The 121466-nt window shown below is 36.6% G+C and overlaps 3 protein-coding genes across 6 annotated transcripts in view; 1 reads left to right on the top strand and 2 right to left on the bottom strand.

Moving 5' to 3' along the window:
- Positions 1-11723: 11723 nt before the first annotated feature.
- Positions 11724-14998, bottom strand: LOC121423920 (dynein light chain Tctex-type 5-like). The gene has a single exon (XM_041619468.1). The coding sequence runs from the start codon at positions 14299-14301 to the stop codon at positions 13849-13851; it is 453 nt and encodes a 150-aa protein (XP_041475402.1). The 5' UTR covers positions 14302-14998; the 3' UTR covers positions 11724-13848.
- An 8693-nt stretch (positions 14999-23691) lies between these two features.
- On the bottom strand, positions 23692-110280 carry LOC121423432 (protein sidekick-2-like). 2 transcript variants are annotated; one of them, XM_041618767.1, is made up of 20 exons: positions 110187-110280; positions 90488-90550; positions 66624-66688; positions 46527-46812; positions 41987-42268; positions 41528-41648; positions 40697-40866; positions 39569-39726; positions 38061-38232; positions 37217-37305; positions 36469-36586; positions 32982-33083; positions 31677-31818; positions 31023-31168; positions 29082-29285; positions 28513-28677; positions 27908-28177; positions 27153-27470; positions 26547-26692; positions 23692-26010 (listed from the first exon to the last, which is right to left on the bottom strand). In XM_041618767.1, exons 4-20 carry the CDS (start codon positions 46594-46596, stop codon positions 24328-24330), a joined length of 4356 nt encoding a protein of 1451 aa, XP_041474701.1. In that variant the 5' UTR covers positions 46597-46812; positions 66624-66688; positions 90488-90550; positions 110187-110280; the 3' UTR covers positions 23692-24327. The 2 variants fall into 2 exon arrangements, with proteins under 2 accessions (XP_041474701.1, XP_041474702.1); XM_041618768.1 differs by lacking the exon at positions 110187-110280 and adding an exon at positions 97176-97701.
- Positions 110281-118309: 8029 nt separating this feature from the next.
- The window catches only part of LOC121424034, a 12278-nt gene continuing 9121 nt past the window's right edge, over positions 118310-121466 (top strand). For 2 of the 3 annotated variants that reach the window (XM_041619609.1, XM_041619607.1), the window contains exons 1-2: positions 118310-118472; positions 121050-121184. In XM_041619609.1, coding sequence (XP_041475543.1) covers positions 121062-121184 — 123 coding nt within the window. In that variant the 5' untranslated portion in view covers positions 118310-118472; positions 121050-121061. Of the gene's footprint in view, positions 118473-118727; positions 118747-121049; positions 121185-121466 lie in introns of those variants that run through there. The other variant, XM_041619608.1, reaches the window with a different exon arrangement.

Genomic DNA, 121466 nt, shown 5'->3' with positions numbered 1-121466 from the left:
TGTTTACCGCGTCATGGATTTAGATCTGCCTCATGAGTTTACAGCAACAAAATCGCGATCTTTTTCCACTCAGGAGCTCCACAGTTGCATATGGGGAGCTAAGTATAAAATGTCATTGACCTTCACATCTATACAACACCCGATTTTTAAACAGCTAAGTTTCTTATACCTGAGAAATGCATTTTTTCGGTTGCTAAACTCTCTCGAAGATTAAGTATCTGAAAGTTATATTGGGGGGGGGTTAATGTGAGTAATCAAATTTTACGGCAAAACTAGATTACTCAGTCTTACACCGTGTTATGTTTTTTGAAGGATACTTATTTTGTCTCTAGAAAATAACAAATTTTCTCATTTGGTCCCGAAGCTCCCTCACAAACCAAAGAATGATACTTATTTTCAGGAGTAATTTCATAGACCCCCGTCCAGGTCGTGTCAAGATATCGGCTTTCCCTGGACGAGGCCACTGAGGACACCAGCGTGCAGATAGGGGAGGGGCCTTGGGGCTATTTCCCGACCAAGAAAACAAAGATAGAAAAGAAAATAGGTGAAATGTGACTTTATTCTTAGTATAGAAAGTCAATTTTTTGTCACAAAATTAGATTGTTCCCTATAAAAAGGTTAACAAAAACATTCGCTTGCTTCGCTCCCTCACAGTCTTTTTAAGACTAATAATGGCCACATACGCCATGCCTTGCCCCCTCAAAGTTTTGGATCACTACTGAATGTGGGTCATAGGACAATTCCCCCTTTCCAATCGTTAAATCTACTGCCCTCCATTTGCCCCCCCCCCTGCCTAAGAAATCATGATGTTGAAACTGCTCGTCCCTGTCTTTGTCATGTCAACATGCTATGGCCGCATGTAATCTCGAAATTTTTCAGTTAATCCTAAAAACAACATGAATTGAACATGATAGTTCACTTGACATAAAATTTGCATGCACTTATTTATCATTAATATATGCCTATAATTTGTCTTGATAATCATATTTGCTTAGATAGCGCTTATCACTAAATTTATTAAAAAAATCTCGAAGCGCTCTAACGCATTGGTATTATAGCAGAGCAGCTGAAACGCGCTCAAGCGTTTGAAGGAATAGATTCCTGCCAAGTACTAGTTTACCTCACCTGGGTAGAGTGCAGCACATTGAAACATTTTTTTGGGGGGGTTACTTATTGAAGGAAATATCGCCATGGCTGAGATTCAATTCCATGACTTTCTCATTGAAAGGCGAGTGTCAGAACCACACGTAGTGCAGTATTTTTATATATTGTGTTATTGACATAGACTTACATCGCAACAGCCAAACAATTTCTCTTATAGTGGGAGAGCCGCTAATGCTGAATAACGCTAATGTACGTCTAATTATGCGATTTATCATAATTGGTTGTTCTCTGTTCATGCGTAATTGGCATTGCATTGTCGTCGACTAATACTATTTCATTAGAATCTAAATTATCTAATCATCTTATTAATTAAGGGTAATTATAAATATATATATATAAATTATATACCAGTGACAGTGATGAGTCACCCATTCCTAATACCTGATGTGCCTCATCAGGTATTCCATGTATCACCATAGCAACCGCATGGCTCTGTCCAATTTCATTTACAATTTTCATTCGGATGTGTGTCGATAAACGAATTGTTTACTTGTATTTCTGTGGTGTCGATTGATTTCCGATTATTTTTTTTATCCAACCATAGAGGACCAGAGAAACGAAATGAAAACTGAATCATGAAGTCTGTTTCTTGCAAATTTGATAGATATATATACGAGTAAATGACTGATGATTATTATCTATTGAGTTTAGTACGGAGTTAACCATTCGCCCCATTCGGACCTACGCTGTAAACTATTTTGGTACAGTCCGGACAGACAATTTTTAGTCACTGATCTCATTTTGTCTACCGAAAAATAATGTCTTTAATCGTAGATGGCGCTATCACGAAGTAGCAACCAACCCCATCAACAACGATTCTTGTATTGGCTGAACCGAGTCTGACGCAAAACATCATATTTATTCAAGGGCAGATTTAGAGGGGACAAAGTCAGAGGCATATTACATTGAAGCAAATTGAGTATTGTATCTCCTTTATTTTGAGGGACCCTTTGAATTTAAATAGTGAAAACCCTTTTAACCTTCAAATCATGCCCTTTGCATTTTAATGGAGACGAATTGTTGAACCCTATTTGCAAGTGATAACAGACGTATAGACCCTAACAGGGGGCAAAGAATTATAACAAGAAAGAATTAAGGACAATACAAAGGGTCACATATTTTAATGATTTAAGAATCGTTTTTCGCAAACTTATGTCAAGAAATTAATATATCACAAAAATAGCTTTTCGTTTTCAAAAGGTCAAAATGGATTTTAACTTGGCTACATTGTATTGAGTATGATGATCTCTTTTATCTGATGAAGCAATAAGCAGTTATGTAAACTTTATAACTAAAAAAATCCATCCATTCATTCTTATAAAAATTGCAATTTGAAGCTAAAAGTAAGACTAATGATTGTCTGTGGGACATACCTTTGACTTGCAATCTACAAAAACTTTCGTGGAACAGAGTTTACATTTCAAATATAGTTTATATTCTCCCATATAAGTACAATGAAAATGAACAAATTTAAAAATAGTATCATAGGTCAATTCGATTGTCGTGATGTAATTTTACTGTCGGTACATTTCAATTCAATAGATACTTTAGTACTGAATACATTGCATTGTCTAACCTCTAACCTTTTAAATTTCCTTTTTTTTGGGGGGGGCACTTTTCACAATCCAAAACGGAACATCCCCTTCATCCCACCCCCTCGTCACTACCCCCCCCCCCGTGTGTGCATGTAGCCTATTTTCTCTCCTTTAATTTCGCCTTCCTTTCACAACCTCCTCCACCCCTACCCCCCCCCCCATCGACCCGAGAAGGGTAAAAAGAAATCAATATCTTGTTTGACAGGATTAAAGGGATTTCACCCAATAACAGAAGTCCATTGTAATTCGAACAACCTTAGTATCGATTAAACCAAGGGAGGTATATCATTCTGCAGGATGCAGTTAAAAATAGTTTGTAGTTCATTTCAGTCTCTTTCTAAATAATTTACTATACCTTCTTTTTTACATTCATCTAGGTGGGTGTTGCATAAAGCCGGGTGCCGTTTCATGAAAGTTGTCAAACTGACAAGGTGTCTCTCTCCGACAGTTACCATAGTTACAGTCAGAGACCAGTGTCTCTCAGCCAATCAAAACGTAGGATTTCACTAAAATAGTCAGCACTGACAATTTAGTCAGTGCTAACAACTTTCATGAAGCACCCCCCTGTTCGTGGAATTACACGTGACCTCACGCATGTTTTGAACTTGTTCTTTGTTAGAAAGTCAGATACAGAGGGATGTATCATTTAGCATAAAAGGATCATCACTCGAACTGATGGGATAGCGCCATCATCATTAAACCCAACCCCAAAATCAAGCATAAAATTATTTGCATCTAAAGGCCTGGTCACACCGCCCGAGCGTTGTTGGAGCGGTAGGGAGAGAGGGTCGAATTTCGTTCACAAAATTGGGGGGAAAAAAGTCGATAACAAAAATCGATAACAAAAAAATAACAATCGAAAATGGTGAACGGTAGCGAGTGGTGATGATTTTTTTCTCTCCGCTCCACGACCGCTCCAACAACGCTCGGGCGGTGTGACCAGGCCTTTACGAACATGGAGCTGTTAACACATATAGCTCCATAATACGAACGACTTTATGAAACACATATCAGGGATGGGAACACAGGGGGCAAAAGTTACCGCCCCTTTTGTTTTGAAACTGAGAAAAAAAATGAGGGGAAAGGGAGGCAAACAAAGATTAGGATACCACCAGAATGACGAACAGTTATTTTCTGCTACTCATATACAACATTCATTCCACAATATTTTACCAAGAGTCATAGGCGGCGGAAGCGGGGGGGGGGGGGACAGATCTCCAAAAAAATGAGGTGGAGGGATGGTCCCCTCCCCCTAAATTTTTAGTTGATAACCTTTTTTTTTGCTTGGCAATTTTGTTTCCTGCGCTCCCCCTAAATTCTGGTGGACCCCCCTTAAAATGTCTCTTGTCCCCCCCTAAAATTTAGGTTGAGGACCTTTTTTCAGGTAGACCCCCCCCTAATTTTTGTGGCTTCCGCCGCCAATGCCAAGAGTGAAAACTACTATTCTCGCAACAGGGGCGTGCGGTGTCAGAGTATTTTGATGGGGGCAAGATGATCTGAGGCTGACGGGTGACGTCATCAGTAAAGAGTTACAGCGACCCATATCTCAATTTCATACTTTCCTTGTACATGAGATTTCTTCATTTTCTCCCCAATTCAGCCCACCAGCACACCTTCGGGGGCTTTGCAGGACCTCTTACATACGTTCATGCCCATGCCCATGGTATTGTTTTCGTACCAAACTTGCCCTCCAGTCGACCGTCGTTAAACTTTTGCCCCAAGATAAAACAACATTGTTTAAAATAGATTTCTTGTTTGTAGAGGTACGACATGATTTACTATGTTGTTATTAAATAAAAGATCAGAAATTACAACTTGATACTTTAATTCGCAGATTTTCAACGTTTTTATGAATGATTCATGTGAGAAAAGAAAATAATTGACATATAATATCATCTATGTCTGTATTACATAGAATATTCCCCAGAATATGATTAATGATCGCGTGTAGAGTGATGGGTTAGAAAATTGAATTCGTGTTAGAATGATATCGTAACCTTACACGTATTTATTCCACAATCATGAAACTGAAATTAAAGCCAATCTAAATATGATATTACATTTGGAAAAGATTTGATAATGTAAATGATATTGAAGTATCATGATCATGCAAAATTAAAGCTATTATTATTCTTATTTTTAATTCACCAGGAGGCGCGATAGGTCAGTCGGTAGAGCGGGGGTTTCGTATTTTGGTGCCCCGGGTTCAATTCACAATAATTGGTACGCTAGAGCCCTTTGGTAAACCATCTTAACCAGATCATTCGGAGAGGATCGATCGACCTTCAGCCATTGGTCCTCTGGTTGTTTTACTTACAAGTATTCATGCTTTCTTAGCAATCAGGTAAAAATCACTATCATTTACAAAATTTACCAAATTCATTCTTAATTCTCTGTGAAAATATGAATTCAGATTTTAGGAGATCTAGCTCCCTCCACTGGTAATGTTTTACTTGTAAAAATATTTAATCACTCGACTTACAATAAAGATACTACAAATTATTATCACGTTTCCATGCATGATGAATAATTCTATACCAATAATTGGAAAAAAAGGCAAGTTGCTTTCATTGTTTAGCATTTTCCTATAAATTCGAAGAAAACTCACAGTTTGCTCATTTTAATTCATATCCTAAAAATGTTTACAACCCACCCACTAATATTAAGATGTATTTATGATGTATGGAAAAGTGACAAGAATTCTGAAAGGGTATCTATTCATCAAAACTCAAATATATTTGTTTATGGATATTATAAATGAGAATCAGATGACTGAAACGGCGATCTTGAAATATCGGGCTCATATATTCACGGCTTGGGTGGCTCTCTATTTTTGTGAGTTAGCGTCCCGTTGCTAAGGTAATTCGGTCAAAGGCTGATTGCGTCTGGTCGCTTGACCCATAATGCCATGAACTCATGAATTATCGAGGGAGATAGCGAGAAAATAAGATAAAGAGAGAGAGAGAGATGGAGGGAGGGAGGGGAGAGAGAGAGGGGAGAGAGAAAGTCGGAATGAAAGAAAGAGAGAGAGGGAGGGAGAGAAAGAAAGAAAGAAAGAGAAAGGAAGGCAGGAAGAAAGGGAGGAAGAAAGAAAGACGAAAGTGAAGAAATAGATAAATAAAGAAGGAGATAGAAGATACGGAAATTTCATTCAGCTGTATGATCCGTATCTTGCCTGTATGTGCTAAATTGTACTGATGTAAGGTTTACACAATGAAGTGAATGCTGTAGTATGAACGTTTCCTTCTGTGGATTAGAGATTATAGGGTTTGTTAGTCCACTGTAGCTAATTTTGTGCTTGTGAAAATACATTTTCCGGTGACCAGGGTTCGATTACCAATATTGGCATGATTGGTGCGGTAATGCCCTTTGGTAGGGCATTAATTCTCATTACTAGGTCTGGTTGCTTGCTTGCAAGCATTCATGCTTCTTAGCGATCAGGTAAAACAAAAATCATCACCAACTGCCATAGTGTACTGTATGTATAGCTCTTGTACCGATGTGAAACGTACTCCCATTTTTGTTTTTATATAGCAATTGTTAATCCTCCATACATAGTTGATTTTCGAAAATAATGGGAAGTCTACCTTAGGCTTTTATATGAGGTTTACCACAGTCTAGACTTATGCTGTAATAAGAGCTTTAAGAATGAACTAAGACGTACCCCTTTGAGGGATTATAGGATTTGTTAATCCTCGATTGTATATTTTAAAAAGATTATTGTAAAGGGGGTGTCGTAATAGCTTGTACCTCAGCAAGCTGGTGAAATAACGCAGCGGTTTAATTTTTGCGCGATATTTATTCCCCCCAAAATAAACAGATAAGTTCTCTTGTTCTTTTGTTTTAATCGCATCATACTCCAGTACTAATAAAGTCTTGCTGAATTATTGTTTTACGTACGATAGTCCAGTCAACCTGTGAAACAATAAATAAATAAATAAGTAAATAAATAAATAAATTGATAAATAAATAAATAAATTAATTAATTGATTAATGAAATAAATAAATAAATAAAAAATAAATAAAAATCGCTGTGATATAAAGGGAAGAAAAGAAAAAGGAGGTGATAATGAGTCTTGTAGCTCTCTATATATACCTGTTATTTAATAGAAAAGAAGAAAAAAAAAGCCTTCTTGTTTAGGCTGTCTGTCCCTGGTACAACCCGTGCCTAAAATAGAGAAAAAAAAGATGAAAGGGACATAAAAGAAGGTATAGAATAATGAAAGAAGAAAGAAGCTAACAACTGCGAATGGATGAGAAAACAGAAAGGCTAATGTTTCTCAAAATGCTATATTTGTGGGCGTAATAAGTTCGAAAATTGTGGAAAATAGCATCATACTACAGACACTTGAATATTATCGTAACAGGTATGTCTCTGACCTAGCTTGTTATCATGTCAAGGTCATATTGTCTTCTGTCATTGATGACCGACTGGAGTTCACAATGCGACTGGAATTTTTTTTTATCGAATCGAAAAAAAATTATATGCATTATGTGTCAGTCTTTTATATTGACTTTGCCAACACGAAGGTCTGCCCCCACTGGCCTTTATTGTCAGCTACGGCTGAACCATTTTATTAACAAAAAAAAAAAGATTTGTGTAATCCGTGAGATGAACTTTATTGTTTGCATTGTTTGTGAATTTTGTTTGCAGATAATTCTCATTTGTGGTGTCTGTCACATCGCAGCTGTTTGCGCTATTAATGTTCGTTAGTTTTTTTTTTTATCTCGTTTCATGAAATAAAATTATTGTATTTTCTAATGTAAATTAATGGTCTACAACAAATCAGATTCAATGTTCCCAAGGTAGTAGTAACCATAACGACAAAGAGCCTACAATGTATAAGGAAATAATGTATTCATGTTTTTAATTCCTTTTTATTTCTGTAATTAAAGTACTGGTATTTTTCGGTTGTGGTTGTCTAAAAACAAACCTCGGACTTCACTGAAGACCAATAGAGAGAGGGGAGAAGGGACCTGCATAAATCCAGTTTGGCAAACATTACAGTCTTTACTCAAATTATTACCAATCAAGTGAACATAGCTCTGACACCAGTCATGCATCCCTTTCCCGTTAAATCGTATGCAGCAGTTTCCAATAGCATTTTCTTTTTCCTTTGTTTCTTGAAATTCAATGTTGATCTTTTAATAGATACATATTGATTTTTAGCTCAGGGCCCTCAAGGACAGCAGTTTGATAACCGATGAGGCCACCCTGATTAAATAAAACTGAATAAATAAAAAATAAATAAAGAAATAATTGACAAACAAACAAAAATAAAATTACTGGGAGAAGGGGCACCATACAAAATTGCACATCCTGGTGTCAAGAACTGTTCCTGAACATTTTTCGACATATTAAAAAAAAAATAGTTTTGATGTTAATGTCGACCCCACCAACGAAAAAAAATGATTGGGGTACTTATTAGGCATAGAAAGATTGAGATGGTATCTATTCTATTTTTACTAGACAAGGCTGGGTTCAGGCTCTAATTCACATAGAATACATGTCACGTTAATCATGTTAATAAAGCTATTTTATTGTTGACATGCATGGCTTCGCTTATACATGCATGCTTCCATCAATGGCCATCATGTGCAGCATGTTATCACGTCTAGACTATATAACTATAAAAATAATGAATAATTGAATGGATAACGACATACGGTCACGATATCAGCGCATGTGGCATTCATCACCGGTCATGACATATGCCCTCTGATTTTCGTTGTGCAATATTTTTTTTATTATCCTGTCCTTATTTTCTTATGAGACGGAAATTTTGAAGGAAATAAGCACTCGTCATTCGTCTGCAATTAAGTTTGCACCCTAAAGAAATATAATACTGAAAATGCCTTCTTAATTGGATGAGTGCAAGATTTTCTTTTCCAAAAATATACATTTTGGTTGTTATTTGTACGCTAATTCATTTAGCATCAATCGAAAGACCTTCCCAACTTGTATAATTATAGCCAACTCTTAAAGATGAACAAAAGGAACTCACAGTGAAGGGTGCAGAAACGGAATTTTTCCTACGGGGTGAACAGAAATGTTACCCACCCAAGATCTGCACACGAATGCAATTTGAGATGGAAAGCACGGTTATGTCATTACTTACAAGGTCATACGCAGTAGGGCACGGGGGAGGGGCAGTTGCCCCCCCCCCCCCCGAAATTTTGAAAACTTACATTTTTTAATTAAAAAATTTCACAAAAATCACCAACAGTCAAAGTGTACACCCAATCATTCACTTTAGAATATACAAATACAAAAGCAAAATTGCGTTTCTGCACCCTTCACTGTGAGTTCCTTTTGTTCAACTTTAAGAGTTGGCTATAATTATACAAGTTGGGAAGGTCTTTCGATTGATGCTAAATGAATTAGCGTACAAATAACAACCAAAATGTATATTTTTGGAAAAGAAAATCTTGCACTCATCCAATTAAGAAGGCATTTTCAGTATTACATTTCTTTAGGGTGCAAACTTAATCAGATCAGAAAGCTTTGTTCGCCATCATCGATGACCTACTCCAGAAGAAAGGCGATCCTGTGTTACCACAGCTACCACCTGATGGGTCACTAGCAAACAGATTCTCGGAGCATTTCTTGAACAAGATCAACACAATTCGTGATTCTTTTGTGCAGCTTCACGATAACAATGAAGTACCGTCACGTCGAGATCCGTTTATGTGTAGTTTAGATTTGGTATCGGAGGCTGAAATTGAGAGAATCATCAAACAATCACCCTCGAGCTCTTGTCACCAAGACCCCATTCCAACATGGCTAATCAAGGATCATCTCTCTGCATTTGTGCCATTTATTACAAAGTTGGTTAATGGGTCTTTTACCAAAGCAGTCTTTCCAGAGAACTTGAAACATGCTACCATTAGACCTCTACTTAAGAAGTCAAACTTGGATAAGGAGAGACTGGAAAACTACAGGCCAGTAGCTAACTTGAAATTCCTTGGAAAAGTAATTGAAAGAGCGGCTGCTGCTCGTATCATCAGATGTGTAGCTGACCAGTCTCTGCAGGATCCTTTCCAGTCGGCCTACAGGAAACACCATTCAGTAGAGACGGCTGTCTTGAGAGTGACTAATGACATCCTCCGAGCCATGGATAGAGGCATGTTGACTGGCCTCGTTCAACTGGATTTGAGTTCAGCGTTTGATACGGTCGATCATTGTATTCTACGTCACAGACTACAGGAAATTGGTATCAGTGGGGCAGCTCTGAGCTGGTGTCAGTCATACCTTGATGGTCGTACTCAATCAGTTCGCATTGGTGAGGATGACATCTCTGACCCAGTTTCTCTTGATTGCTCCGTACCTCAGGGCTCAGTTCTCGGACCACAAATGTTTTCCATGTACATTCTACCAATCTATGACATTATCAACCGGCATGATTTGATGTATCACATATACGCTGATGACATTCAGCTGTATTTACCATGCTTACCTAATCAAACTGATGTGGACAATGTACTTGCTAGATTTGAGACATGTGTAGCAGAGATCTCCAAATGGATGGGACAGAATTACTTGAAAATCAACCAGGCGAAGTCTGAATTCATTTTCTTTGGCTCTTCCCAACAGATCAAAAAGGTCATCATTCCTAACCTAAAAATTGGTGATGTACATGTTGAGCCGGTTTCTAAAGTTCGCTCGCTAGGCTTGACACTTGATAGTACTATGTCTATGGAACCACAAATCTCTAGCTGCATCAGATCATCATTTTATCACATTAGGCAGATTCGTCGGATCCGGGATTACCTGAATCCCCATGCAACGAAGCAGGCAGTTCATGCTCTTGTCACATCACGTTTGGATATGTACAACAGTACTTTGGTTGGACTGCCTGATACTCACATAAAACGACTACAGAAGGTCCAGAATTCTGCTGCACGACTTGTAAAGCGTTCAAAGTTGTCGGATCATATCACCCCAGTCCTCAAGGAATTACACTGGCTGCCTGTTAGGCAAAGACTTTCATATAAAGTTCTTTCCTTGGTCTTTAAACTTAAAACCAACCATTCACCAGTGTACCTATCAAATCTTCTGGAGGTAAAGAGATCATGTAGACCCGGTCTCCGTTCAGGGAATGTTCACCAGCTCCAACAAGTTAGAGTGAAAAGGTCTTGGGGTGACAGATCTTTTTCCGTTGCTGGTCCCCGTTTGTGGAATTCAATCCCATCGGACATTAAGTTGTGCCAGTCAAGAGAGCTATTCCACAAAAAATTAAAGACTTTCCTCATGAGGGAAGCATTTCCTTAACTGTTGTGAGATAAGCCCGAATTGTTATTTTGACTACCAACTTTAACTGATTTTGTATTTTTCTTGTCAGTTTGTTCATTTTTTTTTGTATTTATTTATTTCATTTCTGTTTTATATAAGTTAATTGTGCGCCTTGAGTGTCATCGACAGATATGTGCGCTATACAAATCTTTAATTATTTATTTTATTTATTATATCCCCATGACAAGCTAGATCGCTTCACTCCGTCGCTTTTATTTTTACGCGACTTGCCCCCCCCCTCCCCCGCCGGAAAAAATATGTGTACGACCATAATTCATTATGCAAAAATAAAACATGTGCATTGCAATTTGATGATAAGTTATGATCATAATAACGTTTAGTCAATGTAAGGTTATGACCCAAATAATGATGTTAGTTAAACAAAATAACGCAAATTGTAAATAAGTAACACTAATTACACTTGAATATGACTGTCTTTAAACAAAATCTCACCAAACACACATGCATGCTGACCTATCGTTTCATTTCTTTCAACATTCTTATAAAGTTCATCATAAAAGCATGACAGATAATCATTCTACATATTAACCTGTTGGTGTTATACACGTCTCAGTTCTCAATATTTGTCCAAAATACTCTCATGAGAAAGATAAGAAGATGAATACACAGCCCGCTGTGATCACACACAAATATGCAACTTTATCACATAATTATGTTTGCAAATATATGTTTTATTGCAGAAAATAAATTTACACTTTTCAGCTAGGGCCTCAGAGGGCAACGCAGAATAATAAGGAATCGTATTACGCTAAACACGTGATTTTATAACTTTAAAACCGTTTTCTATAGATTAACATACACCATCTCCCCATTTACTTTAAGTCTACCGCACACCTTATTTGTTCGCGATTCGATTTTGGAACAAATCGCACTTTGCTAGTTTTCTGAAAATGTGAATGGAACATATCATTTTATTTGAGGTTAAAATTGATGGAAAGAATGCTAATGTAACCATTTTGAAAGATTGCAAACCTTTATTTTGGAGTAAAGGCCAAATTAGTTTCAAATCGTAGCCAATCGTACAACTACTATGACGTCATTACGACTAGATATTAAATGCGATTTAAATTTCTTTGATTAAGATAAATCCAGATCAGCTGTGAATGGTGACCAGCCGGACAATAGATTTAAATTTGTAAAGGATTTAAATATAAAGCGTAAGATTTCAATCTTAAATCTTTGATATTTAAAATATAAATCTTTAGGATCCACAATCCTGTGTAGCTATAGCACCTAGAAAATGTTCTAGTCGTGTGTAAAATCATTCGTAACTAACAGTTTTATGAAAACAACATGCAATGTTCCTGAAATGAGGTACGCTCTCCTTAAGCTGACGTCTACAGAACGAAGCGAAAAAGAAAACAAATGTGTTCAACCCCCCCCCCCCCCCGACCAAGTAGTCCCCCAAATAATTCTGACAACGAAAGTAAAATGTAAAATTAAATAAGCCTTAAAGAAGAAGATTAAATTTGCTGAAACATCAAACAATGATTGATAAATGATTCCAAACGAATAAATATTGGAGGTATATTTTCAAAGACTCGTATGGCTATATAAGCAATGTATTAGAACATTCTTATTTACAAATGACAGCGCGAGTATTGCATATCCAAATCATAAAATAATTTGTGCGCTTCAATTATCGATGCAATTACACTGGCTGAAACTTTGGCGGTCGATGAGAACACTTTGCACTTGAGTTCAAGGTATAAAGATACAGCTGACAGAGCTCTGTCGAGCTACACTCATACATGTATGATAATGAAACGATTAAAACATATTTTCGGATCCAATAACAACTAGTACAAGTAGTAAACGACACTAGAGCTCTTATGTACGCCAAATGTCCACCTAGTACTGTGACAAAAATGGTTGTTAAAATGCTAAACGAGATTGTATAAATATGGTTCCATGTCGTTGTACACTGTAAAAACTGTGGTGTTAAAACTGACACCAATTGGTGTTAATAGAGGACCACACCCTGAGGTGTTAAAATAACACCCTAGAGATTGAACATAACACCAAAGAGTGTAAATGTAACAACCATAGGTGTTGTAATAACACCTATAGGTGTAAAACTAACACCACCAATTTAACACCGATGTAAAATAACTGGTGTGGTCCTCTATGTACACCGGTTAACACCACAGTTTTTGCTGTGTATACATGTATTTCACCTTTTGAAGAGTGTCACTGCAGCATAAAACCTATAGCATTTCTAAGGTCTTATACTTTACCGACTTTTCTTGTAAACACCAATCATGGCAAATAATTTTACATTAACACAATTCTTGATTGAAAATCAGACTACTTAATAGTGACAGGCCGGCCGACCGGTATCAACCTGAATATTCTTTTACACAGTACCTTGAGGAAAAGATCCCCACAAGTTAGGCCTTTATGCGAAATTCTTTTTGAAAGTGTAAAGAGTGTATAATGTCACTATCGTCAAGCTAATCGACTTCTTAAGCTGGGTTTAGCAAACTTATCTCACGTCTATATCAATTTTCAGCTTAGACAAGGAGGAATTTTTCAAAAATAAAATCAAATGAAATTTCAGGATACAATCGATGCCCTGATAGCAGTGGTGAACGTCTGACAAGCTTCTAAACAAAATGTTCTTCTTATGTAGGTAATTGGCCTACTAGGAGTGAAGATTACTCACACAAATCCAATATCTTTAAATAAAAATCATATTCACACACTATATTGACTATATGGCACACATCAAGTTCTTTTCTAGATATAAAAAAGTCACTTTCATTTGTTTCCCATTCATTCTTGATATATACCATAAACAATGCCAGTGGCGTACAGGGAGCCGTTTTTGTAGGTATATTGGGCGTAGGAGTCAAATTTATCATTCCAAACACATTGACTTGCGGAGCAGACATCTGCATGCTCTGTGGATCCAATAGTAACCATGGCGACGATTTTATAACGTGGGATCAGCAATTCCTTGACGCGATGCTTGATGACATCGGCAAGCTCACGGCAGAGGACTGGACACTTCTGTGGGTCATAGGACTGTGACTCCAGCTGAGCGGTCAAGATATCCTCGACGATCTGTTTGGCGGCACCGACCATGAACTTCTTGTCTGGTTCCATCTTGTAGGTGCATTCGAAGCGGACGGCTGGTCGGCCTGGCGCAGTGCTTGCGCCGCCTCGGGCGTCCATGGCGCTTCGTTGCGTCGACGCCGAATATTTGCTTCCTGCTGTTTGAGCCATGTCTGCAAAACGATTTTCTTTTTATTCCAAAGAAATATAAATCGGCTCTGGATAAAAAAGAAAGTTTGATGAAGTAAAGTCTGTGTTCAGTTCAAGCACAAATCCTACATTCAAACTTGTTTCGTTATAACTCAAGAAATCGAATGCAATTATGATTTGGGCGGTAGCGACAAGTCCTAAAAAGGCGAGTATTCAACGAATGCAGATAGCTTGTTATGTTCGAGCCATATCCTTTCAAAAGGTGCAAAATAGTGTTTTGTCGGCTGCAACAAGTACAAGTAAGATTGATATTCCAGTCAAATGACTATGACATTGAGATTTAATCGGCATTAATTGACAAAACACGATGTACCGGTGAGATACCGCAAGTTGACCTTATAAACTTGTAGGTTACACCGCAACAAGTCTGGAGTAAAAAGGCGATTCCAACTTTTGAAGTAACCACAGCTGCAGACAGTCAAACATTCCTTTCCAGTCAGGTTCAATGTCTCCCGAAAATTCCCTGAATTGGAATGAGTTCTGGGGGAAAAAAGAAAGATTTTCTAACCCTCCGTGAACGGAAAGCGTCGCTGGCCGTGTGTTAGATCTTTTCCGTTCGAACGCTCATCTGGTTTCCAAGCACATTTATCGATCGCTGATATCTTGTTCAGATGCCTTGATAGAAGAATAAGCGCTTAATCGCTTTCGCCGTCCTTTGTCAGCGTTGGACTAAGCTCTGAAAGAAAATGCGATAGACTATAGAACAAATGAATAGGCTAGGCACGGTGGGGGCGAGGGGTTGCAATAGGGCACGACCCTAATGGCTCGGCAACTGCCAATTTGACTCCAACTTGCTCCAACTATACTTTTCAATCTTCAGTGAAGCAGCAGGTCTCGCCAGTAAATAAATGGCATAAGTTGAAATATGTGCACTATTTCTGAGAATTCCCGAGCGAGTACAAGAAAAGAAGCGAAACTTTACAATAGATACTTAATTTTGTAAAAGAGAAGGAAGATAATCTAAGTTTTAATATGTGCCCCGTTTTAAAGAAAAAGGGGGCAAAGCAAAACAGAATGAATAAGAGGAAATAATATCGGCAAAATATTAAGAAAACTTGAAAACTAAGAGGTTGAATTAAAAACAAAGAGGAAGACACTCTTCGTTTTCTATTTTTGTCCGGGGGGGGGGGGGTCGAAAGGAGGTTCTCTGTAAACCAGTTATTTTTTTTTACTTCCCTTTCTCCTCTTTTTAAAATTCTTTTATGATCACTCTAGATCATTTCCCTTTTCCTTTCTCCATATTTGATAATCCTTAATTCTCGCGCCTTTTCTCCTACCATTTCTCATTTATCTCTACACCCATTCCATTCATTCTCTCTCCTACGCTCCCTCTCTTTATCATTTTCTTGTCCTTTCCTGAATTTGGCTCTGATAGTCCCCCCCTTCGCCTCCTGGATTAAATAAAATCTAATCCATCTCTCCCTCTCTCTCGCTGCCCGCGCCCCGCCCTCTCATACTCTCCTACTCCCTTGCTCCTTCCCGAACTGTATGTAGTCTGATAGTGCCCCCGTTTCTCTTTTATAGTTTTATAAAAAAAAATATATTCTCCTTTTCTCACCATCTCTGCCACATTTTCTCTTTCATTCTACCTTTCCTGATCTCTGGTCCAATGGTTCCCTCGCCATTTATCCCATCCGTTTTGATATAAAAAATGTGTTCCCCTTCCTCAATCTCTGGACATTGTCCATCTTCCGGGCCATCTTCCTCCACCCCCTCTTTCTCTCCCTGACACACACACACACACATACACTCTAATTTGTTTACTCTCTGTTTCTGAAACATACCTCAAATCATCCTCAAATACACACAAACAAAAACATAATTATGAAATTAAACTCCAACACCAAGCATTTTCATATCTGACGAGACAGAAATATATATAATTGGTTACACGTTGCCAAATTCCATCACATAATACAGACAAAAATACAGAGATAGAAATTGACAATACTCCTTTAAAAAATATAAATGATTTTGTCTCTATAGCCTGAATCACATAGTAGAAGTCCTATATTATCTCATCTTTTAAAAAATATTCAGTGATTAAGATTCCAAAATTTAGCATGACTTGCCTTTTTATCTAAAATCACAAAATTCAGATTAAAATTATCAAAACATACACTTGTTTAATCATTCTCCATTGAAGTATATTCTTAATATTGATTTCCAAACATTGTAGGGGAGATTTTGACGATTTTTCATTAAATATTCATGATCCAACATATGAACCGACATAGCCTACATTTTAGATTGTACTAGAGTAATATCAAAACCACAAAATACTGTCAAGTGAAAAAAACATGTCGATTCATTTTCTTTTATATTATCATACTGAAAAAAAATCAAAGAATTTTTGTGATAAAAATCAAACTGTCCTGACCAAGAATTGGAGACTTGTCTAGTGGTAGGCATTTGGTATAGATATACATTGACATGGAAGAACCCCACTGTGCGGCTAAAGCCAAGGTAAAGAGATGGGCAATGTGTGATAGCTCAGTTGGTATAACGCTGGTCCCCATCTTACAAAGTGCTGTGATTGATCCAATCAACTATAACTATGGAGAGCCAGTAACGCCAACATCTACACTGCATGTTTGTTCAAAATATTATCTAGATTTGATGATGTTCATACATTCATCATTTTCTTGAAAATTCAGAGTGCTCCACTTTGCTTACAAAAGACATTGTGCAAATTTCCTTAAGAAAACATGACATTGATTTCCACATAGTTGAGGTTGATTGGAGCAATCTTAACTCTTTTGTAAGATGGGGTCCTTGTCATGCAAGCCAGGGCCCCGGGTTCAACTACTGGGGAGCGTTTCATAAAGCTGTTCGTAAGATAAGAACGACTGGTGATCATTTCTTTGGGTAAATGGTATATACCATAGGCGATGGTTTAGCGCGTAAGAAAGGATCACCAGTCATTCTTAAAGTCGCTCTTAACTTACGAACAGCTTTGTGAAATGGCCCCCGTCTTACAAAGAGTTTTTTACGTTTGATCCAATCAATCGTAACTCAATGGAAATCCACCAGGGTCATAATTTTTACTACAGGAAATTCGCACAATGTCCTTTTGTAACCAGAGAAACACAGTGAATTTTCAAGAAAACAATGAATGCATGAATATACATCATAGCTAGAAAATATTTTGAACAAACATGCATAATAGATGTTGACGTTGCTGGCCGTCCATAGTTGCGATTAATCGGATCAATCGCAATTCTTTGTAAGACAGGGCCCTGGTCAGGGCAGTCTGATTTTTATCATTCCTTTTCTTTGATTTTTTTGTTTGTTGGTTTAAATCATTGAAAATACAAATTGACATGAAGGAGTTAATTCTACTACATTGCTACATGTATAAAATCACAACACACCTTAAAGGATTTGTATCTTGTGATGAAAAAAAAATTGTGCTACCTTAAATGTAAATTGTGAAAATGTGATCTTAAACCAACCATAATCATGCAAGTATCAATATTTTAACAAAGAAAAAACTGTTACCATTGGTGTGAACTGAAATACTGCTAGCTGTTTGTATTCATCATAAGTTTCACGTAAGAAACAAAGATCAAGAAAAAAAGTATCAATTTTCACCAATTTACAATTCTAAAAATATTCAATTTGCTTATACATAATGTATAGTTGTTTTTTGTGAACTACAGTTAAGAAGAAACTATGATATCAAATATATATTTTGAGCAAAGTCAGGTTTCGACAAAAAATGAATATCAACATCAAAAGATGATTCGAAATATAAGGTTTCAATAATTGAATGATTAGTTCATAAATGAGACAGAGTTTGACAAAAGATTTTCACTGTGAGCTAAATCTAAAATTGCAAAATGCAGAAGGGAGATAACAAAATGAGTAAGAGAGAGAACACATTATCTTGTGAACCAGATTGCCAATTACCTTCTGTTAAATTAAAACTTAATTATCAAGTTTCTTAGATTAATCTTAAATATTGTTCTATATTACTATGAGGAACAAAACGAAATACAAAATGAAAGTCATCTGTCACAAATGAAGCATAAGTCACATGACATTGAAATTGCAGAGACAAAAACAGTAAAAATTACTGTTAACTATTATCCATCTTGTGTCTAGTTAAACTGAAAAATAATATCAATTTCTTTTCACAAATACATAATTACTGCCATGTATGATTCTGTGCTATTCAAACTGTTGTGTGTGTACATGTACTATATAAACGAGTCTCAGAGAAAAGAGAAATGCTTATTTTCTCACCTTTCGGTATGTGATGACATTTGCTTACACAGTATGTGACATGTGATACATTCATACATACATATATATAAATTTCATAACTCACATTGATATGAAAAAAAGTATGCATACATATTAAAACACTAAAACATACACTATCCTTTGTACACGATGGCATGAAACATTTTCATATATTTTTTTTCTTAAAAAACAAAGCAGTATCATCATAAATGATTTATGCCATATGACTTCATATACATATATATAGATATAGATATACTATCTGGAGAGTGAATACCATGAAAATAATGTCTCTTTTTCTTTTCAATAACTCGCAAAATATTTCTATCGCATCTGAGAGTGTTTCGCATGAAAATACGCCTTCCATCTGACAGTGAATTTAGTTTTAAAAATATAACCTATTTTGATTTCCTTGCATTCCTGTCATCCAACTGACGATATAATTCTCTGAACCTCTATCATTTTTATACATAGCATGACCAGGGCCTTGTGACATAACGATTTGCAATCAATCGCTTAATGACAGTAACCAATCAAGATCATCGTTGCATGCACACTTTGTTCAAAACACTGACCGGGAACCAATCAGATTGGTTTTTGCAATTAATCACAAACCTTTATGTAACATGGCCTAGTTCTAGCATGATACAGATCATGTGAAAAAAAACTTCCAACAAGACCAGTCATCACAAATCTGTGATTAATATAATCATTTGACAACTGGCTTAAGCAAGTTTTATGAAAATGGAACCTTGTTGGATACATTTGCATGAATTTGAAAAAAAAAATCTTCATATAAGATCCAGATGTTGTAATTTTCTCTTAAAATGGTAAGAAATACAGAACACAGTACAAAACACAATGCTAACTTTATACATGCAGGCAAGCATTTCCCAATAGCTTAGAAATCAATTGAGGTATCCAACTAACCAATATGAAAGGTAATTTCTTTTTCCTTTTTAGATAACATCATTAGAACTTTAAAAAGGGGAAGAATGGTCTCCAATTGTACTTATTCTTTTCCTTAAAGAGATAATAAATTTTCTATTTGAATTAATCCAGGCAGATTTTATTAATTACACACCAGCCAAATGAGGTATTCAACTTGTGAATCAGGTAGAATTAAATTGCATTTTTCTCTTTGTAAAATCATTTAAAAATTCAAATGATTCACCCCATAACATGGGAGACTTGGCAGCTCTTCAGTGTTATATATATATATATATATATATATATTTAAATATTGGTGAGGGATAAAGTTATAAAAACGGCAGAATGATTTCAAATTCAAATTCTAAGCGTGATATCTTGGAAAAATATTTGTGCAACCAAATTTGGCAGTAAATGTTGACCTTTGAGAAAAGTATTTGTGTAACCAAATTTGGCAGTAACTGTTGAGCTTCGAGTAAACCCCAATAACTGTCTGACTTAATAAAGCTTAGTGTTTAAATTCCACATGACACACGGGTACATTAACTGGGATAAATTTTAAGTACAATTGCCCTTACGAAAATGCTACATAATAGATCCAAGAATTTCTCAAACACCTTACCGCATTATTTCAAACAAGCATTATACATTGCCATTGTTTTGGTCAAAATCGTTTGCTCCAATGATATCCAGGTGAAAAAGATGTATAAATATTTCATTTTTGAGATTACTAGATTGTGAATCAGACATTGCTGACATGAAAAAGTGTACAAACTATAAACAACAAAAAAACATGAGAAAGCAACTCTTAATGTGAAAACAGTCAGCAAGTGGGGATTCAAGTAGAAAAAAACAGAAAAGCAAGTGAAGGCAATATTACAGGATGAGGTCTAATCAATTGTAAAGTCTTAAAGAAACATAAATACAACATCTATCTGAATCGGTGCTACGCCATTTTACAAAGAACAAGGTTCAAGGAAAAAATGGTGAAATGTTGGAAGAAAAGAATGCGTGATTTAAGTACAAGTTTAGTGAGAGGTATTGTGTAGATTTAAGTACAAAATTTGGTGAAAGAAAATTCAATTTGCTTCTCCAAATATGACTTCAATACTGCATCATTAACAAACAGCCAAATTTTCATCTAAATGGAGGCTGTGTGCATGTATGGTATTGAAGTGGAGAAAAAAATGCAACTTTAACTTTGAGGTTTAACAATCCTTCATATTCACAAACAATAATGCTTTTTTTACACCAATTTAAATCAAGTTACAACTCATTAGATTGACAACTAAAATTTGGTTCTCAAGCCTCCCCTTATTAGAGCACACATAGCACAGTCAACACCTATTGCAAGGAATGCTTATAAAAAAAATTTAAAAAAATACGGGTGGAAGATATAAGAAAACACACAAAAGCTAACTAAAAATGGTAGTCGTACAATTTTTTATCATTTACGGAGTGATAAATTCAGTTCAAAACAATAGTAGGACTTCATACAAATACATATTTATATTGACAGCCACTGTAGTAGGATTCCTAAACTCGAGAATTACATCCACTTCATTCCTCATGAAAAGTTGACACAATAAAAATAACAAAATCATCATCCAACCAATAATACTGTTAATGGTTTTTCAAGACTTCACAGAGAATAAACATTTTTTTTTTCATAACAGCTCCTCAAAGATTTTCATAAAAGATCTCAACAAAATCCTGATTAAGACTAATCAGAATCATCAAATGATAAAAATATGATCATCATATTACAACATGTGTGATGGTGACAATATACAAAGCAATGATGTGCAACATAAATAATCAGAAGACAAATAAAATAAGGACATAAAGGAACTACTGTTTGCACTGTTTCTAAGATAGAGTTCATGGCATACATACAATCTTGAAAAAATGACCATAAAACTAGTCACTGTACATATATTTACATAATAAAGAAGTAGATATAGATACATGCATTACATTTGATTTTGATCCTATCTTACACAAAACAATATCAGGTAGCTATGATGGTCTTTGTTGGCCTTAGAGGGGTAGCTCCCCTCCTGAACAAGCATATTTTTACTTGAATAAATTCAAGAGAAAAGAGAAAGAGAATGACATAGTCAGAAAACATTTGGGCCGGATATCAAGAAAAATTGACATGACAACATGGAGTCATAGTCGGTATATTCAGCGTTATATAGCTTGAACATGATTTTATTACCCCCTAAGTAGAAGAGGCACTACTAAAAGAAGTTCATACTGATAGACTTGGATTTCCCTTTGATATATGCACTTTGTCATCATTAATCAATCATGAGATTCACTTGAGTTCATTGAAGTTCTGAAGAAGTAAAGTATTTCATATTGTCTGTATGCCTATAAAGCCATTACCACTTAGAGAGAATAACAATGCCTTAAACCCCAACTGCACTGGGTCTGTGACATAAATACATCTCACATCAACGTTTGATGACTTTTTGCCTTCGAGTTTCGCACATCTTTCAAGCCAAATTTCGTGACATTTTGGAAAATAGTTACAAGGTTACACATAATTTTGCACATGCATGTGACCATTAACGGCTCAAAAATGTAATTTTGTGTACAGATCAAATCATATCATTGATGTCTTAAAACTAAGCGACGCCGATCCCAGCATCAGCCTCATTTTAAGTTCAGTGCTATGGCTGATGGAAAAATCAGTAACACCAGTTATCAACATTGAACTTGGCATCACCATATGTGCTACTTTGATTAGTCATGATCACATAGTGAGACACTTATCAAGGGCCCGGTATCACAAAGCTTCGTGATTGATAATACATTAGATTATATCATGTGCAATGAGGCCTACTAGTAAACATTACAATCAATTGCTAAGTTTTGTGCTACTGGCTCAACATAGTGTTTCTATTATATTTCATGAGAAGACAAGTATAAGAAATAAATGTAATACTGACACATGTGAACGGTGAATAGGAGGTAAATATACATCTAGTTTGCATGTGGAAGAAATCAAGCATTATAAAGTGGTATCAACTAAAAGCTGTCATTCTTTGCTGTATTTTAACACTCTTATCACTCAGAATAAGAGAGTGCTTTCACAAAACCTTTTGTTCAGTCTCTCGTCCTGGACAAGTGCTAGAGTGAGTCACAGATTGCTGGTGAATTGTGTATAGTTATGTGAGCACCATATACAACAGCATCTTTTAATGTTAAACCTTTTTTGAAATTATATCAAGAAGAGTATGTCATGAAGCATCTTGTCAGTGAATTTGATTTGAACCAATCAGATGCAAGGATTTTGGTAGCTTATAACAATAATCAGTGAAAATCACTAATCATTTATTTTGTGAAATTCTCCCTAAAAAACATTACTTTAAATAGCATCAGTTTTGTTGTAAGGAAAGCAAAATTTTGACCAATATAACACAATTTCCTCTTGATTTGCAATTGATTTCAGATAAAACATCAAGTGAAGGAAAAGGATGAATGTGCCTGTGTTGTTTGATGCAATTTAATAGTCCCACCCATAAATCCTTGTGATATAAATGCACGTTTAAACGCCACATTTCTACTCCAAGCCGAAGCAAAGATCATCATAACAAAAATACTGAATGAAGCATGTTATATAATAGATAAGACACACACACACATCAAACGTGATCCATTTTCTTTTTGCCGTATAAGATCTAGAGAAAACAGATCATAAAAATAGCGCCCATTACATGAGCTGGAAAGTGAAAACATCTCTGTTTTTACTACAAATATTTACACACAAAATAATAATAATGATAACAGAGGAGTGATGGCCCTTGATGTATTCCACTCTCCGTAAACTCCCATTCACATTTGGCAACAGATATAAGTATATGAGCTGTAAGGGTTTTCAAGACATGTCTTGTTCATTTGGCCCTTGAATGGTGGCAACGTGATAATAGACCCACAAGAATCAAGTTACGGGAGGGAACAATGCTCTGCAAGATAGATCATTGGAACGATATAAGGATGACTTGACTGAAATCTTACTGTCTTCCAATTTACAAAGTTGACTACGTCTGGCTCAATCTTGGATTGAATCCACATGCTCTTCGTCTCTGGACATGGACAGCACAAGCTAGCATTATTTCATTCACTGTAACACAAACAGGCTCAGCAAAGTAAATCAATTGCTCCAAGTTATTAGTGTTAAAGTGAGTGAAGCAATGTGAGCTTGTACGGTCACTCTGAACTAGAGCATCATGAGAATTATGACTATAGAATTATCACAGTACAGACAAACACCTACATGTGTAATTACCTTCTTGAGGTTTAAAAAATGCTCATAAAAAATGTGATCATGAACTTCTTGAATTGCTTGCTCATACCCACAATCCCATGCACGGCACCTTCAACTATTCTCTTTTAAAATCTCTTTACTTTAATGCTGATAATTGCTGTCCTTTACCTGGCAGTCGTATATGCTTCCTAAGACATCGCCGATGTCATCTAGCAATTGCAGATCATAACCATTCTGCTGTCTTGAATCACACCATAATGACTCAACAGCAAACTGTCCCATCTTCCAAAACTAAAATATCACATCAAAAATAAAAATATCAAGAAAAGATTTTTTTTTTGAAGAGAGGTAGATAACACCAAACCAACAGCAATTAATTCTTCTTTCATTCCCTGACCATCGTGATGAGCATCCAGAGATATTGAATCCTTGTCATGGTATCGATCCCAGTTATACACAGAGGTGAACACAGTCAAAATTGAATATCATCACTAATTCATGATCATACTATACACAGTCAAACATGCAGTCAACTAACATACAGCAAAATTACTTGAATGGTTAGCAGGCAATGCAGCTATATTTCGGTCTACCCCAATTCCTATGCAGGGGTCGTCCGGCCGAAATTCCTTGCCGGGCGGCAGCGGATGATTGTTGTTTAGCGGCGGTGAAGGTGGCGGCGACGGCGTGCTGGGCGGATGTTGGGACCCTTGTGGCATTTGCGCCATTTGTTCAGGCGTGATGTACGGATCGGCTGCATTGTGGTTGGTGGTCTTTGGACCATCAGTCTTTTGTAGAGGCAGCACGTCTTGATGAGCAATATACCCGTTTGCTCTGACTTTTGGGAGTCCACTGGGTATGTGCTTGTTAGGGCTCGAAATGCTCTCAGGCAAATCATTCTTATGATCACTTTTTGGATCTGCTAAACTTGGTTGCTTTTGAGGGAGAGATTGTAACTCTGCTTCTGTGATGTAGCCTGAGGGGTTCTTCACGGGGGTGCTCTGTAAATCTGCAGGAGTAACTGCTTCCTTTGATACATACCCAGAATCTACTGGTACATGAGGGTCTGGCTTTGTGAAAGACGGATCCACTTTCTGAGGCCGATGATGTGGGACAGAGCTAGAAGGCGATTCTGCTAATCCAAGTGTGCTATAAGCTTCTCCATCTGTCAACGAGGAGTCACTCCCGCTCTGAGATTTGGAGTCTGCAAGGTTCTTGTGATCGCATTTCAGGTCTTTCTTGGGCATATCTGGGCTCACATGCTTGACAGGCGGGGGTGGTTTTGTGACTGGAGGGGAAGTGACATATCCTGATAGATCTGTCTTGGAGACCGGGTTAGGGTGGTTTCCAGGAGAGAGAGCAGTGGCGACAATGAACTCTTGTGGAGGTTGGATGCGACCGCCCATGGAAACACTTGGCAAACTCATAGCCAATCCTTTGCTCTCTTGGTTGTTGGTTTCATCCCTCGGTTCAGTCTGCCTGGGTGTCCTCCCTCCTCTTGATTCTGTTGGTGATTGATTGGAGGAATCAGCCAACTGGGAGTAGTCGTTGTCTGTCTCGGAGCCTTGGGACAGACGTGCATATGCCAAGGGATCTTCAGATGGCAACGTTTCTACGCTAGTGATTGGAGTCAGGCCACTCATACCCAGTCGGTGGTAGCTAACCGTTGATTGGCTTCCAAAGGAAGCCTCACTCCTCTGGTCAGAGAGACCTCGGATTGGAGCTGGTGGTGTTGCACTGGCCTGTAGAGGGACCTGAGACAGCTGGGAATATCCCTCACTGCCATCGCTCATATACTGAGCCGCTGCTTCCTTGGATAACATCGGGGTTGAGCAATCTGCACCGTCAACCTCAGCGATGCGGGAGTAGGTCACTGAACCATCGCAGTCAGCTCCAAACACGGTGTCTTCCTCCTCGTAGTCATCGCTCATGATGCGCATCATGTGCTTTGCAGGTGCTGAGGCCTTATCCTCGTCACTCTCGCTGTTACTACGGCTTCCGGTATTCTCTTGGACATATCGCAATTCATCATTGAATCCGTCCATATCATGGATACCCTGGTCTGTGCTGCTATTTGTACTAGTACTCTCCTTAGAAGATAATCTGTCATACGGCAGTAGGAGATTGGTAGAGGAACTGGCCGGACGAAGAGTGTCAAACTTCTCCCCCTCGGTACGCACGCTTAGAAGACGGCCCTGCATCTGGAACTTTTCATCCTGCAAAAGCACAAATAGATTACAAAGTGGGATTACAAAGTGCTGATTTCTTTTATCATCTAACAGTTATTCATATTGTTTCTGCAATCCTATACCCTACAATGCATGTGTCACATTTAAACTATATAGGGCAGAATTCCTTTAATCTAATGAAATATAATTCAAAAGTCAAATAACTCGCATTTGGATAATAGATGAACTCATTTTTAAGAGGCTCTTCTGGACAAAAATCAATTGAGGCATAGAGGAACTGGTTTAGATTTTAGCAGCAGAGCTACTGGTTGGGATATGGGGATAATCTATAGTGTAATCCCCTCCCACTTGCATAGCACAACATCATGTTGCTATGTCCATGCATACAAGTCACTAGAAAGATGGAAAAACTTGAAATATTGTTGATAGACTTGAAATGTTCCTGATATTCTTGAAATGTTACTGACCTTCCAATGTCTTTATTTCACCCCCCTAAATTAACATGAATAGCATATAATCATAGCAAGGTTTATCATCAATTCATCCAGGATGATTTGACTTACATTGTGATTAAGAACAGCTTCAATGAAGTATGGATCCGGTGCTGGCTTGAAGAGATCTGACTGCTTCACCCAAATCAAGAAACAGAAGGCGATGATGACAACGAAACTTGGAAGGAGGATGGCAAGCACAATGGTGACCACAGGCACTGTTGTGAAAGGGACAAAACAAACACAAAATTTGGCAAATGATGTAGCAGAAATTTGTACGCAATGTAATTGGAACTGGCACCTGATGCAACTGAAGTTTGCAACATATTTGACTAGAATTTGTATTTGATACAACTAAAATTGGCAATTAATTGCATCTGAAATTTGCAAGCGATGCGGCTGAAATTTGCAACCAATTCAAATGATTTGCCATCAGTGCAACTAAAATTGGCAATTAATTGCAATTAAAATTTGCAACCGATGCAACTGATATTTTCAATGGATTCGCTAATTTTTTTTATCGATGCAATTAAAATCAGCAAACGATTGCAAATAAGTTTCACGCAACACCCATATAGATAGCAGAAGAACAATAATACAAACACAGAACAGACTCCAATCAAAACCATGCACGGAAAATGGGACAATCTTTTCAAGGTACTAAGAGAAAATCCTCACCTTTATGTAAATTGCAGACTTCGAAAAGATGAGCGAGGGACATGGTTCCAGCCAGGGGGATGCTATCGACCTCGTTCACCGCAAAGACCTCAAAGTTGAAGAAGGTGGCCCCATCCACCAGATCACAGTCTATCTGAATGGTGGCAGAGGGTATCAGGAGTGGTTCTGTTTCCATCCATTCAACATCACTGTCTGCGGGTCGGTAGCGCACCATGTAATAGTCTATAGGTCCGTTAGGTACCTCTGGTCTATCCCAAGTAACTATCACAGTGTCTTGCGTCTCAAGGTGAACATCAACATTAGTAACCATTAACGGAGCTGTGGAATATAAAAAAAAATGCTTTGAAGATCAGAATTCAGTTCTATAAAAACATGACATTTAGGTCGTGTGTTTTTTCGTAATACATGCATTAGATAGCACAGCAATTTTGAATACTTTTGTTTCGTAATTTTGTCATTACTTTAGAAAATTTATGAAATACTTCTAGCAAATTTCTTGAAATTGCTGTTCTGTCCGGACAAGCCATTGATCCGGACTGTATATCAGATACCCTGAGCAAATGAAATTGTGATGTATACCTGTAATCCAAGCTACAAAGGGGAAGTTACGAACTGATGCACAGGTTAAAGATTTGATCCCCGGTCTTTCCCATGGTGATGCTAAAAGTTCGGCCACAGATGTAAATAATCCTATCCGAATGGTACAAGTCTGTGCTATCTAAATTTCACACGCAAAACTTCAAATTCTTACTTACCACCGATATCTGTCGTGACGCGTGTAGTAGCAGGCAGACTGCAGGCTAGGGATGGATCAGCATTGCTGCAAGCTTGAACGTCAATGGTGTAATTCACATATCCATTCACTACCAAGGTTGCTGAATTGACATCCACAGACTGTACCTCATCATTGTACTTGATGATGTAGTTCTTGAAGTCTCCATTCATCTGCTCTGGTGCTTCCCAAACCAGTTGGATCACACTGTCATTGGAGAAGGTCAGGAGAAGGTCGCGAGGAGGACTGGGCACTGCAGGTAAAGAGAGATCGGTGGAGATATTAGCTAGTATTATAAAATATCAACAAAAAAATGATGCTATTACAAATTAGAATAGGTCTTCATCTTCAAAGTGAAAGAAACAATAAATAGACATACTTATTATGTGTATATATATACAATAACAATGGGTAAACAAAATGCAGAACATTAACAAAATATAAAAAAAGTGAAGGGACAAAAAAAGGCTCAAAGTTGTACCTAAGTTAAGAACCCCGTTACAAAACATCCCCAAGAGACCCAAAATTTATCAAATCTGATACTGATTATTTTTTTCAAGTGAAGTGAAGAATACAGAGGAAACCTACTTCCTTGGCTGGTCTTGGCTTTCTTTAGACTTGAAGGAGGCCCTCTGGCGGCAGACGTAGAGGCAGCGATCCTTACCACATACTCCGTGAACGGCTTCAATCCCGATATAGTTTCTGACAAGGGAAGAGGGCTACCAGTCACATTGAGTTCCTGCTGCGTTCCATCTGAAAGAGGAATAGGTAAAGGATGCAAATACTTTATAATACGACCATGTTTAGAAAGTACTGCATATGATTATCATTTTACAGTAAAAGTATGCAATATACAGTAACGGTGTATAGAATAATGGATAGCTCCTCTTTAATGCTTAATTACTTCAATCAGAACTTTCATGATGAAACCCTGCCTTTGTCTTACACACAGTAATTAAAAGTCAACACTAATAAAATGCTGGAGAAAAATATCAAAAGGACATTGGGATGAGCAACATTCCAATCATAAAGAAATAAGCAAACAACCTTATGGCTTTTGATTTTGTTACCACCCACTAGTTAAGACAAAAACACACACATCATGAATATGTCAAAAGTGTTTCAAATATACACAGTACAACACAACCATGACTTACCAGCGCAATGGGAGCCTGTTGCCAAGGAAACGGTAATGGGGGAATCCTGTTCTTGTGCTGGATCTAGAGGGCAGTAGATAATGGTGTAGAATTGAATCTCTCCATTCCGTTGGTTGACTGGTACCTCCTCCCAGCTCACAAGAAGTTGATCAGGGTTGGTTGGTACTGGGCTCACTCGCAAGGCCAGAGGTGACCCTGATGGACCTGGGGAAAAAAAAACAGAATCATATAATCCATAACTACAACAGCAACTGCGGCTACAACTCCAACTGCAACTACAAATTTACAACTACAGCTACAACTGCAGGTACAATTACAACTATACGTACAGCTACAACAGCAACTGCGGCTACAACTCCGACTGCAACTACAGCTAACATTACAACTACAACTACAATTGCAACTGCGGCTACAACTGCAACTGCAGGTACAATTACAACTAAACATACAGCTACAACTGCAACTGTCGCTACATATCCAACTGCAACTACAGCTACAATTACAACTACAGCTGCAACTGTCACTGCGGCTACAACTGCAACTGCAGGTACAATTACAACTAAACATACAGCTACAACTGCAACTGTCGCTACATATCCAACTGCAACTACAGCTACAATTACAACTATAGCTGCAACTGTCACTACAACTCCAACTGCAACTAAAGCTACAATTACAACTACAGCTACAACTGCAACTGCAGATACAATTACAACTATACGTACAGCTACAACAGCAACTGCGGCTACAACTCCAACTGCAACTACAGCTAACATTACAACTACAACTACAATTGCAACTGCGGCTACAACTGCAACTGCAAGTACAATTACAACTAAACATACAGCTACAACTGCAACTGTCGCTACATACCCAACTGCAACTACAATTACAACTACAGCTGCAACTGTCACTGCGGCTACAACTGCAACTGCAGGTACAATTACAACTAAACATACAGCTACAACTGCAACTGTCGCTACATATCCAACTGCAACTACAGCTACAATTACAACTACAGCTGCAACTGTCACTACAACTCCAACTGCAACTAAAGCTACAATTACAACTACAGCTACAACTGCAACTGCAGATACAATTACAACTATACGTACAGCTACAACAGCAACTGCGGCTACAACTCCAACTGCAACTACAGCTAACATTACAACTACAATTGCAACTGCGGCTACAACTACAACTGCAGGTACAATTACAACTAAACATACAGCTACAACTGCAACTGTCGCTACATATCCAACTGCAACTACAGCTACAATTACAACTACAGCTGCAACTGTCACTACAACTCCAACTGCAACTAAAGCTACAATTACAACTACAGCTATAGCTACAACTGCAGCTACAATTACAACTACAATTGTCACTACAAATCCAACTGCAACTACAGCTACAATTACAACTACAGCTACAACTGCAACTACAGCTACAATTACAATTACAACTACAGCTACAACTGCAATTGTCCCTACAACTCCAACTGCAACTACAGCTACAATTACAACTACAGCTACAACTGCAGCTAAAATTACAAATTATAACTACAACTACAACAATAATAATAATATAATGTGTTTCATATTCACATTTCTAAGTACTGGCGTTAATATAATCCCACCTTTAGTATGGCAGTAATGATAAAGAGCTCATGCATTCAAAGAAATTACTTTCTCACAAACACCAATTTTTATTCACCTGTGTGAGGTGCTACAAAATCAGACATGAAAGCATGGATGTCTGAGATAGTAAGGTTAGTGAGGAAAAGAAAATATAAAGGGAGAAAGATAAAATAACAGAGGGAGAGAGATATTGCGAGAGGGAGAAACACATCCAGAATAAGACGATGGCAAGAGAAAGGATAGAGAAAGGATAGAGAAAGAGAGAAGTCGAGAGAGGAATAGACTAACATTGTAAACTTACCAGACTGTGATGTCGTGACAAAGACAGCAGCTCCTGAACTAGGACCTCGTTTGTTGACAGTCTTCACCGATACCCGATATGACGTATATGCCTCTAGATTGGTGATCTCATGACTGGATTCTGTTGGCGGAACCTCCGCACTCATCCTGAAAAGAGTAACGAGGCGTCTTGAGTCGAAATTATGATCTATCCCAAACACTTGGGAAGCTTTACAGTTAAGGTGATTCACACTTAAAGCTTTATCTTTATAAATTATGATGACATGGAGCAATATGAGTATGAACATGAATAGTTCCTTAATTGAACATATCCATTTATATTGTGTATAGGGCACTGTATACCGAAATAAGGCCGTTCTGAGGCCCGGACCATGTTTGGAGTTAAAGGATCTATACCAGAGCTGCCAACCTGAACAAGAACATTTCAGTATTTTCAAGGCTGAAAATCAGTATTTTGGTGAGGAAATTAGGATTTTCACAGGAATACCATAGGACAACACATAAACTGAAACTTAAGAAATCAGTATTTTGCATGAAACCATCAGTATTCTTCACTATTTTCAGTACTAAATACGGAAAATCAGTACTAGTTGGCAGCTATACCCAACAAGAATCCATTAGGATGGTGTTATTAGAAAAAAACCAAGTTGCTTACATTCCACTGTGATCACTGGTTTTAAACCACTCCAGTTCGTATCGAAGAACATGTCCTGTGATCCTGCTTGGTGGTACCCATGAAACTTGGAGCGAACTGGCCGTCTTCGTCACCACCCTCAGATCTTCTGGTTTGTCAGGAACTGTATTGATATAAAAGAAAGAAGCGAATGTTGGATAAACACTGCCTCTGCTTGTTTCCTTTCATATTTGCATGTGTAGGAAGGTTGTAGAACAGTCTTACAACAATCATTTGCTCTTGTGACCAGCTTTAGAACTCAGCTGAAAAAATCTTCAAGATTGCTTGTAACTAGAAATTATATTCATCTTTCTCAGTTGGGACCATAAACAGCATTTATGGTGGGTTTTATTATTCAGTTTCATGCCTTTCATTAGGCAAATACACACTGGTGCAATACAATATCCATGATTTCATTTGTTTGGATTAATCAATTAGACTGAAAGCCATACTCAATCCTGCTTTGGATTGGATTCATTTATACTTAAAGATAAATTCCAGTTCTGGTAACAATCTCAAAATGACTTTTGACAGAATCTAATATAATGACCACCCAAGCCTCTGTTTGTATGAATAAAAATATGTGCCAAAGGATTCTGGAAGAAATTGTGTAATTGCTGAGCAATAAGCAAAATAAGCGCGGATTCAGTCACTTCCGTCGCGTCTTTATTCCAGCAATGATAATACACTGTGTTGGCGATCTTCAGTGTGATCATATTTCAGCTTAGATTTTACGATTTCACAAAGTTCAGTTTATGTAACTGTACCAGATGTAGATCCATGATGATATAGTCATACTTAACCTTGGTTTTACAGACTTTCTCACGAAATTAGTGTTTTACTACAACTACTATCAATTAGCTTTAAAGCCATACCTCATCTATGGCCCATTAGAACATAACTGGCCTTTTATAAAGTATCTAAGAATAACAGAATTCACTATGCAAAGGAGTAATACTATACACATGGTACAGATCATGCACCAAAAAATGACGTATCTCATAATTTATGTTAAATTATACTAAGAACCGGGTGAATGCTTTTCTACCGTTATGCTCAGTATTCTATCCAAATTAAGAAAAAAAATCCCAGTATATTATTCACTTCATGTTGAATAAAGTCCGTTTCACAAAGCATGTTTTCAATTACTATTTCGGAAAATCTTGAACAAATATGGGATTGGCCAATCAAAAAGCATAATTTCAGTAGCTTATCACAGTTGTTTGCACTTTGCCATTAATGATTATCTTTGTGAAACAGGTTCCATAGTGGGAGTGAATGACTCACCTGTGGTTTCATCTTGAAGGGTTGTCTGACCTCTGTTGACCCCGGGGCCGACATCGTTGTAAGGCGTCACATACACAGTTAACCTCTTAAATCTATCAAGATCTGTTGAAAGACAACAAATTAATGATAAGGAAATTAATACACTGATGAGGCTAAAGATGTACTAAATAAAGAGACTGGCAGAGTATGTATCATTGAATTGCACAACTCAATATGAATGATATTCTTCTTGTGGAAGTTGTGGGAGAGATGAAGAAAAAATATGAGTTATGAAATTCTTCTTGTATTAAGTTGGAATGTACAGAAAATGATCTGTAACGATGTATTGTACTTAAAAACATCTTCATATTCATATTACAACTTATAAACGGCTGAAAATTTTGTGTGTGGTCCCATACATTTATTTCTGTGTATAGTGTTGGTAACTCTTGGCAGAAATGCATCAAGTTATGGTCATTCTGTTGAGTTCAAGAAGAGAAGCATATGTCTAGCAGGGTCCAACTTTTAGAAGCAATATAAACAACTTTCCCAGTGAATTCTAAATTCAAACTTAATTTAAACTCACAACCAGAAGCAAACATAAATCTTTGTGAACCATTGATTTTTCAGGTGGTTGGTTACACAAAGCTGCAATAGGCTCTTTTTACCAGAGCATTGGTCTTATATTGTCCATAAAATGCTACTACTGCTGCCAGTAATGTTTAAAATGAAAATGATGGTGGTGATGGTGACAAGATGATTTTGACAGTGATTATCTAAGGAGAATAATCATGAACAAATAAAAGGTTTTCTAAAAAATAGATGTTTAGTATGTGACCTTCTCAACCTTGAGATTAATCTTTACTTTAATAGCCTGCTTGAATGATTTTCTGCTGTCTTAACAATGAACAAACTTTCCTTATCTCAAATTAATAAAATAATGAAGTCTTTATTTCACCAAGCAGAAAAATTGATTCATCTAAAAAGGAATCCTTAGAACCATGAAAGTAACTGAGAATCAAACAAAATCTTGAAGAAACAAAAAAAATTGCATCAAACTTCAAGTATAAAACCATGCATCAATAAACATATGTATATAAAAATAAAAAAAATCAATTAAAAAAAAAGATATTCTAGAAAATATGGTGAAAAATACCATCAAAATATTGACATATATAGAAGGGAGACAGAGAACTTAAATAATATAATACAATATTTTTTTCTATCATGTACATGGAAGGAAACTCCGCTTCCTTTGAAGAAAAATTATTAGCTACAGGTCTAGGTTAAAATTTACCATGACAATCAATAGTCTTCCAAAAATCTATACTCAAAGTGAAAGCATGTGCAAAATATTAACATAGTGGGCTGGTGCTTGAAAGATAATAATTAGAAAAATACAGAGAATTGCAGATCTAATAGTTTAAAAAAGATAAATTGTGCTTGATAACATGATAAGTCTGATAAAATAATAAAATCAACACTGCTTGCACAAACATTTGATTGTATATAGTTCATTCACATGTTGGTTATCATAAACAACCTTGAATTTTAAATAGTAAATTTCCACTATAAATTGAACTTGGAATTCTGCCCATATTATTATAATTTTATATCACTTTATATTGAGCAGGGCATCAATATTCAGCAGGGCATCAATGCTATAAAATCACGAATATTATCACTTTAACCCACCATCAATACTTTCATATAATCATATTCTTTGCAGATGATACAAAATTATTAAAAAAAAAAGCTAAATTCCATGCTGTAAAATCCAACTATAAGAGGAGAATAGAAGGAAAACATAAAATTACTTTTTATTTGGCAAATTCCAAATAAAGCATGAATTCATGTAAAATGTTTTTCTGTAATAAAATAAATAATTAATATCCTAGAAGGTAAACAAAATATAAGGGTGTCAAGATAATAACATGAAAGTGAAGTCTAAAGTGTGCCAGAAGTAATGGAATCATTATCGCTGAAACGATAAAGGGTGATTGAATTCATAAGGAAAGAAGAAATCTCAAACAAGTTAAATAATATGCGCTTGGGGGAAACTGTCCCGAAAGCTTTACTTACTGGTCAGGTTTGCACGTACATCGTGTGCACTGGAGGGTTGACTTATTTCTAAACATTGTAGAATATATTAAAGTGTTTTAACATGTAAGCTACATGGTGTAAGTTAGATCAGAGTATGAAACTATTTGGCCCTACCATACAATCACTTGAATTGTAAATGAAAACAAGTCAACTGGATTGGACACACATACACATGTGATGCCAATCCTGGGGTGATGTTTTTTTTCCTTTCAAAGGTTGGGTGGCATTCTATCAGAGCTTTTCCGATTCACAGAGGATCCAGGAAAAGATAGCATCTCCATGCTACTTTTAGGAGACTGCTCCCCTAGTTTCTTGAGAAGTTCATGGTTTGAAAGTTAAACCTCCTCAAAAAGAGATCTATAAACCCATTAACTAAAGTATCCCATAAATGTTAAAGGTCAAGTCCATCCAAGAAAAATGTTGATTTCAATCTATAGAGAAAATCAAGCTCGCATAATACTGAAAATTTTAATCAAAATCAGATGTAAAATGAGAAAGTCAAGAATTATTATTATACAATATTTGATTTTTAACAGATTTGACAATAAGCATCCTCATGCTACTTTGAGACTGCTCCCCTAGTTTATTGAGAAGTTCATGGTTTGAAAGTTAACTGTATGGAAGTGCTCCAGGGTCAAGAAACAAACGGGACAGAGATATGAGAAAGGAAACTAATGACAAAGGGGAAAGGGTAGAACAACGGGATTGGGAGGATAGACAATAATTGCTCACAGTAAGCGCCCATAACACAAAGTTTAGCGATCATCATGGAGCATTTTTTTATGATTGATTGCATTGACTACAATGTACAATCAATCGTGAAAATCAAGCGTACGATCAATCGCTAACCTTTGTGTTACGGGATCCGCAATCAAAATAAACACAACCAAATATAACAGTATAATTCATTTCTTTTTAAAGCACAGAGGGATGTTTCACTGGGGTTCCAGAGTGACTGAAATTGCTCTTAAATTCCCAGGTGCATGTGGTTTGTAATGCATCGTCACAATGGTCAGGGGGGCCGCTCTGCCGCGCGTTAAGCGATGAGAGATTACATTTACAGATTGTGTGCATGTTGAAACTTGGGCATGTCTTAAAGTCAGACCTGACTATTTGTGAAACACCCCTGCCTTAATTAAAATTCATTCCAGATATTTTTATTCTTGGGGGAGGGGGGGGGTGTGAATGCATTACTTGAATATCAACTTAATAAAATCATCATTTCTAGACCTAACTTCCTTGTTGCTTTGTGAAAATTTACACAAATATCTCAATTTCAGTTTATCTTGACAGCTGAAAAGTATACAACCTATTAAACTGCAATGTAAATTAATCATATTTCTCTAATAATATCCACTAATGATACCCAATGTGGATACACATGCGTCTTTTTGTCTTCACATACCTTTCAAATGAAACAAGTCGTTGGTAGTAAGTTTGTACTGCACAACTCCACCAGTCTCGTTGTGCACTGATACATTGTACCCAAAGTTTGGACCTCGGTATTCAATCACTGGTATCGCCTAGAAATTCAGAAAAAAAGATATAAATAAAAATTGAAAACAGTAACAACAAAAATTTACAGATAATTTTCATATAGCAAACATTAACATAATTCAAACCTGCAAAGTTTGTATGTTACGACATGGGAATGCACTTCACAGAATTGCACACAAAAATTAAACCTCATATTCAGTGAGAATAAAGACAAATGCCAGTTGTGGTAACAATATAAAATGATTTCATACAAAATGCAATAAAATAAACACCAAAGTGTCTGTGTGAATGAATGAAAAATATATGCCATATGATTCTGGAAGAAATTGCATAATGGCTGAGAAATATGTAAAATAAGCACATCATTTCACCAAAATGTTGGGTATTTTTTCCATGCAATAATAATACACCGTCCCACATGTGCTCATCTGTGTCGGTGATCTTCAGTGCGACAGTTTTTCAGCTTAGATTTCATGATTTTACAAAATTTGGTTTATGTAACTGTACTAGATCTAGATCCACGATGACATAAAGACAGTTAACCTTGGTTCTACAGTCTTTATCATGTAATCAGTGTTTTTTCACATGAAATCCGTGTTTACAGTAACTACTTTCATTAATCTTTTAATTCATCCCGAAAAGAAGCTATTTTTTACCTGCCATCCTACAACGACATCTCGAGTGTATGAGTTGGCATCCCCGTTCACACTAACGACAGTGAGTGAACTCATGGTAGCACCAGGCTCTGTGGATGCAGGGAAAAAAAAACATAAAAAGAATCGTGGATTATTTCACACATTACGATTAGAAATCGAAGAAACTACATGTGAGTATGAGTGTGACCAACAGCTGGAACCAACACACAACTGGATTACAAGAGCACATAGCAACATCAAAATGAAATTGAGATGAATATTCTTACAGGAATTATGTTTATACAGCTTCAAAAATGTGGTAGATTGGGGGATGTTTCACAAAGAGGGGAGGCAAACTAAAATCATGCCTAAATTAAAAACCTATCTGTTCAAATAATTCCCATACATTTCTTTACCCCTTTTCTAATTTTGTTCTCAAGCATTTCACCAGCTCTTAATTGCAGCGCACTAGAATATATGCACATAGTTTCTGCGCTATATAAATCAGTATATATTATTATCATTATATTATTTTTAAGGGCCAAAGGGCACGTGATATTTAATGCGTAACCTTGTGTGGACAATAAGCAACATCTGACCAGTGTGGTGATGTTATATACACCACATGCCAATGGGAATCAAAGAATGATTTCTAGTCAGGCTCAAATCTTTGTGAAACACCCCCCAGGGGCCTGTTTCATAAAGAGTTTATGGTAACATTATGGAAACTACCATGGTAACAGGGCTCAGCAGCCAATCAGAATCAAGGTTTCCATGGCAGTTGCCATAATGACATGGTTGTAGTTGTGGGTCTTTAGGACCCCAGACATGTATTTCAAGTCGATGGGCTATTACTTCATCATACCTTCGGCCATGGTTACTACTTCGATGGGCTCAGACCAGGTACCAAATGGGTTTCCATCATAATGGTCAACCAGGACATCGTAGGCACAACTGACCCGGACAAAGTAAGTCGTATAAGGGTCAAGGGCTGAGATGATGTATTCCGTGTCGGTTCTGATACTATCCAAAGACACCTAAAATGAATGAATAAAACAGATATTATTAACAATCAAAGGGAAGGATAGCTCCACTGCTATAGCAGGGCTTTTGTGTCCATGTAACTGGGATTTGATAACAAGTTCTAGTGCCTTTGATAAGATATATGTACTTATACTTACAACCAGGGTCCCTTCTTACAAAGAAATGCAACTGATCCGATCACCCACAACTAAGGAAAGCCAGCCACGCTAACATCTGAAATGCATGTTTGTTCCAAAGAATTTCTAGATATGATGACTCATACCTTTATCATTGTATTGACAATTCAATGTGCTTGCTCTTTGTTTACAAAGGACATTGTGCAAATTTCCGGTAGGAAAAATTATGTCAGTAATGGATATCCATATAATTGAGGTTGATTGGATCAATCACAACTTTTTGAAAGATGGGACCAAAGTCTCTCAAAGAAACTTCGGCTGCCAGTTCTCTGATTACTTACTTTAAAATTTTGTCATGTTTTCTTAGCAGTCAACACCAAAATTTCTCACCTGAAGTTGAGACAATGGACTAGAGGCGTAATAATCGATGGCTTAAACGGTATCATCTTTTAACCTAGCTCTGTCAACAGCCTTTTTCACAATTTCAAAACAAACAACTCACGTATGATCATCGAATGTATCCCGTTTCTCATTTTCTCAATTTTCTGTGTCTTCATTCTGTACGAACACCTATCATAATCACTCTATCACCTATCACTCTTTTAAATTGTCTCTAATTCCAAATTGCTATTTTCTTTTAATTTGAATTAATTGTTATGCCTTGTCTGATTTGTATTCTCATGAATTTTCTGATATTGTTTTCATATTGTTGTTTGTACTTGTGAAATATGTAAAATAATAATCCGCTTTTATATAGCGCTTAATCCATCGGAACGACGTGTCTAAGCGCTTTACAGATATATTATTACCCTGGTCATCGGATTCAATCAGTCATTCCCGCACACAATGTGTGCACATCCTCCACTCCCCGGGGAGTATTCCAGTCAGTCACCTGTGAGGCGCACACAGTACTGGACAAGCTACAATGACTTTCACATCCTACCGGGTACCCATTTAGCACCTGGGTCGAGAGTGGCAAAGTGTGGATTAACGCCTTGCCAAAGGACGCCAGACCGCGGTGGGATTCGAACACACGACCCTCTGTTTACAAGGCGAGAGTCAGAACCACTACACCACGGCTCCTCCTCCTGTACTTGTGAAATATGTAAAATAAAGTCAAATCAAATTTGTGAAAATATGTAAAATAAAGTCAAATCAAATCATGTGATTTTAAAAAATCAGAATAATCGTCATCCATAACTCATCTACTTACATTTAGCCATCCTTCCCCTTCTTTTCGGTACTGCAACCAGTAGTGCAACCCATAGGCAAGGCCGGTTCTGTGCCAATCAGAAGGTTGCTCCCAAGACATGGCAATCTTGCGTCGCTCGTTGATCTCTGCTCTTACATTCCCTGGAGGGTTTGGCCGAACTACAAGTGAAAGATCAAGATACGATTGAGTGATTAGTAAATGTATCAGGTTAATGAGACAGGATAACAGTTATTTAAATTTTCAAGTGAATTTAAGGGATGCGGTTCAAAAAAATTTCACTCCAAATCCATCATTTTCTTTAAATGATAAAATTATCTTGAACTACTGTGTCATCTTTTTGCAACTGCTGAAATAGTAAAAGCTCTAAAAAGCAACTCTTTTCAATATTAACAGGATTTTTTTTGGGGGGGATAAGTATAGACTATGGCATTGCAGAAATGATACTTTCAAGTCTAGAAGAAAACATTGTGGATTGGGGAGGGAAGAATGAACAGAAATGAAATGGACGCCATCCATCCATTCACAGTCAAGGAAAGATAATATTATCAGCTGATGAGAGGATATCAAAACAAAATAAAAGAATGTTTAAAAAGTGCAAGAGCAGTGAAGCATGTCATGAAACTAAGAGTCAGTGACTTTCACTGACTATTGTTATAAGCCACTGAAATCCTTGCATCTGATTGGCTAAGAGTAAATAAGTTATTTAAAATCATTGACAAAACTTTTCATGAATGCTCCTAAAGTTATGCAGATGAAGTTGTGGAGAAACGCTATCCTCAGCTCCGAATGAAATAGAGGTATGCAGACATTAGGGTTCACAGAGCTTGGCCATTGATCATAGGGCTGTGTATTATTGCATACTACATAATGATGCAATCAATCATGCAAATCAGCTGCTCGATCAATAGTTTTGCTCGGAAACGACTCACAACTCTCTCACTAAAATATTTGGAATGCACCATGCAGGATAAAAACAGCCATAGGACCCTGCAACATAAAGGTTTGCAGTGAATTGAAAGAACCATTTTGATTGGTTAATGGTCAGAGTTTTGAAAAGAGTGCACATTGAACAAAGATCGTGATTGGTTATTTAGGGATTGATTGTAAACCTTTGTGTTATGGTCTTACCTTCTGAGTGTGGATCAAATAGTCTATTCAAATGTGAGGTACTATTGCCAAGGGGATTTTCGCTCACGACAAATATTTCTGTTTGGAAGGGATCGTCGGTAACTCGGCAAAAGTTGTTCTCTCGTTCAGGATTGCAGGGCAGAATTTCTCTGTTTCCATTGACATAGGGTCTGTAACATGACAACAAAGAAAACATGCATGTTGTTTCGTTTGTTTGCAACTTTTAGTTACTCCACTGCAGTATTGCCATGGAGTACAAAAAAGTCTCAAACAGAACATTGCTGCACCACACACAGAGATAAAAACATTTGAATGCGAATAAATTCATGCCGTACTGTAGCTCGTACTTGCTTAATTAACCCTAATTTAAATGAGCTATTTCAGACCAGGATAGAGGGGGGGGTCAATTCGACCACCTTTCAGATCTTGGCTGCTGATTGCACAATCACCACGAAAATTTACACGCGCATACATCCGGATGTATACTAAAATACTGTATAGTAAAATTTTCAAAAAATTAATTTCATATATTTTTCAATTAATTAATTATACTAACAAGCATATGAAATGTGGTTTTTGTGCATGATTCTGCCTTTAACTCACTTATATAGGTAACAGAAAGCTCATGTTTTGGGGTGAAAAGTGGGAATCGCTTCAAATCAGCACCACTTGTAATGTGATTAGATTATCTGGATCATCAGTAGTATGCATGTATATCGAAAATTAAAAGGGAAAAATGACTGAATTTAAATGAAATGAGTTGATTTATTGACTGAGTTGAATATAAATAAAATCCAATGAATTGAAATGAATTATAATATTTCTCCTTACCCTTGATAGTACAAGGTATCTACAGTCTTAAGATTGGTCGGGCGGCCATCCTCCCACTCACACCAGTATTCATTGATGTTGGTAGTGTAACAGTTTAAATTCTCCACTGGCTCCGGTGGTACTACATAAAAAAAAAAACATGTAAAGTTACATTCTTTCAATGTATTATTTCCAACCCCCCCCCCTTTCTCAACAATAAAAATAAAGGAATCATGTATCACTGAATTTGTGAAATTATTAAATCCCTTGAGACAGTTAAATCTCTGTCTTATCCATTTATAAACAAAAAAGAAAAACAGTTCTTGGCACTACGATTCTCTTTCAAACTCTTGTGTTTTTTAAATTCCACAGTGCCCTGAAATACATATATTCATTGCTCAAATGAGGGCGCTATATCAATGCACCACATCTGAACTATCTTACATTACATAAAGAACATAATCATCAACGCATACTCACATCCCACGTGCACTGTGGCTGATGCCTCTAAAAAATCGAAAAAGCTATCGCCGGGGAAGGAACAGTAGTATGTGCCTTTGTCCTCGAAGACAGCTTCTTGGATGTGAAGACGGGCGACCGTGTCGTTAAGCACAGAGTGGGGATGGTGGTCTATGGCTTTGTCATAGTCTTTGATCCAGACGACGTCAGCTGCTGTTCGGTTGGTGCTGTCAATGTCAATGACACAGTGGATAGTGTGGTTGTCACCCCTATGCAGAATCGCAAAGTCTTCTAAGACAGTAGCTGCAACAAAAGAAATACATTCATTACCTGAAGGCCTGACTCGTAACAAACGTTTTTTTAAAGGTAAATGCTAGTTTTGGTAACAATATCAAAATGAGTTCGTACAGGATCCAATGAAATGACCACCAAAGTGTCTGTTTGTATAAATAAAGAATATGTACCAAGGATTCTGGAAGAAATTGTGTAATTGCTGAGAAATCAGCAAATAAGCAGAGGATTCGGGTAGAGCGTCGGGCCCGAAATTCGAAGCAATAATTATACACTGTCCCACGTGCGCTTATCTGCGTTGGGGATCTTCAATCTGAACATTTTTCAGCGTAGATTTCAAAATTTCACAAAGTTAAGTTTATGTAACTGTACCAGATCTAGATCCTCGATGATATACTGACAATTAGCCTTGTTTTACAGACTTTCTCATGAAATCAATGTTTACTGCAACTACTGGAATTTCTCTTTAAACAGAATTATGATAGCAAAGTTACCATAGTGGTAACTCTTCATGACACTGGATAAAACCTAATCGAAAGACATACATGTAAACTCACAAGGAAATTATATTTACCTGTAACCCTGACATTAAACGAAAATACATACACAAACCTTAAACAAGACCTAACCTTACCCACAAAAACCTCCCCAAAAATGATCTATAAACCAATTCTTAACCAAAGTATTCCATGAACATTAAAGGTCAAGTCCACCCAAGAAAAATGTTGATTTCAATCAATAGAGAAAATCAAACTAATATAATGCTGAAAGTTTCATCAAAATCGGATGTAAAATAAGAAAGTTTAGACGTTTGAAAGTTTCACTTATTTTTCACTTAACAGTGATATGCACAACTCAGTGACATGCAAATTAGACAGTCGATGTCCTTTACTCACTATTTCTTTTGTTTTTTATTGCTTGAATCAAACAATCTTTGATTTTTAACAGATTTGACAATAAGGACCAACTTGACTGAACCATAATATTATTACACAATGCTAATTCCACATGTTCAGGGAGGAATAAATCATTGTTTCACTTGACAATGAGGGGAAAATTAGAATATTTCCTATTTCACATAATAAAATACAAAAGAAACAGTGAGTGGATGATTTTATCAGTCTCCTCATTTGCAAACTGACCAGAATGTGCACATAAATGTTTTTTTTTAAATTACCGTAAGTAATGGTGTATTAACCGCACCTTTTTCTCGGCGGGATAGAAGCAAAAGTCGGGGGTGCGGTTTATACACGGTGACGGGTCTGAGCCAGCCCGCCGTAACCCCTCCCGTACATGTACGATGTCTGCCAGTTCACAACACATCGAGTGGCCGAGCGTAGCCGCCCAGGCAATGTTGTTTAGAGGGGTATGAGCCGCGGGTAATGGGAAGCGATTATTACGATCTTAATTAAATATTGTCCATAACAAACGCACCCACCTTCATGACACTAATTTTGACTTTATTCTCGATTCAAAGTAGTGAAGTTCCCTGGCTAATTTAAAAGAGTAAAAGAGACGCCAAGGCTCGGTAATATTGTACCGCTGAGCGAGAGATGAGTGAGCTTAGAGATTGCGTTGTAATGTGGTTATAGTGCGACGTAGCTGGCGCTATTCAAAGTCCCGTTTCACGCCAGCTTTTTTTTCTCCTTCCTGTTTGCTTTTCATAAGATACCATGTAAACCACGCACGAGAGAGACGGCACGAAGCCGTAAAAAACAACTGGAAAAAATGTCAATTTCTTTGTTTCTTGAACCTTCCTGTAATCCCGTATCCAAAATTCATGCTAAGACATCAAATTTCTGAAAGTGATAGTGAGGTTGTGATGCAAGAAATGTGAATGTTTCTTCCTCCTAAGCTGGGAAAGATAAGATGTACTGGCATGACTAGTACTGTATCGTAGTTTGCAGTGTAATGGCAGTGCTGTGTGTGTGTGTACACTGTGACTGTGAGGTGAGTGTGTAAGTTGCCAATATTGTCGGGACCGTTCTTTCTTTCTAACATTTGTAGATGAATTGATCAAGAACAGCAGATTTCCGCATACCGGTAATCTCTTTGGATACTTTGAAATCTTAAAAACATAGATTTTGTTTCTTTGTACCTCAAATATGCATGCAAATGTGAGAAGATTTTTTTTTTTTTTTGTCCAAAGTTGGGGGTGCGGTTAATACAAGGGTGCGGTTAATACACCGTTACTTACGGTAAGCGAAACTTTAAAATGTCATAACTTTGTCATTTTTTATCGGATTTTGATGAAATTTTCAGTGTTATGCATGTTGGATTTATCTCTTTTTCTTCAAATAAACTTGTCTTGGGGGTGGACTTGTCCTTTGAATACAAACCAAGTGCATGTCTAAAGGAATGTGTAATAATTCCTGCTTTCTTGACTCTGAACGATAGATGTCTGCAAATTTCAGAGTCGAGAAAGAAGGGAATATTCCTTGTTTTCCTGGCATGTTCCAACTTGATCATAATCTTGTCAAGGAAATATAAATGGACAATTATATTCGGACATCTCATGGATGTTAAGATGTGAAATGTACCTCTACAGGTCTAACAATCATGATTTCAGCAGTCATTAGAACAGTGCTCAGTCAAATGTTATGACTCTGATATAACATAAACCTAACATGCAGCTTACAGAGATGCTAACTGATAGCTCAAAAAAATCCTGAAAACCCAGGCCGGGGGTCCAGGGGCCCGCCCAGGGCCCCTGGCGGGGCCGGGGTCAAGGGCGCGCGGGCAAAGCCCCCTGAAGCCGGAACGTTTTCTTATTCTATAGAGGGCTGAAATCATTAATCTACAGTAGTACATAACAAATAATTAATGACATAATAAACTTCATATCATAGGCAAGAAAGGTGCTCAAAAAAAAAAAATCATGTAACCCGTACTCATTACGGTACGGGTTAACCTGATGCTGGTTAATATGCTGCGGCCAATGGGTGCGACTCGGGACGGGTGTATGTAGCAGCTGGGGTGCCCTTTTTCACTCACTGTACCGTAAGGGCACTAGTATTCAACCCGTTTGGAGATTTTCCTCAAATATATAGAAACATAGAATTTACCTGAATTTCAGACCCGTCTTATTTCTAAGAGCAAATGCTGGTTATTCTTTTTCCGTTATTTTTTTCTTCAACCAGTCGACTGTGTGCGCGGGCGATCGAATTATACGGCGACGGTTTTTTGCACTAGTATTCAACCCGTCTGCACTAGTATTCAACCTAGCGATGAAAGATGGTCCTGTCTCTCAATCTGCCCTTGTCCCATCCGACTATGGACTAGACCATTTGAGATGAGACCAAACAGGGAATTAATCAAAGCCAGAGACTTACATAGATCTAGATCTAATTTACCAATATAAACCCTTCTGAGATTTGCTATCTATCCTCACTAGGTTGAATACTAGTGCAATTCAGTGCAAAAGGCCATCGGCACATAATTCGATCCTACGCGCATACAGTCGACAGATTGATAAAGAAAATACCGACAACAGATTACCCAGGAAATAACAAAGGTATGAAATTAAGATAGTTTCCATATTTCTAAATATTTTTGGAAATATGTCAAAATCTTTGAATTATGCCGGGTTGAATACTAGTGCCCTTACGGTACTCATCAACAAGACAATCCTATACTATTGAAAATCCATAAATCACAATTTCTATCAAAATGATGGATAGTTCACACATATGAATTGATGAATACGCACCAGAGAACACATATTTCATGGTAGCAAATAAGTTTTCAGCTGAAATCCCGCGGCAGACAACCAATCACTCACGCAGCAGCAGGCAATTGCAGCCACACCGGGCCGTGCTTCGAGCGGTTCTACCGGCCGATCGCCCGACTGGGATAGCGCTGACACCCGTATCCCTGCAGGGTATAGGGCGGCGTTTGCAACTGCTACAATGTATTGCTCGCGCGTACCGTGCAAGTACAGTGCAGCTAAACTTCATGCTGCGCACAACGCTAATAATTTTCCGTCTGCGCAAATTGGCCATCCAAAATTGAAATTGCGCTCTCCGTAGCGAACTCCGTGACAAGATTTGGAGGGGAAATTTTTACGGATTTCACTTTGACAATCGATTTTTTTTTCCGGAATATTTTTCAGCAAAGGAAAAAATCCGGAATTCCGGAAAAATCCGGAAAATTAGCAACTCTGAGCTTAAAGTCACAACTTAATACAATGTGAAATTCTACAGAGTAAGCCCAACCATGAGCAAGCCCGACCATCAACAAAGCCAGGTCCTAACATTATGATGTAACCTACCTGTTATTGCACCAGAGACTGAGATGAGGGCACACAAGCAGATACAGGTTATCCAGTCAGAATGCGCCATCTTGCTTTAGCCTTCCCTACATCGGTCACAGAAGGGCTGCAACCAGTCCCCCTCCTCCGGTTCCTCCTTCTTCCCCCTCTTTGATCTGGGATCACTAGATCTCGACTTCGAACTGTCTCCCTCTCTCAATGACCTTTGACCTCGGCCCTAAAAGGTCGGGGTGAGACCTTCAGATTGCACGCTGACTGTGTCACACCTTCAGAAATGAGTAGCAACCTGGATAATGACACAGAATAAATATACATATAACACCGGGCGGAATACAAGAGACAGCAATCATAGAATGGTACTAATAACAGTCAAAGTTCTAGAATACAAGTATAATCATAATAGTAGATGTACAGTACATGTTCATGTACATGTAGTAGTGGTGGGGGCTGTGGGGACACAGTAGTAGTGGATGTATTGTGTTACATTAAGGCATGGTCACACCACCCGAGCGTTGTTGGAGCGGTCGTGGAGCGGAGAGAAAAAAATCATCACCGCTCGCTACCCTTCACCATTTTCGATTTCGATTGTTTTTTTTATGTTTTCGATTTTTGTTTTCGATTTTTTCCCCCAATTTTGTGAGCGAAATTCGACTCTCTTTCCCTTCCGCTCCACGACCGCTCCAACAACGCTCAGGCGGTGTGACCAGGCCTTTAAACACATGTTCACAAGCTTTATGAAGTAGAACACTAGAAGCAGCAGCAATAACAAACTGAAATACTTACCATGATAATTCATTTAATAGCCCAATCTACTTCCAATCAAGTCAAAAAAAAGTTTATAACCCAAGAAAATCAATATATCATCTCCCTATTAGAAGACTCAAACAAGTCAACCAGGACATACACTAGGCAGGCTTAGAAATCAATCATCAAGCTCATGCTAAATTTCATTAAAGAGGTTCTGGCAAAGATGCTCATACTTGATTTTGTTGCAATATGTAGTCTAGGAAATACAATTATTTTCGGATAGACCAATAAAGAACCAGGATGACGGTTTCTGAAAGTAAGAAAATTTTATATATAAATATATATATATTTATATATATAAATATATAGGCCTACATTTATATATATTATATATATAGAAAGCTGGAATTCATAAAACTGAATATGGTGTATGCTTTATAAATCTGAATTCTCTGAAAGATAAAAAATCTTCCAGCATTTCCTGATACTTAATAAAGAAAATACCGATAGTTGTACTGAAGTGGATTTCCAAGTATTTTCTTTTACACTACAACTACAAGTACTCCTGTACACATACTGATGCGTTCTAGGGCTGTGGCAGCCCAGATTTTGCGAGGTTACCAATTCCCTTCAATGATTTACAAGATGAGCCCTGAATACTCTACCTCATTCATCAAGTGTCGCCATGTGAGAAGACATGGGGACAACACATTTGATATTGCCAAGGTTCAAGCCATGATCGAGTTCAATAACTCCCAACATACTTTTTACAGACCCATTCAAACAATTTCCTTCATGCCACAGTACAGTTACTGTTACACCAGTGAAACCGACCCCCGACCGACTATTAAAGGCTATCATAAAGACATGGCTCGGTTTGGAGTTGGTTTCATTGGAACCACTGTGGCACAGGCTAGAATAAATATGAGAAACAAATCAAAAGGGAAACAAAGCCATTGCAGGGTTAGCATTCAAGTGCTTTCTACCTTGCAATGATTCCCCCACAATTCAAGCCCACCCAAAACAGTTAAGTAAACTCGGAGTGCATGTACTAGCTCATATAATAATCAAAAAAAGAATCGCAAATCAAAACACACATGTGCACATAATAACAAGGTCACTGCAGTGTGATAGCAATGATTCTCCCTCGATTCAAGCCAACCCACTTGACCCAGGAAGTACTATGTGTTTTAAATGTAGGTCAAACTGGTGTATGAATGTGTTTTAACTGGAAGAAAATTTGTTGTAAAACCATGATCAGAATCTCTGCCGCAGGCCTATATTCAAGATATTGATAACAATTGCCGACATGGGTCTTTAGAATCATCTTTCAAAAAAGGCATCTTTTAGCATTCCATGCCCACATATAAAAGACAATTATTAAAAAAAAAAAATAATAAAATCCGGGGGGGGGGGCAACTTACATTGACGAGTGGATACCATGCGCGACCAAAAAAAACACTCAAAAAGGATGTCTTTTTCAAGATAGGGCATGTTACTACGTAACGTAATAAGGGGGTCAAAAACACTAAAATAATGAAAAAAGGGTATCTATTTCGTAGGAAAGAGAAATGTTTAGGATCGAATTTGCGAGGGTACAAAAAAATCAAAAATAAAAATGGATGTACTTTTTGCCCCAGGAGTCAACACTACGTATTTAGAGTACGATTTGCATTGAGTTGGGCTGTACTAAACCCAATGATGTAAAAGGTAAAACCGACGACCGATGTCCGTGTTTATCTCTGTACTTGTTTAGGGGCTCAATTCAGGGAATACTTGCCAATAGTATCGTTTTGTTTCCAATACTTGTTAAGGGTAGGGGTTCACACGCCAATAATTGTGAAGGGGTGCATTTTCAGAATATGGAAAATACGTGTTTAGGGTGTTTTTTGAGACCTCATGGTCGCACATGGTATCCACTCGTGAATGGGAGTGTGCCCCCCCCCCCCCCGGATAAAATCACTAAAACATTACTATGGTTTTGAAACCATATTGCTGGGACACAAGTGTTCACTAAATGCAGTCCACAAGTTGTATGTAGGTTAACTGCAGGAAGTACTCTCAACATCAAGTACGATGAGAATAGCACTTGCGATTTCATTCAGATACATACATGTGTTTACATGTGTACAGTTGAAAACATATGCTCTCCTTCATATTGCAAATTAAAACAATTATTTCGAATTACATCAATTTTGTGTAGACTGATTTAAATCAATTTACAATAAAAAATGAATAATTTCTTTTTAAAATCATGAAGGCCCTAGATATACTTTTTAGAATATCAATTATCAGTTTTTAAATTGAGTAGATTATTCTTTATCATTTCCGCCTCTTTTTTACATGATAAAAACAGACTTGATATTCACAAATTCAAACAGACTATGTAAATAAATTCATGATTGTATTAATCAACACAGGAGACTGATGATCTGTGACTATCTATATACATCAACTAAACTTGTGGCCTGTGACTCAGAAAGGTAATATGCTATGGGTATGAGAGAATATGAGCCTGTTCATAATTGGCTTGTTGGTCGCAACCAAAGTTCAATGTTAACAAACTGAAATAAAATTTTGAGGCCACTTTTGACCAGTTTCGGGTAAATAAATGTAATATAGTGCAAGGCCAGAATGACATTATTGCTGCTCTATCATTTTTGTTTTGAAGAAGATTACAGACCTCATCAGAAGTAAAATTGTGATTTGACAAATAATAACTGTATTTTCCATGCATTTTCACAGCTTACCAGGTGAATTTCTGCTTGGTTTTAATGCTCAATGAGCCTCAGGAACGGGCATTATTGTGCAACTCTACTTTCCCTACATAATCATTCATGAAATTATAGTCAATATTAAAGCAATTGCAGTCCCATGTGCATGCTTCGAGAATACAATCAGCTATCTCAAACTTCACTTATATCAGAAAAATCATTGCTAATATATATTGTTCTCTTCATCCATTTCTTTCACAAAATATTAAAATAAAAAGAGTTGCCAAAGCTGTTGTACATGTATAATTTCACACACACACACACACAAAACATATATATATTTGAGAAGATGCTATATGTAGATACAGCAAATAAAGCAAACGATGTAGCAAACTAAACCCCGGCTATGTCGTTTGCTTTATTCGCTGTATCTACATATAGCATCTTCTCAAATTTATAATAGAAAGCACCTTGCAATGTATAGGTCCTTGCTCTTCACAATTATATATATATATATATATATATATATATAATATATATATATCTATATGTATTTGATACATTGAAATGAGAAATCTTAGACACGAAAAAATTATTTTTCTATCAGGATATCAATTTTTCTCTCCCTCCCAGAAATCATAAGAACATCTATTGGGGTTGAATCCACTTTCTGACGAAATCTAAATAAATAATGGATAGTATCTACCAGCTTAAACAATATTTCAGAGGAAAACTCTATTGGCAATTTGATTGGCAATCATAAGAGGGTGGATTTCATTACTGCCAGTATTACAACTAAAATGACATCTTAGAAACAAGGGTTTGGTCTTTGATGAATTCTATAGTAAATCAGTAATTTGTAAGCACTCAAAATTTTCACCCACAATGAGCACTCTGTATAGGGTCATAGAAAGGTTAATGCGGGGAATAATGGCTGAGGAACCCAGAGAAGAAAAAATGACAAGATCTTCCTTGCCTATCGTGTTGACAGATTGACATATGAAACATGAAAGCTAAGAAATTAATAAAACATTCGTTTTATTCAAATGGACTTCTTATTGCCGTTATACAGAATGTTTTTTGTCAAATTTTACATTCTGGAATAGCAACAAATTGCATAAACCTATTTTATTTTAACGACAGTCCCATATGTTAATATTGATGCCTAATTCCGAGTGTTTATTTTTCTCAAAGACAATATAATTATCATTATTCTACATGTATTTTAAGGAGAAGAGCTCTTTCCTAAGTGTTTTCCCAGAAAACAAATATTAGGCCATTGGATCGTGTAATGAAAAGTGCATTACTTCGCTAAATACGATTCTGCGCCCATGATTGCCAAAATTTGACATCACTTTAGCTTTGTTGCATTGTTACTAAATTTAGAATCAGATGACCGTTCACCGTAAATACCACAAGTTGTCTTGGTTATTCCTGAAATTCGTTCCATTTAATAAGTTCAAACATTTTTCATGACAGTATACAAGAAACTTTACAAGAAACTTATTTGCAATTAATCACATTCACTGATTAATTTGAACAATGGCAAATCAATTTATTATAATATGCTGAAACAAGCAGACTCGCAATCAATTGCAAAATTTTCTATTAATTTTATAACCTCTGATTGATTCGGGAGAAGCAATTGTTCAGAAATCTTTTTACAACATGCATATTTTGGCGACACCCCACATTCACAAATATTGTTATATTTTTCAGTCAAATATTGGTAATTGAAGTCACTGATCAACAGATTTAAACCTGAAAGGATCAGTTCAAATCAAATTCCGTATTTGTAACATGGAAGGTAGATGTCGTTCACATTTGGGTTGGTCTTAAAAACACAAAACATGCCTCAAAAATATAGTGTGGGCTTTCAATGAGTACTAATCATTGCAGCTTATCCTTCTATAACAATAATAAGAACACCTCACTTTTATTGAAGCGGGAATAAAAACAGATTTAAAACCCAACAAATATCTATGAGAAGACAGGGTCTATTGTAGACTGAGCATTGGTGTGGGCGGATTAGATACTCAAGATTACTCAAGAGTTCAGTAACCCTGTTCACTTTTTTTCTGTTGATAACAGTACAAAATTTGTATTACCTAACCAAAACATTGTTGTTTTCACCACTTTTATATTTTTAGTATAGGGATATATGTTAGAGTTTTACATTCTTGAAGAGTTCATGTTTAAAAACAAGACTTTTCCCTTGTTTTTCGTTTAAATGATTCCTTTAAGTTTTACTATAAAAATAAAACTGATTGTTCTCTTTTTCATTTTGGTACTCTTTTTAATTCAGTGAAAGTTCAATGGCATTGAGTGTATGGCTATCAATGTGCAGGCAAAAATATATTACATTTCGTATCAAATTTAAAAACAAATGTCAACTGAATTGATAACACAAGATTTTCACTTCTTTTAAAAACTAATTACAGTAAGTTTACCTTTAAATGTCACAATTCCTTGACAGATTTTAACAGTTTTTTTTGTCTCATTTGTTGTATTTGATAAATATGGTAATATGTTTACAATTCTTGCTTTTAAAATATTCTTTTCAATGTACAAAAACCTGTTTACATTAACTCAAAAGAACATAATTCAAAACTTTGATGTTTTTTTAAAGGACATATTTCCTTTACCACCTTCAAATGGGGAGAGAGACAAATTATGTCTACCTGAGTTGACTTCAATGAGGGATAGAGGATGCAGAAGATCATGAATGGAAAAGTAACCATTCATGGCACTCTGCTGACTATTTCACAATACAGAATGATTCACAAGATGACTCATTTAAAATTCTTATATTGGTTGGTTGTATCGAACTTCCCAATATGTAGCCATAATATTGTTCCATATCACTTTTTTTACTATACATCTTTATATGTCTTATGAATCAAAGTCAAATTCAATTCAAAGGATGGAAGGAAGGGGATTAGTGGAGGGAGAGAGTGAGTGAGGGGGGGGGGGAGATGGGGAGAGGGGGCAATAAAGCCAGTGGGTACTGTATCAGCAAAAGAAGCCCCCTTTTCACATTCTCTGAGCCAGACAAAAGCCTGGCGACTTAGAGCAGATTGACAAACCACATAATGCCTGGCAAGAGAGTGGATTTCCTGGAAACCCAATTCTACTTCAGGGCATCTAGTTCTTAACGAAAAGAAATAAACGGTAACTCTTGGCTGATTTTTAACGCATTCAGGACAATGACTTTCTTCCCTGTTTTACAGCTGCCGATAGTTTGCCTTTCGGTATTTCCGATGGAGAAAATGTGCGAGGCTGAATAAAGCCTTTTTGGACTTATGCCCTACTTTTCCTATTAGACACTACACATATTTTACTGTGCAGGATCAGTGAAGCTTGGTTAGTCTAAATAAACCAATTTTTTTTTCAATTCATAAATACATAATGTTGCAATAAACACACACACATCCTGGATAAAAGACTAAGGTTGCTATATTGCATCAATTCGAAACAGATTATCCGTTTTCCAAACCTATGTCTATAATTAAAAAGGAACTATTAGGAACATACAGTAAGACACCATTGCAAAAAAATGAAAAGTACAAAATTTCAAGGTGTACCCAAGTAGCTACTGCCTGTTTGTAGCAATTTGGATTACCCATCATGCAAGGGTGTGTTTAATGTCTGTTTCCAAATTTAAATGGCAACATGAATCACGATTAAAAACGTTATTGCAAATCGCAAATTGTGTGTTCAATGTCCTCTATTCCTGGTCATAAAAGTAAACATCTTTCAAATCATGATTCGGAGGAAAATTCAAACGTCTAAAAAGATGCATTCGTAAAAGCGATCATCTAAAATTATATGACCTGCTGCATCGCGAGCGTGACACTGAACATGATTGAGATTTGAAACGTCTTTAAATGTGCTATCGCACTGGAAGCCTCCACAAGCAGGTACCAGAATTGACCCGTATCCCGTGTAATGGAGCAAACTGCACACTAAAGCTGCGGTAATGAAATTCAAAGATGATCAACAAATATTCAGCTTTATATTTTCGACACTGAACAGTGCACCGCTGTTCATATCTGTGTTTTGTAGTTTTCTATCATGATTCATATTGCTGTTTAAATTTGAAAATTGACACTGAACACACCCCAAGAATCACACATTCTGACTACTGCTAGGACTTAATAAAGCTCCTTCCAATAAAGAAGATGGAATCCTTTATTGCAAATGAAAATTCCTCTTATTTTCATGCCCAAAGATGCTTTCAAATTCTACTCTTGGGGCAAGGAATGTCACACTCCCACGCAATCACAATAAAACAAGCAGCGTATAGGCCTGTGGGTATATGCAGACCAAATGAAATGGTGCTGGAAAATAGTGTGTTAGAAAGAACAGCTGTTGGAGCAATGCATGCTGGGATAAGGTGGAGATGGTTCTGCCGGATCTCAAAGGGGTCGTCATCTTCGAGACATTCTGCTTGCTGAGATTCTCTATGCCCCTCCAATGACGACACCCACGCATCCACTACACGCACATTCAAATAGAGTAGACTCATTGCGCAGACCTTGTCATCGTGAAGCTTTCATGTGGTACAGGAAAAGAACAAAATTGTGCATCACCTCTAACACTTTTGGGAGAAAGGACGGGAAAAGCATTTGATTCAGTTTAATACCAAAAGAAAATGAATATCAATTGATTTTTCCCTTCATGCAATACTAAAGATGAACAACAAATTTGTACGAAAAACAAATTTTGAAATAAACTTTATATGATCATAATGATCTCTATACATCTCTGTAGGAAACAATTTCTCCACTTTCATACTGTTCTTTTAATATGACATCACAGTAGGGATGCTGTCAAAGCTGGCATGAAGGCCGCATTTTGCAGCCCTTGGCCCCGGCCAGAGTCAAATACATTTATAAAGAAGGTTTTCTCCAGCGGCCTCATGATTCGGATGAACCAGCATCATCTACAACTCTGCCTCACAGGTTTAAGTGTATTAGGGCTGTCTGTACCAGCCAGAGTTTTCAAATAATCACGCTTTTTCTGATCCTGCAAATTAGAATGTTTGTAATGGAGGCACGATCATCGTAATAGTTCACAGGATTAATCTCGAGATTACAATACTATGTCAACTTAAGATAATTTGCAAAATAGCGCGCTATTTTCCAATGATCCGACTAAATTCACAGGCGTGGACGGACTAGAGTTTCAACTTGGGATTATTTATTCACGACGTAAGACGACAATGCATCGCTGGCTTGCTTAAGCATGAATTCCTCTTCTTGCGCCGGTGGAGATTGGGTTTCTTGAATCTCGAGATTAATTGTGAAGAGGGCTGATCAGACTAAAATCTCGAGATTGAACAAACTCGGGCCGGTGCGGCACCGCCTCATTTGTACATGTGGAGATGTTTACTGTGGGTTGTACAGTCAGTGCCAAAAAACAAGTTGCCTTTGAATAGCTAACACTTGCAAACCCTTTAAATATGTAGCATACTATAGGGGTTTTGATATATGATGGCCCGTCACACATTGCTATCTACATGTATTGTTGCTGATTTTATAATCCGTCTCAAACAAATTTCTGTCCAATTTTCGAAATCGATATTTTTTTCTCATTCTGAAAGCCCATTATCAGTTCTGTTCAAAACAAAAATTTCAGATAAAAATTCTTATCATTTGAGGAATAAGAGTAGATCGAAATTTTGTTTGCATCGTCATATGTGACTGGGGCTTGAACCTCAAACCTTGTGCATCAATTTGTAACTGCCCCCATAAAGCTTTGATTAAGAGGAGCATGCGACAACACCGAGTTGTACGAGACCAGTTGAGTTAGGCTACACTCCGGACTTTAATCAATTAGAGTCTGTATCTTGAGACTATCTCCTTATAGCATTATGCGCCGACATTTATATCACGACCCTCTCCCTCATACTGCCATCATGCATCGAACGTAACGATTATCAAGATGTCCCTTGTAACCTCACAGATGGAGACTTGACTTGTGTGGTTAATAAGAAATATTTCCATCAGAAAAAGACAACCATTTTCATGTTTCTATTCTCTTTAGCACATCAAGGAGCTACGTATGTACTGTAGTCACTAAATGCAAGCACATACATTGTCAAATAAAAGACAAGCTCAACAGTCAATCATAAAATGAAAATGAATAAATGAAAATCAAATCTTGAGCGAAAAATGCAGGCAATGACATTCTGAAAAAAAAAGAATCATGTGAAAAAGCTCACATAATTTTTTTTTTAATATGACGTCATGAGGAATATTGTATCATAAATATTATTTCACAATTACAATATTCAAAGAAAAAAAATGGTTATGAATTAACAATATTAGCAAAAGTATACTAAAATTTACATATTTCACACCTAATATACTGATACTTGTTAAAATTGTGAATATATGTTGTTAGACTTGACCTGCAAAAACAAAGCAAATCAAATTCCCCAGAGCAGATTTGGAGGAAAGCGTCAGGATCATCCACCATAATCTCTATTTCACATCCTCTTTACTCTCTCAGTATACCATTTCACTTGTAGGCTACACTGTCCAAACATCATGGCATATCATTGCGAAGACCTCGTACCTCCAATTTTGGGGAATACCATCTTTTTAGTTCTAATGACAAGATCATCAATCAAATGAAGTCAAATCCAAATCCCAGCTCTGGCTCGAATCAAAATGAACTCACTACGTCAAGCCAAAGTGATGACTATTCCATATTGGAAACAGTGTTATTTATTGCAGACATGCTTTTCGCTGGTTTCTTGAAAATTGAGATACGAGGTTTTGCCGCAAATGCAGCAATATGTGTTAACGCCTGAAGTATATAGTGAAGGAAATATCAATCTAATACACTTGTGTGTGTAGTGTGTCTCTCTATTTCTCTCGCATTTCCTCGCTTGGCAACAGCAAACAAGAAGGATAGCTACATAACCCGTCACTTCCTCTATTTCCCTTGTACATCGCCTTCTCTTTCTGTAGTTCACCATGTCATCAGGCCTGAATGTCATTTCTTTCTCTTCACTCTCCCCCCATCTCCCACCTCTTCCTCCCTTTAAAGAAACCCTCTTCTACTGCCAATTTTTACCAGCATTGCACCCTGCATCCTTTTCATACCAAACAGGAACAGGTTCACTGACATACAGCAACCGCTCCAAGGGCCTCTTGGGGAATCCTGGAAAGCATTCTTCTCAACATCACTCCTCTTTGTATACCTTCCTTCAAATTTGGAACTTGAATTTCACCCGCAATTTATATGCTCCTGCAACTATGCATGATTCAACAACATGAAATATCTATGAAAACCCAAGGTTCCCTACAAAATTACTATTTGTAGTCAATTCATCATCCCTTGACTTATCCCCAGGCTCTTTTCCCATCCTGTCAAACATAAAGACATGCTTCCCAAGCCATTCTGAGCATGGTTCAATGGCATACAGTAATCGCTCAAAGTACCTGTGGAGGAATCCTTAATCTAAAATATTCCTCTGGCCAAAAATTATATGTGGATATCCTTGAATAATGCAATAAACTTACAGTGGAGTCTGGAAGGATCAAGAGTTCTGCCTGAAGTGAAGGAAGCCTTTTCACTGAAGCTTGAGAACTTGTCTTTTTTCAGGTATATACAGGATACAAAATCTTCCACTTGAAGTTTGAGATGTATTGCTTGAAGATAACAGTTCTTGCTGAAGTTAGGTAACAAGCTTTAATCAGAGATGCTCTCAAATGGCACTTGTTCTCTGATGAAAGCCATGAAAAATAGACGTTTATGATGAAGGAGCAGCTTTATAAGAACCCAAACTTTGCTAGTAAATTAGCCTGAAGATGTCAAGATATCAAAGCGATTAACCAGACATTAAAAATCATATTGAACAAATACCAATTTCTTACAGACGTTTGCTCTGGAGAATTGATTATTGAATACCAGTGACCTTCGGGACTGCAACATCCTGAGAAATTCTACAGAAACAACCGCTGTAAATAAAGGCCATGGGCCAGTGACTAAGCTACTGAATTGGGTATGTCTGGATACAAAAAAAATCAATGTAAACGTGTTCCTGTGAACTTTTCTACCTATCAATAAAAAAGTTGATGGCTCAAAAATAGAAAGGATAGATGACCAAAAAATAGATATAAGAAAAGAAGTAGGCTTGTTCTAGGATGTGAATCATTGGTCATTGTTGATTTGCTTGAGTACAGGAGGACATTACAATCTTCCTTTCGAGAATCATGGTAGCTTGAAACAGAGATAAACTTGCAGTATGAATACAATTATCGACTTCTACAGAAAATAAAAACATCTGATTTACATTATTATTCAAACCCGAAGGCCTTCAAGTTCAGAAATGCTGCCCTGACTTAACAGTTTATCACAAACTATACCAGCAATAAATTCTGCCGTAAACTCTGAGTGAATTATCACCAGGATAAGCTTTCCAGATGATACAGAATGAATGGATGAGTATTAACTCCCTCAAGACATTTGATTCTTGATTGCTCTCCCCCTTCCAGTTATTCTGGAAGAGCAAGAGGTCACGGATGTCTCACATCTGCCCCCTTTCTGAAGTCCAAGCAGTGACCTTACCATGAGGACAATGTACTTCCACAGGTGGTGATCTGTCTTACTCTCTGCACATGCATCCAGTGGCATTTAGCTCTAACTTAATTCCTTCAAAGTTCATCCAGATAGGGTTGCAACTTGCAGATGTTATTTGGTAAGGTAGATACAAAGTTTCAAAAAAAAATCAGCAAGGAACTTTTTAACCCTTGAACCTTGCTAAGGTTACTCTCGGTACTTTCAATATGGGGAAACTACAATCAAGATTTATCGAAGAAATATACAGGGGTACAATTCTGGACAGCCTTGTTGCTATGCCTTCCAATCTTGAGATAAGAAATTAAAGTTCTGATTCATGATGGATAAATCCTCATAATTCCAGTAGTGCTGTTATTGTTTAAAAAATTCTCTGTCTATATATCGGTGAAAATATCTTACCGATATTGATAACTATCGACAAAAGAACATAATACACATTTTTTATGCATTATAGCGAACATTCGAACATAGAGGATAGCAACACATGGTCGTGTGCTGCCTTCTACGTTAAGTTTGGTACTTCACTAAAATTGAGCTTGCACTTGTGAATGTTTTTAATATGATCGAGTGCAGAAACGGTCGTGTTTATAGCGAAGTGGGGTTGAGATCATGTTTTGTGGGTAGTGAATATTTATATTATGTTGAGATTTTGGAGTAATTTCTGATGTCGTTCTGTGCATTTTGAGGAAAAATATGTTGTCTAGGATTTTCTGTTTGAAAAGCCACTTTCAAAAGGCCGTTTCCATGAATTCTGGGAATCACAGAAAATCACTGTCATGTCCCTTCATAATAGCGGGTATTATCGACAACAAGAAAAAAGGTTATCAATAATGCTTAGAGAAAAAAAACAAGCAATTATCAACAAGACTAGAGATAAAGAGGTTATCGATAAAAATTCCAGACATCAAGTCCTTACAGCAAGGAAAGAAATCTTCTGACAAAAGTTGAGGCATGCAACAGGGTAACATATTGATACTCTGGAAACTTTCAAAGGTTCTAGGAGTTATATGAACTCAATCAAATCATATGGTAAGGTGGTCCGACTATTCCGGACTTCCCCTCTTCCAGAGAGCTGAACAACCCTCTCTTCTATAGAAAGCTACAAATAGCTAGGCTCTACAATCAAGGGGAAGAACAGGAAAGATTAAAAGAACAGAAAAAAGAAACAAAACTTTGCCAGAATGCCAAGCTCGTTTCGAACCTAACACACTATGCAGAAATGTATTGAGCAACTGACCTGTACACTGAAATAAAATAACAACGTTGTCCAGTGGAATTGTCGCAAAATATTGCCCAGATGCTCTCCCAAGGGAAAATATACAAATGCTTTGTAAATATTGCAACTGTAATTCAACATACCTGATGCCAAAAATTTTTCAAATTGATCCAATGACTTGTTTCTTGGTAATATTCCTCAAGTATTTAGCTGAATACATGCAGTTTCTAAATCCATATTTATTCCGATAGCTATTTAAAGGATACATGTAGGTCTATTATTGACATGAAAGTAAAACAAGGTTCCACATCACTGTGGTTTCCACATGTATCCCTGTGAGAGAGATCATCTCATACTCCACTTTGTCTTTCTGCTGATTTCTCTATAAATTAATTCTTCTGTATGGAGTCAAATTCATTTCAGATGAAAATAGGATTCCTTCTGCTTAAACTTCTCTTTGGCAAAGCAACACAAACATTCAATGTTAACAACAAATGGACAAGGATGATTCTGGAGATGCAGGTAACGAACTAATATAAAGGCCTACCTGTGTGCAACATTCCCTTTTCATAAGGTACCAGAATAAAGCAGACTGTACAACAACTTCAAAGTCAACTAAACTACATTTACCTTCATACGAGTGAAGTAGGCATATGTATTCTTTTACTCTGTATATTTACTTTAATTTTTCAAGATCGTGTTTTATTGTCTTATTTTCATGAAATGCACTTGGACTTTGTAATACATGTACCTGTGTCAGATAAGACAAAATCCCCCGGCAAAACTGATTATATTTCTTTTTCGTAGAATCTTTTATTTTTGTGACTATAGTTAGAAGTCTTCAAAAAAGGGAAAGGTCTATTCAAAACCAAAGTATCAATTCATATAGCATTATTAATGACCTACTTCTGAAAACAGTGTAACGTAACTTGTCTCATATAGCTTTTTAGATTGAAAAAAAAAACTATTCAGGAAATTTCAGCAATTACCTATATGAAACCCTTTATAATGAAATAAAGAACAAAGGAGATAAAAAAAACTTAGTTTCAGAATCTTGAGTTCCCAGCAAAAAATAATGAATATTATACAGACTTAAAGTGTGGAGTGTTGCGGCCCAGTGGATTAGTCTTCGGACTTTGAAACAGGGTCGTGGGCTTGAATCCCAGCCATGGCGTAATTTCCTTCAGCAAGAAACTGATCCACAATGTGCTGCACTCAACCCAGGTGAGGTAAATGGGTACCGGTAGGAAGTAATTCCTTAAAAAGCTGTGTGCGCTATGAACGCCTAGCTTAGCCTGGTAATATAGGAGCGCCTTGAGCACCTTAAACAAGGTAGATATGTGCGCAATATACATGTAAATACCCTATATTATTATTAAGTTAAAATCTGCTTAAAATTCATATATGAATTCATATTGAATTTGGAATATTCAAAAAGAAAGTGGTAATATGAATTCATACTGATATTTGGAATATTAAAAAAGAAGGGAGTTTGCAAAGGAAGACTATCGATCACAAGCCCATGAGGCATCACAGTACACCGGTCAATCGCTATTTGATTTATGTTGGAATTGACGTAAACTTTGGTTTCCAAGAAAGCAAGAAGAGAATGAATACTTACAGATCTCTTCCTCTTCTCTCAAGCTTATAGAAGAACAGCAAGGGGTAGTTTTGGTCTGCTAGTCACAGAGGGTACAAGTCTTATGAAAGTGTATAGGCTACTTATGAATGATCAGTTCATTTCAAATTGGTCCAATGCCAATTCGTCCAATTACCAACTTGTCTATTATCATTTGGTCTGTCATCAATTCTTCCACTACCCACACGGTCTAATTGCCATTTCCTCCACTCACCATTTCTTCTAATAACCAGTTGATCCAATGGCCATAGTCCATATACCATTTGGTCTAATTGGACTATTAAGTGTTAACTGGGCAAAATGAATAAAAAGAAAATAGGAATTAGACCAACTGGTCATAGACTAACCGGTGATCAGATGAAGTGATAATTGGACCAAATGGTAGTTAGACGAAATGTTGATTGGTGGAATGGCTTTAGCCTAAATGAAGGTAAACCATGTGGTGAGTGGACGACTTGGCAGTAGACGAATTGGCAATTTACCAAATGATCTGGTGCGGAGTTGGGAATATTCCTAAGGGGCTGTTTTTCACATTAGGGTATTTACTGAATTTAGGAGGCTGTTTCTTTCATTTGAAGGGCTACCTTTTTTGCACCAGGTATATGTGTTAAAAATGCAGACATCATTCTGTCAAATGTATAATGTCAAAGCTCTCACTTCGATCACAGGGCCATTGATAAGGGCAATGACAAGGACAATGATCACTACACATGCTCAAACTAAAGTGGAAGGGGAAGAAAGACAGAATAGGCGGAAGGAGAAGAGTCCATGGATGGCCACCAAAGCTCTCATTTTGACCATGGGGTCGATGACAAGACAATCATCACCATCTCCACAATGGCCCATTAATGCTCAAACTGAGCGAGGAGAAACTGTTCAAGAGACTAATACCGATGATAAACTGGCAGAGGAACCAATCATAATTAATCTAATTTTCCTAAAATTTATAATACAATGAACCTAGCCTCAACCTAGGCTTTATACAGGACCCATGCAGGAAGACGGAACAGAATAAATTAAAAAAAAATTACCACTTAGTCTTCGTAGTCAACATTTGCAGACACATGCTGATTACAAATACTTGATGTGACGAACCAGTGTGTTTGCTATTATATAGACTACATCAGTATGAACAGGAGATATATTGTATGTAGAAAAGTCAACCTATAGCGTAGCCTCACAAAATGCCAGCTATCCACTATGACTAATAGTCAACAACATACAGCCTAAATTAATATCACAGAGATTCAGAGCTGCGGTCTGTGAACTTTGAGCAACATGTAGTCTCATAATTCAGACTCCTATGTATGCATCACACAAAATATACAATTCCTTGATTCAAATCTAACATACGTTCAAAATAACACACGCAAATGAGAATATCTGAGGTAAATGCATCACTTGGTCTTATCCAACACTGCCAAGGCCCTACATTGTGCATTAAGACTGATAAAGTCAAGATATTTCAACAGAAACCAAGGTTTAGTATTATTGTTCTGGGCAGACTAAGCACATTCAACGTCAATGCAAGAACTATGCTACTGGGAAACGGATGTATGTTGATTTCTTCATGCCCATTTATAAACGCTCATCTTGTTGCGATATACTACTTTGTGAGATGGCATAATCATTAAAATCAATTTCTTAAGATAATAGAGAGATATTTGGAACATGTTTGGATAATTTGGCAGAATGTATCATGTTCTTGATAAAAATGCTTGAAAAGGTCTTCTGGTTAAATACTAATCTCTATCAAATGTTTTCATTTGTTTGCAGAGAAATCGTAATCAAATTATGTTGAGTCTTCAATTCCAACTAATCGCATTCTTACATGCACTTTACATTGTACATATTTAAAAGAAAGGAACCAATTTCAAAGCACATCAAAACATAAGTTGGCTTTGCACTTTGTTGTTTAAACAATATTTACTGGAAATAAATCATGTAATGTACTAAAATGAGAAAGAAAGTTATTCTCATGTCTAATAACATTAGATCTCAAAATCTAATTCATTATGTAAATATTATTAGATTACCTAGAAAATAAATGAAGATTAAGTTTGAAAGCTATTTCATTTCTACCCAATATATCCCTGTACATGAATGTATGTGTGGTTGTTTCTTAATGCGTTGTTTTATTATTTGTAACTAATGTTTTATTTTCATTATTTTATTGATTATTTTGTTATCTTATGTAAAGGGCAGATCTTTACAAGCTTCAGGTTCAATTGGTTGTAACCATAATATGTATGTTTTGTGATTGATTTTATATTGGTTGTAATTACTGAACTGAATTACATAAAAGTACATGAACATAATCACAACTCGCGCCTTTGTCAAACTACTGAACAAAACATCATAAGTCCTGATTATACTATAAACATGAATATGAGTGATATATTTGCTCTATGACACATGCATGTTTTCCCAACAATAAGCTCATTGAATCACTCCCAGCATAATTAATGCTGCCGATACACAACATGATTATGTTTTGTGATTGATTTTATATTGGTTGTAATTACTGAACTGAATTACATAAAAGTACATGAACATAATCACAACTCGCGCCTTTGTCAAACTACTGAACAAAACATAAGTCCTGATTATACTATAAACATGAATATGAGTGATATATATTTGCTCTATGACACATGCATGTTTTCCCAACAATAAGCTCATTGAATCACTCCGAGCATAATTAATGCTGCCGATATGATATTCCCTGGCTAATTTTAGTCACAGTCTCGGAGCATGAAGCATACACTGAACAGGGGCAGACTAGCAATTAACACATGGCTGGTAGGATGGAGAGGAAATCCGCAATAAGAACCGTCGCCTTACTCACGACCTGATCCCATCGTATATATTGCCATTATCCATAAAGGTATTATTATTCATGAACTTCTACTTCTTTACACAGGGATTTCCTTTTTAACAACCAATATTTGGCATAACTTGAAAATGAGAGAATTCGGTTTTTTTTGGAGGGGGGGGGGGTGTGATGTTTATTATGTATCTTTGAATTGGGAGTCCAAATTAGCCATTGTTTGTAATGAAGGATAATATTGTTGTCTCTTGGAGTTTCCACAAGAAAAAAAAAGATGTTTTACAAAAAAGTGGAAAAAGATGTCAACAATTAGGCCGACTTGCAAACTGCAACATTGTATCTTTTTATCATTAAATTTCCAATCCAGTGTCAGAGAAAAATGCTTGAATTTCAAATTCTGGATGTAGCTTATGTGCTTCAAAAATAAATCATATTCAAAATATTTCAACCTATGTGTTTCTGGTTCACATAATTGATTTACATGTATGGAGAGGTTCAATCTGGTTCAATATGGACCATTTGTTTTATGGTGATATTTTTCCCTAGATTGAAGTTGTCATTTAAAATAAAACACTGTTTTCTTTTTTCCTACTGAAAACAGTGAGCTCATTACTTCATCACCTGACACAACATGCGACATTGCCTTAGAAAAGTACAACCATGGACATCATTGAAGAATACTGTCCTCAGAGAAAGGTCAACGAACTTTGGCCCATTCTCAATGGAGGGGGGGGGGACAACCATTTAAGTAACCAATAAGCGGTTAATTTCAATCTGAGAATGCTCCATATTGAGAATCCAGCTTATGATTAGCCCACTTTGGGATAATCTCCAGATCCAAGAAGCCCGTCCATATCCCCCACCCCCCTCCCTTCCAAGGAGAGGGGAATGGTACCTTGCCCATCAGAAAACAGTACTTTGGAAGTTTGGATCTAAGTTATCTAAATGACATGTAGTGAATTTATCATCCTACATGTAACTACAAAACCATGCTTTTTGGGGATGAAATTCATAAAATAACTCAATTATTGTGTTTTCCTTTCAAATGATCGTGAGATTTTTATGAGATAAGGATAAACTTCTGGACCAAAAAGAGCAGAATAATTTGAATATTTTGAAAAATCTTGAGCTAATGGAGAAGGGCCTAATGCAAAGTGCTTATGTAGAATCAATAGAAAAAGGGGGCGGGGCAGTAGTAATGTGTTCAGAGGATAGTAGACTCACTATCACAGTCTCTGGAGTACAATTTGTCTCAAGGTAATTCCCCCCTGACTGTGAAAACCGAAAGTGCATCTCCACAGTAGGAAAGGTCACTTCAACAAAATAGTAGTCTTCATGAAATAAACCTTTAAATGCCATATTATAGTTGTTTCATGAATCTTCATGAATACTGCCCCATGCCCCACTCTGTACTTCCCATTCCCCTCTCTGTCAGGCTAAGATATAATGGAGCCATTAAATTAATGCATAATGATTTCCAATAAACAATTGGACTGTAACCTTTAATAATCTAGTTTTTATGTTGTCCTGAAGGACATGCTATTGCTATCATTACAATGGAATTTATCTTATGTCAGAACTAATTGTCAGTCCTAATTTTTATTTTTCAGTTACTACTGTTTGTATTGCTAGTATTCTGTTGATATAGGCCTATATATATATTTATATTTTTTGAGGGATGTATATTTGCTTTGCTGCATACAATTTTGCTATCACTATGTGTACTTTTGGAAATAAATGCTTGAATTTAATTGAATGTGTATAGACCTGCATATGCATGCAAGTCTTCATCATTAAGGGCCTACATGTACATACATGTAGCTACATTACAGTAATTTATACTATACCAGGCATTACCAGCCAGGAATTTTAATGTGATAAAAATTGTTTTCAAACCATGCAATGGAAAAGTGCAATTATATGCATGCAGGTTTAGGAGGCATGGCGAAGTCAGGGGTCTGCAGATGAAGCCTAATCACATCCTGGCCTTGTGGTTTGCTAATGAACTGTGTATGGATTGGAAGGCCAAGGTATCCTGAACTTGAATGTAGGCTACACTATTAAAATGAGTCCTTCTTCCCTCATCAATTACTAGATGTATATCATTTAACCAACTGCACAGGAAAAAATCAAACAATTAACCACAAAAGACCTGGCCTAGTGTCAAAATGTTACCATGAATAAGCTTCATTCCACCCATTTCAATTCAGAAGAACAGCAACCCCATATGGTACATTCGAGCCGACACGCTTGCTGATGTTTCGTGATGTAAAAATGAAAGCTAATATCCATGAAAAATTAATAGCATAATATTAAGATATACAGTAGGGTCTACTTAACATGAATAGAGGCTTACCTGTGTTGATGACAAACGGTCAGTCAAAACGATCGCACAGGATGCGAACATAAAATCCCGGAGATCTGAAAATAACAAAATTAATTCCATGATCAGAAAACAGTAAGCCCGATGATAGATTCTTTCCCTGGCAAATGATCACGCCACTATCATTTCATTACAAACTAAAGCTCCTTCCCAGGGCAGAAGCATAAAAAAAATCAATACATTCCTATAAAAACAGGTGGTGGGGACAGACAGGAAAGAAAGCATGAAAAAAGGTCATGGACAAAGCAATGTCGGAGGCTTGATCGAGACTAAATCTGGAAAATTAAATTTGCCATTTTTCTGTTTGTAAGGCAGGGAACAAAGCAGGAAGGTTTTCTGTCGTACGGGTAGACACAGTGGGTGTCTTTCTGATCTGATCACTGGATAGATGGTGCGCCCAAGATCTTCAGCAAGTCTATCTGGGCAAAGACCAGCAGTTCAGCTCACACTCTGATGGCTCTCCAGAATCACTTGTATAAACTCAAGGACTCGGTCTTTCTACTTGACTTCGTTCTCCGATTTCTGGACGGATGGTGCACCTAAGATCTTCAGATACACCAGACTTTCTGGATTTTGTCCTTTGCGAGAAGGCCAGCAGTTCAGCTCATGCTATAGTGGCTCTCCAGAGTCGGCTATCTCAAGACATCATCAGTTATTCTCCTGGCAACTCCATCAAGCGTAAACCAAGGAGAGGCAGGCCTCCATGTATACAGAAGATGACCCGGCTTCAAAAGGCGGTGCTGCACCAGCCTAGTTTGCTCAATCTCGAGATTTTAGCCCGATCAGCCCTCTTTGCAAGTGATCTCGAGATTCAAGAAACTACATCTCCACCGGCACAAGGAGAGCAATTCATGCTCGAGCGAGGCATCAATGCATTATGGTCTGATTAGGGACAGTGATTTTCCGTGATCGCGGAAAACGGACGGAATTCACGGAAAGGGCCTTTTGAAACAGAAAGTGGCATTTCAAACGGAAAACGTATTTTCCCTCAAAATACACAGAATAGCAACACAAATTACTCCAAAATCACAACAAAATGAGAATATTAAATGGCCACAAAACCCCAGAAAACACGATCTCACTTCGCTACAATCATGACAATTCACACATCGTGACTGCACTCGACATCAGCACACTCGATTGTACCCCGCGCCCGTACCCGGCCGACCGGGTTGGGGTTTAACACTGCACTGTACACATATCATATGGTTCAACTACACGTCGTGTGTTGCTGTCCTCTACGTTTGAAGATGTAACAGTACGATATCGTGGTCTTAAAATCCAAGATGGCGGATTGGCAAACGCCGTTGACTGATGATAACGTTGTCAAAAATCCCCCAAAATTATCAATGAAATATCATTTAACTGTGAAATAATTCTAATAATGTGAAAGATGAGGATGTATGCATGCTAAATTTCTTTGTAAAAATATCATATATACCCGCATAGATCCGATTAGAACGGATTCTATTGTGTTGTTGGTACAGTAGCAGATACAATTTTGACCAGTGCGAGTGTACGGTACGTGTAATTTTGCTATTCAATGTGGAATTGTCACTTTTCCGTGTGTACAAAGTCTATGGGGAAACGGAATTTCCGTTTTCTGACATGCTGAAACGGAATTTGAGATTTTCTGAAACGGAAAAGGCAATTTTTTGAAACGGAAAATCACTGTCCCTATCTGATGCGGTGAATAGATAATTTGTAAATAGCACGCTATTTTGCAAAATAATCCTAGTTGACTTAGGATTGCAATCTCAAGATTAATCCAGTGAACTATCGCAATGATTGTGTTTCCATTGCAAATATTCTCAAGATAGTTCAGATCGGGATAGTTTGCTGGATCAGAAATAGCATGATTATTTGAAAACTTGGGCTGGTGCACACTTCAAGCCCACCAGCGAAAATCTACCATACAGGCCGAAAGCCAACACCCAAAGCTCGGAGTTGTTGAGTTGACAACTTCTCCTTTTCAAATTACTGGCCAAAAGGGTCGATTGGTACATGTAAACATATGTACCTCCATGAACCTCAGCATAGTTGATTCCAGAATTCAAACTTCATGAGCCGTAACACTCCAAGAAAAAAAAATCCTCCACTGTATTTTACATGTCAAAGACCTATATGTACAGTAAGTAAATCACAAGTCTGTTATAGACAAGAAGTCCCTTTTACAAGCCCATCTCCATATACATGTAAATATGACAATCGCTTTTAAAAACGCATTACATACAATTCCAAATTCAAGGGCATTACTTCCATATGTTGATGCCTTGGCAAATCAGAGGGGAAGAAACAAACAGGTGGTTATTTATAGCAGAGTCTGGTTTTGAACAGGTAAAAGAGAAACCTGGAGCGAATCTCCATCAGCCCAACAGGCAGTGCTGCACCAGCCCGAGTTTGCTCGAGATTTTAGCCCGATCGGCTGATTTTTAAGTTTGATCATGTAACAATCAATCGTAAAAATCTGTCCCATGATCAGTCACTAAGCTTTATACTACAGGACCCTGGTCTACAGAATATGCTGAAGTAGACTGAGATGGTATGGATCATGAATAAAAAGTTATTCCTAGCCAAAATCTGAGTGTCCCCTAAACTCGTGAATTTATAGCAGTCCAATGGTAGTCTGCAAACACAGACTTTCATTTGACACTTTTAAACCAATTACACTATGTCTAAAGTGAAGACTACATGCCAAACTCTATAGCCCATATTCTGAAGTCAGGTTTAACTTAAACTCAAGTTTAAAATTGTAGTTTAAGTATGGGAGGCCAAAAGTATCAAATTTGTTTATTGAGTTGTCTTATGTTTACTCTGCTCTTTCCTGATTCGTCGATGAAGAGGACAATAATCTTTTTTATACTTCCTAGACAATTATGAATGATTTGAGAGCCAAATGAGCTGAAACATGATATCTCTGCTGTTTGTGATTTATGTAACAATTGGCCATCCATACTTACACAACTTTAAACCTAAGTTTAAGTTAAACCCGTATTCAGAATACGGGCCTATGTCTAGGTCAAAGAGACAGCCGTAATACATAGTGAATCTAGTCTCACTACTTCAGACTCTGCATTAATGCAATATAATGCAAATTGCGAAAACCGAGGGTCTGTGCCTGCAGACTAGTTCAAGGGCCTGTTGCAGAAGAGTTGGGAACAAACGCAACTCAAAAAATCAAACCCGACTTGACTTTCAACCAATGAAACAAAGGGACTTGAGCTTGATCTCTGGAGACCCTTTCTGCAATGATTATAATAGAAAATTGTATCTATCACACACTCATTCACTCTAATCACACACTCAATTGTCTTGGGTTGAAACTAATAAATAGCATGCTAATTGCATTTTAATACTAATATGCTTCTGTATTTTGTATGTACGGACATGTTGACCTATATTTTGTGTGCTGGCAATTTGGATCCGATGACCGTGGTAATATAAGCGCTTGTAGATGCTTCTTATGTATGAGAGCTTGGCTTAATACACGAATCAGAATATCAATAATATCCTAGTCGTTATCATCTTCACTTGAGATAATCTCATCGTGTAATGATTTGAATTTAGGGCCGATGAAGATGTTCCATCTGAGGCTTGAAACATCCCAGGGAGTACATTGACAGACAATAATCATAAAGGAAAGATTTTGATGTGCCTCATGAGATGATATTGCTTAAAGATGTCACTGGAAAAGATGGGAGGTCAGAGGTCACGGGGTCGGGTCACCTCCACAGGTGAGAAGAATGCCTGTTGACCCCTAAGAGCTCCTTTTCAACTAGACTGTGGGAATCTTCGGATGAAAGCTATCCAGGACTCCCGAAACATAATGCTTAGCGATTGATTGTGGGACTGATTTTACGACTGATCATACACAATAATTCAATGAAATCAATTGTAGAATTCGCCACATAATCAATCACTGAGATTTATGTTAATACAAGGCCCATAAAGATTCATTTCATCTTCACTTGCATAAATGCCATTTAATTTAAAGAGAATAATCACTTTACCTTTTTACTCCTGACAGAAACCAAAAAAATCTATTTTTATCATGGAGAAATGCAATGTGATATTAAGCAAATGAAGATACACAAGCAACATAAGGTTTACTTTTTCTACTTTTATTTTTGTTGATATTTTATACCGGTACTTCCTTATTTATCATCAATATATTATCATTGGTTTATTTCTATTCATTGTTTTGATGGAGTAATTTTAGTACACTATCATACTGCCCTAAATAGAAAAAAAAATTGTCTCAAATATATAGCCTATCCGTTTCATTAAAAGATACAAAATTTCTTTTTTTTTGTTCTGTAATAAATTTCAATTTTTTATATCTATATCATGGAATTTTCATTTTATGTGTCTATAAAATTTGATTTTTCAAATCAGAGCAAAAGCATAGGTTAACCTAGATAATGTGTTTTCATCAACAATGCTACTGTTACTTTCAAATATTGAATGTACATGTAGGTTCATACAAAAGGCCTATATGTATGTTGCATATCACAAATTCAGCTTTGTCATTATTGAAAATGCAGAAAGTGATATTAAATTCTAAATCAATAAACCTTGCAAAACGTTCTTCACAATTTCATAATGGACGACGGGATCGGAAGGACAACTCTGATATACACGTTGTGTGCCGTCAACGGGCCTCAAAATGCCCCTCAAATTCAATCAGTGCCATTTTTAATTACTCCCTCGTTCCATCTCACCCCTAGATGAACCCGACAAGCCTTGTTTTCTTTGGCGAACCCTAAGAAAATCTATGATGGCGTTATTTTCATCTTATCCTATCAGCATGCAGTATAAAGCCATTATTTTTAGTGATTGAATTAGTGCAGGCAGATGCGTCCATTGCATGTTTAATCGGATGACCTGTCCTTAAACCCTACCCCATCAGCTCATTTTCGGTTTCTTCTCATTTTTAAGTCGAAAGCATGGATGAACACCGACAGCGCAGGGCATGGATATGACTGCCGATACATTTTTAAGAGAGTTCCAAGGCCGCAAAATAATCATGAGCAGTGAGCATGAAAATACATTAATGTAAAACAGATACACCATGAGTTAAATAATCAACAATTTCAAGGATTCAGAATAAATCCATGGTTAGGCATCATGAAAAGTGGCCAATCAGACATTAGATTATTTTGAAAACAATGGTAAATTATCATTTTTACTCACTTCTCTATTTCTCATGATCTCTCATCCTTGAATAACATTAAACAGGCTCAACCCAGTTCTCCCTGCATGGTTACATGTGAATTCCAAATTCATTCAGTGTATAAACACTATGGAACACCTCTTCGGAACAACCCACACATTGTTCCTGATTCATTCAGCATAATACATGTAAAAATATCCTACACATAAATTCCTGAATCATTCAGCGTAACATTATGGAATACCTCTTCAGTATACATGAAACAGGCATTTCTGACAGGTAAAAAACAATAACCACAAATATCCATACCATGTCTGCACAAACCGAGAGTGTGACACCAGTTTCTTTACGCAGCTGTTCACTATTAAAGGGATGGTCCGGGCTGAAAATATTTACATCTTAAAACATAGAGTACAATTCACTGAGCAAAATGCCGAAAATTTCATCAAAATCGGATAAGAAATAATAAAGTTATTGAATTTTAAAGTTTAGCAATATTTTGTGATAACAGTCGTCATGAATATTCATTAGATGGGCTAATGATGTCACATCTCCACTTTCCGTTTTCTTATGATATTACATAAAATCACATTTTTTTCATTATTTCATACTTGAATGAATCATATATCTCCCTTATAATGAATAAGTTGCAGCAATAAATATCTAAATGCACTAAAGCAGATGTCAATCCAATTTTTCTAGTTCTTGGAGGAAAACATTTGAATAAACCCAATTTCATATAATAAAATACAAAAGAACAAGTGGATATGTGACATCATCAGCCCACCTAATGAATATTCATGAAGACTGCTTTCACAAAATATTGCTAAATTTTAAAATTCAATAACTTTGTTATTTGTTATCCGATTTTGATGAAATTTTTGGCATTATGCTCAGTGGATTCTACTCTATTAATTAAGCTATTCATACATGTACTTTCAGCCCGGACCATCCCTTTAAATCAAGTGAAGCAGACAACATAGCAGAAATGCATAGCAACCAAGGTGATCTATGACATATGTCTTCAGTTCAATACCATATTGAAAAAGAATGAAATTAACAAAGCACTAATGAAGTAAATTACCTATAAAAGGAAGTTGTACAATGTTTACTGCATCCTTCCTAGTTCTCTATAAACCTTTGTACACCTACTACCCCCCTCTCTCTCTCACTCCCTCTCTATTTTCTTTCCTTTTCTCTTTCATTCTTTTGCCTTCATTATATTTGTAGCTCTGCCCTGAAACACCCTCTTTCTTGATCTCTCTTTGTTCTATTCTATTATTATCAAACTTCTAACCGCCCTTTCACAAGGTAAAAAAAATCGTAATTTGAATGATTCCAGTAAAAAATAAAGCTAATGACGATTTTTTTTAGCATGTGTGAAACCAAACTAGAATCATAATCATGAATTCAAATTCTACTCCGGAGGTGAATTCCAGTTAAGTTTCACTCAAATTATGGTACAAATTTTATGTCTGAAAGGCTTGACCTTCAAAATATCTTTTCAGGGGTGGAGCTTACAGCACTTCCGTAGATAATACAATTGTAATGCACTCAATTTTGTTTGTATTTGCGACGCAGTGTTTTGATTGACAAGTCACCAAGGACACAATACTGCCTTCACTCAGGAATTCAAATTCAAATCACAGTTTTCGAGTAGAGGTGTGAATGGTACAATGATTCTAAAGACGGATTGTAATCATCATTACAATGATGATTCAAGATTCACGTGTGAAAAGGCCCTATTAAAGTAACATTGGTTTAAAATGGTTGAATGAAAAAAATCCCTTATGTCAACAGAATTTGAAAACATTGCAATCTCCAGATAAGGTTGATTGCATCAAATGAAAGGAACAAAGATGCAGCTAATGAAACAATGAGAATGAAAGAGTGGATCAAAATTAGGTCATCTTTCTGGGTGTTCCGTAATTACTGGCATAAATTGAAATAAATGGGACAAATATTGAAAGACATCCATGCAGGACTGCGAATGGGGTGTACAAAAATAAACCTGAAATTATGTACAAAGATAATAATTGATTGAAGATTCAGAATACCAAGACAATCAATTCAACAGCCAAGCCCTATACTTTCATACACAGAATTCCTTCATGTTCTGCCTTTCCAACACACCTCTGTCGCGCTGAAATGAAAGAGCAGATTGAAAAGCAGGTCATCGTTCCAGGCCATCCATGGAAGTGGCGCTGGATGTCGATTGTATCTGAATTCACTTGTAACATTTGGAAACCATCTGCCATTGTACAGCCACCATCCTGGTTTACCAGGTCCGTATGAATTCATGACCCAAACCAAGCCTTCAATCTATTATTTTCCCCTTTTATGCAAATCTATTGCAGAGGATGGCCACCCCTGGGACTGTTTGAATATTTCCTGAGGTTTAACAAACATTTTTCTCTTATGGTCAGTAGTACCAACTGAATAAGAAATTTGAAGCTGGCACAACATTTAGCTAATCACTAGCTAGCGGATTGTTCATGCATGCAGAGAAAGCAAGCTTTCTTTTGCTTGCTTGCAATCGCTTATTAAGCTGGCCACCAACTAGTTGCTAGCTTGCAGCATGCATAAATTTCTCTGCTGAATATGTCCAACATAAAAGATGATTATTTATAACACAGCAAAAAAAAACAAAAAAAATAGGTTGAATACAAGTTATTTAATGGGTTTCACAATAATTTTTTAAAACTTGAACATACAGATTGAAGATGTAAAAAAAAAAGAAATATCAATATAAAGAACATGCACTTCAAAAGAATTATTCATTCACAGGGTTTGTATGTTGATAAATAATCATACTTTGAGAAAAGGGAGCAGTAAAAAAAAGTAAAAACAAACTAATACCCCTTTCATAGTGAGAGCCGAAGTGGAGTTAGTCCGGAGTCCAGGAGGAGTTACTCCACTTTGGAGGGCAATATGAAAATTCTGAGATTAGTTCGATCCGGATTCAAAGCGGAGTACTCAACCCACTTCGAGAAGAGGGTTACAAACGCAGTTACTCCGCACCGGAAATGCGGTATGTGCTTATCGCTGTGATCTCGCCACACGTATGGCGCGAACTCTCTTGGAAACCATGGCAACGACTGCGGATACACCGCTGCGGTGCTTGACAATATGAAAGGGGGTTTAAAGCCGGTCCGCAGTACAAGCGTATAAACTCAATCCGGAGTTATTCCGGAGTAACTCCACTTCGCCTTCAGTATAAACGGTATAAGTGATACACTTGTTCAGAAACTTCTCAGCAATGAGAATCATACAAAAAAACAAACTTCAAACTTTCATATTGATTTCTACAAAACAGTATTTTATAAAAATTCTGTGGCTTCAAAACTGAGCAAAAGTTGAGCGATGAGAATAGCATAAGACTGCTAAAGTCAACCAAAACAATATGAATAGACAAATTATTCCTGTAGTATTACAGGTGGATCAAGGTGTAAGCTCATTTGTGATTCAGATGAGGAGAAAGGGACAGGCCCTAATTCAAGATGTGCATAATAAATGGCGTTTCTGATTGAGATGCGTAACTTCCTTTCTTTTCTTTTCTTACACCTGCATTGAAGATATAGTATTAGTATGTATTGAAAAAATACCATATTGACATTAAAAATAATTCTCTTGCAGTTTTGGCAGATGTAGGCCTATCACTTTCAACTCGAATACCAGGGTAAGTTTCAAGTTGACAAAAAATGAAAACAAAGAGATAATTTTTCAACTCAATGAACTTATTTTTTATGCACTCGATCCTGATGGGAAAATTGACATAAAAATTATCACTTTAACTATTTTATTGTTAAAGCAGTGGCAATCCCCTCACTAAGAATGATATCAATATAGGCCCTATTCATGAATTGTTAAATCAGGCTCTCGGTGCATTTTTGCTGGTATTTTTTAATGAATGGATATTCAGAGGACATTTCATGAGAGATTTTGCCAAATCAGAGCATCACAAACATTGCATTGCCGTTCTGAAACTGATCGTGAACCATTCTTTTTTTTTTAACCACAGAATGGTATTATCTGAAATACTGTTTCTTCAATATTGAGCTAACAATGTTGTTCCGATCATCTTCAGTCCCACACATAGCAATGCAGTGCAGTTTCCAAATGTTATTCCCTGACAGGATCTGTGACTTCATTAAAAGAGGGAACATGCCAAGTCAGCTGATCGATCCATTGAACCTGTCACTTGAAAATGTATTCTGACACGACTTCCTGCGTGACTCAAATCTCTAAAATGGAGTTAGCGTATGAGATGCTACACCTACTGAACAACACATGCAACCATCTTTCCTTATCCTTATTGCCCGCACAACTTTTATTGCTTGGTTTATTCAGTGCAGAGCTTTCAACCTTTAAAAGTAAAAAGTAGTAATCCAGGAGCTCAAAAGTCATAATTTTTTATAGTTGAAAGTCATAATTTCATGTGTGCCATGAAGTACTATAAATTTCTTAGGAGAGGTAATACATGTATATGTATATAGAACAGATGCAAAATGCTCATAAATTCCAAGTGTGCCAACTCAATATGATGGCTGCCAAGGTACAGTATATTTATCCAGGATACTACATGTACATGTACATTACTCTTGTAAGGCACTAGCTTGCAGAGTCTGGCAAGTAAATTATTCAACTGCACGAAGTATTACTATCTGTGTATTAAATATGTACATACCTATTCTACTTCAAAAGCATAATTAAAGGACAAGTCCACCCCAACAAAAACTTGATTTGAATAAAAAGAGAAAAATTCAACAAGCATACCACTGAAAATTTCATCAAAATCGGATGTAAAATAAAAAAAAAGTTATGGCATTTTAAAGTTTTGCTTCATATGATAAAACAGTTATATGCACATCTCAGTCGGTATGCAAATGAGGAACCGATGACATCACTCACTCACTATTTCTTTTGTATTTTATCATATGAAATATCTTTATTTTCTCGTCATTATCATGTGAAATTAAGTTTCATTCCTCCCTGAACATGTGGAATTCCATTATTTTAACATTTTTTGCTTCAGGCAAGGAGGTCCTAATCGTCAAATTCGTAAAAATTGAAATATTGTATAATTCAAACAATAAAAAACAAAAGAAATAGTGAGTGAGTGACATCATCGACTTTCTCATTTGGATGTAACTGGCTGGTTCATATAACTATTTTGTTGAAAATAAGCGAAACTTTAAAATGTCGTAACTTTCTTATTGTACATACGATTTTGATGAAATTTTCAGCACTGTGCCTGTCTGATTTTTCTCTATTGATTCCAATCAACATTTTTCTGAGGTGGATTTGACTCAAAAGCATAGTGGCATAGTTTGGCACGAAAATCATAAAACATGACTTTTTTTCTTAATATTTGGCAGCTCTATCAGTGGTGTTTTTCCAGTTTTCTTCAGTGCTGGGTGTAAAGGATTTGCAGTACACATTCCATGTAAAGTCTGTATTTGCAGACTAGAAGTCACATGTTGCCATGACAACTAAGCAGACAAACAACCATCCACGAAGATGTAAGATATTCAGAGCAGATCTACATCCCCTCATGTCATAGGGTTGTCAATAAAATGTGAGACATAAACAAAGTAAGATGTTCAGTAACAGCGGGAGCTATTTTTGACTTCCTGATAAACAATTCTACCAGGGATATAGTTGTTCGCATATTTTCATTAAACATGGAGGCTTATGCAACTTAACTCTATTACCTCTCAATTTTTTTAAGGCAGTCCTATTTAGTAAATTTGTCAAAGATTCAAAATCTAAATCACTGATTCAGCTTCTAATTCAATCACAATTTAAGGAATGACCTGTGCTTTAAAAGCATAACAATCATCTTTTTGCCATAATGGTATCACCATACTGTTTAATAACCATGGCAACCACTGTGGTAGGTGGATTTCAGCTTATCCAGACCAGTAGATTTCAGGTTTGGACCAGTATTATATTTGGTGGCAAGCTGGTCAGAAAGTGACAGGTCACAGTCACACCAGTAGAAAAAAATAACCAGCATCTTCATATTTCAGTACTATGAATACAACTGAATAAAATTTAGAAACCCCACTTTGGCTTTCCATAGATTCCATGTTTTTGTGGGTAATTTGTTCATAACTTCACAAACAGCTGTAAGAAACACTCCTCTGGTATGATATTTATCATACTCTATGAACCCTATTCAATTTAAAGACTACTGGTTTCCATTTGCAAGTACACCCCAGAGATATAAAACATGCATACAGTTCATTTTATTTTTATTTACACGTTGTTCTCAGTCATTTTGTTCTTTCCTGAACTTCTATTCTTTCTTTCAGTTTCCCTGAGGTACAGGATGAGAAGTTCCTTTCAACGGGGATCTCGTATCTTTCACGACGGAAGCGCATGCTCACTGGTCACTACGATCAAGATCTTTTGCTCCCAGGGAGGTTTACTAAAATTAGCACCCAATAGAGAGAGCAAACTCTCAGAAGACTTTGATCATCCACAGATACATGATAAACATAGCATGATTTTCGTACCAACCACGATACAGGGGGGGTTACATACCCATGTTGCCAAGGGGTGCACCGTTATATTTCCCTTCACAGGGAGAGTACATAATGCATTATATTCCTGTTTGTGATTGTCTCTGATGAAGACACAAATAAAAGCAGATATCTAGGTAGTCCAAGAAAAAGCACTTAGTTTGAAGTAGACATTTTCATGTTGCAATGCAACTTTCCAAGGGTTTATTCAGGATAAAATATATGTACATGCACGTGCACCATATTTTGTAGCTTTATAAAGTGGTATTAAACAAAAAATATTCAGTAATGCATATTATCAATGAATAACTAAGTCATCATTTCAGAAATTCCAGGGTGATGGAAACATATTGCGGTTGATGATATAAATTTACTTGTAATCGTGTATCTCAAATTCAGGGATCTATCTTTGTGCCACTATAAAATAGATTTTGAATGTTGAAAGTTAGGATATATCTGCAGGTTTTATGACATCTACATGTACATGTACAGTTTACAAACCAAAATTATACTTAAAGGGATGGTCTGGGCTGAAAGTATTTATAGCTTAATAAATAGAGTAGAATCCACTAAGCAAAATGCTGAAAATTTCATCAAAATCGGATAACAGATAACAAAGTTATTTAATTTTAAAGTTCAGCAATATTTTTTTAAAACAGTTGTCATGAATATTCATTAGCTAGGATGACTTTGGTGGTGCAAAATTGCCTGTTCTGTACCGCGAGCCGATGCAAGTTATTCGCGTTTACACGCTATGAAAAAGCCGATGCAAAAGCCGATTAAGTGTAAACACAGTAAGAATTGATCAGTGATGAAATTCTGATTGGTTGAGAGTACATTTCTTGGATACTTTCAGACACTCCTCATGAAATTCTTGTCAGGAGTCTGCCTCCTTGTCCTATGTTTATCTCGCTATGGTTGTCAAACGAACTATGTACCTGTATAGGCCCTTACATTTGAATGGACAAGGTGCTTCTACAAGTGGATCCTGGGAAATGTTATCCTTTCTCTTTTACTGCATTGTTTGAAGCAATGAGGGCTTCAGCTGCTATTCAACGAGGCAAAGAGCAGGGAACCAATCTATCAGCAGTGCTATTCAAATCAACAATTATGATTGTGTTAGATTATGCATACTGTACTTGTCCACTTAAAAGCCTACACAGTAATTATGAATGATTGATGGGCGATATTTTATACTTCATACAAATTTCAAGAACTAGATTTTAGAACATGTAGGTTGCTAATTAAATCAAATCTTAAGTGATGAGACATTGCTTGTGCTTCAAAGTCATGTCCACACTACATGTACCTTGGTGAAGCTCCAAGGCATTTTATGGCTCAAAACTGAGTAACCTATTAGAAAATAAATTCTACATGTAGCAGCGATTTATTTTCATGTTGGGGAGATACTGCTCAATCGTGGGGGAGGGGTATTTGATTTGAAGTGCTGCTGTTTTTTTTTTCATTTGAAGCAATTATGTGGTACAATGCAAAAGCCATCATTCTGCCGCATGTAGAATATTGATTTTCTAAAAAAATGTTCTTAAATATTGTGTGTGGCTGATCCTGGGGCAACTCTAGAAAAAAAGACTGCCACCCAACGCATTCGATTAGAAGAATTTCAGGGGTGATATACTGTACATAGGTTGAGAGGAGGAAAAAATAATTGATCATCCCTATTTCCTACATTTACGTAGGTGTATAATGAGAGATTGGACGTGACTGTGCAGTGACAACATCAACTGGGAGGACAATTGCTACCTTTGAAATTATTTTGCACGAGAGTTTTTAGCAATAAACCCGACTACCTGTTTACTATTAAAAGGACAGCATTCTCATTCTAATGGTCCTCTTCAAATAATTTTGTAATAATGAAGTGGTAAACAGGATCATTATAATGTCAATCACAGATGCTGATATATCATATTGCAGAACATAAAAACCCTTAGGATGAAAAAAAACTTCATTATTTGATCAAATGAAAAATGCGAAAGAGATATTTTTCCCTATTAATGAGCTTGTTTTGACTTGACACAAAACTACAATTATCCAGTGAAGATCAAGTACCCTCTTTACTTCCAGAGATGTTTGAACATGGTCATGTTCAATCCACACAATTTTTACCCTTAAAACATGGGGGAGGGGTTCAAAGACATGAGAATAATCAATGAAAGAACATTTTATGTAATCTGCTGCAGCATACAGTCCCATGAGCTGAATTTGGTGTGAAGTGTCCTTTAGTTTTAACAGCATTTCAAATGCGAAGATCACATCACTGAACTGATTGTACATTGTCATCTACATGCAACAGCCCATCTAAATGCCTTGTCAACCCTGCTACAACAAAATGACCAAATTCACTGTGCAAATCAAATTCTTTAATAGTAATTTAACGACATCATTGATTCTCACATCCATCCAAAATCTACATGTATGACGTGCACTTGTGCTTTTGCATACCATGGCCATGTACATGTACCTACACTCCATGTATTTTTTGTATGAAAAGATTTTGAATCGGTAGTCAACCGACCCACTTGAGCTGCGTTGACACTAGGCCTGAGTCGAAACGGTTCCCCGACCAGGCCCCGCCCGTCGCCCTAAAACTCGGTTTTACTTTTTCGGGTTTTGGGTTTTCCACATACAATAACTGCCCATAAAATCCTTTATCATGTAGACTGGGATAACGGTCCTGTCCAGTGTCCACACTAGAAACTCCACATAATGGAAACAAAGTAGACGAGGCTTGCAAATTTCATCTCCTGATTGACGCATTAGGTGGTTTCAGACCGCCTCGAAGTTCGTCAGTTCCAGGTATTCTCTGATCGGGAAATTTACCCCGATCAGAAAATACCAGGTATTTTGGTAATGTGAAAGCAAACTACGTGTAATCTCCCCGAGAGAAAACACCCACTAAATAGTAGGTACTTGGCGAAATTACGAGAACTTTCGTGGGGATTTTTCCAAGGTCGTAGGTATTTGGCGATGTGAAAGCAAATTACGGGAACTTTAAGCCCGGCGTGTCGTTGGGCGCGGGAGCTGTGGGTGAATCTCGCGCCTTGCCTGCTTATCAGACCATACTATGCGCATGCTCGTAACTTCAGGAACATATCCCGAAGGGTATGTTTCGGGGCGGTGTGAATGCAGGAATAATTAATGGGTATTTTTAGCCAAAAACAGTTCCCGTAATTTAACGGGGATTCTTGTGATCGAGGCGGTTTGAAACCACCTATTGACTCTAGCCTCCTTCCTCCTTCAATGACGTGAACGATCTAATGACTCTCTCTGAGCTCGAGGGGTAATTACTTTTACAGCGCTCCTTGGACAAATGCACAGTGATTGGAGAATGTAGGCTGTGTTTTTAAATGTACATGTACATGTATGTTCATCATGTACATGTATGTAGCTCATGTTTGCAAGAAGTGGTCAAGCAGCCATACATTTTTATACCGTAGACCTCCATGTTATACAGCAAATATTTTTATAATTTCTAGTCTAAATTTTCTTATATTTGTGCATGAAAATACCCCTACATATACTGTACATACGCCTACAAGTAAACATGTAAGGATTCACAAAAATGTAATATTTCTTTCATTTTCCAACAAGAATAATTAAAACATAGGGAGAGGGCCATACACCAAATAATAAATCTAGTATTTATTTCCAGAAGTTGGCCTAATAGTACAAAACTAAAATTCAGTTATCCTGACGTCTGTGCGCAGTGTGTAACATAAATTTCAATTTTGAAGTGAAATGATTCAATCAGAACTATTAATTTGTACACAAGCTGACTATGGTGAATTGTTCGAATTAGATTATTTAAAAAATAAAGTAAATTTTGGGTCAGTCCCCCCCCCCTTTTTTTCAATCTCCTGCTCTATCACTTTTTCCTCTCTCTCATATATGCTTTTCACACTGTCTTTCTTAAACCCAATTATTTTCTTAGCCGGGGTTAACGTCTGCGCATGATAAACATGCAACTTGGACTTCTGTGATTGGCTAATGCTTAGCGGCTTAGCCCCACATTTTCTTGGCCCGGTTTCATTTCACACTATCTCTTTATTAGCAGCCACAATAAGCTGGCTAACCCAAATCAGGGGGTTGGGATTCGTGTTCATCGACATCCACTTGTTATTAAACTAGTCTATTTTGAGGCAACATGTATTTAGTTAAATCAAAAATAGCATCTACGGTTTGATACAATTGAAATTGAAACTTTTATTGTATTTTATAAATCTTCATGAGCAAATAACAAGCCAATAACATTGTAATTATACAAGCCTAACACCTGAATAAGTTCAAGTGCAGTACTATGAATGATCGAGTTCTTGCCTTGTTGAAAAAAATGATTCAAAGCATGCATGATCTTGGATATGACCCAGATGACCCAAAAGTGCGCTCATGAATATTCATGAGCTACCATCACTAGTCCAGGGTTGGCGAGTTTCGTGTTTGAAAAGCAAGCATTCCTTAGCCGGGGTTAGGCAGAAAGTTTGGCATGTGTGAAAAGGAAAAAAAAAAAAACAACGGGGTAACTGGATAGTACGGGGTTAGCGAGTCCGGGGTTAAGAAAATCCTGTGTAAAAAGCCTAATAGTCCATCTTTGTTGCACCTTTGTCTCTTCCTCTTTCTGTATGACTAGCAGCAGGAAGTAATTAAAACTTGTCGGATTTGTTCAGGTCATCACAATCTCCAAGCATTTTCCTTCCGAAATAAGTGCATGTTTAAATATACAGCCTACCCTTGTACATGTACATGTACAGTGGTACAGTCTGACCAAGAAAAAAAAAGAAACCGGATCACCAATTATTATTGTGAAGCAAATACATGTATTAAGTTCATTTATTTTCTACTTTTGCTACACATACTGTAACATCATAGTTTGTGCATGTGAAAACAAGAAGAGTTTAAAATTCATTTTTATCTTGAATGAGGGTGAATAGGTTTCACTTTTTTGAGTTTCAGCTCAAATCGTTTCAAATATGCCATGACTTTTATTGTCGCTCTAAATAGTATGGTCTGTTAGAGTCAAAAATGCCCTACTTGTGGACACGGTGGACAAAAGCATGATTTTTTCTCCAGACCTTTGTTTATGTATAAGAATTAAGAATGGGGTATGCTCCAAAAAATCTGGCTGCAGGAACAGTGAAAAAATGGGTGAAAATGTCAGAATTTATGAGTTCAGATTTGTCTGATATATAGACTAGCGCTAGTGCAAAACTCAATAGCAGTGCATTATTTTGCATTGGATTAGTTCTTGAATTCAGACCCCTTTTGAACAGATCTTCTGTTTGTCCTCGCATCTCAATGCACCAAATATCTAAATGAAGATGCTAACCAAGCCGAAGGGTGACCGTGAAGGGGGTTGAATGTTGGTGTGTGTGTACATATTTTGGTCTTGGGGTAAAGGTGTGCAAGACATATTTTTTGCATGTGTTGGAAATTGTGTTGCCATGGTAACAGTGTATTATTGCAAAAATAAGGTAAAAATCTTGCAGTGAGAACCACTTCCTCTTTTTCTAACCGATTCTCATGAAATTTGACACACAAATTGGTCTTGAGGTGAAGATGTCTAAGACACACTTTTGTGTGTCTTTCAGAAATCTTGTTGCCATGGTAACAACATATCTGGTGAAAATTGGGGAAAAATCCTTACAATTCAAACTGTTTCATCAGTTTTCAATCAATTTTCATGAAATTTGGCACACACATTGGTATTGAAGTAAAGATGTACAAGGCACTTTTTGTGTGTGTTTCCAAAATTGTGTTGCCATGGGAACAACATATTATATGGCAAAATTTAGGTAAAAACCTTGCAATTTGAACTACTTCATCAGTTTTTTGTTGTTGTTTTGAACCAATTCTCATGAAATAATTATGGCTCACACATTGGCCTTGAGGTAAAGATGTGCAAGAACCTTTTGTCAGAGAGTGCATTGCCTTGGTAACCACATTTAGCCAGAAATATGGGGAAAACTCATTGTGGATCAGTCTACTTCTCAGTTTTCAGCCTGTGCTCATAAAAGTTGACACAAATATCCATTTTGGGTAACGATTCATATTCAGTATTAATAGGGAATCAAGCCTTGGTCATAATGTTTTGTGCATGGAAAAGGAGAAAAATAAGAATGGTGAAAGTTTTAAAGCAAACTAAAGTTATGGCTGCTTTAAAATTAAGATCCCTAAGGCTACTAGTATATGTAGAATTCAAATTGGCAACTGGGTAAGTAAATTATGACAAGGGGTGGGGCCGCAAGGACAACTTTCCCATAAGACTAGTAGTTATCAGGATTTTTGGTTTTCTCCTAAATCCCTATTCCATTGGGGCCGTAATATAAACCCGGTAGTATGTTTTGTGTCCTCATGAAAGAAAGATATAATTTGAAGTAAAACTTAAAAAAAAAGAAATTTTAGCTAATTAATTATTCCAGTACATGGAAGAGTGATCCTTGCCTTCTTAAATCACTGTGACATCACATATGCGGTCAATTTGAAGTCTTCATGGGTATAGTGATTACCAATGTTTATAACTTTAATATGTTCACAACTTTGTTATGGTTTGTCCGATATTGTTCAAACTTTGACCTATAAACTTGTCTGATTTTTCATTTTCCTCTAAAAACATGTGTTTATTTGGGTTTGATTTCCCTTTATAACGTCATATAATAGCGCAGGGTATTAATCACCTTCAATAATATTTATAGGCTTTTTTTTGGGGGGGGGCGGAGAAGGTCCTTAAAAACTGACAACATAAAAATATAGAAGGTTAAAGGCCATGACCATGAGGAACTTAAACACTCTTAAAAAAACACCCCTTACATTTTTTATTTGGGGGGGGGGCTTTAGAAAATTGCCACATAAAGATTAAAATGAAATTATAACGACTAGGAACTTAACACCCCCCCCAAAAAAAAGGGGGAAATCCTTTACACTTCAGCATATTAATTTAAAGCCTCAAACATTCTTCTTTGAAAAAAAAAGTTTCCGGTGTCCAATTAATCAATGTTTTATTTGAAGCATGAAGCAGGGGCTGTCACAGAAATATACTGAAAAAATTAAATGAAAGAAAATATAAGGCTAAAATCTATTGTGCACATAGGTGTATGTTACTGAGTCATGGATTTGCAAGTGAATTTCTAAAACAAGTGCAGATATTTTTGTATATATTTATATTTCTATAATAATTAGTTGCATGATTAAAGGTACACTTTAAAATATGTCAGAAAAAATATACTTAGAGAGAGACAGGAAACAGAAGGAGATGGCATGGTGAAGCTCAAAATCAAGAGTGATGAGAAAGTTAAAAAGAAAGAGTAGGAACGGAATATGAATAAAAGACTGAGTACGTATTTGTTTTTGTCTTTTTATATATTAAGTTTTACAATTCTTCGTGTAATTTTAGTGCAAAGGACTCTTCTTACCTTTGAAGGGGGGGGGGGTTCTGCTAAAAGGTATTATCAGCCCCCTATTTTTTCGGGGGAGGGGTGTTAAGTTCCTATAGTCATAATCCTTTAACTGTAATTTTAATGAGGTCATTTTCTAAAGACCCCACCCCCCCAAAAAAAAAGAGTAATGTCTAGCTTTAAAAATGCATTGACCCCTGAGGGACAAAGGTGTAGACTGGTTTGAGCATGGGGAAGTAGAACTAAAAGTGGTATGGGAAGGGGTGCACATCTTGGGGAGGTGGAACTAAGGTTTGGAAAATCAGCTGTTGAAAGTAGAAGGGGTACACATTTTGTTTTGCTTGCCAGTGTTGGAACTCCTCTGCTTCAGCGGAAGGTTTCATATTCACCCAGTGTACCTCCAGCCTATATGCCCTTAAGGGGATGCGTTTTTTAAGAGTGTTTATCATTTTTATGTTTCTAATGGCCACTGCCTTTAACCTTCTTTGATGTCAGATTTAAAGGACTAATCCTGCCCCTTCCCCCAAACCCAGAAATATTAATGAAGGTGATTAATACCCCCACATTTTAATGCAGAGAAGATATTTAGAATTTAATATGAATCTTTACCCTAAGATGAATATTTCTTCCAATTTTTATGAGCACTGACTAAAAACAGGGGAAGAAGTTTGATCCACAATAAGTTTTCCTACATTTCTGGCTATCATATGTGGCTACCTTGGTAATGCACTCTCTGACAAATGCCAAAAAAAAGGTTCTTGCACATCTTTACCCCAAGGCCAATGTGTGAGCCAAATTTCACGAGAATTGGTTCAAAACTGATGAAGTAGTTCAAATTGCAAGTTTTTTACCTAAATTTTGCCATATGATAATTTGTTACCATGACAACACAGTTTCTGAAACACACACAAAAAGTGCCTAGTACATCTTTACTTCAATACCAATGTGTGTGCCAAATTTCATGAAAATTGATTGAAAACTGATGAAGCAGTTTGAATTGTAATTTTTTTCCCCAATTTTCGCCATATAATATGTTGTTACCATGGCAACAAGATTTCTGAAAGACACACAAAAGTGTGTCTTAGACATCTTCACCTCAAGACCAATGTGTGTGCCAAATTTCATGAGAATCGGTTAAAAACAGAGGAAGTGGTTCTAACTGCAAGATTTTTACCTTATATTTGCAATAATACACTGTTACCATGGCAACACAATTTCCAACACATGCAAAAAATGTGTCTTGCACACCTTTATCCCAAGACCAAAATATGTACACACACACCAACATTCAACCCCCTCCACCGTCACCCTTCGGCTTGGTTAGCATCTTCATTCAGATATTTGGTGCATTGAGATGCGAGGACAAACAGAAGATCTGTTCAAAAGGGGTCTGAATTCAAGAACTAATCCAATGCAAAATAATGCACTGCTATTGAGTTTTGCACTAGCGCTAGTCTATATATCAGACAAATCTGAACTCATAAATTCTGACATTTTCACCCATTTTTTCACGGTTCCTGCAGCCAGATTTTTTGGAGCATACCCCATTCTTAATTCTTATACATAAACAAAGGTCTGGAGAAAAAATCACGCTTTTGTCCACCGTGTCCACATAATTCCGCTAACTGACCAGACTATAAAATGATTTATCAAATACTAACTACTTAGTCTTTTACAATATATTTATTGGTGTGAGAGAAAAAGTAAAAATATCCTTAATGATTGATTTTTACAGGTATTTCTGAAAAATAGTTTCATTTTTTCTGGGACAAACTGTATATCGAAATGGAAGACTAATGGTTATTAAAGGGATGGTCCAGGCTGAAAATATTTATATCTTAATACGTAGAGTAGTATTCACTGAGCAAAATGCTGAAAATTTTATCAAAATCGGATGACAAATAATAAAGCTATTGAAGTTAAAAGTTTAGCAATATTTTGTGAAAACAGTCGTCATGAATATTCATTAGGTGGGCTGATGATGTCACATCTCCACTTTCTGTTTTCTTATGTTATTACATAAAATCAATTTTTTCATTATTTCCTACTTGTCTCCCTTATATTATTTTTTAACAAAATAAGTTGCAGCAATAAATATCTAATGCACTAAATCAGTTGTCAATCCACTTTTTCTAGTTCTTGGAGGAAAAAATTTGAATAAACCTAATTTCATATAATAAAATACAAAAGAACAAGTGGAGATGTGACATCATCAGCCCACCTGATGAATATTCATGACTGTTTTCACAAGATATTGCTAAACTTTAAAATTGTTGTTATCCGATTTTGAGGAAATTTTCGGCACTTTGCTCAGTGAATTCTACTCTATTTATGAAGCTATAGATACATACTTTCAGCCTGGACCATCCCTTTAAAGCAGTACTCATCCCTGGCTTCATTTCCTTTGAAAATAGATCAGGTAGGTGTGTCATAAAGGTCTCTGTAAAGTTTAATACTCATCTTATTTTTTATGTAATTTTTCTGTTATGTTTTTATTTTTTTATTTTATGTTTTTACAAATGACAGATAATTGCAAGCTGAGTATGTTTCTCAACATATTGGTCATGCATGTAGCATATTCTGGTGCTTATTGATACATACATGTACAAGGGTTTCCCAATGGGAGATACGTCCTGCTGTTAACCGACCAAAATGCAGCATTAGCTCGGCATACATGTAGTTTTCAATATTTTTGCCAGGGAAGAAGTACACAAGCTCAATATTTCATTGAGCTCCGAAAAGTTTTTCCCAGAAAAATATATCACATGAGCACCAACTGACCAATAGTTTATTCCAAATACTAATGAATATTCATAGAAGGGATATAATGCAAAATACTCTTCTTATCAAAATGAAATCACATGAATACTTGACACCTAATAGGCTCTAGTATTGTTGATCTTTCTCTAAAAACAAAGCAATTTTGCACATAATATTGGAGTCATTTGTAAAGAAAAGTCATTCATAACTTGACAAAAACATAAAAAACACTCACTGTCTGTCCAGCCTTTCTAGACCACAAGAAACTGAAAAATCAGGAATGCAAAAAAAAATACAAAGGTACCTCATGAAAAAGCCTCTTTATTTGAGTTGCTTACCACTTAAACTTGAAAAAATCCAGGCAAAATTTAAGAACCTTGAAAATAATTCCAAATGAACTGATCTGAATCTAAGGCAAGTAGAACAGTATGTACAATGATGCTGATGGGATCTGCACAACATGACTTCTAATCCATGGCCCTTAACGATGCCCCTCTTACCCAAATAAATTGTTGATTGATTAAAACGACCCTCAACCAAGAAGGAAATAGAGATGGAAATTAACCCTGCCAATGCCGTATATTTTCCAGGGACTTCTCCACTGACAAAATCTGGGGAGTGTTTCATAAAACAAATAGTGATTTTCACAGACAATGGTTTTAAGCTATGGAAATTCTTGCATCTGATTGGCTGAGAGAGACACTTTTGTTTTATGAAACACTCCCCAGGTACACAAACTAGTGGGTAACCAATGCGGGGCGTGACGGCAGTGATGACTTTGAATTACCCAGGGTTCATGTGGCTACAATCATCCATCATTGGGTAATTTAGAAGGCAACATATTTTAGACTGGGAAGTTGTCAACACGGACGTTCAATGAATTTAACAAGATTGTAGTTGTAATAATGTTTCACTGAAGAAAGATCATTTTAACAAACATTTACAACAAATCATAAAGTATAGGGCCTACAATTTTTCCAAAGTAAATATTCTTAAAGCCTGTGTATAGCTTTGGTAAAGGGCCAATAATGTGATTGATAATCGAATATCATCTAATATGACAGTCTTACTGAAGCGTAGAGACCGTTAGATATTTTTCCAACTGCACTTCTCTGAGAAAATTTCAAATATTCAAATCTTGGATATATAGTGCCCTCTCTCGGCGATGCTTGTTTTAAATTTAAAAAATGGGCATTCAAGCACTTATCTTATAAATTTAGTGATTAGATATCCAAAAGTTACAGACAAAGAACATATCTTGAAAGTTTCAGCCCATTCCATGATTTGGAATAGGATTTAATTGAAAGACAAAAACACACAGATATTTTAATTTGATCGGGTGACCCGATCAAGTTAAACTTCCATGTAAAATCGCAAAATTTATCCTGTAAAACACATTTTCATTTCATATCCTCCACATCATAACTGTTATAGGGCATATCCATTCATATTAGCTAGCAATGAATTGGAATAGTGATAGGTGCATTTTGGTGGATTTACCAAAACTATACACAAGCTTTAAAGTTTTGTATTTATGGGGTCAAACTTTGCATTTCAAACACACAAAACTACTGAAACTAGAAAAATATTTATAAAGGAAAGCCACAATATTTATCATACAATGTACATGTATTGTGCTCTTCTTTGTGTCAATAACAAACTCGGGATAACTAATTATGATTTGGTTTGTTTTTAGCTTGTTTCTGTTCATGATGCTACTGCCATTCAAGGCTGAATGATTAAGAAAAATGCTAAATGAAAAAAAATAGTGTGTGGATCATTCCTATCAAGCAATGAAAAAGCTCGTTTATAATTTTCTGTTTTGCTCACTATGGAAAATAAAATGCAAAACAAAACCATTCATCAAACTGATGGATAAACAAGGGAAAATGAAGAGAATTAATGAGCTGGAAAAAAAAATACTTCCTTTTTTGGATGAAAACAACATAAGATAAAAGGTCAAAAACTTACTTGAAAGTTTCGAACAAATACAAAGCTCCACAATGTTGCATTTAGCTTGAACAACTTCATCATCTGTAGAGGAGATTTAAAAAATAAAAAAAAACTTGAATGAATGAAATGTATAATTGGACAAACATGTATGCAAGAAATATTATTTCTCATAATATATATCAAAAACAAAAATACTTGACATGTTATTTGTCAATCAAAATCTGTGCCCTTTCTCTATCTCAATTTAAGTTTAAAGCATTGGGCCCCCTCTACATGTAACAATGGTTCTATTTACTTTTATTCTTTGTTTTTCTGCTTCATAAATTTGTTATTTAATATCATTCTTGGGCCTGTATTCTGAAGTCAGGTATAACTTAGATAATATTTACCGTGCTAACCCCGCTTGCTAAAACGTAGTGGACTATAAAGCTTAAACCCAGGAAATTGATGGGGCTAGGACCTCCCCTTAGCCCCACCAATTTCCCCCGGGTTAAAAAAGGAAAATATGTGCAGTGTGAAAAGCATATATGACGGCTCTGATAGCTCTTTGTGATGGACATTAACATGCAACAAGAGTGTCATCAAGGGAATTTACGTTGCCATGGAAATGCAGGGTCTGTCGGTAAAACCTTTCACATGCATCAATTCACCTACAAAAACAAGAGCCAACTTCCTGTCTAGGACACCCTCGCTTGGTTCTGCATGTATATGTAGGACGACCGGCAAAGTAATACACATATACAGTACAACTGCTTTATGAGGTGCAACCCCCCTCCCCCCTCTCTCTCTCATTACATGTACATCTACTTTACAAACACCATAATAAAATACATTTATGGTTGTCGAAGAACAGATTTCATACTCTGAAAATCTATAAATTCAACAAACGTACATGTACAACCAATCTCTGCACAAAAATATCTGAGTAAACAATGTCATAATTTACCCCCAAATTGCATGTAGACGTACTGGTACGTGGTCTGCACAGTGACGCCTACAATATACAATTTGAAAATTGGTTCTAGCACTAGGATAGGCAAGTAAATCATCCATTGTGTACCCAGTAAATGTCAAAATCTCTTTTGATTTATCATTCCAACCCTGAACTACTGTACACAGCCATAGACATGAGGTGAGTTCAGGACATTTTCAAGTTAAAGCTCGAATCAAACATGCAGTCACATGAGCAATGTTATTACATGTAAAACAAGGAGGGAGATAATGGATATCCTTGCCATACCCTCCCCCCTGGCCTAAGTGACCTTGAAATAACAGGTTTAATATATGTATCAATAATTTAGGTCTCTGCATGTTGCCTTCAAGCAAATTTCAAATGTCCATGGTTCTGCAGTGAATTACCTTCAAAATGGACCCTTCACACTGCATTTGTAGACACAGCCAAAATTGATATGATTTCATAAACCAGCAGTACTACTTGTATTAACAAGCAACAAGAGTATGTACATGTACATGTATGAAAAACCAAACGTAATCTTTGGGTACTGTAGACAAAGAGAAACTCCAATTCCAATTTGTCAAGTGAAAGATTTACATGTAGAAAAAAATTGTTCAGATTGTTGTCGAAAATACTTCAATGTGTCACACTTCTGCCACATATTTTTTTAAGAATATGTATACCAAATATACATACATGTAAAGGTTTCATTTCAGTAAAATATTTAAAAAAAATGAAAACTGGTACATGTACATGCATGTAATCCAAGTATCCAACATACATGTACAATGGATATTGCTTGAAATACATGTAACATTCAACAGTATAAAAATTTACAAATCAAAATTAAAAAATATACGTTACAAATCTTTTTTTTTTAAATACATGTAAATATAAACCTGCATGAAATCCATGAATGTGGTACATATTGTAGGCCTACATATTTCATATACAAAGCACACCAAACTGAGTGAAAATACACAGGAAGTCTACATGTATGTATGCATGTAGGTATGATTAGGAGAGAAAAAAAAGGGTAGTCTGCAGGCTCAGACCCTTGGTTTTCACAATTCACATAAAATACTGAGTCTGAAGTAGTGAGACTAGATTCACTGTGTACTGTGACTGGCTCTTATTTGACATAGACAGGGGCCCATATTCTGAAGTCAGGTTTCATAGACCATGGTCTGACTCTGTGCAAAAGTTCTGAGGAGCCAAAAATTCAACAATTCTTTTCATATTGTATATTTCGTATGTGTATCATTTTGTTTCCTTTTGATTTCATATTGAACAAAAATACATGAATATACTTCAGTTATCAATCCCAGATAATTTGAGTTTTATTTGAGTTAATAAATTGGATGTGTATTGTTAGGGGATCGGTGCCCCAATTGGCTCTCCATAGATAAACCACAACTTTAAACCAAGGTTTAATTTAAACCAGAGTTTAGAATACAGGCCAGAGTGTTTGGAGTCTAGTCTTTACTCTAGACCTGTTATTAATTATTGTCAAATATAAGTCTGTGCCTGTAGGCTACCAACCATGCAGCAAGCTCCTTGACCGAGCTACAATCATCTTTTTCCCCTGGCATGGCCTTCTACAGGCAGTCCCACCAAATCAGCCTTCACAAAGTGTGATGAGATCAAGGTGTTTTCATACCATCTCTACGATAGAAAATACTCATTTTATGATTGGTAATTCTTCCAAAATACCAAATACTTTGCCAGCGTACAAGAAGAAAAGTACTTGCACATCTCATATCCCAGAAAACACACACAGGCAAGATTAGAAGGCATTTTATCAGAATAATTTTGAAAAAATGCAGGGATTTCTCCAAAGTCAGGAATTTCTGCAGTGTGAAAGCAAATTACTTGAATTCTGGATGCCAGGAAGCAAGATGTATTTAAAACTCAAGTCTTGTTGCTCACTCACAACTATGGTAGCTCAAGCTAAACCTGGGGTAACACATGCACATTCTCATGCGCTTCTGAATAGATTATTTCTAGACAGATGTATGAAAATAGAAATGCCCATTAGTATTTTGCAGAAATTCATCTGGAAATGTAAAATTCTTGAATCGATTGGCCCAAAAAATTATTGCATATTTTGAGGCTTGACAAAAGCTACATGAATTATTGTGATTAGGTTGGTATGAAAGCATATTCCCCCTCCTATTTTCTCTCTCCTTCAGCTATTGTCTAAATATCCAGGCAAGCAGCAGCTTCAAGAACTGTACATCTATACATGTAGATCAAGGTATGAACCTACAATGTACAGAGCCAATGTACATGTACAGCTCAGATATTAAATGAAGACACTCAAGTTATAAAAGAAAATCAAATTGTGGAAGGAAATGCTTAAATATCATCAGAAATAATATGATTAAGCACCTGATAATTAGAGTATGGGTGCTGTAAGATATTAAAATCTTCAAAATAGTCATTAACAATTATTAAACTCCATAAACTCCATATTAAATGCCAAACATTTCAGCTGCTTTGCTATTTTCTAATGTACAGGGTATCTGAGGATCAATAGTTCCTCTTTTCATTTATTTTTAATAATATTCTTCCAATCATACAGAACAAAACATGCAACAGAAACAAGCTATTCTGCCAAAAGAATCATTCTAAAAGTAGGGTGGTACCCTATTATGATTAATCGATTGCCTTGTCTGATCTACTGTCTAACCTTTAGGATGGTAAAATATATCACTGAATTTAATGTGGCATCTGAATCAGTGATTTGATTCTGAATCATGGACAAACTCCATATCTGCACAGACATTTTATGTACGGTACAAAGCAAGCACTCATTACTTGGACTATGTAAGTGCTTGTAAGAGTATCAGTGAGGGGTTAATATCTTGGGGGCCACGCAATCACTAGCCTTCTTCTAATATGAATTTTCAAGGCTCATCTCCTTTGACAATATAACTACGGTAGCTGACAGATGAAAGGGACAAAAAAATAAAGACAAATCTACATGCAGATACCTAAATAATGCTCCAGGGAAAATGTATCATCCAAGATACTGTCTCCCTCAATGAAGAGAATTTTAGAAATAGATCATGCACAGACCTGCACGTCCTGACTGACCAACTTTTTTTGAAGATGAAGCCTTTGACAGAACATGTACATGTAGGCCTACATGTACATGTACATGTAGGTAGAGTAGGCACATGTAAATGGACCTACAGATCTCACTTTACAACACTTCTTCTCCAGGAAAATGAAGAATGGAAAGGGCCCTTGTGAATTCATCCCTGGGAAGATACCCTAGGAACACACTGTATCAGTGACAGTGAGCTTCTGGTACATGGACGGATATGAAAAAAGACAGAAGTTGAATAGATTTATGATACTAATAAGGGAAAACTTACAGGGGGCTTAGTGTGATTTCGCCTTGGAAATGCTCAACAGACCTGAATAATAAAAAAGTCCCAGAAAATCTCTTCACTCGTAAGCTCATTCAATTTTGTAGATTTATACCCTTTTTACACAAGATTTTCTTAGCCCCAGACTATCGCTAACCCCGTACTATCCTTTATCCAGTACTATTTTTTTTTCCTTTTCACACATGCCAAAATGTTATTGCTAACCCCGGATAAGGAATGCTTGCTTTTCACACACGAAACTCGCTAACCCCGGACTAGTGGTTTTTGTCGATCATTCGTAGTACAAGTACTTCACTCTTACACTTTTTACACACACTAAAATTTCCTTAACCCCGTACTATACATGTAGGTGGGGCTAAATTGCCATTTAGCCCCACCTATAGTACGGGGTTAAGCTTAGCCCACTTTTGTTTTACACTAGCGATCTTAACCCCGTACTATCGCTCTTAGCACCGCAATTGCTGGGATAACCCTGCTTTTTTGCAGGGCCAAATAATCCCGTACTAAAGGTGGGGTTAGCCCACTTTGCAAAAATGCTGTGTAAACAGAAAGTGGGCTAAGCTTAACCCCGTAATATAGGTGGGGCTAAATGGCAATTTAGCCCCACCTATAGTACGGGGTTAAGGAAATTTTAGCCTGTGTAAAAAGGGTATTAGGCAGTATGTTGTGAAAAGTAGCCCCTGAAAATGTATATTTTTTTCCTGATACCCATAGAGTTAATTCCTCTTCATAATAATTCAGACAAACCAACCCAACTATAAACATGCAGAAGGGTACCCTGGATCTCCCATCAATCAACAGGATCGATGATCAATATACAAACATTAGATCTTGTATATTTTAGGGCTCTGTCACATACAGACTTCGATAATGATGTGCATGTTTAGGGTTGGTCTTTTTAAAATGCATTTTTCAGCTGGGTTAATACAGAGTTTACAGACATACATGTACACATACTTTTAAGGATATCAAAGTTTACAGACAAACCATGCCGTCTGTCAAAGCAGACATATTCAAAGATGTAATTTTGGCCATTTGACAGAGTCGAGGATATAGATATTGAGAATGAGGCCGACAAGATGGTTTTAAAAAGCAGCAATATGTGAAAGGGTTTTGTTTGATGTGAATTATAACCCATCCAGGGCAGGAACTGTTTGAAGTCTAACTAGATCTTTGCTTCATACAGTATTCAAATTGGCAACACCATGGAAGCATTTCATTACAAATTGTGATTTCACCAACTAATGAAATCTTGGCATCTGATTGGCTAAGAGAGCAAATTAGTCTGTGAAAAGCACCAGCACAATTGTTCATGAAATGCTCTGAGGGTTTATCTACATGACTGACAATTGCAACAAATTCATTACAAGAATATAAAAATAAGCTAAAATGAATGGGAAAGTTAAAGATTTTCAAAAATCAATGGCATAAAAATTTAAAGACTGTAGTGCATTTCTTTTAAAATTTTTAGCTTTGGATGTAGAGTTTTTACTTGAAAATCAAAGTTTCCTGACAAAAAAATCTTCCTACGTGTATATTATTTCTTGCAGTGCCTGTGTAGCAATCAAGCCTCTTGTACATATTGCATTTCTATTCACCATGCACAGCACAGGAAGTCACTTCTTCCTTGGTGTTCAAAATAATAACAGACTATCGTGTACAAGGTCTGGTCTGTGAGTTCACTGTCTACTATGTATGCCTACAAAACCTCACCTACTTTAATACTGGCAAAGATTACTTTTATGCTTTCACACTGCACTTTTTTTTCCTTCACCCTGGGAAATTGGTGGGGCTAAGGGGGGGGTTGCAAAAATTTTCCCAGGGTTAAACTTAGCCCACTTCATTTTCACACTACGTTTTAGCAAAGTGGGCTAGCATGGTAAATAGTACGGTACTATATGGCCTAGCAAAAAAGCAGGGTTAGCCGGCTTATTGTGGTGGTAGCACCACAATTGCGGTGCTAAAAGATGCAGTGTGAAACGAAACTGGGCTAAGGAAAAGTGGGGCTAAGCATTAGCCAATCACAGAAGTTGAAATTGCATGTTTTTTTATCGCGCTCTGTATGGTAAAATCATCAATATTCATGAGCTGTATGAAAGTCCAGGGGTGAGGTGTTAATCCCAGCTATTAAAAAGCAAATAGTATGGGGTTAAGAAAGACAGTGTGAAATCCAACAAAAAGATAGTATGGGGTTAAGGAAATGCAGTATGAAAAGCATATTTGACTTCCAAATAATAGAAGCAACTATTAAAACTGCACAAGGAGGTGTATGTGAGTGACAATAGTTTCAAAGTCTGATTGATTTCGCGACAAAAAATAACTCATAATTCAGAACTTAATCAGGGCAACTTACACGCTACTCTTCGGCGGTTCACAAGCCACATGTAGAAAGTATGCAGTTCTCTGCATTCATGATCAGCAGTTGATCTGCACCCTCACTGTCGTAGGCTACAACAAACAGTGAAGCTCCTCATCTATCAAGTCGACAGCCATACAACCACGATGCTATTTCGAAGTCACTGAAACCAAAGGACCTACTATATTTAAACCTTCAATATACATGGAAGCCTATTTTGAGAATGCTTACCAGTACACTGATTGGTATAAATATATTTGGAATATCATTAAACTTCAAGATCATTGTGAAGCTGAGGATATTGATAAAGAAACACCTCCACATAAGGTACAAATCCAAAGCAGCGGAAACGAAGCCCATACACCAATCAGAGATAGCAATAAATCAGGACCAATGTTACACCATGCCTTTCCAAGGAGCAAAGAGTATCCATCTCTCAAGGCACAATACCTCTGCCGACTCGCTCATCAGCTCTGGAGAAGAGACGTAGCAGCAGGGCTCCGACCGGCTTCGGGGCATGGTTAAAAAAAGGTACAGTCTGGATTCACCCAAGCACTTCTAATAACGCAATTCGCCAGTGAACAGTGACTTGGAACAATTTTTCTGAGAAGCCTGTCAGAATAATTGTCTACCTTCGAAGCAGAAGACTAACACCTGATTTCTACGCAGCATTTTTTCCAGGTTTATGCCTCGGTGCAATGTATATGAAAAAAATCAGCATACAAATGTGAAGATATACAGTATGAATAACAAAAAAATGCAAGGAAAAACTACTTTACATACATGTACATTTAGAGATCCAAATTTTTTTGCTAATTGATGGAGTTCACAACACACAATGCGTGGCAATGATAATTCAAGAAAGGGATGAACAACATCCCTTGGAGATGCAGTGTTCATATAAAAGCCTACATGTACATTCATTTTCATGATAAATTCAGGTTTGGGCAACAATCGTAAAATATATTTGAACAGATTCCCTCAAAACAAAGAGTTTGTTTGTAATACTGGTGTAATATTCAGCCATACAATTCTGGTTTACAACATACATTGTAAGATTATATTTCATAGCAAAATATTAAAGCATTCTGCTACTGAAGAAAATGCATAGTAACATAAATACATATATCTGTGATTTTCAGCATTTTCAATTTTTGCTACATGTATAAAAATGTATTTTAAATCATGTACATGTTGATTCAGTCATGTTTGACAATTCTCTATCCTTCTGTCAGAATTCAAGTTCAGAACAAACTCATGCACTGTACACATGTATTGTATGATTATTTTTTTAGACCAATTCCCTCAAAATAATTGCCCATAATTTAATATTTTGAATGATTTGCTCGACTTTAAAACAATACAGTATGGCTTCTAACTGCATTGTTTTCTTCATTAGCTTGACAATTCTTAGTATTATACTCCACACATCCTGTTTACATCGCTCTACCCCTCTTCTAATTACAATTTTGAAGGAAATAAAAAGATAATCCTTCAAATGACTTCCATCTAACTTCAATCATTACCTGGCTTCATGATAGATAATCACATCCGCTGTCCCTTTAATATTAATTTTATCATTCTCCCCCCCTCCCCCGCCTTTCTTTGATCTATATTTTTTTTAAGAAACTAAAAAAAATATTCCTTCAAATGACCTCCATCCAACTTCAATTATTACCTGGCTTCATCATACATGTAGATAATCACATCCGCTGTCCCCTATTATGTTAATTTTATCATCCCCATCTTCCTTTCTTTGCTCTGATTTTCTAACAAAATGAAAAAAGAAGTTCCTTCAAATAACCTCCATCTAACTTCAATCATTACCTGGCTTCATGATAGATAATCACATCTGCTGTCCCTTTTACATGTATCTTCATTTTATCATCCCCCCCCCCCCCCATTTTTCTCTGCTCTGATTCCCTTGTCATCTAGGCAGTCATTCTCTTTTACATGAACACCAATCGAGCCCACTTCACCCTAAGAATAATCTATCCCGATCGGCCCTCTGAGATTAATTTCGAAATTTAAAAACCCATCCTCATCAGTCAAAGGGGGGGGGTTCTCACACACTTCCGGTTATACATGTAGATGTAGGTTTATAGATATCATGCAATGAAACGGTATCAAGGATTCATTATAGCCAAACCTGGCTGGAGCACATCTTCACTTTAATAGGATTTTATCACTGCAAATACTGTATGCTGACTATGGATGGTAATCAAGAGATGAAAGATTGATACTTAAAATAACAGGGCTTATTTATCGGGCTTCCATTATAAATCATTACTATTAAATAACATTTGAGTTTACACGAAATGGTATTGGGGAGCTGGTGCCTTTGAATGTTTTTTTACAGATACATGGTATTATATGAATGCTGTTCATCATAATCCTGAATTGTGTACCTGTATTAAACCAAGGGTGTGTTCAATGTCGGTTTCCAAATTTAAACGGCAACAAGGATCATAATTGAAAACGTGATTACAAGACACGGATATAATGAGAAACAGAGGGTGTGTTTCATGTCCTCTATTCCTGGTCGTAAAAGTAAATGTCTTTCAAATCGTGATTGGGAGGAAAATTCAAACATCCAAAAAGATGTGTTTGTACATGCAATCTGAATCAGCTCAAATTTTACGACTTTGAGCATCGCGAATGCAACATTGAATACGTTTCCAAAACGTCTTTAAATTTGCTCTTGCAGTAGGAGGCTACACAATCAGGTGCCAGGACTGACCTTTCTTGTAATCGGTCAAACTGCAAAAATGGGAAATTTAAAGACGATCAACATATAAATGGCTTTATATTTTTCGACACTGAACAGTGCATCGCTGATCGTGTTTGTGTTCGGTATTTTGCAATTGAGTTTTCAATCATGTTTCATGTTGCTTTTCTTATTTGAAAATCGACATTGAACACACCCCAAGTCTGATGAAAACCGACTATAAAACAGGAGTCACTAGGTGAACACTGAAGGCAAGCAGTAGCACAGTCAAGAAGTGAAAACCCAAGGCAATCGCAATCATAAATAAGATCAATATCTGCAACACTTGTAATTTCCTGGAAAGTTCTCCACTATTTAAGCTTTGTGTGTCCATTTCCCCTCAAGCGCATAATAAACAGCAATTTCAGAGATGACACATTTGTATTGAATGAAAAGAAAAATGGATGCATATATACCCCGGGTTCGAGGTTAGACCCTATTGTGAAAATCGGTTCCAGGTAACAATACCATCGCCTGAAAACTTGAAATGAGGGGGGTTTTCTACTTCAGCGCATACAGAAATTAATTTCAGCTTGACAAAAGAGCTAAAGAACAATTATCCTAGTCTTCCCATCCAGTAGACAGTAAAAAGTCTCTCTTTTGTTTGGAAAAGAAAAAAATATTCCGCAGTAATATTGTAAAAACAGGCAAACTTTAAAGGTGAATTTCAATTCATTTGCAGATTAATACTTGTACTGCATTTGGCAATGTAAATATATATTTTTTCTTCAACGTTATTTGTCACAAGAAGTAAAAAATAAATTACATGGGGCTCAGGGGGATTTTGCCCCTAAAATGCTCAAAATAGCCCTGGAAAGTAACAAAAGAGCCCTAGAAAATTCCAATTCACTGTAAGTTAAAGCTTATCCATGTTGCAAATTTAGGCAACAAATTATAAAACATTAATTCTTTTCCATGCTGACAAGATACATAATACTGAATCCCTTGCTATAATATTGAAAAGATTACTGGTATCCACGGGTAAAAAATGCTGTTAAAAATCCATCTAATAATTTCATTAGAATATCAGAGTTAAAATCAAATATGTTAATTACAAAAATTCATTCAAATCTGTTGTAAAAAATACAGCGTTACAAAGGGATGAAATTTTGTAAATGGGCAAGCTGATTAATGACCTTTATGTTATTAAAGGGGGATCCATACATTTTATGTTACTGGAGGAGATGGTTTTTCAATGTTACATGTATGCTTACACAGCATCAATTTGAAGTTACGATAGGTTTGCCTTTTCAATTTGATAACAGGGTGCACTTGTCCTTTAAACTTGAGTTAAAACCTCTCTGATTTTGACCTCTTCTGCATGAGCACTCAGAGGGATACTGGAACCAATCTGGGTTTGGATCTTCATAATTGGTCTATTATCATGACCTCCATAAATTCATCACAAGCACAAACTTCTTTGTGCTTCAGTACTGCTGACAGGTTAGAAAATGTGTATTGTATCTGTATGCGAGTATACGACCCAAGTCCATGATTGTTCACTTCAATTAAAAAGTCCAAGTAACATTTTGGTCAGTTTTTCATTAATTTGGGGCACTTCTGTGTGGAATTTTGGGGATATACATGTACACAAGATGTTATAATGTTTGACATTAGATTCTGCTATTGATAGAAATACACATAGGCCTACATGTATACTGCCATTGCTGCGCTTCCCATACACACACATGTCTATGTGGCCCATATCAAAGTTCAACCAGGGGTGGTTGTGAATTATGTGAAAGGAATTATGAATAAATACAATTAATTGATGAATGAATTTATAATTTGTTGACTTAAAAAAATACGAAGAATTTAAAAAACCCTGATATTATGTAGGCACAGCATGAAGGCCAACATGTACGCTAAAAGTGCATCCATCATCTTCTCAGGTTATGCATCTCTACATGTACATGCATTCCCTTTTACATAGTATAGGCAATAAAACAGAAACTGAAAGCACATATTTGCAATTCACATGCTGATGTAGATTCATATTTCTTCTACCACACAGTACACTTGATAGGGGCAATATCCCTGTTCAGCAGTGAGAAAGTTATGCCAACCCATGTTCATGCCGCACCTCTAACTACGCACAGGACATGGAAACGCATGCACGGGACTGATTTGAAATGCAGTGTCATGTGTATCGGCAACAGAGGAAGAAAGCGATTAGTTGATTCAGAGAACATCATAACTCAGATGTTGGCATTGATTTATAGGCACTCTAGGATGCACATTTCCTATAATTATGCTTTCTTCATGTAATGTTTGCTTTCTTGCATACATGTACTGCAGGATAACACTGTAGACTGTCCTGCACAACATTGTCATGATCCACAAACATTGAGATCATGTGTACAGTGTACGTGAGTAGGCCTATTGATAAAGAACTTTTCTGAAAATGACTCTGCATGTTGAAATAATTTGCCAAGAAATTTCGAAGGTCAATACATGTATGTATATGATGTACGCGACATGATTGGTCTCTATGTTGATCAAAGAAACAAATTATTTCTACACCTGTACACACGAGTACAAATGAAACAAAGTCCAAGGGGATATCCTCAAAATACTTGTAAAACTATTTCCTTTCATTTCAAAACCATACAAAACACATACGCTTGATCAAGGATGGGTAATGCACTTTTGTGTGTGTGTGTGTTTAAATAAATTCATTTTTATTCGTCACAAATTAATGTGTAATTGTAAATCATGATAGTACATGAACAATACAGTACACTCTTATCCCTCCCCTATATGGTCGCCCTTAATTCATGCTAAAAAATGTTAAGATTTATGAAGGATAAAACTAAAATAAAGGGGGGAGGGAAGTACATGTAAATGAATAAAAATTCAAATTCCAATTTCCATTTCAAATGATAAACAACCTCATTCATTTGATGTACATGTATGTACATGTAAACAGGTTCACAGAAAACATTGATGGCAATTCAGGAAAGGGAACCATCTTGAGAACAGGGCCTACATCATGTTGCCTATGTACATTACATGAAGGATTTTTTTAAATATTGACATGGGTCTACATGTGTATGTACAATAGTACAATGTATGTACAAACACACAAGTTTTTAAGGTCCATGGTATTAACCACAAAAGCTGAAGGATAAACATGGCATTGTTGGTTAATTCATTCAAGGTCTTGTTTGTCTTTATGTGAGCATGAATGATTCAATGAGTAAAGGCACATAAAACAAATACTGTACATGGCATGCAAGTACTGTATACAATGTACTTGTACAAATCAAAAACATCATAGGAATAACATACATGTAAATGTTCATTGTATAAATACATGTACATGTACATGTAGGCACTGCATAATGGGTTAAAGGAGAAGTCCACCCCAACAAAAATTTGATTTGAAAAAAAGAGAAAAATCCAACAAGCAAAACACTGAAAATCTCGTCAAAATCGGATGGAAAATAAAAAAGTTATGACATTTTAAAGTTTCGCTTAATTTCACAAAACAGTTCTATGCACATCCTGGTCGGTATGCAAATTGGCAAACTGATGACATCACCCACTCACTATTTCTTTTGTATTTCATTGTATAAAATATTCTAATTTTCTCCCCCTTGTCAAGTGCAATTCTTTTTTATTTCTCCCTGAACATGTGGAATTACCATTATTTTAACAGTTTATGTTTAAGTGAAGTTGATCCTTATTGTCAAATCTGTAAACATTGATACATTGTATTCTTCAAACAATAAAAAAACAAAAGAAATAGTGAGTGATGGACATAATCGACTCTCTCATTTGCATATCGCTGAGTTGTGCATTTAAATTGTTTTGTGAAAAATAAGCGAAACTTAAAAGTGTCATAACTTTCATATTTTGCATCCAATTTCTATGAAATTTGCAGCGTAATGTTTGTTTGATTTTTCTCCATCGATTCAAATCAACAATTTTCTGGGGTGGACTTGACCTTTAAACACTTCACAACATTCTTTTTTCTTTTCTTTTTTTATACTGCTTTTATAGGAGTTGGGACTTTATACATTGTATGCAGTGGTCATCATTACATGTAGCTTTCTTTGAAACTCAAAAGACTTTAATTTACTTTTCAAAAAAGGCAATCCATTTAAAATTTGTCAGATTCAATGTGATAAAAACATATATCCATACATGTAGGCCTACATGTACATCATGTAGGAACCCAATATGAAGAGAACAAGAATCAGGCTATAAAAAGTGAGGTAAACTTTTATGAAACCGAAAAACAATTCTCAGTATTTGAGGAAAACAAGGTCCATTTATTTTTCCCCTCATTTGGGAGGAATGTAGGCCTACATAAATGTATTTTGGAAACAAAAAATGGCATTGGTATTTCATCTGACAGAACTGAAATCAGGCCCATAACTTCTTCAATCTCCAATTTCATTATCAGAAGTACTTAAAATACTGGTACTCAAACTTCAAAGACAACAACCCTCTAGGATAATAGATTGTGGGAATTTTCATAAGATAGGAATACGGTTCAAAAGGTGATATTACCAAAAATTGCTTTTAGCTATGACCATATATTTCAACCATCTCCATTTCAAGTAGAGTGCCAAAAAATAGTCCAACATAGAAATAATACTGAACCTGTTTTCTGAGAAATGTATTCTTTGGAATATCTTTTTGAGTGTTCCGATTTGTAGTTGTTCTAAAATTATTACTTTGTATTGTGCGATGGCATATACAATCATACTGGTGCATGAATAAAAAAAAAATGCCTCCCCCCCAAAAAAAAAATGGGGATTTTTTAAATTTGTTTACATGTAGGCCTACATGTATGAAAAAACAAATCATTTCATTGGATTAATATACTGGCTAGATTGACTTTCTGTGAGCATACATTAGACCTACATATACTATTACTGTATACTATTACATAAATATTGTATTAAAAACAAAAATAAATGTTCTCTGAAACAACAAGGTGAGCGCCTCATTTATTTGTTATTTTCGTCTTTATTTAGGTAAGGCTACTCAGTACTTGAGCTCTGAAATATGTTCACAACTGGTAGATCCTGGGAGGGAAAAGGTCAACCTAAAGGTCAAACTCAGAAGACATTGACCTCTGGGAATTGGGGGCTCTCCGCATTCCTCAGCAGACCTCCTTTGAAAGGAACCTAAAGGCATCTGGCAATGCAACCTCCAAGATGCAACCATACCACCAATAATAGCACACCACACCACGATCTTAAACTGAAGAATCTTTAAAGGTCGATTCCAGTTTTGGTACACCCTTTTCAGAGACAATTTCCATTACTTCTGTCCTTAATTAAAAGCATGGAACCAGCTTTTAAAAAATGTTACATTATTATCAATATGCAAGATGAGGTCAGTATGCACAAATCCTATATGTATATTTAAAAACTTTGGTTAACTCATTACATGTAGGCTTACATGAGCAAAGGGCAGAATGCAACTATTGCTTTTGGTATTTTGGATCAATACATACTTCTATAGTTGTTGATCTGAATGACTCAGTCAAAAACATGTACATGTATGTGCTGTGACTTTTTATTTCTAAAAATTATGATTATAAATAATCAAAACATTTCTCCAATCAGATGCAAATATTTCAGTCGTTTATTTGTGGACGTCAGTAAAATTTACTGTAATGAAAATATAATCCTATGTAAAATGATTCGCAAGTGTGAAATTGGTCAAGGGTTTAATACAAAGGTTTCATTAACATGATTTCACAGATCTGGTGCAGTACCATGCATTTGAGCTTTAACTCTAAGTGGGTCTGTGTGACATACTCATGATGTCAAATGTTCCATTCTCATAAATAAATCACACAAATTCAACTCGTTTGGAAGAGACCTGAGAGGCTGAGACCCTACAATACAAGGTTTATGATCGATTACAAATGTCAAACAATGGTACTTGCTGGGCTAAATTGCCAATTCATCTACTGCCAACTCGTCCACTCTCCACGTGGTCTTCTTTCATTTGGTCTGCCATTCCGTCCATCAACATTTTGCATACATGTAACAACCATTTGGTACAATCATCACGTTGTCTAATCACCATTTCAACTATGACCATTTCGTCTCATAACCAGTTGGTCTAATATCCACTTCATTTTCATTCATTTTGAACAATTAACAATTAGTCTGAGACCAAATGGACTAAATGGATATTGGACCAATTGGTTAGTCGAAATGGTGAGTGGATGAATATGCAATTAGACCGCGTGGATGGTGGATGAACTGATGGTAGACCAAATGATAGTAGACCAGTTGGCAATTGGGACGAATTAGCATTGACAAATTGGAATAAACCCTTGCTGGTTGATAGTGGGTAGTGTACATGTACATTGAACAAAATGTAAAATTATTGGCCATTGTTAGGTTGTACATGTAATTTAACGCAAACATTTGTGAAGGAGGGGGTGAAGGCACAGAGAAATAACTTTCTTTGAAAGCAAGTTTAGACAGTGCTCTAAATGTCGACCTGGGCTGGGTGTAACCTATCTAGCAGGATCCATGGTGTAACTCAAGCAGTTGATACTTTGGCCCTGTTTACAAGCAAGCCCAGTAATTTATGAGTATGACATTGTCTTGTTCTTTGTGTCTATATTAGAAGGCTGCAAACTTCAATACACTATGCAAAATCACACATAATACTGTGCATATTGCAACGAGTCAACAAAGCTCAACCCATCAGAAAATGAATCAATTTCAATTTTATACACTTGAAATTTTCAAAAGAAATGAAAAATTTTCAAAGGAAGAGTTATGTCTTATGAGCAAAAATGTAACAATTGAACTGCACTGCTCTTAAACCAGTTTAATAACCACTAACCCATATGTGAACTATTGACAGGACATGGTTGGTGACCCGGATGTGAATAATCCACAAATATAATGCTTGCTTGTCTACTGTATCTCATGAAATGTGGAATGTTACACAATAACAGACAATATTGCAAAATCAATCACACAATCGCAAATGAAAATGAGACTAGTCTACCAGTACTCCTTCACAGTTCATGTAAAAATAACACCACCTTAAAATAATCATTACTTTTTGCAATGAACAGGTATATATGTATGTACATGTAGGTAGTTTTATTTACCCAAATGCAGTATGCCTTTTTCTTTTTAAAACCTAGCCCACTCAAAAATTCCCTTGCAATTCCCATTCTACTAGTTAATACCAGCAAAGAACATGTAAAAAAAAATATATATATTAATAAAACTATCCTTGAATGGCACTTGATAACATTGACCATTCTTGTAATAGTCTTCACATGAAGAGGAATTACATTTGCTACAGGGATAAATTTTCTTTTATAAACAAATTAATATGTAGGCCTACGTCTACATCTCACTGGTTACCTCATTACATTCCTTCCCCCTCCTGGTGCTTCATTTACATCGAGCAGTGATTAAAAAAATCACTACATGGAGTCTTTTCTTCAAAATGAATATGTACAAGACATGGATTACAGAAGTTCACATGATGGTTCATCACAGGAGAGAACAATGAATGTACACAAAAGCAAATCTCTCTTTTTAAAATGAAGGATTTATTATGGATTTGTTAATATCTATTTACTTTTTACCAAGGAAACCTGTTGTATGTATGTGACATACATGTAAACAAAACTCTACACTTTCCAAAGTGGAGCATTGTGAGCTCTCCCTTTTCATTTTTTTTTTAATTGTTGTATTTCTCATTACTTTGTAATTCTGTGAAATGTCCAGGTAAGTTGAAGGTCCAACTCAACTTCCTTTTTGATATTTTTGTTCTTTGAAATAACAGAATTTCAACCCTGACACTTCAGAACTTTTCAGTTTGAACAAATTAACCTTCAAATAGAGCAAAAACAGTCGTGTCAGGTAAATGGTTGGTTTCCGAATTATGTTGATAGAACCAACATGGTTTCTAATGAACTGCATGCACACTTCAAGCTATCAAGAATGATATTGATATTTTTGTATAACTTTCTAAACAAACTGAAGGGAAAAGACTGACAAGTCCATTGAAATCAACTACATGTACATTGATTCAACTTGCTGTGAAATACGAATATTTTAAGTTCTGACCGAATGAAAAATTACCAAAACTATCCTTGACTTTGTTATGATTTGACAAGCTATTGGTACTTACAAGCTATTTTTTTTACTATAGCAAATCAAATTGAACAAGACTTTAATTATTCACTGAATTCATCAAGCAACATCAACATATTTATTTCTGCATGCATGCAAGTGAGCTACGTGACCTCTAAACCAGTCTTAAAATGTCACTCAGTTAAATTCCTGCTCGGCAAACATTTGCAAGTACCTTGTTTAACATGTATTATGATAAGTACCAATATCAGACCTTCATTTTTGAGAAGCGCGATCGCATCGGCGCTCCTAGAAAAAAATAAGAACAGAATATCGCTCTCCTTAAAAAAAAAAATTCACAAAAAGTTGCTGAAATTTCACATTTTACATCATTATATTCATGAAATATGCATCTGTTTTCCATAATTCCTTGAAATTATTTTGATTTAATTGGAAATTACTGCAAAAATGAAGAATACCCACCTCTTTCCCAACTCTCGTTTGATTTTAAACTCGGTCAATATTGTAGTCCCATATGTACATTAGACTTTCATGTGTTGAAAAAAAAACACCATGGAAGTCTACGTGTGGGACTACAATATTTACCAATTGTAACATCAATCAGAGTTAAGAAAAAGCTGAATATTCTTCATTTCACTGTTAGTTTTCAACTAAATCAAAGTAATTTCAAGGAATTATGGAAAATAGATGGCCATTTCATGGATTTAAAGATGGAAAATGTTAAAGTTTAGCAATTTTTTATCTTTTTTTAAGAGCGTGATATTTTGTAAACGTACTGACCCAGGTCTAGTTTCACCAAAGATTAATTACTAGCTACACAGCTATTGCATTTACAATTTTAAAGAAAAATCTATAATTTATTGTAGTGAATTGATTTGAGCTCCTCAAGACAAGGAAAGCGATTCTGAGCTCAATTGAACACCTTGAAAAAATAAGGAGAGTGATTTATTGAACTCCACAAAATTATAAACGTGAAAGACTGCTATATGCCTTAAAAGTTTGCAATTCAACAAAAAACAATATCTTTTAGGAGAGAAGTGGAAAATCTCACTTCTGTAGACTATGTAGGCTTTCAATTCCATTCAGACACTATTTTAACTTGAATTGAAAATGCATTTTCATGATGGTAACAATTCTAAAAAAGATTTAGAATTGTGATCTCACTCAGATTCACAGAAAATCTCACGCATAGCTGGTCTTTGAACTTGGTATCTCTGGGTGAGTGGAGCCAACGTAGTTCAACGGAACAACCAAAATACAGAGACTGAAGCTTTTGGTCTATACATGAGTAAGTCAGTGTACCAAATGTCTCATAATTATTTGAAATAGAATTTTCTTGGAAAAAACATTTTCAGATTGAAAAAAAATGGTACCCCATGACTGCGCACCCATTCACTTTGCATACAATTCAGGGATTTTGATGATAAAGGCTGCATTTCGAGGCCGTCAAATGAAATGCCCAAAATAAATTATTTTTCCACCATTTTTTAGTCAGATTTTTTAATGAATATCTGTCTATGTATAGCATGTAAAAATCTGTGTTCGTTGCGTATCTTCTCTTTCACTTTCTAGAATCGCGCAGATACGAGTGTGCGCAGACAAGGGGGACTGCGCAGATTTGGGGGAACTTGCCATAACTTATAACAGGGTTACAGGGCTAGGCAATCTGACCAGTCAAAAAAATCAACTGCCACTGGTATTTGTAATTATGTTTGTAGTTCAACTCAAGACTCAGTCAGTAGTACTAGGCCTAAAGGTCTTGTTTTCAATTTGTACTCTTCTCTCATTAACGTACGGCATGTCATGGACATAATGATGGCTTGATGCCTTCATGGTCATCATTTTCTCAACCCACACCAACACAGTCAGAAAGGAAATGACCACAACACACAACCGCGAATATGTACACAGAAGACACGGGCAGGCATGGCCGTAATGTCCCGTACAACACCGCTATATTTCACGTACATTTACAATGCCGTACGGTACGCTATACACGTTAAGTATTTCAGAAGTTCTATGGCGAAACCATTTTCCGATCACATTTGTGGATATAAACAGTGAAGAACAGCATAAATAATTGGCAAAATTCGAATACGATAATTGTGTACTACACACATAGGGATTATTCATACATACCTCAACGCGAAAAACAATTAAAAATCCTATTTATTTGGGCCCATGTCAGTGGATTCTTCAGCATCAAAGGTCGGGCTTATCTCAGAAAATAAAGTTATATTCTCAGAATCAGACCTTTGGTCAAATTCATTTAAAAATAGGGGTAAACTTAAATTGGTATATTGTAAAACACAATGAAATTTATACGTAATCGAATTTTAATCGATATTTTAATGATCAATATTCGATTATATATTATCAGTAGTATGTATAAAAAATGTATTGCCCAAAATGATATTTTGATGTCCCTTCAAAAATGGAAAGTAAGTTTATTTTACCCATTTTGTACAATGAATTCGTCCATGACGTCACGCTCTAAGTGATTGCTGTCCACGGTCTATATACTCGATCGTCAGTAGATTTTTGCGTTGGCTTTATGCACTGGGCCGCATTGAACTTGTCTTCTCCCATCTGGCCAAACATACAGACGAACATATATCACCACCATTCAGGATTCAATCCCGCATTCAATAAGCCCTATGAATTTAAATTACCAATATTTTACTTTTAAAATATCTGTCAGTCGCAAGGAAACAAATGTGTTTGATTGATTGATGCATCAGGTTTGAAATGAGGGCCTACAAGAAGCATATTGATGAAAATGGTGCAAGCACAGTTCATATTTGACACTCTAACCAATAACAGGTCTAGAGTAAAGACTAGACTCCAAAGACTCTGTAATAGGTCCATGGTGTGTAATACAAAACATACTGAATCTAGTCTCACTAACTTCAGACTCTACATTATGCCCTAAATGCGAATTGTGAAAACCAAGGGTGAGTGCCTGCCCATAAAAGCCGAAAGGGGTTCCTAAAAAATACACAATGATTCCCATAACTAAGATCCTAACATTACCAAGTACACAATATTCAAAAGAATTACATTTTTGCTCTTTTATAGCCCTTGAGACACTTTTCTTTACCAAAGAACTTAAAGAAAGAATTTGCAATGAACTTAAAAATCAGACTTTAAATGCGTGCCACCCGAGAAAATTATCAACAACTTGCCTTAGCATGCTGTTATTTTTATTTGTTTAATGATAACAGATGAGGTTGCATTAATGTAAGCACTAAAAAGGGGTTAAAGGGGAATTACTCTGGGCTGGAAATATAAACAGACAAAATTCACAGAGAAAAACGTTAAAAATTTTCATAAAATCTGTTAACAAATAACGAAGAAAAGATAGCAATATTTTTTTAAACAGTTATGGTATACGCATTCCGTCACAAATGAGTGGACTGATGATGTGATATCTACACTTTTTTTTCTTTTTCTTATGGAATCATTATTATTTCATACTTTAATAGATGTGTGCATGATATACCTCCCTTGTAACAAAATAAGTTTCAGCAATGATAATATCTCACACATTAAACCATTACAGTCGATCCATCATTTATCATCATAATGTATAGGCCTGGAGCCTCGTCACTCTTTTTCTCAATTCAAAATTCCTTGGCATGGGTGTCGCTCACGGGGGTATGGGCGATATATCCCCCGCCCCCCCCCCCCAATAATTTAGGGTAGAACGATTATATTAAGGATGATGAAAAAAAATGAAAAGTTTGATCATGATGATTATAGTGATGATTATAGTATGCCATCAATCAAATTGTTTCCCTCGCAAATTGTGTATATTGTTATTAAATAAAAACATTCTTTTCCAGGACGTTTAAACAGATGGGTGGATGTAAGATGAAACGTTTATGTATATGATATTTTTCAACACATGACATGAAAGGCCCCGACGAAAAAGGCTTTTGTTGGTAGGGTGTTCTATCCCACCAGTGGTGAATAAATAAATTTTAATAAATCAATTTATTCAAAACGGTGGAAAAATAAACGGGAGTAAAAGGGTGGCAAGATAACCAGGGAAAACCCCATGGACGTAAATTCCAGAGGGGAAAAGTACAAATAACTTTTCTTAGATTTACCCCTACCCCACCAAGTAGGCCTACATGATGTTTGTCCCATTTAATCTACAACCCTTTTGAATATCACTTCATTTTTGTTATGTAAAATATGTAAATCGCCAGGCATCGCTGTCATAAAAAGTTATTGCAACCAAATTCCAATGCGCGAAAGTAACAAGCTACCAATAATTTCTCTTTGCGCATATCTAACAAAACGCGCTGATCATGTGAAAGCTCTTGAGCAAATTATCCTGATTATATCGCGGACATATCTGAGGCTAAAAATGGATGCAAAGCGCAAAAGTATTCCAAAATAACAAACTTCTTTCAAGCAACCCCAAGCAAGAAAAAATGAAAATGAAAATGAAAAATGAAAATGAAATGAAATGAGCCAACCGGTGTGTTGGCTCAGTTGGTAGAGCGTCCGTCTCACAACCGGGAGGTCGGGGGTTCAAACCCGGCCGCGTCAGACCAGAAGACGTTAAATGATGGGAGTTGCTGCTACCCTGTTTGGCGTTCAACAATTAAAGGGATAGAGCCTCGTCGATCTGGCGCTGCACGGTGGCTGCCGGGCCCACGATCAATTGGGCAAAGCAAATTTTCGGAGCATTTCATGTCTATTTCGAACAATAAATTATGGATTTTCATTTTTTTCATTTTCATTAAAAGAAAATTATATAAGTACAGTACACTGCAACAATGTAGCAATTTCCAAGAACACCATGCATATCAACCACTCCCAAATGTGATTTTAGCGGGGGTAATGTTGAAAGATCCCCATCCACAAGAACATTTTGTGTCAATCACCCCCCCCCCCCCCCCACCAAGAATACTGATCGACACCCATGTTCCTTGGTTTTATTTATGGTTCTGCGAGGCAAGGCCGCTAGATAACAAAAGAATCTTGACCGAATGAATTTGACTCATCGCCGAGTCAGTGTGCGATTCGAGGTCGCTGACCGAATGACACAAACACCCCGAGTTTCACGTCGTTCGGCGCACGCGATCTCCCGTCCGCGTTCAATATAGCGAGCTATGACACCGCCACGCAGAGTCGTAAATGATTGGAAATGCAAGTCTATCACAATAAAATCTAGCTGAGAGCTCTCTGTTGAATATTGGGGAACCGGAACAAGTCAACAGATCGTCCTAAGTTTTGGAACTGACGAAAAATCTCGGGGGGCCACTTCCATTCACGAGTGGACCATGCGCGACCATGGGGCCTCGAAAAGCACCCTAAACACGTATCTTCCATATTCTGAAAAATGCACCCCTTAACAATATTGATGTGTGAAACCCTACCCTTAACAAGGGTTGGAAACAAAACGATACTCTTGGCAAATATTCCCTGAAATGAACCCCTAAACAAGAACAGGAATGTTTTATTGTTACGGGTCCTTCGGTCGTCGGCTTTACCCCCGGCGAAAAATTGCAGATAGGTCGTTTGTCCAGAGTCCTGGGGGCGTTTAATGAAGGACTGAATTGTCAAACGTTTTATCCGACAGTTAGTAACAGTTCCTCTGAGCCAATCAGAATCAAGGAAAGAAGTCAGGGGCCCGTTGCAGAAAGAGTTGCAATCAAACGCATCTCTAAAATCATGCGCAACTTCATTTTCCAACCAATCAACAGCGCGCATTTTGGACCTGCGACTGATTTTTGGACTTGCGACTGATTTTTTGGACTTGCGTTTAAACGCAACTCTTTCTGCAACGGGCCCCAGATCTGACAACTTGTCAGACAAAAAAAATGCGGATGAAACACTCCCCAGGACGAAACTGCTATAATACCAACAAGTCTTTGTTGAAAATTGGTGAATCAAAATAATTTTGATTCACCAATTTTCAACAAAGACTTGTTAGTTGTCATTGGAATTTGACAAAACATTTTCTATGTTCTTCAAAGCGTTCTACATCATGGTGTGAAAACTCCCTGAAAAGATAAAGGAATTAGAAGAAAGGATCTATTGACCCAACCGGTCAACCACCTATTTTAATTTCATAATGATATTTTTTTCTGTTTCCTGTCGAAACGGTAAAAACGAAAATCAGAATATAGGCTATACCCCGGGGGGGCCACTTACATTGGCGAGTGGATACCATGCGCGACCAAAAAACACGTAAAAAGGATGTCTTTTTCACGATAGGGCACGTTACGTACGTAACGTGATAAGGGTGTCAAAAACACAAAAATAATGAAAAAAAGGGTATCTATTTCGCTAGGAAAATTACGTGTTTAGGGTCGAATATGCGGGAATGATAAAACAAAATTAAAATGTTTTATAAAGGATGTCCTTTTTGCCCCAAAACTTCGTGTTTAGAGTCCGATTTGCGCGAGGTGTAGAAGGTGGGGTCGTACTAAACCAAATAAGGTAAAGCCGACGACCGAAGGACCCGTAACAATAAAACATTCCTGTACTTGTTTAGGGGTTCATTTCAGGGAATATTTGCCAAGAGTATCGTTTTGTTTCCAATACTTGTTATGGGTAGGGTTTCACACGCCAATACTTGTTAAGGGGTGCATTTTCAGAAAATGGAAATTACGTGTTTAGGGTGCTTTTCGAGACCCTGTGGTCGCGCATGGTATCCACTCGTGAATGGAAGTGGCCCCCCCGGGGGCTATACTCATTGAAAATGTGTTCTTTCTCGTTATTACGAATTGACATATGGCAAGGACAGGATACTTTTGAAAGTATCAATGAGGTGAAAATGGGGAGCAAGGACTGGGTTGCATGAACCCACCCCCCCTCCCCCTTCTGATTTTGTGACCTTGCGCTGCCACTCAGCATACACGCACATAAATGTATTGCGATAACAACCAAATTTCTCTTGATTATTTTTTTTTATCTTAGAAAATTAAATCACAATCATATAGGTCTGTCTGTCTTTACAGTGAGAATAATGAGATTCACGACTTCGCCTTGCCAACGTGGTTACCTGCATAGGCAGTTTAAGTGGGGGGGGGGGGGGACGCGTCCCCGCTAAATATTAGGAAGACTCGGGGGACGCCCCCCCCCTAAAAAGGAAAGAAAAGGGAAGGAAGAAAAGACGGAGGAAGAAAGAAAGAAAGAAAAAGAAGGAGGAAAAAGGGAAGAAAGAAAGATCGCTATTTTCACATTAATGTTCTTCAACTCATTGGCGTAATAAGCCAAAAATCTTGAGGGAAATGTGAGAAAATGTCTAAAACGTCACGAGAGAGCAAAGAGAGTGAACAATTTGTTGGCCTTATGAAAATGAAATTCTAAATATGTAATTAATAGGGCACGTCAGTCCTTGGCTAGGGACAAAGGTAATATTTGGGAGGTAAGCCAATCTCTGGAGTCCGGAACTTCTCGAAGTTAAATTGTTTTTTTTTTTTTTTGGGGGGGGGGGTAATTTGCTCTTTCTGATTGTGACCGTTATTGGATAAAATTCAGCAAGCTATTACTCCGTTTTATTTCTGTTCTTTATTTCTAATCCTTGTTCTTTTATTCTTCATTTTCCGTCTTTCCTAATTCCGTTTCACATTTCTTCTCTTTAAGTTCTTTCGTTCCGTTCCCTTTTTTCCCCTCTTTTCCCCTTTTCTTCATATTCCTTTCTTTCTTTCTTTCTCTTTCTTTCCTTCCTTCCTTCCTTCCTTCATTATTTCTTTCTTTTTTCCTTTCTTCCATTATTTCTTTCTCCCATCTACCCGACCCCCCCCCCCGGTCAGCTACGCCAGGGGCAAGGGGCAGACTGCCCCCCGCCTGTTAGAGTTACGCCACTGTTTACTCCCTTTTTATTTTTAATCATCATCGCCCCTGCCCGGGCGCCCCTGTTCCCTTTGGCACTGGGGCATCTCACTAAACTCTAATTTGCCCTTTCAAAATCTTTGGCGGGCATCTCGACAAAATTTTTACCTTGTATTTATTCCCCTTTTCTGTATCTCATAATGTCCTGTTACTATGTTTTTCGTGCATTGTATGTATTTTTATGCTGATCAGGCCACTGCATAAATATTCGAGAATAAATAAATAAATAAATAAATGATTGATATACAGGTTTTAGACAAAAGAGGGCGCTTACCCACGTGAAGGTGGTTCGGTTTGTAAAAGCCCACAAGTACCCCTTTTTTTTTACAAATGATTTTGTTTTCATTTTTGGTGAATTTGTGATTTTTTTTTGTTCCAAGTTGTTGTTCCATAAAAACATCCTAAATGTTGCAGATCGGTCTATCCTTCCCACTTGTCTACTTTCCAGTGATCCAATCCCCAGTCGGATATTTTCGTAGTGGAAAGGGAAGGTGGGAAATGGACGACGCAAAAGCAGGGGCTGCAGAAATGGGAAAGGGGGGGGGGCTTCACTTCACTCTCCCCGTTTTGTCTCCAAGCTGCATACAAAAACTTAAAAATTACCATTTGAATGTGATTTTCTGTTGTTGCTTTTTTGCATGGTCAGCCCCTCAGTTCCATGACCCCGTCATCCCCAATCAAATACACAATGTTAGAGATAGCTATAGTTGAGCGAGATCTCTATATATGAATGCTCCAAATCTAGCTCTCTACTGTTTCAATCTCTGTCTTTTTGCTCTTTTTTCACTCCTTGAAAAGCCATCTAGGGCGGACCCCTTCCCCTGATTGAGCTATTCAATTTATCATTAGTTATTTAGTCTAATATCCAGTTACACTATAAAAGAGCGTTTATTATTTCGTCTAGGATTTTTTTTCTAATATATTCAGTCACATCATACTAAAAATCAAATACTCAAAGGCATATAAGATGGGGACTGGTCTATCCCTTTTCATAAAATTTTGACAAAGTTTCAAAACAATTCGTATATCATATTGCATTATAACTTTATGAAACATAATTTGCTTATAGCCTAAGCAAATATTATGTGTCATAAAGTTATTAAAGTTAGTGACCATATGTATATGGCAAATGTGTTCATAATTCCATTATATTGTCAATTTAATGAGATATTGTACTAAAAACATCACGTTACGGTTTTCAAGTCAACATACACCAAATGTATTTCCTCGCTCTTCGAGTTATTATTAATTGCTTTTTTATGTAGTGAAATAATTATGCTTCCTTTTTATGACTAGTCCTACTTAAAGTGATTGCCCCTTTTTAAGGTCTGAAAGTAAAACATTTCAAGTCCTTGCTTACGTTCGCATTAGTTGATATCTGGTCTTCATGATTTCCTAAACACAGTCAAATGTCTTATTTTCTGGTTTGAAAAACAACAATTCTTCAGCTCGCGCTTCGAGCTCGCACATCTGTGCACATTGTGATATACGTACAGTATATGGTCTTAGTGAATTCAGGTCTGAATTTCAAAAATGTTCAGCTCACACTTCGCACATGCAATATATAATATCATGTTCATTATTAAAATGACAAAAAAATGCTTCGATCATGTACTTAAAAATCCTATCAAAATCAGCAAGTGATTGGCGCTGGCGTTGGATGAATATGGTGAGATATGTATGCTCGCCATGAATTCCAAAAAGAGAAAGAGAGTTGGTCCTTAAAGTTACAGTTTGGGGTCAATATTATATACAAAAAATTCAGCTCGCGCTTCGCACTTGCATTGTTTGATTAGTGAGACAGGTATTACGCCTACATATCATAATTACCAAAAGTGGCTTTAATGTCCCTTCTTTAGGTCCTAATAACAAAAATAAAATAAGCTCGCGCTTCGCGCTCGCGTTATTTGGTCAATGAGATACATATCTGTTTAATGGCACAGTCCTTACGCTAGAGGCCAGTCGGTGTCAGGATTTTGACAACGGGGAGGGTATATCGCCATCGCTATCCACGCATCCCTCATTTTCTTCTTCAAGTAAAGAACTAGTGTATACCTTCTCTTATTTCTCCCCTTTCCTTCACCCCTCCCGATCCCCATTCGCCCTGATGATCAATTGAAAAATAAAAGGCGGCGGTATATAGCCCTACCCTCGCCCACGGGACTCGCCCCTATAATTGTCTTCGAGTCTGATCTGCTCCTTTGAAAAATCAAAATACATAACGGCTGGATCTGGATCCGGATGAATAAAAAAAAATGAGAACACAATCAGCAAACATGTGAAAAGGGACAATCAATGTTGAGGCAGCGTTTTGGTCCCGTTTTTTTGTTTGTTTGGGGGGGGGGGGTTCCGGGGGGATTTTTGGTTATCCCGCGCCGCGCCATGCAGGTGTCCGACGAGTTCCACGATGTCCGATCTCTTGCTTCATGGGATTAGCATGTCCGGTTTAAAAAGCTAGCAAACAAAAATGAAAGGAAAGAAGCAATAGTTTGTTTTGTTCGAAATCTTCCACTCCTTCTGGCATTCTCTTTTAGAAGAATTGCGTCGAAAAGAATTGAAACTTGAAAGGTAAATGTGTGGACAAGCAATTTTTTTTAAATCTTGATAATCCCTAACTGATATTCTTGCGAGTGGGACTACCGGTACACTCACTGTACCGTACCGGTACCGTAATTATTCACCAACTATTGACTCGACGACCGAGCCTAGCCCTAGCCGAGCGCTAACGATAACGCGACGTTAGGCGTGGGGAAGAGCAGGCCGTTGACGTTGAGTTAACTTGCCAAACATCGGACACTGTGACTTGTTTTTATGTCTCTTTACGGTTGCATTTGTCTGGAAAGTATGTCTTAGACTATGACACTTGACTTTCACAGTATTGCTATTGGAAGCAATTCTAATTTCACTTGTCAGACAAGTTTTTAGGATCATATAGTATACGCAGAAAGTTAACATTAATTAAGTCGGATGGGGGTCGGGTGTACGGACACTTTTTTTGAAGCCTTTTTTTGTCTTTGGATTACACTAAAATTACGAATTCAATAGCTGTAAATCATCTTCTATTTTGTTCTATATAATATTTCCTAACAGTTTGAACTAAAAATGGATGAAACTGCTTGTAAATTTTTCCAAATGACTTTCTAAAATTGATCGACCGGACACACAACTAACTGGGAACTTCCTGAAGTTTAATGTTCATTTTTCATAAGTTCTCGTCAACTTGAGAAGTTGGAGGAGTTTTTTTTATTATTTTTTTTACTTTTGTTCCAACAGGGCCAGGGGGAGGGGGCAGGAGATCTGATAGCTCGATATTTAAATGCAAAATGATCATCAGAGATGCCAAGTTCAAAGACCAGCATATGCGTGAGATTTTCTGTGAATCTGAGTGAGATCACAGATATTGTGTACAAATGTATATCATATATGGGGATAGGCTGTGATAGTTGCATGACAGATTTGAGGGGATGAACAAGAGTCCAAAATGCTTGAGTCTCACGCATAATGCGTGAGACTTGGTAGCTCTGAATGATGCGGAACTATACATGTAGATCTAATCCTGGCTGAATATTCATGAATTGAGCTGCTAAATGTAGCAGTGATTTCCGCGTGCGCGCCTGCATAATAATTTGCAATTGCAATGTTTTCGAAACGGCAGTGGATTATCATGGATTCAAGGACAAGTCCACCCCAACAAAAACTTGATTTGAATAAAAGAGAGAAAAATTCAACAAGCATGACACTGAAAATTTCATCAAAATCGGATGTAAAATAAGAAAGTTATGACATTTTAAAGTTTCGCTTCATTTTACGAAACGGTTATATGCACATCTCTGTTGGTATGCAAATGAGGCCCTCAGGGAACTGATGACATCACCCACTCACTATTTCTTTTGTATTTTATTATATGAAATATTTTGATTTTCTCGTCATTGTCATGTGAAATGAAGTTTCATTCCTCCCTGAACACGTGAAATTCCATTATTTTAACATTTTGTGCTTCAGGCAAGGAGGTGCTAATCCTCAAATTTGTAAGAAATTGAAATATTGCACAATTCAAACAATAAAAAACAAAAGAAATAGTGAGTGAGTGACATCATTGACTCTCATTTGGATGTAACTGGCTCGTTCATATAACTATTTTGTTAAAAAATAAGTGAAACTTTGAAATGTCAACTTTCTTATTTTACATCCGATTTTGATGAAATTTTCAGCATTGTGCTTGTCTGATTTTTCTCTATTGATTCAAATCAAATTTTTTCTGAGGTGGACTTGACCTTTAACATGTGTAAGAAAATTGATACTGGCTCTAAATCACCAATTTTGAGACTGATAAAAGTGTTAACATATGAGATTTGAGGATCGGGACCCCTGAACCAATACTTGTTTTGTTTTAAAGAACAACTGTTCCTTTTTTGCCCATCATATTTTTGAATGCTCTGATGGGAAGTTATCCACTTGAGAATTGAGAAATTAATATTTTATATTTGTGAGCTACTTTTTACAACTTACTGCCAAACTAACGTGGAGAAGGTTTACGGTTCACCAAGCGTAATATGAAGGAGGGAAAAGTAATAAAGGTAGAAAAGTTGAAATGGAAAGACAAGAAAGGATGAGGGCTCTTGAGTATATCGGGGGCTATGTCACCCCTAGCCCCTGTGTTATTTTTTTCTCTGAAATTACCTGACCTTGTCACCTACAGGATATCCATGAATGTAATTGTGAACTATGTAGAGGTAGGGTGAAGTAAAATGTACGACTTTCATGTGATATGAGATTTGAGGATCGGGACCCCTAAACCAATACTTGGTTTTTTTAAAGAACAACTGTTCCTTTTTTGCCTATCATATTTTGGAATGCTCATGTATTCGCTGTGTCAGATGTATGTATGCACCTTGTGGGCATATGATCCAAACATTCTTTCCATGTGTAATCAAAATGACATTTGACATTTTTTGTCTCACAGTCTGTCTTTTATGAATATTAATTTTTTAAAAATAGTTTTAAACCAATTATAATTCTGAAAAGCCTAACAAAACCCAATAGGAAACCGAGTTGAAACACATGGTCTTATCTGTTTCATTATTGTGCTTAACTTGAAGTTTTGAAATCGTATGATTTTACAGTTTAATTTCTAATCTATTTCAGTAATTGCTCAGCATGGAGACATCCCAATCTCCCCCTAAGCTGAAGAAGGCTGTCAAAAAAGTGAAGAAGAAAAAGATGCCTTTGGCGGCTACTGCAAGGAAATATAATATCCCTGAGAGAACCCTCCGTGACAAGGTAAACTAGCTTAAACCTGGTAAAATCAGGAAATATTGATCAGTGATTTAAAACAGACTACAGTCCGACTTCTCTTATCCGGATCTTTCTATTATCTGGACGCACACTTGCCGAGATTTTTTTTTTCAATCTAGTACGTGGGGAAATTATATTTCAATTTAAAATCAAAATTCCTACGCTAACACACCTTGATTGCATACATTTTCCAATATAGTGTACCTACAACCACATTATTTTTCATGGAAATATTTTACCCAAATTACCAAAAGAAGTTAGACAGGA

Source organism: Lytechinus variegatus, chromosome 11, assembly GCF_018143015.1.
Source record: "Lytechinus variegatus isolate NC3 chromosome 11, Lvar_3.0, whole genome shotgun sequence".
Taxonomy (NCBI): Eukaryota; Metazoa; Echinodermata; class Echinoidea; order Temnopleuroida; family Toxopneustidae; genus Lytechinus; species Lytechinus variegatus.
Note: the sequence above shows the minus strand (reverse complement) of the source record. Positions and strands in the feature narration are given on the sequence as shown.

What these genes read in the sequence shown, in the direction of transcription:
- LOC121423920 (XM_041619468.1), bottom strand. Translation starts at nt 14,301, where the DNA reads ATGGCTCAAACAGCAGGAAGCAAATATTCGGCGTCGACGCAACGAAGC.
- LOC121423432 (XM_041618767.1), bottom strand. Translation starts at nt 46,596, where the DNA reads ATGGCGCATTCTGACTGGATAACCTGTATCTGCTTGTGTGCCCTCATC. An exon ending in AACAGGCTCCCATTGCGCTG is followed by an intron (nt 28,678 to 29,081) that starts GTAAGTCATGGT and finishes TTCCTCTTTCAG; the next exon opens with ATGGAACGCAGCAGGAACTC. An exon ending in AGCCAAGACCAGCCAAGGAA is followed by an intron (nt 28,178 to 28,512) that starts GTAGGTTTCCTC and finishes CTTTACCTGCAG; the next exon opens with TGCCCAGTCCTCCTCGCGAC.